General features: G+C 42.0%; 2 protein-coding genes and 1 pseudogene across 5 annotated transcripts; 2 read left to right on the top strand and 1 right to left on the bottom strand.

Moving 5' to 3' along the window:
• The window catches only part of LOC147152440 (uncharacterized), a 19768-nt pseudogene extending 3057 nt beyond the window's left edge, over positions 1-16711 (top strand).
• A 9346-nt stretch (positions 16712-26057) lies between these two features.
• On the top strand, positions 26058-120423 carry stat6 (signal transducer and activator of transcription 6, interleukin-4 induced). Of its 4 annotated transcripts, none has more exons than XM_086046225.1 (22): positions 26058-26165; positions 76657-76802; positions 76972-77116; positions 78600-78680; positions 79797-79977; positions 90097-90191; positions 91014-91162; positions 92972-93088; positions 94157-94324; positions 96465-96552; positions 96637-96759; positions 96882-96974; positions 98090-98293; positions 101905-101999; positions 102083-102216; positions 102341-102400; positions 108079-108234; positions 108334-108394; positions 109086-109166; positions 115503-115583; positions 117599-117709; positions 119058-120423. In XM_086046225.1, exons 2-22 carry the CDS (start codon positions 76669-76671, stop codon positions 119107-119109), a joined length of 2409 nt encoding a protein of 802 aa, XP_085902351.1. In that variant the 5' UTR covers positions 26058-26165; positions 76657-76668; the 3' UTR covers positions 119110-120423. The 4 variants fall into 4 exon arrangements, with proteins under 4 accessions (XP_085902351.1, XP_085902369.1, XP_085902346.1 ...); XM_086046220.1 differs by lacking the exon at positions 26058-26165 and adding an exon at positions 50053-50382; XM_086046243.1 differs by lacking the exons at positions 26058-26165; positions 115503-115583 and adding an exon at positions 50052-50382.
• An 11572-nt stretch (positions 120424-131995) lies between these two features.
• mipa (major intrinsic protein of lens fiber a) lies at positions 131996-136533 on the bottom strand. Its single transcript, XM_086046257.1, has 4 exons — positions 135889-136533; positions 134799-134963; positions 134643-134723; positions 131996-133600 (listed from the first exon to the last, which is right to left on the bottom strand). Exons 1-4 carry the CDS (start codon positions 136246-136248, stop codon positions 133415-133417), a joined length of 792 nt encoding a protein of 263 aa, XP_085902383.1. The 5' UTR covers positions 136249-136533; the 3' UTR covers positions 131996-133414.
• Positions 136534-141389: the final 4856 nt, after the last annotated feature.

Genomic DNA, 141389 nt, shown 5'->3' on the forward strand with positions numbered 1-141389 from the left:
AATTTGTTTCATTGAACAGTCAACTCATCCAAGATCCAAATCTGACTAGCTCTGTAATTGGTGTTCTTCTTCGTTTTTGTTTGGAGTAGCTTTCACGGCTGACATTGAGAGTATGTTTCACAGAGTCAAGGTCAATACATCAGATGTGGACTACCTAATGTTTCTTTGGTGGCCACAAGGGGATGTCAGCCAAGAGCTGAAGGAATACAGGATGACTGTACATCTCTTTGGTGCCACATCTTCTTCAAGCTGTGCAAGTTATGCCCTGAAACAAATAGCCAAAGACAATCAAGGTAAATTTTCAACTTAGACCTTAGACACCATGGAGGACAATTTCTATGTTGATTACCTTTTAAAGTTGGTTCCAACAGAGAGACATGCCATTGCTTTAGCCAATGATGTCAAAGAAGCCTGCGCCAAAGGAGGATTCAACCTAAGACAGTGGATGAGCAACCGCAAAGCTGTGCTTGCCTCCATCCCAAGAAAAGACCGTGACAAAGTGGCAAAGCACCTGGAGCTGGACACTGAAACCTTACCTCTGGAAAGAGCCTTAGGGTTTCAATGGAATGCAGACACTGACATATTCAAGTTCAGCATTTTGCTGAAGGAGCAACGATATACAAGAAGAGGCATACTGCCCACTCCTGCTACTGTGTATGATCCCCAAGATTCATAGCCCCTTTTTTGTTCACTGCCAAACATATCTTGCAGGAGTGTTGTAAGAATAATTATGGTTGGGACGACGAGTTACCATCGCACATAGTGCAGTCTTGGAAAGAGTGGCTGCTGGGACTCGAGCAGATTGCAGGATTGAATATAGACCGATTTATAAAGCCCAAAACCTTTGGAGCAATTGCCTCAGCCCAAATGCACCACTTCTGTGATGCCTCAGAAAAAGGGAACATGAGCCTACTTACGACTAACTAATGATGAGAATGAGGTCCACATCGCCTTCATAATGGGGAAAGCTCATGTGGCCCCAATAAAACGGATGACCATCCCTAGAATGGAACTAACTGCCTCAGCACTGGCAGTGAAAATAGAGAACATTCCAACCACAGATATTAAGATACCACTTGAAAGTTCTGTCTTCTGGACAGAAAGCATCTCTGTTCTAAAATACATAAGAGATGACAGCCAAAGATACAAAACGTGTAGCAAATCGAGTAAGCAGAATCAGAGAAGCAACACAGGTTATGCAGTGGAGACATGTTGGAACAAAGCTCAACCCTGCAGACCATGCTTTGAGAGGGTTAGCTTTTTAAAGACACCTGGAGAAGAATTGGCCTAAACTACAGGTTGACTCAACCCCACTTACTGCAGATGATCCTGAAGTGAAAAGAACCAAAGTTATTGTAAAAACATTGCTTATCAATGACTGTGATGCCACAAATACCCCCCTGCATTACTACTCTGATTGGAATGACCTGCAAAGAGCAGCAGCTTAGTTTCTCAAACTGAAAACTCTTCTAATTCAAATTAAGAACAAGAGAAAAGAACTAAAATTGTCTGTGAACTCTCCAAGATTGGACAAAAAATGGTCAAATTTAAAGAAAGCTTGACGGTTGGAACCTTGACAGCAGACGACCTGAAGGAGGGTGATACTTAATGCAATGTTTAACTGACTAAGAAAATACTAAACGTTTAATAAATCGTAGACGGTTAAACAGTTAAACGACTAGTCGCGCACATCCCTAGTTTACACATGGAGTGATACATAGGAATGCTAACTGCGCACATTTAACAAAAACACTCACCAGGATCGAAATCCTCAAAAAAACTCTCCACTTTCCTCGGCTAACAAATGGCACAGGATTCGGCTCCTCTACCTCCCAGCTCACACGAATAAAAGAGGTTTAAGGACCTACTTCGGTTTATTCTGAGCTGTCGTCTCTCCGACTAGCATGAAAAAAAGTCTAGAAAGTTCCCTACTCTCAAACGAGAAGCGACATCATCAGTGCAGCGGTGCGTTCCAGGTACATAGGAAACGGCAGTATCGCTCATAAAAAAACCATCAAATTAACAGAAAATAAGAACAAATCAATAGTCTTAACAAACCCTGGGTTACCTGCCCATTTAACATTTTTAATGTGTGTTTTGTTGCTAACATTGTAGTGATAACAAATTACATTTCTTAATTTTTGTGTAAAGCAGTAAACCTCAGAAGGCACACGTACCTGAACTTTACTTGAACTTCAGACTAGCTACCATTATTTTCAAATCAACTAAATTAGGTGTCAATATAAAATATACAAATAAATAAATAAATAATACAAATATACATCAAATTAGATATGAATTAAAATTACATTTTACTTTGTCAAATTAACCATACCTTTGGTGACCAGGATTATTCATGAAAACAACCAAATAAAAAATACTTAAACAATAACTCAAGATAATGGATCTTTTGATTTTTCCTTGTGTGGTACTTCAAAGTTAGGACACCCCTATAAACAGAGATGAACCGATGAACTCATCTGAAATGTATTTCTATTCTTTTTTCAAAATTGTATTAACTTAACTATGAAATTCTCAAAGGGTTCTTTTTAACCAGTATTAATTTCAAATGTATTAAATTGAATTTATAAGTTACTCATTTTTACTTTCACTTCAAAGCTTTATTTCTGAAAACCTCATGAAAATAAATTCACACATCAGTGTAAATTAGTATACACAACACCAGAGGTTACAAAGGCTGGTCCTCGAGAGCCCCTATCCAGCCTTTTTTAGATGTCTCCCTCGTCCAACACTGATTCAAATGATCGGGATCATTATCAGGCTTCTCAGAGCTTGCAGATGCCTACCTGTAATTTATTTGCCACCACAGAGGAGAGGATCTGCATCACGCAGCTTGTTGCTGCTGCTGTTGCGAAGCAAACTTGACAGCAACGTGGGTGTTATGTGTGTGTAAATAAGCTTACACAAGCACGTACCACCTTCGCCGCCACCTTTCTGATCCAGTTCGTAACACAATTAAGTGAAATCTCCACAGTCCAAGCTCTTCAATTCATTTGTACTGAGGTAACTGTTTGACTCCAATAAATTCAGAACTCATCGAATTTGTAAGAATAATTTTTAAATTGTTATCACACATTTTCTGATTATGCTAAGTGAACATATGTTTGAGTTATTTTGTTTACTATATATATTTGTATTGTAAACTAAATATAAGAATGATGTGATATTTGCTTGCAATGAACAAATTGCTTCTGCTTGCATGTCTATATTTATTAGAGCCATCCAAGGAGGAAGTGAGAAAAGAAGAAGCAAGAAGGAAAAGCAAGAAGGAAGACCCGAAGTTGTTAATATGAGTGAATGTTTTTGCAGTGTAATGTACACCGTAATCTCTTTCCCACACACAAACACATAGAAAACCAAGTTCACGTATGTCCAACAGCTCGCATGAAAACAGTAATTTCTCACCCACATACACTCATATAGATAACAAGGCCAAGTGTTTCCAACGGCTTGCATAAATTCCCCGCCCCTTAGGTTGGAAACACCCATGTATTCAAGGAGTCCTGAAAGTTAATAAAAAGAGAGGGAACGGAGAAATAAGTTTAGAACGCAGAAGGAATATAGAAAGAAGCGTTCTTCTCACGAGGACAGCGGGAAGCAGAAATTGTGGTATCGCTCCATTCTCCTCATGAGCTAGGGCTTTGGATGATGTATTGGGGCGGCATGGTGGCCGACTGGTTAGCACTTCCGCCTCACAGTTCAGAGGTTGTGGGTTAGATCCCGGCTCCGGCCTCCCTGTGTGGAGTTTGCATGTTCTCCCTGTGTCTGCGTGGGTTTTCTCCAGGAACTCCGGTTTCCTCCCACATTCCAAAAACATGCATGGTAAGTTGATTGGACACTCTAAATTGCCCCTAGGTGTGATTGTGAGTGTGGTTGTTTGTTTGTCTCTGTGTGCCCTGCGACAGCTGGGATAGGCTCCAGCACGCACTTGTGAGGACAAGCGGTATCGATAATGGATGGATGGATGGATGATGTATTGGTCGGTCGTGTGCGGATGAGAGTTCATACTGCAGACACATTGTATATGGATCCGATTTATATCCACATAAGAAAGAGGCCCAGCTAAAAAATCTGAATTGTGCTTTTCACACTGCATGGAAGGAAAGGGGGAGTTGGTGGAATCGGAATTGAGTTACTGTGTGAACATAACCAAAATATCATAGGAGTCGCTTCGGGACAACCCTTTGAATGTCCTTGAGTGGTTGAGTGGCCCAGCTCGGTCCCAGACTTGATTTCGATTGAACATCTCTAGACTGATGTGAAAATGGTTGAGTATACTCTCAATTCAAACTGATGGAGCTTGAGAGGAGAGAAAGAAAGATTGGTGAAACTGTCTAAAGATAGGTGTGCCAAGCTTGTCAGTTCATATTCAAAATGGCTTGAGGTTATAATTGATAACAAAGTTGCATCAACTATGAATTCAGCAAAAGCTGTAAATTCTTGTGTCCATCCATCCATCTATACCGTTTATCCTCACAAGGGTCGCGAGAAGTGCTGGAGCCTATCCCAGCAGTCTTTGGGCAGTAGGCGGGGGACACCCTGAATTGGTTGCCAGCCAATCGCAGGGCATAAATTTGTATGTATCTTTTTAAAAAATATTTTTAGTATTATTATTTTTAATACAAGTACAATTACAAATATTTCTCCAAAATCAGTTTTCATGTTGATCAGGGGTGTTGTGTGAAGAAAAAAATATATATATATATAATAATAAATAAAAAGAAAAAGAAAATAATAATAATAATAATAATAATAATAATAATAAACAAAAATAACATAAAATGTGGGAATAACTGAAGCAGTGTAAATACTGTCCAGACGCATTGTATCTTTTTTTTTCCACATCAACAGCAATGTTCGAGGGTAAAATCGAGGCTAATTCAGTATTTGCTTATTTACAAATATATTTACCTCTTCTGTACAAATGCAGCAATTTAATTATGTGTTAGAGCAGGGGTGGGCAATTCTGGTTCTCGAAGGCCGGTATCCTTCATGTTTTATAGGCCCAATCCCAATACCCACACTTGCACCCTACGGTCTTCGCTGAAATGCACGAAGGGTTCTCGGGCGCAAGTGCACAAAAATTGCAGAATTGGGACACTTCGGGTGACGTCATCGATGTATGCCCCTGCGTCAGTGAACATGGCGGCACAAATTGTTGTTTTGTCAATTTTGCTGTTTAAAATTATATTAAAATGTCAGTAAAGTAGTCGTAAAGTAGTCGTAAAGTAAAACTCTGTCTCTCTCTTTCTGTCGATGGGAGCTATCACTTCATTATTTGGACTATTTGCAGCTCCTGCACGATTTGCAGCACATACGCAGAGGGTTGCTAAGTACGGAAGCTAAATTAGGACAAAATACGTAGGTAAACCCTGAGTATAAAACATTGATTAAAATTGCACATATACATATGATAAACTTTGTAATAATTGAATACTTACATTTGAAGAGACTTTTTTTCAGCACAGTTACAGAAATTCCAACGAATGTCGTCAGTTTCCCACTATTTTGGTCAAATCCACAATGAATCGTAGGTAATATGCTTCGGCTTAGGGGGCATGGATGAAGACTTCGCCGAAGTGCGGAGCAAGGGCGCAAAGGGGGCGGGGCAACAGTGCACTTCGCAGAATTGGGACGCCCTACGTACTCGTACCCTTCGCTTGAACGTGCAAGTGAAGGGCACAAGGGTGCAAGTGCGGGGATTAGGCCATAGTCACCCTGCTGCCATTCACCTGATTCAAATGATCGGATCGTTATCCTGCTTCTGCAGACCTTGCTGATTATATGATCATTTGAATCAGGTATGTTGCAGTAGGGAGACATAGAAAACATGCAGGATACCAGCCCTCGAGGAATTGCCCACCCCTGTGTTGGAGTCATTATGCCAGGCAAACATTTATTTTAAAAAATACTTTTAACAGGTGAGTTTGACCCTCAAAATAAAAAAGGAGGGACAAAAAAATAATCACACGCTTTTCACCATGAGCCGACACAGATGCGCCCTCCGTTTATAATATAACTTTATTTTATCTCAACAGATATGTGGAAGTAAATAAACGTTTGTCCCCCACCTGGCCGTAGGCACTGGCTTCTGCGCTTGTCTGGGCCTTGAGCTTGACATGGTTGACATCAGTGGAGAGCTGTGACACAGGGTGAGTTAGGACTGCCAGCTGTGAGCAATCAAGTCCATTTTCTAGTCAGGGACACAGGGATCCCCAGGGCCAAAGCTCTCCACCACCCCCAGCTTGCAGCCTCCTCACCCCCTGGTCCCACTGAGAGCCAGCAGAGCTGTATTAGTGCCACATGTTGTCCTCTTATTTAACCTCTGAGTGAGGAAGGCAAAGCTGTCATTTTTCAATATTTTTTCAACCGAGAGAGCAACACACACCTGCACTGACCAGTGAAAACATGCATTTCTATACAACATAATAAGCATGACCAAACCTTGGCAATGAGGCTGTTGCATCATGAGACTTGGACCACTGCAGATGACATTCAGAGGGTGAGATCGATAGCCCTGGTTTACATGGAACCATGTATTCCGATTAGAAAGGATCCAAATGACCAAATAGAATGAAAATGCTCCATATAAACACCTCAATCAGAAGAAAAAGGTGAAATTGTAATGGAATTTCATTCGGATTCACAGGAGTGGTACATTCCTTTTGCCAATCCGATTGAGCGCCATGTAAACAGTTCAATCGGAATAGCCAGGCTTCGTCCGGTCTACGCATGCTCAGTCTTGACGTCAATGTGAAGTGACGTCGTTGTATACACACTTTAAAATCGCAGCGTTTAACGAGAGCTGGTCTGCGATGCGAGAACTTGTTTTAAAGTACTGGTAGCCTGTTTTTATCAAGATGCTGCTTTAATAAAAGCAGAGGTGAGCATTTTACTCAGATTTGCGGGTCCGTCAATCGCCAACCTTCTGCAGCCTGGGTACCCTTCCACAATCCATATATCTGTCTATTTGTCAAGCCGGACCAAATAGTACTCGCCTCTCGGTCAGTCAGTCTATTATTTTAACACAAAGCGCTTCTGTCTACCGTCTTACCCTCCACCGCCACGACCCCCGCCCCCCCTCCCTCTCCTCTGCCCCGTTAAGTACAGTAAGTATAGTAAATGAAATGTGAAACTGAAACTATATATATACATATATATATATATATATATATATATAAACTCTTTATATCACGGTCACGTCCGACCTTGGACGTGTAGATGGTAACGATTGCACTTCTGCACTTTTTCCTCCGAGTCTACCTCACTTGCGCATTGCATTTTTACTTTTTTGTTGACTGTTTTTATCTTATTTTTAATTTTTTAATTTTCGTGAATCAGTGAATCGCTTGATCCCACGGACTAGCATACAGCTAGCTTACGCCGAAACAGGCTAGCTTGGTGCTAGTGTATTAAAATGCCTTCAGACAACAGCAACGAACACAATAGCCTGCTGGAGAAGGCAAATAAAACAATCACTGACCTTAGAAGGGATATTCGTCGTCTGTCAGAGGAGCTCCAGGAGAAGGAATCGGTCATCTCTTGCTTCGCGACCCGTTTCCCGGAACTCTCCGTCATGGTTATGAGGAGGCACGCTCGTGAGATCCTCTCGGAGACAATGACGGCTGAGGCGGCTGGCCTCTCGGACACGGCGAGGTGGGATCCGATTGCCTGCCCGGGGCCATCCTGCTCGACACCGCTGCAGAGTGACACCTGGGCCGACGCTGGGGCTGTGCTCCCAGGGGCTCCCTCGGATTCCCCGCCGCCCACGGCGACGACCTCGGCCGGGAACCCCATGATGGGCGGGTCCGCCGATGGCCCGGCCGTCCACTCACGCGTCGGGCTGCTCCGGGACGCGGTGTCCCGGTACACGAGTGGCCGACATCACCGGCATCATCGGCGACATAGTTAACATCCTGCCGGGTGACTCTCTGCCATCATCCATAACCCGGCTCATCATTCACGTGGGGAGGAACGAGACAATACGCCGACAGTCTGAGCAGACGAAGAGAGACTTTCACGCCCTCTTTGCCTTGCTTAGAACCTGCGGTCTGTCGGTCTGGGTGAGTGGCGTTTTGCCGGCATTGTCTCGCGGGCTCGAGCGCTTCAGCCGCCTTTTAAGCTTGAACACGTGGCTCCTACGCACTTGTGGCCACCTTGACGTTGCTTTTATTGACAATTTTAACCTATTCTGGAATAGACTTAAAAATCTAGTGGGCATCTGTGGTACTGTTTTTGACTGGTTTTATTCCTATCTCACAGACCGATATTTCTTTGTAAGTATGGATACTTGTTCCTCCAAAACCCATGAAATTAAATGTGGGGTTCCTCAAGGTTCGATTTTAGGCCCCCAACTTTTTAATCTTTATATGCTTCCCCTCGGGGATGTCATCAGGGGACACGGCATCAGCTTTCACAGCTATGCTGATGACACGCAGCTGTATATTGCCGTGGCTCCTGATGACACAGGACCCATTGATACCCTTTTAAATTGCATTTTAGATATCAAGTCATGGATGGCAGATAATTTCCTACAGCTCAATCAGGACAAAACTGAGGTTTTAGTTATCGGTCCTGAAGGTCAGAGAGAGAAGCTTTTACCAAAACTGCAAGTTTTTAATCCCTCACATTATGTGAAGAACCTTGGCGTCATTTTTTACTCTGAGCTCAGTTTTATTCCTCATATTAAAAATGCAACCAAGTTTGTTTTTTATCACCTTAGGAATATCGCCAGAGTCCGCCCGTTTCTCTCTCAGGCTAACACAGAAGTGCTGATGCATGCTTTTATTTCCTGTCGTTTAGATTACTGTAATGCCCTGCTCTCTAGCCTCCCGAAAAAGAGCATGTCACCGTTGCAACTACTGCAGAATTCAGCTGCTCGGGTACTGATGGGCATTGGCTCCCCATGTGTTTCAGGATCGATTTTAAGGTACTTTTATTAGTTTATAAACGTGTTAATGGTCTTGGGCCATCTTATTTATCTGATTTGCTTTTATCATACTAACCCTCGCGGATCCTCAGGTCCTCTGGCGCCGGCCTTTTAATTATTCCAAGGGTGAGGACCAAAATGCATGGCGAGGCTGCATTCAGCCATTTTGGTCCTCACCTTTGGAATAGCCTGCCAGAGGACGTCAGGTCTGCAGAGACTGTTGATATATCTAAGAGGAAGCTCAAGACACACCTTTTTAGTTTGGCTCTTAACAACTTTTAAATAATTTATCTTTTCTTTTGATTGAAGATTATTTTTATCTTATTTTACTGATTTTAGTTCTTAGACTATACTACTGTTCTGTCTTTTAGTTTTGTTGCTCTCTGCTGTTGTCAGCTTTTAGCTCCAGTGTTTCCTCATGGGGGGGCTCCTGCGTTGAAGGAGGGGTGACTGCCCTTCCCACGGGGGCTGTCATCGCAGGGACTCCTTGGGTCCGGGTGGCCAGCGGCCTCTACACTTTGTGTGGGGTCCGCCTGTCTAATCCGGGCTGGGGGTCTCTGTGGTTGAGGGCTGTCACTCCCCTCAGCGCGGATGAGCTCCCCTTGGGTACCCTTTCCTCATATGGTTTCTCTGTGCCTTGTCATGTCTTTTTAACACATTTGATCAGGTTGTGCACTTTGTGTGGGTGTGTGTGAGTGAGTGCTGATGTACTAGTGGATATCTGTCTTGGGTTTGTTGGGAGGGAGGGCGTGAATGGATCTTTTTATGTTTTGCTTTGGATGTTTTACAGCACTTTGAGTTGCATTTTTATGTATGAAAAGTGCTATATAAATAAAATGTCATTGATTGATTGATTGATATATACATATATACACACCGTTCAAACGTTTGGGTCACTAAGAAGTTTCCTTATTTTTGAAACGCCATTTGTAGGATCATCATCAGTTTCTTGGCAATTTCTCGCATGGCATAGCCTTAATTTCTAAGAACAAGAATCAACTGTAGAGTTTCACATGGAAATTCTTTTTTTCTGGCCATTTTGAGCTTTTAATAGACCCCACAAATGTGATGCTGCAGATAGTCAACCTGCTCAAAGGAAGGTCAGTTTTATAGCTTCTCTAGTGGTAATGATGATTGCACAAATGTTTTCTAATATCCTTGAGCCTTCTGACGCAATGGACAAACACCATGTACCTTTAGAACACTGGCGTCATAGTTGCTGGAAATGGGCCTCTATACACCTATGTAGGTATTGCATCAAAAAACAGACATTTGCAGCTAGAATTGTCATTTACCACGTTAATAATGTATAGAGTGTTTTCTTCTTTTCCTTTCGGCTTTTCCCTTCAGCGGTCGCCACAGCGAATCAATTGCCTCCATCTAACCCTGTCGCCTGCATCCTCTTCTCTCACATCAACTACCTTCATGTCCTCCCTCATTACATCTATAAACCTCCTCCTTGGTCTTCCCCTAGGCCTCCTGCCTGGCAATTCAAAACTCAGCATCCTTCTACCAATATATTCACTATAGCCCCTTCTCCACCAACAAGCCTAGGAACTTTTTGTTCCTGGTAATATAAGTTCCTGGTAACAAAGGTTCCTGTGGCCCAGGTTGTTTGCGTCTCCACAGCATCAAATAGTTCTTGGTAAAATATGCAAATGAGACTGATGACACATCAGTGGGAGGTGTTGTGTTACTTCCCTGCTCAATACTGACACCCTACATCAACATCATTGCAGGTAGAGAATAATTAAGTGACCTTTAAAGCTAGCATATTAATAATAATAATAAATGTAATATTGGTTAACTTTAAAATACACAATCAATATTAAAGTGTGTCAACAGGAAAATCAGAGTGAAAGTATTGTCGCTTAATGCTTATGTAAACTTACCTTTTTATTTACTCTTTATCTCGATAAAGCAGTAGAAAACTATTCTGATTTGCAATGTCATCCAGGCTGCAAACAGTCTTTGAGGCAGTGATTTACAGACATATTTATGTACCGGTATATATTTTTTTAATGAAAAAGATTTTCCATAATACACATAAAAGCTGACCCTATTTGTAGCCTGTCATTGAAATTAATATGTACGTAAGATATAGCTTGTGCATACATCATGTTGTTTTTATATGAGTATGTGTATTTGTTTTTATTTTGCCATGTTTTAATCTGCTGTCTGTAGCCTGGTCAGCATTGCAAATACCGTACCTGGATACGTAAAAGTTAAATAAATGAAATAAATACATGGTTTCATTAACAGCTCTTATGGAGTTTTTAATTACAGCAGCGTGAAGTACGTTTTGGAAAAAAAAATTATATATTGAGACTTTTTATTTGTGCACATGAAAAGACAAAAAACACACAGCCAGAAGCCGGGCTGAATTTTCTAGTCTTGCGCCCGGACCAACTCGGCATCGCTCGCAACTTGGAAAAATGTCTGGCTTGCCACACGTCATATTCTGCCACAGTGAACTCCTGGCTTGCGATTTCCATTTCTGCGATTGAATCCAAGGTCCCACCCCCAACGCGGTTTCCTACTGACATGATAGAAACGCAAATTTAATAACGTGCAGAAAAATGTCATAGTTAAGTATTCGTGGATATAAGTCAGTGATTTATGCAGACGTTTGCATTTTATGTTCAACAGTTGGTTTTCTTTAGATATATTTATTCAGGTGCAGTTTTTTATTAAATGTGCAATATTTTCTTTTTTTCATGAGTAATGTACTTGAGTTCATAAAGGTGGAAGCTATGTTGAAGAGGCAAAGCCTTACCTTTGGCAGCAGCCTGTTATTGCTGTAAGTAACTAAAAAGTGCTACTGATAATTGCTGCAACAGGTGGCAAACTAAATAAAACCACAAAGTATTTCTGTGAGTACAACAGGTATTTTACCTTCATGCCTCAGAAACAGCAGCATAGCACATCCAGGATCCAGGAAGAGTTGATTGGTCTCCTTTTTCGCTTACATGTTGACATACAAAAGCAAAATGAGTAACAGTAAACAATTTAAGTGCCCTACAAATTATTGTAAAATGAAATTTACCAGGACTGGCGATGCTTGAGTCGCAGGAGACACTGCACTTCTGTGTAGCGGATGATGACTGCTCATGATTTCTTCACTTGAAACTGTTTCAAAATGTCCATCCAGAACAGCTGTAAATCAAAATACATGCCCAAAAAAGGCCAGAGTTCACTATTAGATTATATGGGCCTGTAATTTAAGACAATAAATACAATACATACAATACAATAAATCCACTATCCTGATTTATGAATCAGTGGTGAGACTTTAAACATCTAACCATTTTCGGTGCACATGCACTCACACAATTTGTGTTTCTACTAACAATGAAAATAATCATAATAATCCAGAGCCACAGCAGAATCCATCGCTCCGGTGTCCAAGAACGCTTGTCCAACCCATGGCGTTTAGTTGATCGTACAATTTGCTCACTCGACTGTCATTTCCACTCGGGCTGTTGTGATCCGTGAGCATTTTATTCGTCTGGTTTTAACTTTTCACCTTACGCCAACTTGTTTTGCCATGTGAACAGTTTAAACTCGCCTTGCTCGGCAGTAATAAGATGGTACATACTGGTCGCTTCTTGTCGCTGATTCAAAGTTGGGTTGGATGTCTTTGTCCCCCGAAAAAAATGCTCACAAGAGCCTGCACATATTCGTCCGTCTAGATATTCATTCACTTTTCCTTACATTTGAAATATTGGACGAGCAAGCACATCGATTAGCAGTTACTGGAGCTAAAGGCTAAAGGCATCGTGAACACCCCCCCCCCCCCATGTCCGACCGACCAATCTGCGTTTGTCAGCTCAGCCCGCCCCCGCATAGAGTTCCGTCTTGGCCATCATGGCCCTGGTCACTTGCGGGTCCGAAATGCCCCCACTAATGTCCCAGGCCATTTCGTTACCCTGGTAAATTTTTCAGGTGGAAACAAAAGGTGGAACCACTTTACCAGGGTAAAGTGAAAGGTTCCTCCAAAGGTTCCTGCCATGGAAAAGGGGCTTATCTCTCCTCTGGACATGTACAAACCATCTCAGTCTGCCCTCTCTGACCTTATCTCCAAAACCTCTAACATGTGCTTTCCCTCTGATGTACTCATTCCTGATCCTATCCTCCCCGGTCACTCCCAGAGAGAACCTCAGCATCTTCATCTCTGCCACCTCCAGCTCTGCCTCCTGTTTTTTCCTCAGTGACACTGTCTCAAGACCAAACAAAATCGCTAGTCTCACCACAGTTTTGTACACCTTTCCTTTCATTTTAGCTGAAACTCTTCTATCACACGTCACACCTGACACTTTTCTCCACCCGTTCCAACCTACCTGTACATGCTTCTGTACACCTCTTTTCCACACTCTCCATTGCTCTGGACCCTAAGTAATTAAAATCCTCCACCTTCTTGATCTCTTCTCCCTTTAACCTCACACTTCCACTTGGGTCCCTCTCATTCACACACATGTATTCTGTCTTACTGCAGCTAACCTTCATTCCTCTCCATTCCAGGACAAACCTCCACCTCTCTAGCTTCTCCTCTACCTGTTCCCTGCTCTCACTGCAGATCACAATGTCATCTGCAAACATCGTAGTCCATGGAGATTCCTGTCTGACCTCGTCTGTCAGCCTGTCCATCACCATAGCAAACAAGAAGGGGCTCAGAGCTGATCCCTGATGCAGTCCCACCTCCACCTTGAACTCCTCTGTCACACCTACAGCACACCTCACCACTGTGTTACAGTCCTCATACATGTCCTGCACCGCTCTCACATACTTCTCTGCCACTCCAGACTTCCTCATATAATACCACAGTTCCTCTCTGGGCACCCTGTCATAAGCTTTCTCCAGATCTACAAAAACACAGTACATCTCCGTTTGACCATCTCTGTACTTCTCAATCAACATCCTCAAAGCAAATACTGCATCTGTAGTACTTTTTTTGGCATGAAACCATACTGCTGCTCACAAATGCTCACTTCTGCCCTTAGTCTAGCTTCCACTACTCTTTCCCATAACTCCATTGTATGGCTCATCAGCTTTATTCCTCTGTAGTTGCAACAACTCTGTACGTCTCCCTTGTTCTTAAAAATGGGAACACAGATTTTAAGCGCCTTCGTTTCTCTCTCTTTTTTTTTGTTTAACTATTTTACGTGACCATTTAGTTTAATGATGTGCCGTCTTAGGACGTCATGCTTACTTTTTAACACCTCATTGAACATTAATAATGACAAACTCCAACCCTAAGTCAGTCGGGGCTAGGCTTGCCAACTTCCGGAAAAATAAATATGGGACACCTCATCGGCAGGAACGGCCGACCTGACTGCCTTCAACTAGGGATGGGCAGATCGATACCAAAATATCCATATTCCTATCCAGAGTTCTCAATTTTAAGTATGGATCCTCAAGCTAAAGTATTGATATCTGCAATTAATTCATATGTACTGTACAATATATTTATTCATCCATAATTTAGAAGGTTGTATTGTCATCCAATCAGCATTTTTGCTATGTGTTGCCAAGGGCAGAGAGCTTTCTGCATTGGCAGAAACAGACTGCTGGCTCTGGTCATTATTCATCAATGTCAATCAATCAATCAATTACCTGTCTGTTTAACGGACATGTCAATCATTTGTACTGTTTATTCCACCCCAAAATTATTATGTTTGTTCACACAATGCTGACATTCATTGCACATTCCCATATTAACCTTGATCAGAGGGTTAAAAAAATATAATTCTTTACATACCATATCTAGCTCTGGCGTTACCTGGTGGACAACAAATTTGTCTAGGGTTCCCCTAGTTTTGTTGTGCCTTCCGTATGTCTCCACCACTGAAAGCATGTTTGTTTGAGGTCAGTCAATCCACCATGGACTGTGGAAAAAGTGGCAAACAGTGCAGTGCACTTGATAGATTTTTTGTCTCACTTTTTCGACCCGTAGGTTTTCTGCTTTTGAGTCCTCTGTATTTTTGCAATCATTTCTGCGGAGGAGTAGTGCTTCTGCCGGCGACCATGCTGGTCGCAGGTGTGTCACTGTGTCATTCACGCTGCTTTGTTTGTCTTCCGCTATCGAGTTTGGCAAGCGACATTAACTCGACCAATAAGATAAGCGGATTTGGTATCGTCATACTCGTATACTAGTGCCCAATACGTCTATTTGTTTTACTCATTTGCTAGCTTGTGCATTTAACATTTGCGTTACGTGACGGAGATGCTAGCTTGTGCATTTAATATTAGTGTTACGCAACGGAGACAACTTGGCTTTCGGGGTGGGGGGGGGGGCAAGGGCGTTGCTGCGGCCCGATCCAAAGCAGCTCGCGGTGGTTGGGAAACCCTGCTATAAGTTACAAACATGATCCAACGATGCAGAACAGCTACCATGTCTTAGCCGGTCAGTGCGACCCCTTAGGCTTCCTTATCCCATACAGCACTTGAGCCAAGATGCTGGTCCTACGCCTCTGGGAGAAACACAGTGACTGGGATGATTCTCTCCTTCCCCAAGACCAGTGACTGGGATGATTCTCTCCTTCCCCAAGACCTCTTTCAAGCGTGGAACAGCTGGGAGGAAGAGCTAAGGTTCCTCATGTCTGCCTCAAGTCACCTGACCAAGAGCCTACTACCTACCTGCTGAGGTAGACACGTTAAGCGTCACCCATGAAGTTCATGTGTTCTCGGATGCTTCCCAGCAAGCATACGGGTCAGTGACGTACATGAGAACAAGTGACAAGCAAGCTCAAGTCCACCTGTCTTTCCTTCTTGCTCGCTCAAGAGTTGCACCCAAGGCTGGCAAGCCTGTCTCATCCAGCAGCAGGCTGCTCGCCTTGTCTCCTGAGATGGATGAAGAGGAGCTCATTCGTGTTGGAGGTAGGCTTCGTCATACAGAGGATATTGCCTCGACAGCAGTGTATCCCATCGTGCTGGATCCTAGTCACCCCTCCACTAAACTCCTCATTCAAGACAGTCATCTGCATTATCCTGGGCCAGAGAGTGTTCGCGGGGATACGGCGCTCTTCCTGGATTCTGTGTGGCTGAGAAGCAGTACGTCGTTACCAGCATGCCTGCACAGAATGCCGTCGCTGGAAGGATAGACCTGCTGTCTCTGATGGCAGACCTTCCACCTGCTCCTCTGGGCCTCTTCAAGCCAGCCTTCTTCTGAACTGGGATGGACTGTTTTGGGTCATCCTGGTCAAGTGGGAAGGCACACAGAGAAGAGGTGGGGGATCATTTAAGTGTCTCACCACCAGAGGTGTACACTTAGACCTTCTGAACACGATCAACGGCGACTCATTCCTGATTGGTCTCGGGCAGTTTATCGCCCGCCGAGGGACACCTGCTGAGCTGTATTCGGACCAGGGAACCAACTTCCAAGGAGCGGAAAGGGAGCTGCGAGAGGCGTTCACTGCCCTGTCCCCAGATCAGCTACAGCAACAGCTAGACAAACATAAAATCAGCTTCCACTTCAACCCCCCTGCAGCGTTGCAAAGGGAAATACGTTCCATGAAGACAGCCTTGTACACCACTGTGGGAGCCCAGCCTGTCCCAGAGAAAGTACTAAGGACCGTGCTGCTTAAAGTGGAAGAACTCCTCAATTCGAAGCCGCTAGGATACGTCTCATCCAGCCTCAATGACCTTGATCCTGTGACACCCAATGTCCTGTTGATGGGGCGGCCGGATGGATCGTTACCCCAGGTTGTCCAGAGCCCAACCATCTCAACCGTCGTCACTGCCGACACTCCCAAGTCCTGGTGAACCACTTCTGGTCCAGCTTCGTGCGGAACCCGCCAGAAGTGGCACTCCACCAGAGCCAACATCATGGAGGGCGCTGTTGTGATGTTGGTGGGCCCCCAGCTTCCATGAGCGATGTGGCCAATGGGCCACGTCACCCAAGTTCATCGCAACGCTGATGGACACGTCCGCTCTGCAGATCTGCAGATTGGCAGTCGCAGATACACCAGACCAGGTTGGTCATTCTGCCAGCTCTCCCAGCTGGTGAGGAGGACATCGCTACTATGAAGACCAGCCCACCGTGAGACATTCGAGACTGTCACCTTTCTTAGTAGAGAATGTACTTGTTAAATGTTAAAATATCATTATATTTGGTGTTTTGTAGTAGAGTTGCGTCACTCTAGCTAACTCTCGCGGGAAGGGCGATACGTATGCGAGGCCATCTACAACTTGTTGCGCAGTTGTTGTTATATAGCATGCGTTCGGTCCTGCTGTTTGTGTACATTCTTGCACACGAGTGAGTGCAATAACTAGTGACTTCATGTCGTGTATTGTGTGTTTATGCATTAAGGCGCTGTATGTATTGCTGTTTATGTGATCCGTTAAGCTTCGTCGCTGTGCTGTGCCCTGGCACATTCCTTTGAAGTTTTCCCCCCGAGTTGGATGAGTGCCTCAGGCACGTCGCATGGATGTTAGTGTGCTGGGGTCTCACTTATCAAAGAGTGTGTAGGATTCAAACTAAAAGTGTACGTACGCACAAAATCCGAAAATGGCATATACGAAAAAAAATCCGACCTATTAAAAAACGAGCGTATATACACGCACCTGTAGGACTTTTTCCCTTGATAAGTCACTGAACTTGGGAGCCCGAATGTACCGCCCTCTATGTGGCCAAAAATCCATATATGGTCAGTGCAAAAGCAGTACATGAAAATGAATGAGCCATGCTGGCCACTGCTTCGTAAAAGATGAATCATGCCCTAATGCTTTTCAGTGGGGTGGAAACAAGGAAGGGAATATTGTTTGGTGGCAGAAGTTGGCATTGTACAAAAAATATCAACAAACATGACCAGCAGGAAAAAAGGAAAAACAAAGTGCTCGGACTTAAAAGGAGATGATTATACAATTGCGATGGTGCGACCCATCTAGACTTAATTGCTGCTCCTCTATGGATCATAGGCGCAGGTGTGCGCTCAGACAGAGGGACACAACAGGGAATGCAAATGTTGCTGCACTGAAAAAAGTAGCCTATTTATTTATTTTTTTTTAATGAACTTTTTATTGGGTATTTCTTTTTTAAACACGGAATTAAAAAAAACAAAAAAACAAATACAAAAAAAATAATGACCATAATGGTCGCTTCCAGGGCCGGAATGTCCCTGGGCCAACTCGTTACCATGGTAAATTTTTCGGATGGAAACAAAAGGAGGAACCACTTTACCAGGGTAAAGTGAAAGGTTCCTCCAAAGGTTCCTGCAGTGGAAAAGGGGCTAATCAGCGCAATTTGTTTCCCAGCCGGTGACTCGCGCGAGAGTGCGACTTCGAACCCCAAGCGCAACCCAGCAAGTGTAGCCGCGCTGCGGGACTGCGCAGCAACACCATCAGCTACTGAAAAAAAATTTTTATTTGATTTATTTCATTCGGACATGTACATCGGTTGCACGTGGCAAACTTGTGTAAAACGAACACATTGTAACGTCTTCTAAAGACACGGCATCAGAGGTAGCTGCACCTTCCGCTCACTCCTCCCTCACTCGCACACATCTCCCATCCAAAGAGTCACGCGATACATACCTCTCGAACAACACAACTCAGCAAAACACAAATGTCATCACAACACAGATAACCCAATTCGTTACACTATATTCAAATATTTTTAAGAGTAGACAATTCCGTCAGTTGTCGGTCAGTTATTTCTATTCATGTGCAACCGTCCGAATTAAGTAAATCCAAAGCCACCTACACCAGTTGATTTTTTTTTTGTGACGTATTGTCGCAACTTGATTCATCGATGCCAACGATGAAATAGAAGCACTGTTCAGTCTTTCATTGACAATATACAATGAGTGCAAAAGTGATAATAAAAGAATAGAGGGGTTTGTATCCTTTGTTCGCCTGTACAGCCACTCAAAGCTATCGAACACGGGATATTTTTGTCATTCCGAATAAAGATCTCTAGTCTCCTGTTTACATGTAACGTGATCTACAGGGCCCGTGCATCATCCGCCATGTTAGGAGCTACAGTGAATGAGCGTACATTAAAGGCTGTGCATTTGTCGATTCAAATACATGTTAAAATGCAAGAAATGCGCAGGGCTTTACAAGGATGAATTAGACAGTGAAGCCAGAGACCGATATCTTACAAAACAGACATTATATTCACGAAGTCGTGGCTAACAGCGCTAACACCGAATGAGGTCGTAGAATTGGACGGCTTCCAAATCATACGCGCGGACAGGACGCTGGAGAATGGAAAGAGGAAAGGAGGAGGGCTGGCTGTGTTTGTGAACGATAGATAGTGTAATCCTGGGCACATCACGATTAAGGAGCAGCTTTGCAGCAGGGATATTGAGCTGCTAGACCGTCTACGTCCCCCCCGCTGCCAGCGGCGACACAGCCTGTGATGTCTTGACTGCAGCAGTGAGCAGGCTACAAACACAGCACCCAAATGCCCTGATACTCATCTCTGGTGACTTCAATCATGCCTCCCCTTCCTCCTCTCTGCCTTCATTCAAACAGTATGTCACCTGCCACACCAGAGACAATAAAACACTGGACCTTTTCTACGCCAACACCAAGGAGGCATACACATCACTGCCCCTCCCCCCGCTGGGCAAAGCTGATCACAACCTGGTGGCTCTCCAGTCTGTGTACAAACCTCTGGTCCGCAGGCAGCCAGCTGTGACCCGCACGGTTCAGAGATGGTCTGGAGAGGCCGAGGAGGCCTTAAAGGACTGCTGCAGCAGAACTGTGTGGGAAGTATTCAGCGATGCTCACGGGGAAGACATTAGTAGTCTAACGGACACTGTTACAGACTATATAAATTTCTGCATGGAGAACACCATACCCACCAGGACAGTAAGGTGTTTCTCCAACAACAAACCCTGGATCACACCAGACATAAAAGCTTTCCTGAAGGAGAAGAGGAGGGTTTTTGCGTCAGGAAACATAGAGGAGCGGAAGACTGTGCAGCGCCAGCTGAGGAGGAGGATCAGAGAGGGGAAAAGGTCCTACAGCAAGAGGATGGAGGAGCAGCTGCTGCCGAATAATGCCAGGGGAGTCTGGAGGGGCCTGAAGACCATCTCAGGCCACGGACAACCCAAAACCCGGACTGGGGGGGGACCTGCAGTGGGCAAATGAGCTGAATCTCTTTTTCAATAGGTTCGATCAGATGCCTGCCTCCACTCAGTCTCTCCTGCTGCAGCCTCCACCTGCTCCACCTACTCCTCCTGCTGGGCGTGTCTCCCCCTCCCCCCTTCTCTCCACAGTCTCCAGCTCCCAGCTACACCAGATAGCCACCACTCCCTCCTGCCCAGCCTTGGCCTTCACAACATCTCAGGTGAAGAACCAGCTGAAGAAGATGAAGGCGAGGAAGGCAGTGGGTACAGATGGCATTAGCCCCCAGCTCCTCAAATCCTGCGCAGACCAGCTGTGTGGAATTGTCCAGCACATGTTCAACCTGAGCCTGAAGCTGGGCAGAGTCCCCCAGCTATGGAAAACATCCTGACTGGTCCCGGTGCCAAAGACCCCCCACCCGAAGGAGCTCAACAGCTTCAGACCAGTGGCGCTGACGTCTCACCTGATGAAGACCCTGGAGAGACTGGTCCTTGTCCACCTGCGCCCCCTGGTGAGCTCCTCAATGGACCCACTCCAGTTCGCATACCAGCCTGGCATCAGTGTGGATGATGCCATCATCTACCTCCTCCACACTTCACTCTCCCACCTGGAGAAGGCGGGGAGCACTGTGAGGATCATGTTCTTTGATTTCTCCAGTGCTTTTAACACCATCCAGCCCACCCTATTGGGAGACAAGCTGGAGCGGGTGGGGGTGGCCCACCACCTCACCACATGGATCCAGGACTACCTCACAAACCGGCCACAGTATGTGCGGACACAGGACTGTTTGTCTGACGTGCTCCTCTGTAGCACGGGGGCCCCACAGGGAACTGTCTTGGCTCCCTTCCTGTTCACCCTCTACACCTCGGACTTCAACTACAGCACCCCTACCTGTCACCTGCAGAAGTTCTCTGACGACTCTGCGATTGTCGGCCTCATCACAGGCGGAGATGATCGGGAGTACAGAGAACTTACTCAGGGTTTTGTGGACTGGTGCCAGCAGAACCGCCTCCTGATCAATGCGGAGAAATCCAAAGAAATGGTGGTGGATTTCGGTAGGCGCCATCACTCTTCACCTGCACCAGTGAATATCCGGGGAACAGATGTTGAGAGAGTCTCTAGTACCTGTACCTGGGTGTTCATCTGAACAATAAACTGGACTGGGGTGACAACACAGACGCCCTCTATAGGAAGGGTCAGAGCAGACTCTTCCTACTCAGGAGACGGAGGTCTTTTGGGGTTCAGGAAACTCTCCTCAGGAACTTTATGACTCTGTGGTTGCATCGGTCATCTTCCAGGGAGTGGTCACCTGGGCAGGCGGCGTCTCGGCCCGGGACAAGAAGCGGCTGGACAAACTGGTCGGGAGGGCCGGCTATGTCCTGGGCTGCTCCCTGGACTCTGTGGACTCGGTGGGGGACAGGAGGATGTTGGCCAAGCTGTCATCAATGCTGGACAACCCGGACCACCCCCTCCAGGGCACCCTAACAGCAATCCACAGCTCCTTCAGTGACAGACTGTTACACCCTCGCTGTGCAAAGGAGAGATTCCGCCGCTCCTTCTTGCCTGCTGCTGTCAAGACTCTTTAACAAGAACATTGTGTAGTCTCTACAAACTGGCGGACATTAGTGCAATTGTGCAGTCCTGCACCTGAGCTCATATCGTGCAATACCCAATATTCCCCACTACTGTAATACCGTGCAATACTCAACATTCCCCACTACTGTTAGTCTAGTTTTATTTTCATCCAATGCTGTCCCTTCCATTTCACTACAGCACTGCAGCACTGTCATTTACTTAGAGTATTTTTCCTCTGTACTATGTACAGGCTAAAATGAGTGTTCCTCATACTTTTTATGTAGATGTATGTTGGTGTGTATATACATGTGTATATACACTTCACTGCGTATATTTACATAGGTTTTATCCTGAATGTTTGCCGTTAATGTTATACATTAATGGCTACATTATGCCGCTGCCCCTGTGTGACCTATATCTTTGCTGCTGTAACACTGAAAATTTCCCCACTGTGGGATCAATAAAGGCCTTCTTATCTTATCTTATCTTATAAATGGTTTGGATCCCTACAAAATGCCCAAAACTGAGTGGAGCTAAGAACCGGACCTACTTCCTCCTTTGTGTGCATCGGATATTTTCGCATACCTTGTGTGTAGTGTGAGTGCCTACATTTAAACATTCTAAATCTTTAGCCTCTCATGTACAATTTACAAACGCATAGGTGCAATCTGCAGATGATGAAGGCGGCAAACAATAACAACACTGTCATTTGGACTAAGGTACGTGCTTACACAAACACAATACAAACGAATGTATGTACTTATTCCCTTTTTAACAGTGTATGTGATTGTTGATCATTCCTTCTTTCCTTTTACCTCACTCACCGAGTGCATGGACGTGTGTGACTAAAAGAGAGAAAGCAAGAGGATTCTAAACTTTATTTTTAACTTACCTCTTTGAAAATGTACAGAGCATACTCTCGCCCAAGACGGAAGGTTGTTTATGGTGAAATGTTTTCATATTACAGCCGATAACCAAGCCATCCGACTTCGTTTTGACATGTCCGATACGAGTGTTCCCTAGGTCCTCCGCCAAGCAGGAAACCTATAAAAACTCTGTTCGTTGTTAAATTTACTTCATTTGCGATCGTGGTTGGCATTGCTGCACCCCCTAACACAGCAACAGTTCACCATGTTTATATATTTCAGCCGTCTAAATCAAGCTAGAAACACAGCTAGTTCGTCTAAGCCAGTAGCGACGTAAGCGATGACACGCCATGCACGGGCCCTATTCCGATCTGCCGTTCACCACTACGTTAATGAGATTTGCCATGTTATAGCCACGTAAATTGATGTAAATCAAGATTGAGTTCATTTGTTCAGCACAGTAGTTGTGATTGTTTTAAGCAGAGCTGGGCAGTCCGTCCCCGGGCCGGACCGGTCGGACCCTCCGGCCCGGCTAGATGCCCATCTTAGGGGCATAGGGGTGGGGGTGACACATTTTAAAAAATGACTGGACTAAGCATGGCCGGAAGTTGATTTTAGTCCGGCCCACTAATCGGCCCTCATGCGTGTGACGTGCTCGCGAGGCGGCCAAAAATCATCTGAGCCTACTCAGTGAAAGGCTTCTTTTTAGGCTTCTTTCTACTCCCGCGTCTGCGCGAGCGACAACTGCTGTTATAGGGATTGTGGTATTGCCCCCCTGCCCCCTCTTGTAATGGTATGCCCCAGTTGCAGGTGGGAGGTGCGGGCTACGTGATTTGACGATAAGGAAATACAAAAACGCTTGAGCGCACGTTGCTGTCTCACATGTTGCGATGACATACAGTTTCCCACACGGAGATGGATGCACCACGCAGCTCTTTGCTGCTGCTGCAAAGTTAACATTACTAAACAAGCTACTCACCCACGTTCCCCTTTAGCCGCCACCTTCAAGATCGTTTTCGCAGTAAAATTAAATGCATCGTCTAGTCATCTCGGTCCCTTTATGGTTGTCGAAAGCACGATAGCCATTGTTGTTGCTGTCTTTTTGAAGCGACGCCCCCCGACTTTCAAAACAATTTGTGTCCACGAGTATATTCAGACGCTAGCACATCAAGGTGGAGTTCATGCACTTTTTCTGGAGTTCCTTACTTCCGGAAATACGCCATAGAAAACCTGCATTGCATAGTGGTTTGCTGGTACGATTTTTTTTGAAGGCCGGGAAGGAGGGGAAGTGTGCAAAATAAATAAGTAACTTGACTGTGACTTCTGGCCGTCTGTTGGACCCAAATAATTATACAATACGACAAATCCAACCCCGGGGCTCGTAATGCAAGTAAGCATGCAGTTGGGTAAGTACTACTGGCGCATTTGAAGCGTGTCCACAGCGAGTTCAAATAGTAAATTAGCCAGCTAATGATCTTTAAAAAGCCTCTGCCGTTAGTGTCTCTTCCGCAGCGACGTCAATCACGGACGCTTTTTTTGGGGGAGGGGTCCGACAATGTTTGTGAATATGGCCGGAGGGTCGCGGCCGGAAGGGTACCCAGGTCAAGGGTGGAGGGTCGCGGCCGGACCGACAAAAAATGGTAAGTGCCCAGCTCTGGTTTTAAGTACGTATGTTATTAAAGCCACATCTTGATAAAAAAGAAGTTACAAGTGGTTTTATTAAGTTAATTTTGTCTTCTTTATGATCTATATTTTTGACTGATTCATTTATAACAGACAATAGTGTTTAGGTCGTTTAATTACCTGACACGTTTCGGCATGTTACTTCCACCTTCATCAGAGTGTCACTTGTGTGACGCGCCTTAATCAGCTGATGTTCCATGGGGCGTGACTTGACACATGGGGGCGTGACCTACCTGTCAAGTCACGCCTCCCGCTGTCCATTCACCCCTCCACGATGCTGCTCCAGGTGGTAGAGAGCATGAAAGCTCCCTCATCCCTGTTGATGGTCCAGGGAGCTTTCATACCGAGTAGCAATATTCTCCCACGCCCCTCTCTCATTGCCATGGTGACTCAGCGAATCGGGCCTCCTTTCATGCTGTCTTTTCATAGTTGTGGTGCATGCGCTTAACTCCACGTGAAGTACTCCAAGTTGAGTAAACTGATTCAAATCAGCTGTTCTGGAACTGGAAACTCAAGAGTTTCCTATCTCGGGGTAGATTAACTCAGACATCAGGATTAGACTCAGTTTGATGAACCTGCTTTTTGAAACAGTGTGAAACGGACCCCTGGACACGACAAAGGGTTGGAGGTATCTGATTGGGCAACACAAGGGATTGGGTAAACAAGCACAGGTCAACACAATAACCTTAGACGGACAAATGAAAAAACATGAAATTAAGGCCATGTCCACAGGTTAACAGTAGTTTGTTCCCTAAAATACTCCTGTAAACACGGAAGCACTTCAAGAAATGCGTACGTCCACAAGACGCTGTAATATTTCTGCCAAGTCTGAAGCAGCGCCTTAGCACAACCACAGGTAGTAAACCAGAAAACAGAAGAAGCCGGAGCACAAAAGACGACAACTTTAGTGAAGAGAAGGTGCAATAATGTCCAGCATTTCAACACAATCATGAAAGCTTTTTTTTTTCTTTTTTTTTGGGTGATCACACAATCATCCTAGGCCTAATGCCTTTTAAGATATGTTCACACCAATCAAGGATGAGCGTTCCGCTTCGCTTTATTTGCTGGCGTTTGACCGCGGGAAATTTGAAACATGAATGCCGCAGTCACTCATTTGCGCACAGCGGAGAGGGGAGGGGCTTCGCTTGGTAGTAGACGACAACAGCATTTTTCGACATCGCAATCAAGTGTCCGACACTGTGCTAATGCAAACAATATTGCCGTCTTGGTAAAGTTCAACAGCTGTTTAAAATAAAAAAAATTAAAAAAACATGTATACCAAGCTCCAGTCTCACGGTTCTCCAAGCCTGGTCTCTTTTTTTTGTCCCGGTAGTGGTAGCTGGCCGTGTTATGGATGTCCACGAACGGCAACAATAATCCATCCATCCATTATCTGTACCGCTTCTCCTCACAAGGGTCGCGGGGCGTGCTGGAGCCTATCCCAGCTGTCTTTGGGCAGTAGGCGGGGGACACCCTGAACTGGTTGCCAGCCAATCGCAGGGCACACAGAGACAAACATCCGCACTCACAATCACACCTAGGGGCAATTTAGAGTATCCAATCAACTTACCATGCATGTTTTTGGAATGTGGGAGGAAACCGGAGTGCCCGGAGAAAACCCACGCAGGCACGGGGAGAACATGCAAACTCCACACAGGGAGGCCGGAGCCGGGATCGAACCCACGACCTCTGAACTGTGAGGCGGACGTGCTAACCAGTCGACCACCGTGCCGCCTGCAACAATAATCTGTTCCTCCATTTTGCACTCTCCACACAATATATGCCGAGTGCACAGGACGCTTTGTGGCTGTGTGTGACGTAGTATGCCCGATGCTGATTGGCTGCAGCGAGGCGAAGAGGGGGGAAAAAGTTCATTGGTTTTATACGCGACAAATGGGCAAATAGACGGATTTTCGGTGCATCGATCTGCGTCCCACCGCTCCAAACGCGAACCATTCGTGCGATCTACATTGGCTTCAATTGAATCGCGCCCCCAGGAAACGACCTCAACGGATTTGGTATGAATGCAGCAAAGGCTCTGTCCACAAAACGCGTTTCACTGTATCCAGCCAAGTTATTTACGCTTTGTGCATTCCGCCCACAGAGAGGTGGCGTTTAAGTGTTTATTTTGTTTTTCATCTCCCCATTCTTCTTTTACCGCGAGTGAACCAAAACGATTACAATAAAATAAATGGCGGATAACTAGAGGGTCAAATAAACCCGAAACCTCTAAGCTTGCGTCCAACTTCATGAATCACCTTGCGTCTAAATGATGCCTGGGAGCTTATCAAACATCAAAAAAACGCAGCTCATTCAAAACGCTACAGCTCGGGTTTCCTACCAGAACAAAGACACACATACACATACACACATACACACATATATATATATATATATATATATATATATATATATATATATATATATATATATATATATATATATATATATATAAATTATATATGTATAAATTGATCGTAATCATATTTCTGACTACCATTATTGTTGAAAGATAGGAGTGAGGGAAGATTTCAAATGCATCTTGCTTTGACTATTTTCGTCCACTAGATGTCCCTCATGTTACTTTTACCAAAGCACCAATGTTCCAAATTTCCTCACAATTTGAAGGAAGGCCTCAACACTTCATGCTTTATCGACCAACCTCTACGGGTAATTGTGTGATCACCCATCATAAATAACTAGATAAAGTAAAAAGTCCCTTTCATGATTGTGTTGAAATACTGTCTATTATTGCGTCTACTCCCTTCACTGAGTCTTACGCTTTCAATCGCTACCCGTGGCTGTGCCCCACTTTAAGCATATATCACCGCCTAATAACAGCGTCTTCTTGTGGACGCACGCATTTCTTTAAGCATTTCCTGTTTTACGGGATATTTTGAAATTATTATTATCATGTTTCAATCTCGCATTAGTTCCCAATCCTTCCTTTAAAATACATTGAAAAATGGTTTAACAAACTTTTTTTCTGGCTCCTGATTTCAAAACTAGTGATCCATCAATTAGTTGTGTATAAGGCAATCATACATTTACACCGGTCGTAACGGCGAAATCAGAAATATGATGTGGCCCACAGCAAAAATGAGTTTGACAGCTCTGGTTATAGCGGTGGTCGGAGGGCTGAGGGCGGAAGCAGGCAGACAGGCAATGTCGAGCATGTCACCATGTGTTTCTCAGCTCAGTCCAGCTGTGGTCGGTTCATTCTGTCAAATAATGGCATGGCTGAGGACCCAAGTGCAAGGAAGCAGGGAGGCAAGGTAGAAGGGTAAGATGAATTCAAATACCTGTAAATACAAAATGTATTTATTCCTGAAAAAAAAAGGCAAAGAAGGTGGGTGAAATAAGAAATACTAAATTCCAATAAAGAAGATTCAAAGTAACAAAATCCCAAACCAGCAATGAACTCACATCAACAAGAAAGCACAACATGACTTAACACAAAGACAAAAAGACAATTAACTGAATGAAAACAGGGAACTAAATATAGACAAATTGACGAGACAACAAGAAACACCTGGACAAGACACAAAGGGTTGGAGGGAGCTGATTGACTAACACAAGGAACAGGGATGACAAGCACAGATGGACCCAATGACCGAACGAGACAGACATAGACAAAGGAACACAGAGAAAACGTGAAATTAAATTCTCAGTCAAAACCAAAGTCAACAAAGACTGATCATGGCACATTTCCATTCCATTTGGTAATTGGGATTCTTTTTAATCTGAATACATGGCTCTATGACTGTGTTTACCTGCAGCCAATAAACCTTTCAAAACACGAATATTGGCAGTATTCGGGTTTTTAAAAGCCATGTTAACGCGCGCAATAACCCGAATATGCTCTTATTCAAGTTTTTAAAATTCTGAATATCATGCCTGGGTTACTCCCTTTCAAACCCAAATATGCGTGCATATATAAGGCTGTTGGAATGCCGAATGCACGGGACACTCTGCACACGCTCAACCGCAAGGAATCAGTCTTTGTAGATGTTTGCGCGCAAGTTTGACGCGTTAACCCATTGGAAATACACGTTTAACGATAAACAAAATATGGCGAAAGCTAGAGTAAGTACAAGGCCACACTTTTAAAGAGAGGATGAGAGCGTCTGCTTCATTCGCGCGGTGAGTGACATATAATGTTTTATTGACGAAGCAAGTAACAAGCGGAGATTACGTAAATTGTGTCATGCCGTCCGTGCGTTGCCGTTTCAATCGGCTTATTTAAAATGTTGGGGGTAACCCTCTCCGCTCAAGCCATGTAAACGGGTTATTCCGAATGACTCCGAAATCTGAATTTTTACCTTAACCCGAATATTGACTGTATGTAAACGTAGTCTATGTAAACCCGACTAAAGTGGCTGCTTACCACAGTATGGAGGCAGAATCTTGTCTGTCCCCCCTCGTGCTTTATCTGCACTTTTATGTGATAAGCAAAACTCATGTCACGTAATCTTCCAAACCGTTTATCCTGTACAGGGTCACGGGGAGGTGCTGGAGCATATCCCAGCGGGCAATGGGCGAAAGGCAGACTACACCCCGAACTGGTCGCCAGCCAGTCGCAGGGCACAGACACCGTCATTGACCGGGAACCGATCCCACGCTGCCCGCACACAACTCAGGCATGTGTACCACTACACTATCAGCGACCCACGATAAGCAAAACTAAATGTTAAATACATTAGCACAAATATTAAATACATTAGCCTGAGCCTATGTAAATTCAGGATGTATATTACGAGGTTCTGTAAACATTAAATTGGAGATGTAAAGAGAGACAAAGGAGACACTTCCCAATAACCACCTGTTTTAATACAGTAATTTTACAAATAGATGGTGCTGTTTTTTTATTTTTTTATATTTCAATTTTTAAAGGAATGAGCTATCTGAGGAGAGGCTGGTTGCTTGCTGCCACTTTCCGTCTCACCTACAGTGTATGTATTTTTACAATAAATTCAGCAATTTGAATGATGAGCATTATTGGGCTATCAATATAAAGGACAACCTAGAGAGCTAAAATGGAAATTAATTTTGTGTAATCTCTTTAACCTATCTTACTTAACTATGAAGTTTTGTTTTACTCTGCTACACCTGGCTGCACATCCCTGCTCAGTGCTACATTTCCAACAATCATGACACTGAAACACTGGGCAAAAGCGCAGTGGTGACTTGAAATAAGAGTGACCTTAGAGATACAAGCATTAATCTGATTTTGATGTTTGACTTGGGCAAAACGTTGAGATAGGAGAAACTCAACTCACTTAACAACAAGCAGCAGTTTGGCAGAGAGTAAACGATTCTTCATAGAGGGTTTCGAGCTGTTTCTTGTAACTCCCGGTTAACTAAATTAATTGTCAAACAAAAAAAAAAAGAGAATTTTGCATTGGGTATTGCACCAAACCACATAAATGTGTCTAGTTAATGCTAACAAACAGTGCCAAACGCCATAGACAGGCTAACAAAAATAAAGTTACAACCCTGTCAGGTTCATCAGGCAGACATTCAATAATTGTTCACACAAAATAAGATGATGACACTCACTTTGAATTTTAGGATTGCAAGGAGAACGGAGAAGAACTGTACAATACAATTCTTACAGTCTCTCCGTTCCTTTCTTTTTATTAATTCACGTCCCTAGATACATGGGCGTTCCGACTCTAAAAGATGGGGTGAGAAAAAGGGCAGTCGGAACGTCTTGTACATGTTCGTCTATGTGTATGCATGTAGGTGCAAAATTACTTTTTACAGTACAAAAGTACTACAAAAGTACATATGTGGTAAGAAATGTTGACATCTTTAATAGAAAAATCGATGTAGCAAGATATTTCAGCAATCACCGTCATATTGGCAATCGTTAGCGTGGCATTCACCTGACCTCCTTGCGGTTAGTTTACGAAAGCATCTGAGCAGCAAATGAATGATTACCAAATGATTATTGTATTAATAATTATTCCCACAAACCCTTTAAAGCGGAAGTCAACTCAAACATATTTTTTTCAAGAATTTGTTCTATGCAAGCCCACTAGTTGAAACAAGGCATTCTGATAAATATTACGTTTGTGGAATAAGAGTTAATTCACCCGTTTTTAGCCATCTCTGGGGGCGGCCATTTTGTCACTTCCGTCGATTGAAAATGACATCACAACTGCTCAGGGCTCAGGTAATGACCAATCACGGCAGAAGCTGAGCCATGACTGAAAATGACATCACAACTGCTCAGGGTTGACTGATATTACTGTGGCTTACTAGCTTAGGTGTGACGTTTCAATGCACTGTATATTCGTATGTTTGTATTAGGACCGGAGCAATGTATTGTTAGTATACTAGCTACATATGAACATTCAAGATATTAATACCACAGTCCTTCTAACATCTCCCGTTTTATAGATGAAAATATATACATTACTGAAATCCTTAATGCAAAGGGAGAACAGAGTAAAGACCAACCATGAGTTCAAATCAACATTGATCCGGCATTCCAAACTTTTTTTTGTTAGATGTGTGTCAACAACAATAACTAATCAGTCCAAGGCACTCTTCATGCAGTAATCAAAGTAAACAAAATGCAAGAGGTCAGACCCACCTATGGATCCAGTCTATTTGGCGCTCTAACCAACTTGCCACTGGCCATCCAGTGTCCGGTCAATATTGGTAGTGGTGGTCAATCAATCAATCAATCAATCAATCAATCACATTTTATTTATATAGCACTTTTCATACATAAAAATGCAACTCAAAGTGTTTTAAAACATTCAAAGCAAAACATTTACAAAAAAAAAATTATAATAAAAAATAAATAGATAATTAGAAAAAGAAAAAAAAATCCATTAGTACATCAGCAATCATTCACACACACCCACACAAAGTGCACAACCTGATAAAATGTGTTAAAAAGACATGACAAGGCACAGAGAAACCATATGAGGAAAGGGTACCCAAGGGGAGCTCTCCGCGCCGAGGGAAATGACAGCCCACGGCCACAGGGGCGCCACCACCATAGAGGCCCGGATTAGACAGGCGGACCCCACACAAAGTGTAGAGGCCGCCGGCCACCCAGACCCAAGGAGTCCCTGCGATGACAGCCCCCGCGGGAAGGACAGCCACCCCTCCCTCAAAGCGGAGGCCCCCCCCATGAGGAAACACTGGAGCTAAAAGCTGACAACGGCAGAGAGCAACAAAACTAAAAGACAGAACAGTAGTATAGTCTAAGAACTAGAATCAGTAAGATCAGATATAAAAAAAATAAAAATAATCTTCAATCAAAAGAAAAGATAAATTACTTAAAATTTGTTGACAGACAAACTAAAAAGGTGTGTCTTGAGCTTCCTCTTAAAAATATCAACAGTCTCTGCAGACCTGACGTCCTCTGGCAGGCTATTCCAAAGGTGAGGACCAAAATGGCTGAATGTAGCCTCGCCATGCATTTTGGTCCTCACCCTTGGAATAAATAAAAGGCCGGCGCCAGAGGACCTCAGGATCCGCGAGGGCTGGTATGATAAAAGCAAATCAGATAAATAAGATGGCCCAAGACCATTAACACATTTATAAACTAATAAAAGTATCTTAAAATCGATCCTGAAACACACAGGGAGCCAATGCAGCAATTTCAAAACTTGCGTAATGTGCTCCCGCCCTCTGGTTCTCGTCAGCACCCGAGCGGCTGAATTCTGCAGTAGTTGCAGTGGTGAAATGCTCTTTTTCGGGAGGCCAGAGAGCAGGGCATTACAGTAATCTAAACGACAGGAAATAAAAGTATGCATCAGCACTTCCGTGTTAGCCTGAGAGAGAAACGGGCGGACTTTGGCAATATTCTTAAGGTGATAAAAACCAATCTTGGTTACATTTTTAATATGAGGAATATAACTGAGCTCAGAGTCAAAAATGACGCCAAGGTTCTTCACACAATGTGAGGGATTAAAAATGTGTAGTTTTGGTAAAAGCTTCTCTCTCTGACCTTCGGGACCGATAACTAAAACCTCAGTTTTGTCCTGATTGAGCTGTAGGAAATTATCTGCCATCCATGACTTGATATCTAAAATGCAATTTAAAAGGGTATCAATGGGTCCTGTGTCATCAGGAGACACGGCAATATACAGCTGCGTGTCATCAGCATAGCTGTGAAAGCTGATGCCGTGTGCCCTGATGACATCCCCAAGGGGAAGCATATAAAGATTAAAAAGTAGGGGGCCTAAAATTGAACCTTGGGGAACCCCACATTTAATCTCATGGGTTTTGGAGGAACAAGTATCCATACTTACAAAGAAATATCGGTCTGTGAGACAAAACAGTACCGGAGATGCCCACTAGATTTTTAAGTATATTTAATAAAATTTGGTGATCTACTGTATCAAAAGCAGCGCTTAGATCCAGTAGCACCAAGACTGTGAGTTTTCGCACGTCTGCAGTGCACCTAATATTATTTAAAATCCTTAAAAGAGCAGTCTCTGTACTGTGGTTCATCCTAAAACCAGATTGATATTTCTCCAAAATATTATTTGTATTTAAAAAATGATTCAACAGGATGAAAACCAGTTTTTCTAAAATCTTACTTAAAAACGGTAAGTTGGATACAGGTCTGTAATTATTAAAAACGCTCGGGTCAGAATTGCTCTTCTTCAGAAGGGGCTTCACCACCGCCGTTTTAAAGGCAGCGGGGAAGACGCCCGTCTGAAGAGAGCAATTGACTATATTTAAAATTTGTTCCTCAAAAAATCCATAAAATGTCTTAAAAAGAAATGTGGGAATTGGATCCAAAAGGCAGGTTGTTGGGTTTACCTGGGAGAAAACTCGACCAAGTGTCCTTGCATCAACCAGGGCAAAATTTTCCAGTGTTTCCTCATGTAAATATGATTGTCCAGGTTTCTTAAAACTAGTGTTTTGACGGGCTAAAAGACTGGATCTTATGTCATCGATTTTACTTCTGAAGTGGTCTGCAAAGTCCTCACAGAGAGCGTCTGTTGGTCTTGCCAGTTTGACTGTTTTATTGTAAGATTTCAGTTGTTCGCATAAAATTTCATAGTGTACTGTAAGTTTACTTTTTCTCCACCTCCTCTCTGCACTCCTGCATTTTCTCTTTGATGTTTTGATAGCATTGTTTCTCCACGGGGGTACAGTCTTTGTTTTTGTTGTTTTAATTAAAAGTGGAGCCACTGAATCTAATGATGATTTAAGATGTAGGTTAAAATTGTCAACAATAAGATCACAGGGTGCAGGTAAAATGTCAGCAGGAGTGCTTTTTAAGATCTCGATAAAATTTGCAGCCACCTCAGAAGATAGGTAGCGTTTCTTCACTGTTCTCACCGGGACTGCTAGATGGTTAAAACTGGCGATGTTAAAATAGACACAGTAGTGGTCTGACACTGCCAAGTCAACAACAGAGGACACACCAGCAGACAAGTCATAGGTTATAACCAAATCCAGGGTGTGTCCTCTGTTGTGAGTTGGCTGCAAGACGTGCTGTTTAAAATCCAAGCAGTTTAAAAGGTTTAAAAAATCTTTGGATAGTGGGTCCGAGATGTTGTCCATGTGTATATTAAAATCGCCAGTTATTAAAATCCTGTTATAACTGGAATATAAAATGGATAAGAATTCTGAAAATTCTGGAATAAAAGAAGTGGAATGATGGGGAGGTCTATAAACGGTAATGCAGAGAATAGGGGAACTGCTAAAAACAAAGGCATGGTGTTCAAACGATAAATAGCCGCTAAAAATGATCTCCTTTGATAAAAGAGTATTAATAAAAATTGATGCAGTCCCGCCTCCTCTTTTGCCATGCCTTGTAGAAAATAAAAAGTTAAAATTCGGTGGGCAAGCCTCGGTGAGAGCAACTGGAGCATCTGTACCAAGCCATGTCTCAGACAAAAGTATACCATGTAAATTATTGTCTATAATAAGGTAGTTTATGATCAAAGTTTTGTTTAAAAGGGAGCGCACGTTCAGCACGGCCAGATTAATTATTGTGCTGGACGTGCGCTCATGGTGGTATGGATGAGCAGTATTAACATATACCAGATTACCACTGTTAAAACCACCATGTTTGTGTGTGCGAGGGAAGCGTCTGCCGGTGATGGTTTCAATGGGAAAGTTGTCCGATAGTGGTAATGATACTGAGGGCCTGCAGGGGGAGCTAGTGAGGGTGGTGGTACTGTGAGCAGCATGTATTGGCCTGTAGGTGATGGTAGTGACATTGTCATTGCAGCATTTATGAGTAGAAGAAGAAATATGATTGGTAAACAAGAGTCAGCTGGGAGTGGAATTGGTTACGACATGGTGGATGTTAGCGGCTAAAATCTTGCTACCCAGAGAGTTCGGATGAACACCATCCGGCTGGTAAAAAGACGGGCGATTTCAGAATAGGTTAAAATTGTCAATAAAAGCAAAGTCAAGGTGGCCACAAGTGCGTAGGAGCCATGTGTTCAAGCTTAAAAGGCGGCTGAAGCGCTCGACTCCGCGAGACAATGCCGGCAAAACGCCACTCACCCAGACCGATAGACCGAGGGTTCTTAACAAGGCAAAGAGGGTGTGAAAGTCTCTCTTCGTCTGCTCATACTGTCGGCGTATTGTCTCGTTTGTCCCTACGTGAACGATGAGCCGGGTTATGGATGATGGCAGAGAGTCAAGAACCCCCGGCAGGATGTTAACTATGTCCATGACTTTTGCTCCGGGAAAACAGCGGGTGTATCTCAAGCTACGACATCACCCGAGAAGATGCTATGCTACCCACAACCAAAGGTAATTTAATTGGAATGTGAGAGGAAGTAAAGATAAAGATGGCCTTTATTAAAACATTTAATACATTTAATAATTAATTAAAATTAAAAAAAATGGCTGGACTAAGCATGGCCGGCAGTGGATTTTAGTCCGACCCACTAATCGGCCCTCATGCGTGTGACGTGGTCGCGAGGCGGCCAAATTTAATCTCAGCCTATTCGGTGAAAGGCTTCTTTTTAGGCTTCTTTCAAAACAAATTGTGTCTGGGAGGAAAATCAAGCTGCGCGCAGCACTCAAGTATGACACTGGCACATCATGCACTCGCCCACTTCCGGAAATACACCGTAGCAAAACTGCTGTGTAGTGGTTTGCTGGCATGCTTTTATTTTGAAGGCTGGTAAGTGTGAAGGAGGGGTCGTGTGGAAATTAAGTAACTTGAATGCTTGCAGACTTTTCGTCTGTTGGACCCAAATAATTATACAATACAACCAAACCAACCCCAGGGCTCGCAATGGGAGTAAGTACAGTACATGCAGCTGGATTGTTGTGTCTTTCACAACTTAATAACTTGGAGAAGTCTCAGAGCGTAGCTTCTTTTTATTGCTTGAACGGCATTCATTCAAAGACGAGTTGAATCACTGATAACACTTGAAATTATACCACTCCGCGCATGTCGCGGTGCACTGAGGAAATCACAGGGCGAATAACTATGCCTGGAAAAGTAGGTCCATACACTACATGGGTAGGTACGTGAGTAAGTGGCGCGTTTGAAGCGTGTCCGCAGCGTGTCTGAATAGCAAGTTAGCCAGCTAATTGTCTTTAAATAAACCTCTTCCGTTAGCATCTCTACCGCGGGGGCATCGTGCACGTTTTTTTTTTTTTTGGAGGTCGGAACGGGGCGGGGGTTCGACAATGTTTATGAATTTGGCCGGAAGGGTACCCAGGTCAAGGGTGGAGGGTCGCGGCCGGACGGGCAAAAAAGGGTGAAGTGCCCAGCTCTGTATTTGTATATACATATTTGCATAGACTACCCACTGTTCTTGTTAAACAATCTGACAGCAGCAGGCAGGTAGGAGCGGCGGAATCTCTCCTTTGCACAGCCAGGGTGTCAGTCTATCACTGAAGGAGCTGTGAAGTGCTGTTAGAGTGCCCCGGAGGGGGTGAACTGGGTTGTCCAGCATTGATGACAGCTTAGCCATCATCCTCCTGTCCCCCACTGAGTCCACCGAGTCCAGGGAACAGCACAGGACAGAGCTGGCCTTCCTCACCAGTTTGTCCAGCCTCTTTTTGTCCCGGGTCGAGATGCCGCCGTCCCAGGAGACCACTCCATAGAATATGACTGATGCAACCACCAAGTCATAAAAGTTCCCGAGGAGTGTCCCCTGAACCCCAAAGGACCTCAGCCTCCTGAGTAGGAAGAATCTGCTCTGACCCTTCCTATAGAGAGCGTCTGTGTTGTTGCTCCAACCCAGTTTATTGTTCAGATGAACACCCGGGCACTTGTAAATTGAGACTCTCTCAACATCTGTTCCCTGGATGTTCACTGGTGCAAGTGGAGACTGTCGGCGCCTGCAGAAATCCAACACCAGCTCTTTGGACTTCCCAGCATTGATCTGGAGGCAGTTCTGCTGGCACCTGTCCACAAAACCCTGAGTAAATTCTCTGTACTCGCAATCGTCTCCGTCTGTAATGAGGCCGACAATCACAGAGTCGTCAGAGAACCAGGACCAGGCAGGATGTTTTCCACAGCTGAGGGACTCTTCCCAGCTTTAGGCTCGGGTTGAACATCTGCTGGACGATTCCACACAGCTGGTCTGCGCAGGATTTGAGGAGCTGGGAGCTGATGCCATCTGGACCCACTGCCTTCCTCGCCTTCATCTTCCTCAGCTGGTTCTTCACCTGAGATGTTGTGAGGGACAAGGCAGGGCAGGAGGGAGTGGTGGCTGTCTGATGCGGCTGGGAGGAAGACAGTGGGGGGATGGGGAGGGTGTCGTTCATCTGGTCGTACCTATTGACAAAAAGGTTCAGCTCATTTTCCCACTGCAGGTCCCCCCAAGTCTTGGTCTTAGTTTGTCCGTAGCCTGAGATGGTCTTCAGGCCAATCCAGACTCCCCTGGCATTATTCTGCTGCAGCTGTTCCTCCATCTTCTTCCTGTATGACCTTTTCCCCTCTCTGATCCTCCTTCCCAGCTTGTTCGCTGACACAAAAGCCTTCTTCTTCTCCTTCAGGAGAGCTTGTGTCTGGTGTGATCCAGGATTTATTGTTGGAGAAACCCCCTAGTGTCCTGGTGTTCTCCATGCAGAAATTTATTTAGTCTGTGACAGTGTCCGTGACGGTGCTAAAATAGTCCTTAAAGGCCTCCTCTGCCTCTCCAGACCATCTCTGAATGATGCGGGTCACAGCTGGCTGCCTACGGACCAGAGGTTTGTACACAGGCTGCAGAGCCACCAGGTTGTGATCAGCTTTGCCCAAAGGGGTGAGGGACAGTGATGTGTATGCCTCCTTGGTGTTGGCATAGAAAAGATCCAGTGTTTTATTGTCTCTGGTGTGGCAAAATGATCGACGATGTGGAGTATGTTGATGTTGACACTGTCAACAATATGGGCTCGACTCAGAACGAGTCAGCGGCTGGCTCACACCCAGCCATGGCCTTACCTGCGGGAAATGTTTACATTTGTCGACTCGAAGGACAATTCTTGGCGAATAATTGTGTCCTGTGTAAACCTTAAGTCCACAAGCTTTCCGCATACAACAATTCCCTGTTCATCATCTTCCCAGGGTCAGCTCAAAGGCCCTCTGCCGAGAGAATGTGCATGTGAAAGTTGACCTCTCTGACCCTAAATTGCAGCTTCTTTAACCTCAGCCTCAGTTTGACCTCTGTGCACCTCTGCTTTAGCACAAGCAGTTTTGTGTTATGGTCTTGTATGGCTTGCTCATCTGTCTTTTCAGACTGCACTATCAGTATATCATCCACTATCGGTTCTACCCCCCTAAGGCCTGCCAATAGCATGATATTAGAGGCGCTACCTCAGTAGAAATGTTTAAAACATGACTAAAGATTTATGTAACAGGGCCAGCAAAAAACTTGGAAGTACTTATTGTACTACATTATAACAACACAAAATCTGTGAATTCATACCTGACATAGGGCTGTTCGATTATCCCGAAAATATTAATCATGATTTTTTGGGTAATAATTGAAATCACGATTATTCAAACAATCATTTCTTTTTTGGTTAGAACAAGAAAGTGTTTAAACGTAAAAAATATAGACAAATACATTTCTTTGAAACTCTGTAATTGTGTAAGTTCCTTTTGTACCAAACAAAATTTTAAAAAATTGTTATTGTAAAATTTTAAAAAAAGTTGCCAATGTATGATTTCCCTCTGTAAACAAACACAGTGCATTGTATATAAATGCATATTGATAATCTTTTTTTACGATTATGCCAATTTTGTAATCGTGGAGTGCAATAATCGTAATTGTAATTGAATTTCGATTCATTGCACAGCCCTAACCTGACGTGTTCTTTTATTATTATTTATTCTTTTATTATCCTTCATAACCAAATGGTGGATCAAACATCTTTACGTGTTCCCCCACTTTAGTAATTAATGTGGCACTGTCTCTTTCAAGTTGTGTTCACGCCTTTGACTCGCCCCTTTTTCTGTTGATGTCCATGGGGCGGTAAGTACCTTTACAGCTTGAGAAACTTTTGTTGTTTTCATTTACAAGTTTAAGTGTTTTGATGCATTGCTGTGCCATATGATTTGTGTAAGGGCACGTTGTATCGGCACATTTGACGGGAGGATTTTGATTTGTGCTGTAGCCAACAGGAACGTTGTGTTTGTGTGCGCAATGTATGTGTTGCCCTTTTTCTGTTGAAGTCCATGGGCAGGGGCATGTTGTATCGCCACATTTGTTGGGAGGATTTTGATTTGTGCTGTTGTCGTGAGGTTTGTGATTGAGACGATTAAACGCACTAACAGTAAATCCTGCTGTGTGTTGTCACTAATCTGAAACACAACGTCGCCGAACACAACTGGTTACACTTATCTGTATACTTCTGCATTTAGTTAAACTATTTGTTGGCCTGTTTCTATTCTCTTTTCTGCCCCCTCATTGCTGTACTCATTTTTGTTGACGATTCTTTAGTTAATTAGGTGTTGATGACCGAATTGTAAGTCGCTGTTTGGATTCCACAGCAACTGACCGGTACAAGATGAGGTTGACCACACCCTGGCGCTGCTATGAAGATTTCTGCATTGACAATTGGACAGGGACCCACTTCACCGAACTTGTCTTCCTGCAGCGCTTCTTTTGATTGACTTTCACATTATTTCAACTAACTTTGTATAGCATTTTAATGTGTTAAATGTTTTCCACTCGGCATCCATTGCAGCCTGATCACCGTGGAAGGGGGATTCAACCATTTGCGGTCCCTTCTCAAGGTTTCTCATTTTTCCCCAGATGTTTTTTTGGGGCGGAGTTTTTCCTTGTCCTCCTGGGGGTTGAGATCAGGGGATGTCGTTAATATTTGTCAACAGTGGGCATGTGAAGCCCTTTGAAACTTTTTTGTGATTAAGGGCTATACAAATAAATAAGACTTGACTTGACAAGCTGCTTTCTCTGTTATATTTCTGGGGACATGGACAGCCCAAATGGCAGTTTTAGCCAGCACTTGCTTCCACAGGTTATTCAGAATGTGGTGGTGTAACACCTCTCCTTGTCTAGCTTGCCTTGTAAGAAAGCATCTCGTGCATCTACAAGGGTGAAAATGTTTGCCCTGTGCAGCTGGTGTAGCACATCTTCTAGTGTTGCCATGATGTAGTGAGAGCCCTTTAAGGCCTGATTCAGTGACTTGGGGTCTATGCAGATTCTGAGCTTCTCTGGCTGCTTGACGATCACCATGTTGCTAATCCACGCCATAGGCTCTGACACTGACGTTAAATAGCCAACTTTCTCATATTTATCTAACTAAGCCTTGACTACCTCCCTGAGGGCCACTGGGACATTGCGTGGAGAAGCCTGCACTGGGGCTACATCTGTGTTTAACTCAAAATGAACATCTCATGGGTGTGACTCAACTGGATTATTGAAGATGTCAGGATAACTCTGCACAAATTGCTGTCTGGTTAATGGCTCTGAGCGGCCATACCCAACCATAAGAAGCTCCTTGGAGATGGTGAAACACATTAAACCTAAGCGCTCACTGTTCTCGCCTGACATCTGACGTCTCTGCCCGCTCCTTTGTAGCTTGTGTGTTTCCCCCCTCACCACACACTCTGTCTAGAATATGCCTATTGAGTGCATTGATTGGCCTGAATACAACACTAGTCTGGTCTGGCTTGGCTGTAACTTGGCCTCAGGAACAAGTCTCCTCATATTTTTTCTACCCATGACATCACTTGTTGCCCCTGAATATAGCTGGTACCTCTGAGACACTATATTCATTTTAATGTTGGCAAACCACTTTTTTCCCAACCCTGAACTGCCCCGAACTGCTCTCTGTAGTGTATGTGTGCACTTCCTCCTCTAATTCTGCGGCACACCAGTACCAGAGGGGGGCAATACCACAATCTCTATAACAGACGTTCATAAGGTTCTCAATCTGTATCATATTTTTTGAAAGGTTTGTATCAAAAGATTTACATCATCATAAAGCTTGCTGAAACCAGAACATGTCACCCATTGGGCATTTTTGGGATGCTCTGGATTGGCGTGTACGACAGCATGTACCACTTCCTGCCAATATCCAGCAACCTCGCACAGCCATTGAAGAGGAGTGGACCAACATTCCACAGGCCACAATCGACAACCTGATCAACTCTATGTGAAGAAGATGTGTTGCACTGCAACCTTCCAGAGTGGCCTTTTATTGTAGGCAGTCTAAGGCACACCTGTGTACTAATCATTATTTTTAGTTTATTTTCATACAGAAACCACTGTTCGGTCTGTGATCGGTTTCCAGCAATACAGTGAGGCTTACTGCAGTGCTGGATAAGGGAGATATCAATGACCACTCAGACACAGATGCTTCTTGTTCAGCAGCTCAAGCAAGAATGTTTCATCTACTCAATATTCACACGAAGTACACAAAACACTTGGACACAAATGTTCCAACGATAATACAAAACATTTTTTTTTAAAAATGACTTGGTCTTTACTTACAGGAATAATTTCTAAAATAATAAACTAAAGCTTAAATGTACCATCTTGAAATATACCTACAATACATAACAGTATACGAACATATTTATATTTATAAACTCTCTTATAGCTATCATAACGAATTTACAAAAATATTCAAACAAAATACTAATAACTTTGATTACACACATCAGCAGTCGCAATGTACAAACATGCACGTATCATGTGAACCTCTTACCAACGGCTCGTGTCCACCTGTAATGGCCGCGTTAAGCTGGCGAATCTAATGGACCCTATCGACAAAAATACAACTTCCAAAGCATTCAAAACACAAACAGAGTTCAAAATGAACTTTCTACTCACGCGTCTATCAATGCTTATGCACTAAAACGCTTATTTTCATACCTGGATAAGGAGATATCAATGATCACTCGGACACAGATGCTTCTTCAGCAGCTCAAGCAAGAATGAAGCATAGCGCCAAGGGCGCCCTCTTCCGTCTTTAGCAGACATAACTAGTCGATCACAGATGACATCTTGAATAGGTACTGTACGGTATATCAAAATGTTCTCAAATAATAATAACCATGTTAAACATTTGAAACTCATTTTTCACCTCTTTTTAAGTACAAACGTTTTAACTAGGGATGCTCCGATCGATCGGGCACTGATAATGATCAGCCGATTTTCGTGAAAAATGATGTGATCGGTATATTCGATCAAAGCCTTTTATTGCCGATCAAAGAATTCCAGCTCATGCGGTGTGCAGTGTGTAGTTTGCGTCTTGTAATGCCATTGTAACAACAATGCCATGAAAAGTTACCTCGCGGGGGGAGCATGGCCACATATTTCAACACAACCAACTTTATCCGACATTTGAAGAACAAGCAATTGGAAGACTATGGTGAGTTTACGATGCTCACTCTAATGAAAAGCAGCAACAATGAAACGGCAGCTAACGCAGCCCATGCTGACCAACTCAAACCGATATCAGCGTGACAGGCCAAAGGCAACGCAAATAACCAGGAAGATAATGAAATTTATCGGACTTGATGACCAACCATTCTCAGTGGTGGAAGACACCGGATTCCGCCGTCTGCTTGCCCACTTCGAGCCTCGCTAGCTTAGTGCTACCCGTAGGTAAATACTTCACAGACCTAGTTCCACCAGAGAGTGTATTATCGCACCGAAAATTTCCTAGAAGGCCTATTATTATTATTGTCAGGTTTTCGTGGAGGAGGACCCAAATGCTTCATTAGAACATTTCAAGGCTTCAAATCTCCACTTCAGTTCTCTCCATTCTAACACCAAGAATAAACTTCTCAAACACACATCAGTACAAATCATGTCATGTCATGTCATCTTCCAAACCGCTTATCCTATATAGGGTCGCGGGGAGTTGCTGGAGCCTATCCCAGCCGTCAATGGGCGAAGGCAGACTACACCCCGAACTGGTCGCCAGCCAGTCGCAGGGCACCTTCTCTACCCAATCATGGAAAAATGAAAATTTTCTTCTCACTAGAACATATCTGTTGTCCAGATAGGAACAGAATATGGAGTAAAGTTAAGATTATATATCAATTTCCCATACAAAAGGACCTGCTGATGAAACTTGTACAATTTAACGAGCAGCTTAGAAATACAAAAACCACACCTTGAAAAATCTTTTCCACCACATTTCTCAATTATTTTCGCGGGTAAATAAAACCAAAAATGATCCATATTGCCTTTCAGCAATTGTTGCAACCACTTAAGTTTTATCATACCCTTCATTGCTTCATAATCAATTACATTTTGTCCACCTTCAAATGATTTCACTGCATCCCCTTTCCTTAAAGCTAAACTTTTATTTTTTAAGAATATGTTCTATGCAGGCCCACTAGTTAAAAACACAGCATTCTGATTAATATTGTGTTTGTGGAATATGAGTTAAGCAACAAAATCCACCCATTTTTAGCCATCTCTGGGGCATTTAGTCACTTCTGGCGACTGAAAATGACATCACAGACCCTCTGGGCTCAGATAAAGACCAATCACGGCGCTGCCCTGGTGATGGCTAAAGATGGGTGGATTTTGCTGCTTAACTCATGTCATCTTTCAAACCACTTATCCTATGCAGGGTCGCAGAGAGGTGCTGGAGCCTATCCTAGCCGTCAATGGGTGAAGGCAGACTACACCCTGAACTGGTCGCCAGCCAGTCGCAGGGCACACATAGACACTGTCACTGAGCGGGAATTGATCCCACGCTGCCCGCACACAACTCAGGCGTGTGTACCACTACACTACCAGTGACCCTGCTTAACTCAAATTTCATGTTAATCATATTGCCTTGTTTCAACTAGTGGGCCTGCATAGAACATATTCTTGAAAAAAATATGTTTGGGTTGAGTTCTTTAAATAGGGATGGTTATTTTTCCAAATAAGATTGACATTTGTTTGATTTATTGATTTGATTAAATGATCCGAAATTAGAGAAAGCTGGGTGTATAAATCTAGATGAAATATGGTTATCAGAACATGGGAGTGGCTTGGCTTAGTGGTAGAGTGGTTGTCTCCCAACCCAAAGGTTGTGGGTTTGATCCTCAGCCAATGTAACCATGTCAAAGTATCCTTGACCAAGAAGATACTGAAACACCAGTTACTCCTGATGCTGCATCATCAGTAGGTAAATGAGAAACAGTGTGAAGCGCTGTGATAGCCCATTTCCATCCAAATTCTTGCTTGTTTGTTTGCATAACATTTTAACCTTAAACATCAGATCAGTTGAGTCACAGATCAAATTTAACTTTTTTTTTTAATCTGTCCCTCAGACCTCCTTAATGCGGGTAATCCTGTGGACACAACACTTGCCTCCGCCTGCACATTTCCATCAGTTTTCATGTCGGGCACTGTGCCTGAACATGACACAGCATCCTTCACAGACAAATGATCGCAACCTGTCCCTTGGAAGGTCTCCTTAGTCTTTAGGAGGTTGCGATGGTTCCTTCTGAGCACTTAGTCTTGCTCTATCCTCACTTCATAGGTTCTCCACCTCGTCAGCAGATCATTCCTTGCATTCCTCAGATCGTTTGTACCCTGTCCTTGCCTGCCAGCCATATGGCCTGCAACTAATTGGATTCCATTCCTTGACCTGGAACTCCTCTTTTTGGACCACAGCTACCACCACCATCCTTGGTTCAATAAAACCAATCTTTCTCCATCTTTGCTATTGCATCCTCCACACAACCAGCATTCTAACAGTTTCTGGTATCCAATGTCTGGCAAATACTGACTTGACATGAGTGATGACATTGTTGGCAGTTGAATTTGTAAGTAGAGAATTCTCCAGGAAGTTCGAATGATGTCTATCACTAGCAAATAGTCCTTTCCATTACAAAGAAACAAACATGTTCCTACTTTCTTCCAAGGTGCAGTGGAAAAGACTGGAAATTATAATGGTTTCCGCCGCTTGCCTACTTTGGTACTTTTGGCATGTTTCACATTTTCGTATCATGTTTATCCGGAGTCACTGATAGTGTAGTGGTACACACGCCTGAGTTGTGTGTGGGCAGCGTGGGATCGATTCCCGCTCAGTGACGGTGTCTGTGTGTGCCCTGCAACTGGCTGGCGACCAGTTCGGGGTGTAGTCTCCCTTTGTCCGTTGACGGCTAGGATAGGCTCCAGCACCTCCCTGCGACCCTGTATAGGATAAGTGGTTTGGAAGATGACACATGTTTATCCGTCTAGTGGCAGGCCAGTAACAATGTCTCTAGCTACTCTCTACTCCAATGTGTCTGTCATGTAAACTTTGCTGGATGTCACGTCTTTGGCTGTGTGGAATTATAATTCTATTGTCTCTCAATAACAGCCTATGGCTCTGATCTGACATGATAGTACTTTGGACACGATCCTTTGGGCCAGCCATTTTTAATGTGTTCTTCACTGTTTGTCTTTTTTGTACTTAGCTGCCTCTGCGCTAAACTGTTGCGACTTAGCATCAGACCCTGGCAATGTCTCAACTATCATGTTGGTATGATGTGCTACTTTATCTTCGGTGGAGTTTGTGTTACTCATCTCCGGTGCTTGTGCATTTCTTAACACTAGATGTTTTCAAGGTGTAATATATATATATATATATATATATATATATATATATGAGTTCAAAAACATACCTTTGCAGTTTCATGAGGAGTAATAGATACTCGGTAACATCTCTTTAAAACGTTTCTTTATTTTTGACAATCTGTTTCGACAGTGACGGTAAGAAGGCCGTATACATAGCAGTGAAATCTTTCCAGTCCATAGGCCAGTCCAAGGCATTCTTTCTCAATTTTAGCATACTTGGTTTCTGTCATGTCATGGTTCTGGAAGCATATGACTTGGCTGAAAGCACATGTCGCTCCACGATGATGCACACGTTCAAGACAGCCCCGGTGTTTGATGAGGTCTTAGCTCACTCTCACGCCGAAGCTGTGCGGTGTCGGGACAATGCACGTGACTGGTTGTGAGGCAACCCCGCGACATGAAGATCGACGCAGGCTGGACGGACAGGAAGGAGCTAATGTTATTGTCTAACGCCTTTTGTTTTAACGCCTGAAGCTAGTTGTTGATATTAGCTGTGCCGTTATCCTACTGTTAGCCTAACCTCCTCCTACCGGGGAGGGATAAAGATCAATGCTTGCCTGATGGCTGCCTGCTGCTTGCTCCCAGCCGCCGTCTGCCTCCTGAGTTGACACGAGTTTAGCATAGCTAAATGTCTGAAATATAACCAGTCAGGGTTCGTGTGCGCATTCATGCTCTTGTGCGCTTCAGCTTGTGGAAGTGGAGAAGCAATTCCATCCATCCATCCATTATCTCCCGCTTATCCGAAGTCGGGTCGCGGAGGCAGCAGCTTCAGCAGGGAAGCCCAGATTTCCCTCTCCCCAGCAACATCTTCCAGCTCTTCCGGAAGGATCCTAAGGCGTTCCCAGGCAAGCCGGGAGACATAGTCTCTCCAGCGTGTTCTGGGTCGTCCTCGGGGTCTCCTGCCGGTGGGACATGCCCGGAACACCTCACCAGGGAGGCGTTCAGGAGGCATCCTAATCAGATGCCCAGCCACCTCAACTGGCTCCTCTCAACGCGGAGGAGCAGCGGCTCGACTCTGAGTCCCTCCTGGATGGCCGAACTTCTCACCCTATCTCTAAGGGAGAGCCCGGACACCCTGCGAAGGAAACCCATTTCGGCCGCTTGTATCCGAGATCTTGTTCTTTCGGTCATGACCCACAGCTCATGACCATAGGTGAGAGTAGGAACGTAGATCGACCGGTAAATTGAGAGCCTCGCCTTTCGGCTGAGCTCCTTCTTCACCACGAAAGACCGATACAGGGTCCGCATCACAGCAGACGCTGCACCGATCCGCCTGTCGATCTCCCGTTCCATCTTACCCTCACTCGTGAACATGACCCCAAGATACTTGAACTCCTCCACTTAGGGCAGAATCCCATCCCCGACCCGGAGAGGGCACGCCACCCTTTTCCGACTGAGGACCAAGGTCTCAGATTTGGAGCTGCTGATCTTCATTCCGACCGTTTCACACTCGGCTGCGAACCGCTCCAGCGAGAGTTGGAGATTGCGGCTTGAAGAAGCCAACAGTAAGACATCATCTGCAAAAAGCAGAGATGCAATACTGAGGCCACCAAACCTGACCCCCTCGACACCTCGGCTGCGCCTAGAAATTCTGTCCATAAAGGTTATGAACAGAATCGGTGACAAAGGGCAGCCTTGGCGGAGTCCAACCCCCACAGGAAACGAATCCGACTTATTGCCGGCAATGCGGACCAAGCTCTGACATCGGTGGTACAGGGACCGGACAGCCCTTATCAGGGGGCTCAGTACCCCGTACTCCCGAAGCACCCCCCATAGAACTCCCCGAGGGACACGGTCGAACGCCTTCTCCAAGTCCACAAAACACATGTAGACTGGTTGGGCGAACTCCCATGCACCCTCGAGGACCCTGCTAAGGGTGTAGAGCTGGTCCACTGTTCCATGGCTGGGACGAAAACCACATTGCTCCTCCTGAATCTGGGATTCGACCTTCCGACGGACCCTCCTCTCCAGCACCCCTGAATAGACCTTGGAGGCTGAGGAGTGTGATCCCTCTGTAATTGGAGCACACCCTCCGGTCCCCCTTCTTAAAAAGGGGGACCACCACCCCGGTCTGCCAATCCAGAGGCACTGTCCCCGATGTCCACGCGATGTTGTAGAGACGTGTCAACCATGACAGCCCCTCAACATCCAGAGCCTTTATGAACTCCAGGCGGATCTCATCCACCCCTGGGGCTTTGCCACCGAGGAGCTTTTTGACTACCTCGATTACTTCAACCCCAGAGATAGGAGAGTCTCCAGGCTCTGCTTCCTCAGTGGAAGGCGTGTCGGTGGAATTGAGGAGGTCTTCGAAGTACTCCCCCCATCGACCCACAACGTCCAGAGTTGAGGTCAGCAGCACCCCATCTCCACTATAAACAGTGTTAATGGTGCACTGCTTCCCCCTCCTGAGACGTCGGATGGTGGATCAGAATTTCCTCGAAGCCGTCCGGAAGTCATTTTCCATGGCCTCCCCGAACTCCTCCCACACCTGGGTTTTTGCCTCAGCAACCGCCAGAGCTGCACTCCGCTTGGCCAGCCGGTACCTGTCAGCTGCCTCCGGGGTCCCGCAGGCCAAAAAGGCCCGATAGGACTCCTTCTTCAGCTGGACAGCATCCCAGGGTTCGGGGATTGCTGCCACGACAGGCACCGACCACCTTGCGGCCACAGCTCCGATCGGCCGCCTCAACAATGGAGGCACGAAACATGGTCCACTTGGACTCGATGTCCCCCGCCTCCCCCGGGACGTGGGAAAAGTTCTGCCGGAGGTGGGAGTTGAAACTCCCTCTGACAGGGGATTCTGCCAGACGTTCCCAGCAAACCCTCACAATACGTTTGGGTCTGCCAGGTCGGACCGGCATCTTCCCCCACCATCGGAGCCAACTCACCACCAGATGGTGATCAGTTGACAGCTCCGCCCCTCTCTTCACCCGAGTGTCCAAAACATGCGGCCGCAAGTCCGATGATACGACTACAAAGTCGATCATCGAACTGCGGCCTAGGGTATCCTGGTGCCAAGTGCACATATGGACACCCTTATGTTTGAACATGGTGTTCGTTATGGACAATCCGTGATGGGCACAGAAGCCCAGTCACCGAACACCGCTCGGGTTCAGATCGGGGGGGCCGTTCCTCCCAATCACACCTCTCCAGGTCTCACTGTCATTGCCCACGTGAGCATTGAAGTCCCCCAGCAGAACGATGGAGTCCCCAGGTGGAGCGCTCTCCAGCACACCCTCCAAGGACTCCAAAAAGGGTGGGTACTCTGCACTGCCATTTGGTGCATAAGCACAAACAACAGTCAGGACCCGTCCCCCCACCCTCAGGCGGAGCTACCCTCTCGTCCACCGGGGTAAACCCCAATGTACAGGCGCCAAGCCGGGGGCAATAAGTATGCCCACACCTGCTCGGCGCCTCTCACCCTGGGCAACTCCAGAGTGGAAGAGTGTCCAATCCCTCTCGAGAGGACTGGGACCAGAACCCAAGCTGTGTGTGGAGGTGAGCCCGACTATATCTAGTCGGAACCTCTCAGCCTCACACACCAGCTCAGACTCCTTCCCTGCCAGAGAGGTGACATTCCATGTCCCAAGAGCTAGTTTTTGTTGCCGGGGATCGGATCGCCAATGTCCATGTCTTCTGCCACTGCCCAGCTCACACGGCACCCGACCCCTTTGGCCCCCTCCCACCAGTGGTGTCCTTTTCAGGCTGAGCCCGGCCGGGCCCCATGGGTGCAGGCCTGGCCACCAGGCGCTCGCCATCGACAGGTTGAAGTGGACTAGAGTAGTAATGTGCATTTGCATTTTGGTGGCGATCAGTCGCCGTTTTAGACAACAGAACTGACAAAGCGAGCAACATAACCACGTTTGCCTCCCTCCTGAGACCGAAAAAATAACAAGCCGAGCTCCAAAAGGGGGCGGGCCAATCTGTCATAAATCTAATCACAAAAAAAGCCCTAAAATCACTACTGAGTTTTTGGGGAGTGGCGGGGGTGGGTCTTTATACCGGCGTCATTTTAACATGCAAATCTATTATTTAAGTGCCAATGTTAAGTGTCCCTTTAATGACTTATAAATAAATACAAGCATCTTCAAATGAACCCTAACATGCATGGGGACCCAGTGAAGGGAGGCCAGAATTGGTGTTCTGTGCTCCATCTTCCGAGCTCCAGTTAGGAGGCGAGCAGCAGCATTTTGGTGTGGACCAACTGAAGATGTTTGAGGGAGGACTGGCTAACTCCAAAATAAAGTGCATTACAGTAATCTAGCAGAGATGTAACAAAGGCATGGATGGCTGTTTCTAAGTTCTGATGGGAAAGGAGGGGATTTACCTTAGCCAGCTGTCTAAGATGAAAGAAGCTGGACCTTACATCTATCTATCTGTCTGTCTGTCTGTCTGTCTATCTATCTACAGTATCTCTGCAGCATGGTGCACAAGTAGTATCTCCCCATCACGTTTATTGTGCTTTCAATTTTAATTTTGGGTGCTCGGGCTTTCTCCAGCATTCCAAAAACCATGCACATTAAACAGCAATAAGACGGAAAAGACCAGAGAAATATATACAAATAAATATTGTATTGACTTTTTATTTTGTATTTTTTAATTCTTAGGGGTTTTTTTTCAACATAGTTGGTATTAGAGTAATCCAAAAGTATTTAAACGTACTATTCACCTTACATTACTTTAATATTATGACACTTGGATTACGTCACTAACTACATTTTTTAACATCCAGCCATTATCTGGATAACTAGTAATTGTATGTATCCACTTACCCATCAACCCCTCACCCAATCACCAATCATTGTATTTGCATCTAATATGGCGGTGAGGTTGACGTGTATGTCATTGCGCAATGTTGAAAGCTTTTACTGGAAATGTGCGCGCCTTTTCAGTGCTCCGCCCTTTTTCTACTCCCTTGAACTTGACTCAGTCCACCCACGGTGGCGGGCGGCACATAGAATCCACCCAGACTGACTGCCTACTCGAACCTCTCCTCTCCTCCTCTCTGGAAGTGTGACGTCACGTGGTTTCTTAGTCCAACGGCACTTGACGTCACGTAGGGCCACGAGCTCGCGCCGCGTCTGTCACGGAGCGAGTTGCTTCAACAGGGAAGTGGAAACAAAGTTCGCTCGTCCTAAATCTCATATTAAAGTGGATAAAGTTGAAACATGTTGGGAAGCTTTACCCGCAGCAGCGTGTGAGGAGACGAAAGAAACCGGAAGCGGAAAATTGTGAAACTGTCAAGAAAATAACGGTAAGCGAAAATGTCGCTCGACTGTAGGTGCATGACCAGCTCAAGTGTGCTCAAGTCTTGGTCAATATGGCGACATGCTTATTTATTATTAGTGTTTACTTTTTAACTTTGATCTCATACTCGTCATGTGTACTTTCGGTTTCTGTTGCACGCGCGTACCACTAGCATCTTGTCTTTTGGTCATGACATTGTTTCCCATTCACTACATAAGTCTTGACGGGAAATTAAGACTATTTTTCCAAATGAGTCCCTCCCATTCCTATACATGGGCATCGCCGTCTTCATGTGGCTATCCGCACTTGGTTTGTCGATTAAACATAAAATCAATCCAACATAGGTCTACGTATGCCCATTAGTCGAATGCGTTTAGAGAAAATGCCAAGCGTTTTAACCAAATGGGTGCAGAACTAAATATAGTATAAAGGTCAAACAAACCCTGGACTTAACATAGCTAAGTTGCGAGACTACAGTATAATGAGCATCTAAAACTGGAATTACACTGTAGGTATATTGCTCAGTTCCATTCAGTGCCCAGCGGATTTCTTTGACGGTGTATTTCCATTAACATTTTAAATGACACATCTCACTTGAGTGCATTTTCATTCACTGCACGTGTATAAACAACCTGCATGCACTGACCAAATTACACGTAGGAAGCTATAGAAGCGTCAGCACTGGGCAGTGACAAAATGAATGGGCCAATATTACATCATACATAATAAATACAAATATTAAAGGGATCAGAGAGCCGACACAGTCTATTTTTCAATAACAAGATCAATTCATATATTTTTTTTATCAGGAGAATGATATTAGCTTTAGAGAAATCAGTACAAAACTAACTTGTTCAGGAATACAATTAATACAATTGTACAATTAATGAGCAATTTGGCCACCCCCCCTCCGCCCCTCCATGCCTTGTGTGACTACACAATAGGGAGCAATTACATTTTGTCATTCAAAGTCATTGTAAATAACGTTGCTAATATTGTCAAAATAAAGGGGATTAATCAACCCCAACACATGTGGACATCTCTACTTAGGCCCACTTCAACCTCTGAAAACATCACAAAACTATTAGCCTTTCCATGGTTGGCCAAAAAGAGCAACAAATGAGCAGCCTACATGCAGTCGACTTGTCACATACGTGGTTTCATGTCATAAGTCACCAAGATACTAAAACACATTAGTCGCTCGAAGTCTGGCGCTCTTAAATCTTTCCAAGTTTGACATTTCGACAAGACAACCTCCGGGGCCTGTATTTATCTGAAAATGACGCACACGGACCGGCCCACTCGCACGGCGACGCCGCTGTATCTCTGGCTAAACAGAATTAAAGCGTTCACTGCAACGAGACCTCATCTGTAGCAAACACGGCACTCCTCTCTGGCTGACCGGTAGCGGCGTGGAGCTAACTCCTACTCGAGCGGGCAGATCGTCCGAGACACGAACCCTCATGTATGGACGGTAAGAAATAGATCTCCTTCTACTAACGTTGACTGTTAGCAATCAAAAGCTAATTCTGCCTCGACTAGCTGCGGGAGCTAGCGGGAGCCACAGCCATGGCTGCTTGGCTGCTATGGGACAATAACAAAGCGTTTGCATCGCTAAATGTCTGAAAACTAAGATAAATTGTCACAAAAATTCATATGCACATTAGGGCTGCCAAGATTAGTCGACTAATAACGACGATGTCAACGATCTAAATCGTCGACAATTAATTTAAGTAGTCGACGAGTCGTTTATTTATATATTAGTATTTGGCGCATTGCTTTTCTCTTGAAACAGCCTCATCTCGTGCTTTTTGCCGCTGGCGCACATGCGCAGTTGCGGTCATCCGGGTCAGTACACAGAAGCATTGTGGGTAGTGAGGCAGGGTGTCATGGCTAACTGGTGTTAGCAACAGACTGCTAAAGTTACGGCACATTTCACCCACAAATACTTACGATCAGGGGCATTACCAGAGGGGGGGCAGGGTGGACAGTGCCCACCCACGGACACACTCTGCCTCTGCCCACCCAAAGAAAACTGGATATAGTTCTGATGAATGGGAAATAAAAAATCTAAATCAAATCAACTTTTATTTGTTAAACCCAAATCACAACAACAGTTATCTCAGTTAAGGAGAAAACAAAACACGTTTCAAGGTGTAGTAGCCCTACGCGGGATTTCGACATACTTGAGCATTGTAGCACTTTTTTGCCCCCCCAGGTAAGACTAATGCCCACCCACACCTGGCATCCTGGTTACGATGCAAACCTCCCTTTCATGGCTGCACGGTGGGGATTCTCAATAATCGAGAAAGGAAGCACGTTGTGGCTGATGCATTTTTTTAAATTTCTGACACGTTCAGTTGTGTCTGAAAGCTAGCTGTTGTTAGCACACACACACCGGTTACGGTATGTGTTTGATGTCTAGGACACGATGTCCTTTTTGCTATGCTAACATATTGTAGCTTCTAATGGTTGATGTCAAGGACACGATGTCCTTTTTGCTATGCTAACATATTGTAGCTTCTAATGGATTAAGGAGGCATTAGTCAGCAAACTCACGTTTTTAACAACCAAAACTGTGTGCGTATGTCGTGTATGACATCGAAGCAGAAAGATCTCTCGCGAACGATGTGATGCGTTCACGAACTGGGAGATTCCAGTACACAAAGTAACAAAACATGACATATTTGCCACAAGCCCTCATTGGCATCACGTAACAATAAAACACAATCAAGTTTCTTGCAATATACTATGTTATAGTACAAACAAAAAATAATTAAAAAAACATGTTCCTCCTAATAGTTAAAGATTTTTTCCCCTGTTGCATTGATTGTGCAGACCAATTTACTACTATTAAATTACCCATATTAGTGAAGAAAAACAAAACGTTTGGGATAAAGGGTAAATGAGGTTAAGTGTTGATTTTAGTTTTCTTTAGCACAGTGCTTTTTCCTAATTGCCTAATAAAAATGATTTCACTACCTTCTATATTTTAAAAAAAATGCTTGGTGCCAAAAAAGAGTGAAATTCGTTTACAAGTATTTCTTTTTGTATTTATAGATAATTTTATAGGATTAGTGCAACTCTGCATAGTGTATAGTTTTGGTTTCATTTTAAAATACACTAAACGATTGCAGCCAAAACCTTTAACACTAGAAAACCCAGAAGGCGGTCACTTATCACTTCTACCTACAGTGCCCTAAGAGCGGTCAGTTTTACACCAAGCTTTTAGCTAATATCCCACATCAAGGTGTGAACAGGCGCTTTTGTTGTGGAATCAAGGCAATTACTGACACACGGAGGAGGTGGGGGATTACGCCAGCTCATTTGGAGTAAAGTTTAGTTGCGCAGTCACTTTGTCTTTGAATGAGTCACTACATGAATTGCCACTGAGAAACTTAAATGAAATCAACACGTTTTTCTGTTCTTGTTTATATTTATTGATTAGCTAAAATAGTGTTTAACTGTCTGACAGATACAGTATATACAAAGAAATTGAATTTGAAATCAATGCAATCACAATTTTGTTTCTTTTTAGGAATACACCAAGAACAAAATTACAAATTGCAATAATAGCTTTGCATACCTGACGAAACTCAACATTTTCTAAGATGCAAGCACATGCCGTTCAATGACATATGCCCTTTAGGCTACTCAATCACGGCTACCGCTGACTAAAAAAGTTCAATCAAATATTGTAGTTTACTATTTTGCGCCAGATAAAAAAAAATAATAATAAAAAAAATAATAAAAACAATAACAACTAGACGTGTGGACATGGCTAAAGTAATTTTTGGCTTTTCGTTTTTGCTTTTTTCATTTTTTGGGGGTCGGTTTCAGCTTTTAATTCCTTCACTTTATTTTTGTTATTTTTTGCCATGTTTTGCTATGTGGTTGTGAGCATCAAAGTCAAAAGACAGGTAGATGACAATTTGAGATGTGGTCTTTAGACTTCTCAATCATGGCTACCACTGACAAAAATGCTCAACGCATTGTTGTAGTTAACTATTTTTGCACTAGATGATGTAAAACAAGATGTGTGGACATGGCTGAAGTCATGTTTAGCTTTTCCTTTCTTCAACTTATTTTTAGTATTTTTGCCAAGCTATGTGTTTGTGAACAACAAAGTCGAAAGACAGGTAAGATAACTTTATTTAGGCTAGTCAATGTTGGCTTTCCCCAACACCCAGTGGAGGTCTGTTGGCTTCTATTCAGCCCGGGGAGTGGTGATGCTTTTTATCTGGGTCACAATGCACTTGGTGTTTAGGAGGTCACAGTGTCTGTGTATTCATTATTGTCTATGTGGTACTGAAAGATCTAAATCTATATGGCAAAACATTCCAACTGTAATTGTATTATTATTATTATTATTATTGTTATTGTGGTTATTATTGCTGCCTGCTTTTATTGTCGTTATTATTGCTGCATACCATTTTCCGGTTCCGGCACCGCGCGAGTGGCAGCCCGCTACAGTAGCTCCGGCTCATCGGTGAGCCTTTTCGTGTGTTTTTGTTCCTTAATATTACTCTACCTCATACCTTTTTCTTATAGTTGATAGTCGTAACTTGCGTAGCAATGGACACCCAAACTGCGGTATTCTTGCTGCTGCTGGTGGCTATTTTTTGCGCGATCGTGTCCGGCGACTTGGCCGGGAAAGGAGGAGACGATACCATCCCGTCCTCCCGTCTGTTATCATGGGGAATGTTAGATCGCTCCCCAACAAGATGGACGAGCTGGCGGCGCTTACCCAGCATGAGAGGGACTTCCGGGAGGCTAGCCTGATGCTATTCACGGAGTCGTGGCTAACAGCGCTAACACCGAACGCGGTCGTTGAATTGGACGGCTTCCAAATCATACGCGCGGACAGGACGCTGGAGAGTGGAAAGAGGAAAGGAGGAGGGCTGGCTGTGTTTGTGAACGATAGATGGTGTAATCCTGGGCACATCACGATTAAGGAGCAGCTTTGCAGCAGGGATATTGAGCTGCTAGCTGTTGGCATTAGGCCATTCTACATCCCGCGAGAGTTTAGTCATGTGATCGCCCCACCAGCTGCCAGCGGCGACACAGCCTGTGGTGTCTTGACTGCAGCAGTGAGCAGGCTACAAACACAGCACCCAAATGCCCTGATTCTCATCTCTGGGGACTTCAATCATGCCTCCCCTTCCTCCTCTCTGCCTTCATTCACACAGTATGTCACCTGCCACACCAGAGACAATAAAACACTGGACCTTTTCTATGCCAACACCAAGGAGGCATACACATCACTGCCCCCGCTGGGCAAAGCTGATCACAACCTGGTGGCTCTCCAGTCTGTGTATAAACCTCCGGTCCGCAGGCAGCCAGCTGTGATCCGCACGGTTCAGAGATGGTCTGGAGAGGCCGTGGAGGCCTTAAGGACTGCTTCAGCAGAACTGTGTGGGAAGTATTCAGCGATGCTCACGGGGAAGACATTAGTAGTCTAACGGACACTGTTACAGACTATATAAATTTCTGCATGGAGAACACCATACCTACCAGGACAGTCAGGTGTTCCTCCAACAACAAACCCTGGATCACACCAGACATAAAAGCTCTCCTGAAGGAGAAGAGGAGGGCTTTTGCGTCAGGCAACATAGAGGAGCGGAAGACTGTGCAGCGCCAGCTGAGGAGGAGGATCAGAGAGGGGAAAAGGTCCTACAGGAAGAGGATGGAGGAGCAGCTGCTGCAGAATAACGCCAGGGGAGTCTGGAGGGGCCTGAAGACCATCTCAGGCCACGGACAACCCAAGACCCGGACTGGGGGGGACCTGCAGTGGGCAAATGAGCTGAACCTCTTTTTCAATAGGTTCGATCAGATGCCTGCCCCCACTCAGTCTCTCCTGCTGCTGCCTCCACCTATTCCTCCTGCTGGGCGTGTCACCCCCTCCCCCCTTTTTTCCACAGTCTCCAGCTCCCAGCTACACCAGATAGCCACCACTCCCTCCTGCCCAGCCTTGGCCTTCACAACATCTCAGGTGAGGAACCAGCTGAAGAAGATGAAGGCGAGGAAGGCAGCTGGTCCAGATGACATCAGCCCCCAGCTCCTCAAATCCTGCGCAGACCAGCTCTGTGGAATTGTCCAGCACGCAGCCTGAAGCTGGGCAGGGTCCCCCAGCTATGGAAAACATCCTGCCTGGTCCCGGTGCCAAAGACCCCCCACCCGAAGGAGCTCAACAGCTTCAGACCAGTGGCGCTGACGTCTCACCTGATAAAGACCCTGGAGAGACTGGTCCTTGTCCACTTGCGCGCCCTGGTGAGCTCCTCAATGGACCCAATCCAGTTCGCATATCAGCCTGGCATCAGTGTAGAGGATGCCATCATCTACCTCCTCCACACTTCACTCTCCCACCTGGAGAAGGCGGGGAGCACTGTGAGGATCATGTTCTTTGATTTCTCCAGTACTTTCAACACCATCCAGCCCACCCTACTGGGAGACAAACTGGAGCGGGCGGGGGTGGCCCACCACCTCACCACATGGATCCAGGACTACCTCACAAACCGGCCACAGTGTGTGAGAACACAGGACTGTGTGTCTGACGTGCTCCTCTGTAGCACGGGGGCCCCACAGGGAACTGTCTTGGCTCCCTTCCTGTTCACCCTCTACACCTCGGACTTCAACTACAACACCCCTACCTGTCACCTGCAGAAGTTCTCTGACGACCCTGCGATTGTCGGCCTCATCACAGGCGGAGATGATTGGGAGTACAGAGAACTTACTCAGGCTTTTGTGGACTGGTGCCAGTAGAACCGCCTCCTGATCAATGCGGGGAAATCCAAAGAAATGGTGGTGGAATCCGGTAGGCGCCAGCACTCTTCACCTGCACCAGTGAATATCCGGGGAACAGATGTTGAGAGAGTCTCAACTTACAAGTGCCTGGGTGTTCATCTGAACAATAAACTGGACTGGTGCGACAACACAGACGCCCTCTATAGGAAGGGTCAGAGCAGACTCTTTCTACTCAGGAGACTGAGGTCTTTTGGGGTTCAGGGGACACTCCTCAGGAACTTTTATGACTCGGTGGTTGCATCAGTCATCTTCCAGGGAGTGGTCACCTGGGCAGGCGGCGTCTCGGCCCGGGACAAGAAGCGGCTGGACAAACTGGTCAGGGCTGCTCCCTGGACTCTGTGGACTCGGTGGGGGACAGGAGGATGTTGGCCAAGCTGTCATCAATGCTGGACAACCCGGACCACCCCCTCCAGGGCACCCAAACAGCACTCCACAGCTCCTTCAGTGACAGACTGTTACACCCTCGCTGTGCAAAGGAGAGATTCCGCCGTTCCTTCTTGCCTGCTGCTGTCAGACTCTTTAACAAGAATATTGTGTAGTCTCTACAAACTGGCGGACATTAGTGCAATTGTGCAGTCCTGCACCTGAGCTCATATCGTGCAAAATACCCAATATTCCCCACTACTGTAATACCGTGCAATACTCAACATTCCCCACTACTGTTAGTCTAGTTTTATTTTCATCCAATGCTGTCCCTTACATTTCACTTCAGCACTGCTGCACTGTCACTTACTTAGAGTATTTTTCCTCTGTACTATGTACAGGCCATAATGAGTGTTCCTCATACTTTTTATGTAGATGTATGTTGGTGTGTATATACACATGTTACTGCGTATATTTACATAGGTTTGATCCTGAATGTTTGCCGTCAATGTTATACATTAATGGCTACATTATGCCACCGTCCCTGTGTGACCTATATCTTTGCTGCTGTAACAATGAAAATTTCCTCACTGTGGGATCAATAAAGGCATTCTTATCTTCTTACTTGAACATTTCACAATCTGTTGAATCAAACCAGTGTTGAGACACAGTGGAGGTCCTCTCAGGCCAAATTGTCTGCTTCAAAACTGGTTTGGCAACATTCTCACTCTGTCTGCATGCTGGCATTAGCATAACAATGATGTGGTCTGACATTGTAATGTCGGGTGTGGGGCTGGGGTGCAGTTGAGTTGGAAAATGTACATGTTGAAGTTTTGGTAGGACAGTCTTGAGATCAGTATGATTAAAGTCCACAGTGAGGATGATGAAGCAATCAGGGTCTGAGTAACTTAGATGAAATGGACACATGCTTTTTTTTGTTGTTGTTGTTGTTGATATTGATGAACTAGAAGAGTGTGTGACTGACCAGTGGTTGAAAACACCTAATGAATCAGATAAGACATATTGTTTCTTTCATTTTTACACAAAATGACACACTTGGAGCTCTTGATGGAAAAAAAAACAGAATAAGACCTGCAACATACTGTACCTGAGTGCTTTTGGCAACTGTTGAATGTGCCAACTGAGATATGGTCTTTAGGCCACTCAATCATGGCTACTGCTGACAAAATGAAGTGCTGTAGTTTTCTATTGTTGTCATGTCATCTTCCACACCGCTTCTCCTGTACAGGGTCGCGGGGAGGTGCTGGAGCCTATCCCAGCAGACAATGGGCGAAAGGCAGACTACACCCTGAACTGGTCACCAACCAGTAGCAGGGCACACAAAGACACTGTCACTGAGTGGGAACCAATCCCACACTGCCCGCACACAACTCAGGCGTGTGTACCACTACACCATCAGTGACTTACTATTATTGTGCCAAATTTAAAAAAGAAAAGATACAAGAGGTGTCGACATGGCTGAAGTCATTTTTAGCTTTTTGTTTCTTCAATTTATTTATTTTTGCCAGGCTGTGTTTGTGAACAACAAAGTCTAATGACTGCTATAGATAATGTAATTTAGGCTAGTGAATGCTGGCCCCAAACAAATGGTCAATGAAGAGTAGTCTGCCTTTCATACCTGAGGGCTACCATCTCCCGCTTTGCAATGCTAGATATCAACCCACAACCCCCCACGCCCCACACTCCCCACCACCAATCCTCCCACTCCCTCACCCTGCCATACCCCCTGCTGCTTTGGCAGGTGATGGCCAATTTACATATGAAAGGTCGCTAATTGTAGCCAGCAGAGTTGTTATATAAAAACCTAGGTGATATTTGACCGCTTTCTGGGCATTCAAGGAGTTGTAAAAAATCCTGGGTTTTCTAGTATTAAGGCCACAATATTGACTTCAATTTAAGATGTACCATCATTTATGAACATCTCAGAACTGCTGGTACAAGCTGCAAAGGTTAATCAAAGTTGAATGTTGTATCATCTCATTGATTTGTACATACATGACGAATCAAGCTGTAAATTATGGTTATATAAGAGCAGCTGCTTGCTGGTGCGACATGCTGCAATTTATATACGATCCGATTAGTCGACTAATCGCGACTACTGTTGGTGATTAGACTACTGTTGGTGATTAGTCGACTACCAAAATAATCGTTTGTGGCAGCCCTAATGTACATTATTGGTAATGTCCACTCTAACTGCTAATTAAAAAAAAAAAAAAAAAAGATTATAGATGGAAAAAAACAATCAGCACAATATGTTTGTTTTTGTGGAGGTGATAGTGTTTTTTCCTCATAGGAGCTCACATTGTTAATATGTTAAAAACTAAATATTGTGCCGCCCGCTTTTATATTTTCGCAGTTTGAAATGGCCAAGAGTAGGAATGTGCAAATGAATTTTAGTGGCAATTAATCACTTTCAGACACTAGATGACAATAAAGCGTGACAAACCAAAACAAGGAACAACACGATCAAGCCTCCCTGCGATGACGTTGACAGCCTGAGATGGAGAATAAAAACAACCACGCCTCAAAAGTGGCCGGACCAATTTGCGGTTTTATTAATCACAAAAAGCTCATAAAACACTACAGATTGTTTTAGGGGGGTGAATTTTAGTGCTGACATAATTTTTTTATACAGACCTATTTTAAAAGTGTTGATGTTCAGCCCAATCAAGTGTTACTTTAACTGAAAAGGCTTAGTTTTGAATTTAGACTCTGAAACAGCCAATAATGCTTGGTTGGAAGATCTCAACTGTCTTTTAAGTCTCTACGGATTTAAAAGCTCACTTCTATATTCTGGTCATGGACTACTTTGAAGGAGATAATTAAAAAAATTAAATCAATTAACTCAAACTGGAGTAATCTGAGCTCTTTTACTTGTTCTAGTGAGCAGATGAATTTTAATCTACTTGTAGTTTATTCAAATATATTGAATATATATAAGTAAATAATTTGCAATTGTCTATTCTTGACTAAATATTTCTTTCAGTATCTTCGTATGACAAAACAGTCCTTTTAGCAATATTACAACGTTGAAAGTAGCATGACTGCATAAGCTTATTAATGTGGAGGTCAAATTTGAGTTCAGTATCAAATACCACACAAAGATTTCAGGAAGAGGGCCTGATATTAGGAGCAAGAGGTCCAAGAGATTATTCTATTTTATCAGACACCACCTTTGGGCCAAGCATAATGACCTCAGTTAACTGCAAAAGATGATTAGTCAACCAATTTCAAACTAGACAATAAAGTTCTACATGTCCATGCACTGGCCCACAACACAGCATCCTCGGTCCGTGTCTCTTTTGGTCATTGGATGTTACGTTTAAAAAAAGCGATATTAAAAATAGAAAAAACGAATGGTTATTTGATTTTCGGAAAATATATTTTTCATATAAAATTGAATGCGGTTAACGACAACCAAAGTTATTATTGATAAAGTTACATTTAAATACATTGGTTTTGGAAGATTTTGGCAAACCATCACTTACCATTCTCTCAAGACATAGTAAAAGTTCTTCAAACGCTTCTGCTGAGTAAGCTTTTTTTCCCCTACAATTAAACATTTTGCTCAACAGATGCATATTAGAATATCAGACCCTAATTAGGCATTATAAAGAATTATGCAAATATTTAATTTAATTGATTACATTTTAAAAAAAAAATTTTTTTTTTAAAAGCCTGTTTGAAGACACATTTCTATTCTTTGGCTTTTGACCCGACGTGAGACAAGAGGTGGGCGATATATATCGTTGATATATATCGATATCATCGTCAATCTTGCTTTCACGATGTGTAATTTTACACTAACGAGTATTAATACTGCCTCTAAAGCATAACGACTCGAGTCAGTCGACGGCCGCAAAGTATGAGGAAATGCTGCAAATCAGTTTGCAGTGACGGAAGAGGAGGAGGAAGTGATAATCATTCGCCAAATCAGCAGGCAGGACCTGGTCACGTGATTCTGTCCGCACTGCAGCGGAGCTGTGTCAAACATAGAGTGTCGAGCACGTGCGTGGAGTTGGCCCCCCATCCCAATAGCGAAGCGCAAGTCCACGTCGTCCGTAGTCTGTAAATGGTTTGGGGTTGACAAGACTGACGTCGGTGGGAATAACATTGATAGATGTGCCAAAACGGTCACCGTGAAGAGCAGCGGTGGGGCCAGGCAGACGAGCATGAGAGCGTTTGTTCCAGGTGCTGTGATGCTCACCGCACAGCAAAGATTCCTCAACTAATTTGTGAAATTACTACTCGCTATATGCTGCCACTTTCTTTTGTTGAGGGCAAAGGGTTCGAAAAATTAATGCTGTATCGAGCCTGATTACACGGTGCTAAGTCGCAGAACAATCACTCCCCAACTCGAGAGTGACCATGACCAAATAAAAGAGGAGATGCTCAGAGCGTTTGAGCGGGTCAACTACTGTATGTGGCCATTACTACAGACGGATGGACGTCCATAGCTACCGAATCTTACATGACTATAATGTGTATAACGTATGTGGACGAAGGACATCTCCGCAGCTGTCTGCGCCATGCGCCTTGGACGAAAGACACACAGCGCAAAACTTGGCTGCTCACCTACGGAGTGTGATGGGTACGTGGGCACTAGAAAATAAAGTCATTGCCCGTGTGTATGAAAATGCTGCTAACATGGTGTTGGTGAATGAGACCCTGCTGGACTGGGAGTCAGTACCATTACTCATTACATTATTCATAATAAATGCCATGCATTACATTGGCAAATCTTTTTCTCTTTCAATTGTTCATCTTTATTCAGTCAGTTGTTGTTACATCAATAGAATTTAAATTAACAAACTGTCCTGAATATTTGGGCTAAAATAGCCCCTAAATACACAAAGCATTTGCATTGTAAACTTTGTATTCAATATGTATTAAATTTTCTTGCTTATAGACTAGTCGACTTGTCTCAAATAAAATTTGAGACTAGTCGGCGGGCAAATTAGTCGAAATTCACAGCCCTAGTAAACAGTACTGTAACATATCTAAAAATGGATGCGGAGTATTATTAAAAATGTATTATTTTACTTCTGGCAGTTCTCCTTTAGCATCCTACTGGCTTCTTCCTGGTTCCCACTCTTATGTCCGGAGTTGTCCGTTCAAGAATTCCAAAATGCAACGTCATTGCAGTGCAAATGATTGCTTTTTACAGTCTATGTAAGGTAGCTGTCAGGTTCACACCAAGTGAGACATTAGTAAACAACGCACACAATGAGGAGAGAAGACACTCAACACTATTGTCTTTTACTTGCGCAAGGAGAGCGAAGGGGACTGCACAATTACAATTCCTCATTGCCTCTGAATGAGCTCCTCCGCCTCCTCCCTCTTTATTGTATTAGGGTGGTTCCTAATTGTATACATAGAAATTGCTACTCTAAAGGGTGGGGGAACATGTAGCCTCACATTCCAAGACTGAGTGAGTGAGTGAGTGAGTGAGTGAGTGAGTGAGTGAGTGAGTGAGTTGTTATTGTTATATTCTGTCCCAAGGACTCAGCGTCTTACCACGGGATGCTCTTCGATAAGAGCATCGTTCCTAATTTGCAGCTGTTCCCTTCTCACATTCCACTTTCTTCACTTGAATTTAAGCAACACAATTTGTGGTCCCAGCAGTTAAGGCGCGGTTGTGATAAAAGTTAAAATGCAAACTAGTATTATTTTCCTGATAAAAAAAAACAAACATAAATTGAGCTTGTTATTGAAAAATGGACCTTCCAAGCTGGATGATCCCTTTATGTGACATAGGAAGGGGCCTGGCCAAGTACAGTACATACACAAATGGATTTTATTAAGCAGATGCCTATTTATTTTTCATGTGACCTAAAGTGTAGTGGCTTATTACTTGCATGGAATTGAGTATTGAAGCTTGCTGACAAACTGTTTCCTCACCATTTTGCGTCCGTCAGATGTTTTAGAAGGGTGAACAGATCTTAATTTTGTTTTATTATACAATGCTTAAGTTGGTTGGAATAAACAGGGATTTAATAGTTGGAACCACATCTCACTTATGCAGGGAGATGGGAGTCATTTCCTGTGCATTATACTGTAGCTCATTGATGGGCTTCCACCCATATACTTAGCAGTTAAAACTCCTGTAGAGCACCTCTTCATTGCTCTTCATGCTTGTTAGAAACACAGTGAAATAGGGCTGCACAATATATAGAAAAAATCTCGATATCGCGATAATGGCCTATGTAATATACATATTGCAAAGACACGCAATAATTTTCTTATGGAATTCTATGCTTTTATCTGAATTCGACCCGTCTGATGCAAACCTAAATGCGCATCGAGACCCAATAGTTGGACATTATCTAGGCGGGAATTACAATTAATTTGCTAAGACCACAATGAGATTGCTTATTTTGTAGCATGAAAAAATATACTTTTGTCATTAGATAATAAAAATGTAATTTTGTTAAATATTGTTACATGTTAAATATTGCAATATCATCAATATCGCTACAGTCAAAATATTGCATGTTTTTCCAATATCGTGCAGCCATACAGTGAAATGAAGTACTTTCACTGTACACCATGATGACAGTTAACATATTATAGCATTTTGTTTACTCCACTTCATATTTATCTTCATTTAGAGCGTGGTTATAACTGGATATTAGGGGTGTAACGGTACGCTTAATCACATTTCGGTTCGTTTTTTTGGAAACTTCGGTTCGGTATATTTTCGGTACAAAAAAAGATTTTAAAAAAAAATGTTTATTTTGAAAGGATGACAAGTAAACGGTACATTTTTTTAGAAAAAATAAATAAAAGTGAATAAATTACAACAGAATAAAAAATACACTTACAATAAAGATCTCTTAGTTTTGTAAATTATGAAGACACTGATCTCTCTAAACACTCAGCAGCAACAGCCTATGACACATCTAAGTATTCAAGTTAAAGCCAAGTTGTCATTACAGTACATATATACACTTTTTGTGATGGAAAAAAATACATACAGTAACAGTTACAACTATTGCTAACTATATTAAAACTATTTTTATAATGAAAAAAATACAGTAACTTTAAAAAGTTTGCTTGCTATACAATTTGCTTTCGAGTGCTAAACTGTCAAAGTTAGATGAAGTAGATTAGTTTATTACCGTCGATACATGGGGGTCCGTGTGTCGGACGTTGAAATTGAAATTGCATACACTTTTTAGGCATTGAAATCTTTGAATGTTCAACATCATATTGTAACGAATTTGGTTATATGTGCTGTGGTCGGATTTGTGTGTTGCTGAGTTGTAATGTTTCCGAGGTTCATGAATTCATCGTACGGCTAGCGAGATGAGCAGCGGAGAACAAAGAAGAGCGCGAGCAGTTGTACTTGGATTAATAAAAACGTGATAATTGAACTATGTCTGAAAGACACTACAATTTGATCAATCTCGCTATTTAAGTTTGACGTTTTTGGATAAAAAGACTGCTTGCTTCCTTGTCTAAGTAACATTCACAGTCGGATGATGCTGTGCATGTTAGACGTGCTACCTGCAACATAGCCGCCGAGCTCATGTAGCAATGTCGGAACACAACTTTGGGACTTATCCACATACCTTTCCCCATCAGCGATTTTAACAGGAAAGACAGAATGTTCCCAAACAGGAGACCCCAGTTTACGGGGGGGACCTACGAGCTCTGGCTCTTTTCTGGCTCTCTCTTTTGTGCCGCCACCCTCCTCTCCCGTATGCAACAATCAGTAGCGTATTAATACACCCACGTATACCGTTACACCCCTACTGGATATACAGTGGCACCTCAAAGTTGGACCACAAATTGTTTCATGATAATGGTCAAGTTCCATTTGGCCGAGCATTATTTGTGCAGAGAAAATGCTTGAAAGGGACAAGGTGTAGAATGTTTTGATTTTTCAATCAAAATTCATTTGAAAAACCCACTATTCATTTCAACAATATGCAAAAATATGCTCTATCACATCAATGCAATTATTTTTATATAATCGTAGGTGAAGTAATCTCTAATTATATTACATAGGGCGTGCCTCCCCAACAGAGGCTGCCATGTTTCACTGTCATCTTTGTGCTACGGATACTCAAAGGAAACAAACTTAATTCCTAAGCATCATAACTACTGCATGTGTAAAGAATGCAATACACTTACTTCATGATTTGAGGGAATACTAGAAGTCGTTAGTGATGACATTTTGCTTGCACCTCTGCTGAAGAAACTCTTGATAGTCTTGTGACGTGTGGTCTCTCTGAGGCACTGCAAAATGCATGCACTTCCATCTTAGGTCGTTGCATTCTATTAATTGACCACTAGATGGCACTGAATTCTACACATTGTCCTTTTAAAGTGTATTGGACATGAAAAAAAAGTTACCCTTTTTAAGATGGAGTACAAGTACAAATAAGATTCCAATGATTTCTTTGGTAAAAACGCAATGAAAACGACTTGAAAAATAAATCTCAATATTTTTGAGAGCTGGATCCGCCCACTGGCCGCGCCGGCTAGTTTGCCCCAGTGCGAGCGTGATGTCACTGGCCCAACGAGCTCGTCTTCAGACTCTGAAGATGGCAATGACAAACTGTCGTAGAGTACTGGTCGCTCCGTTTTTATTGTTTAATAGGGCTGTTCGATTTTGCCTAATAAGAAAATCCTGATTATTTTCTTTCAAACCCGATTTTACGATTACGTTTTATTTGTAAAATAAAAAAATAATGAAAAAAGAAGTATTTTGAATGTCTTATTTAAACTTAATTTTTCTTTCTTTGAACTCAAAATGCCAGTCAATTTAACTTAATACACACAGAACAATCCATTGGGATTAACAGCATTTTACTTACACAATAGATTTCAGATATGTTCTGGACAGGTAGACAATCAAGTCTGTAAACCAAACAGTCTGTTAGCAAGTCATTTTGCCAACCAGCTAGTGACTAGCCTTTCACCTTTCTCCCTGGTCTTACTTAAAAAAAAAATCAATGATTAGTGCAAAACTGTCACTCAATAATACAATGCAATGTCAAGCTGAAGTACGGATGCATAGTCCGACTGGACCAGAGGTCCGTTGCAGAGGAGGAAAAAAAAGGGACGACTTTCAGACGTTGAGTTACTTGCTCACGGGTTGTATTGTACATACGGGGCACACACTACACTACAGCTCTATATTTGCCCGATTTATTAACTAAACTCTCACTTGCCTGAGCAAATAGCAGAATCGCCGGTAGCCATGGATGTTGTTGTTGTTGTTGTTGTTGTTGTTGTTGTTTCGGACTGCGTGCTCGTAGGAGGAAATGGAAATGCAGAGGAAACTACGGTGGCTTAGATAAAAAAATCGAACGTGCCGATACGAACGGCTTTAAATTCGTTTTATCCAGAAAATTCTGTTACCGTTCAAAATCGCTTAATCAAGCAGCCCTATTGTTTAATTAAAGGAGTCTCACAGCACACAAAAGCCAAAGACATAGCCGTGTTTAATGCAGAAAACTCACGCAAAACATGCCTCGTAATTTGATCAATCTTGTTGACATGATTACAGTCTGATTGTTATACTGCCAGCTAGCTATAAAATGAAAGATAGTGACAGGAGTGAGGTTTACAGTCTTCTAACATATTTTATTGATCAGGTCATTGTCCTCATGATTTTGTGGTAGAAATTATTATTATTTTTATTTTATTCACAAGTACAGTATACTATGCTTGTGGGCAGGAGTATTTTTTATTAAGTACTGTGTTGTATATAAATGTATATGACTTGGTTGTATGCATAAATGATAATAGAAATCTAGAAATTGTATGAAATGTCTCTATTTGTTTTATATGCTTATATACAATTATAGTTTGTCAATATTTCATTCTAGAGCGGTGACTGTCCCATCAAGGAGTCTGTTAGCAGTGCAGTAGGTTATTGATTGAGCCATTTCCAATGCATACTTGTGATCATATAACAGATGTCTAACCAACTATTTTCATTTTCTTTTGTAGCTTCTACATCACCTATGTCAAAGTCAAGGTTTTCTACGGCCCCTGGGATGATATTGCTTTATTATTAGATCCGGCCCGCAGCAAGCCGGTGTGGGTAGCAGATGTGATCGGGTCGTTCGCGCCTGCCGAAGACGTCACGTCACGTTGTAGCGACTTCAAATAACACGCCGTCAGATGTAGTTTAATTATCATGTTTTTATTAGTCCAACCGGCTACTGTGGGCCACAACGGACGCCAATACAGTACGACAACCGTTCAGTCAAAAAAGAGCAACGGCTCTCCTGTTCATCCTCCGCTACTCTCACTCACATGCCCTCCCATCCATCGAGCCGCGCAATGCATTCATTAACCTAGGAAACAACACAACTTGGCAAGACACAAATTCGACCACAACACAGATAACCCAATTCGTTACACTATTTCTGTAATATATTTCTTTACATCAATGTTTGCCACCCTATGGCTGTTCTACATGCTGACTGAAGACTTCATGTCACTTTTCGTGGCTTTCAGAATCGGATTGTGGTGAAACTTTATTTGGAGTAAAACACACTTTATTAGAAATACTCCATGTTAGAAATCTCACGTTGTTTTATTATTAGTAATTGTTGGCATTTGATAAATTTATTGAGTTTCGACGTAGTGCTGAGATGTCCCAGCAGGCATTGAACGCTATTCGAGCGCTAAGTGTTGATAGTGAGTGACTTTGTTTTTCTCTTTCCTCCTTCGACACAGCTCGTAGTTTGTTCGTGCCAGTAAACTCAGTAGTTGCAATTTGCCCGTGTTTCACCACGTTTTTTCATGTGTGTAAATGGTAAAAGGTGAGTTTATTCATTTAAGTTCGTGTCAGGTAACTGCTGTACATAATAGCCTGGATATGTTCTCGTGAGTGATGTCACGATGAACACTAGTTAGTTATTTTGGCTCATATGCTAACTATTCTAGTGATGAAACGTGTGAATGTGTATTGTATGTATTGTTTGGTTGATTAATTTCTTAATACATTGAATTGTAATGTTTAGGCATATTGTTAACAAATGGATATGCATTGGATGATGTTGCTAGGTTATTCTTTGTCTGTGTTGTTGCAGACCACAATAAATAGGCGTGTCAAGTGGAATACGGGCCTGTGTTTTCTGACAGGATCACCCACATTCATACCTTGCCACTCTAAAATAGGGTCAACTGGAGACATCATACCAATCATATGATCCTCTGCGTTTTACTTCACATTAGTACAGTTCATACAATCTTGCAGCCCGAGTCAACCAGAAAATTATTTCCAGTTTGGCAGGAGGAACGCAAAGGGAAGTGACGCACGAGCTGCTTTGCAAAGGTAGCAGTAATGTACTTTATTTTATTTTTCATTTAGTAACTCGGAACATTAAAACACAACAGCCAGGGGGGTGACAAACATAGAGGCAAATTAATAGATTACAGAAATATAAAGCGTGACATCTTCGGCAGGCGTGAAGGACCCGATCCAATCCGGACATTTAAAAAAAATTCAATGAACATTCTATCAGTCCGGCCCTCAGCTTGTCGCAAAATTTGTATCTGGCCCTCCGTCCATTTGACTTTGACGCCCCTGTTCTACATTGTCTGAACAAGTCAGCCCAGCTCCAGCATTATCATCAACATACCTATTCAGAATATCCCATGCCAATTTTTCTCTTGAAATCATTGTAATAGCTCTACTATAAATATACAGGGGGGTGCAAAAGTAGGTATACAGTTATAAAAAATATAAAACCTATACACTACTTACTGTGTCTATTAAGAAAACAGAAAAAAATACATTCATCATGTTACTAATTTCACGGATGTGATATCACTGTATACCTACTTTTGCACCACCTTGTATGGTATATATCAAACAGTGTAAATTCTTCTTGTATGGTGTCAGAAATAAGGAGGATATTTCCACTGATTGATCACAAATGCTACATAGAAAATTGCTGTACATAAATTAGTGCTGTCAAATTTACCGTGTTAACGGGTGGTAATTAAATTTTGTAATTGATCGTGTCAAAATATTTGACGCATTTAACGCAAGCGCAGAATGACCGACGATACATAATCCCACTCAGAAGTGCACAGTGAGCAGCAGAGCGGACGCGTTTCGCCCGCGTGAGTATAAAGAAGCATTTCCAAAGAAGAGGGCAGCTTTAAATCTCAGAAATGTGAATAAATTGGTCTGCCTCAGAATGAATAGAGAAGTCTGTCTTGTTTTGTGTGAATAAAGCCAGTTTAAAGGTGGAACACACGACGTACTGATACCACCTACACTAGCACAGCATAACAGCCAATCACGTTCGTGTGCACTTCAGGGACCACTCGGAAAACATAAACTCTAAGAATAAGATAAGATAAGATAAGATAAGAATGCCTTTATTGATCCCACAGTGGGGAAATTTTCATTGTTACAGTAGCAAAGATATAGGTCACACAGGGGCGGCGGCATAATGTGGCCATTAATGTATAACATTGACGGCAAACATTTATAATCAAACCTATGTAGATATACGCAGTAACATGTGTATATACACATGTGTATACACACCAACCTACATCTACATAAAAAATATGAGGAACACTCATTTCGGCCTGTACATAGTACAGAGGAAAAAATACTCTAAGTGACAGTGCTGCAGTGCTGTAGTGAAATGTAAGGAACAGCATTGGATAAAAATAAAACTAGACTAACAGTAGTGGGGAATGTTGAGTATTGCACGGTATTACAGTAGTGGGGAATATTGGGTGTTGCACGATATGAGCTCAGGTGCAGGACTGCACAATTGCACTAATGACCGCCAGTTCGTAGAATATTACAAGTTTGCACTGTCGTCACTGTTCTGAGGCCCTTTTGAAGTTTTGTTTTTGGAGTGAATAAAAATATTGTCTACTACAGAAAGAATGTTAATAATTATAATTTAAAATGTTTAATTTTCATCTCATGAGGATTTGTTGTTGTAATGAAAACATATATTACATATGAACAGTATGTTGAATGTATATATCCGTCTTGTGACTATTATCTTTACATTCTAACAACAATTTACAGAAAAATATGGCATATTTTGGAGATATCAAATTGCGATTAATTAGGATCAATTATTTTTTGAAATGTGATTAACTAGATTAAAATTTTTAATCGTTTCACAGCCCTAACATAAATACAATTTCACAATTTCTTTATTGTCTTTTCATAGCATTCCATTAGTATTGCAACGGATCACATAAGTCACGGTTTGGATCAGGCACGAATTTTGAGTTACGGATCAGATCGGTTTTAATCGAACTTTGTCGTCATTTATTTTATAAAACACTTTTGCCCATAATAAAAAAAATCATAATGTCTAATAAGGAAATTTAGGATTAAAGAACGCAACTTCACGCAATATAAGGCAGGATAACGTTATTTTGTGTTACAGTGTATAAAATAAAAAGGTATCCTGTAAGACATTTTGAGCTGAATGTTTTCTTAAATTATTTAATCGGCGAAAGTGTTTTATAAAATAAATTAAGACAAAGATTTATTTCGCTAGCTTAAAGTGGAAATCAATCCAAACATATTTTTTTCAAGAATATGTTCCCAACAAGCCAACCAATGGGGCAGGCGATAATTTTTACACATATGGATGGAGGGACGAGGCCAGAAGGGTACCCAGGTCGTGGACGGAGAACGGACCGGCAAAAAAGGGTCAAGTGCCGAGCTCTGTTCATTTTTTATGTTGGTATTAGGCTATTCTTATTTTACTTTCTTAATGGTTATATTTAAAGTTTTCAAAGATTCAAGGAATTTTCCTTTCCTCAGTATTCAAGGATACAAAGATCCAATGATTTTCTTAGTAATACCAACACACATTTCCACATAGTGTTGCACCAAGAATTGGTATCAGTATCGTACCGTTATTTTACCATTAAATACAATACACAATACCATAATTCCCAAATTACTACTCTTTGAAAATAAATAAGAAAAAAAACAGTGAAAGCTCTCCAACTCAGGCGGGGCCACCGCGCATTGTGTTTGCCGTTGGACAAAGGCAGAAGATGGTCTGTGATGTACGCCAGCCGCTTAAAGCCGCCTCAGATGAATAATTTTTCCAAGTCTGTATACTGTCGTTTTGAAAAGGATATTGTGTGCACATTTGAGGCAGCTTCCTCGATTGCCCTATTCACTGACACACACGCGCTATACGTACCCACTCTGTGCAATTTTACAACGCAGTGCTCACTTTTTCATTTAATCCACAGGAATTGTAAAAGCTGTTTATTACTGTTGTAAAACATCACTATTCTCCCAACTATTGATCCTTCACTTAAAACACAGAAATGTATTTATTGTGTGTGTAAAATATCAGATCCCTTGTGCCATGTAACAGGCAGATGCTTATACTTGAAAATTTGTTTCATTGTTTGTAAAATACTCAACATTTGTGGTTTATATTTATATTTGCATTTATAAAATGGAGAGGATCATAAGAGTAAACACTGATTTGACTGCTGAATTTTTCAATAAATGGGATGTCTGTAACACGGAAACCCCATTAACGTAAAAAGAAAAAAAAAGAAAAGAATGGACATACGTGTTTTTCAAAGCACAGCAATGATATGTTAGAATTCCTAATCAAATCACTAAACTTTGTTCCTTCATTCTACACGTTTTCCCAGTATTTGTGGTTGGGGCGTCAAACATTAAATACAGAGCTGGGCATTTTAGTAAAAATTTGTGGTCTGTTTATCACCTTCCGTTGTCTGTTTATCCGTCATTTTGTCTAGCCGGACCACAAAGTAATAGCCTATAGGCCGGTCCGACAATCATTTTAACCCATTAAGGCCTAAAGCGCCTGGCTCAACAGCTCCCCAAAACCTAAGGTTGTCTTTGGAATTACCCTTGAAAAACTGGAGTTTTCCCAGAAATCCCACACCTACAAAATAATTAATATCTCAGCCCCTGTAGGAGACAAAAACATAATTCCAACAGAATTTGAGATCTTAGACATGTGGTTTTCACACAGCCCCGAGTTTATTCATCGTTACTGTTTCAATCGAAGAGGTAAAAATAAAGTGTCAGTGCAAGAGAAGCATTACTTTTAATTTAAAAAAACATCAAGTGGTAATTACCATCCTCTTTTCTGTTACAAAGACGTCGATATTGTCATTATCTACAAACATATATCTTAACCATATATCACGTTCGACTAGTTCTACTGGTTCAAAGTCCACAATCGCCTCGTCTAGTGTGCCGCGAGATATTGTCAGGTGTGCCGTGGAAAATTATCTAATTTGTGTGCCTGTGCGGTCTAGCGCCTGGCAGCATGATCATGGCTTGACTACATTGTAGTACTGTTCCATACCAGCGGATAGCAGCAGCAGGTAGCTAATTGTCTTTGTTTAGAGACAAGCGAATTAGTGACGCATGTTTATCCAAACAGGCCCATGTTTCACACTATCAATATGAAACATTATAAAATACTTTTTTCTTTGTGTTTATTTAATTCCTATTCAAGACGTTATAATATAACATCATTCTTCAATGTTAAGAAAATGCTTATATAAACAATATAACACTTATATTGTCAAAATACGCTTTTATTCCACAGTTTCAGCTGGTGGTGTGGCGCGGGATTTTTTCAATGAAATAAATGTGCTTTGACTCAAAAAAGTTGGTCTATAACACTGGTCTATATCACTGCCGTTATTCATTTCAGAGCTCCCGCGATCGACGGCGTCTGCCATTACTGCTCGAAAACTGCTAATACTATGTTCATTGAAGAGTCTACATAAATTATGTAGGTGTGCATGTGAATGCTTGTTTGTTTATATGTGCCAATTGGCTGGTGTCGTCCAAGGTGTACCCCCGCCTCTTGTCCAAATGAATGAGGACAAACACAAAACAAAATGGATGGATGGAAGTCAACCAAACAACAGTTTGACTTTAATGTTTATTTAAGTCTGCCCAGGGTCTGACATTAACTCTTAGTGGTGGTAGATCTGTATATTCATCATATAATATGTGGAGAGATTATTATATACTAAGTGCCTTCACACTTTACAATTGCATTCATGGCTATGACCAGACTTGGAGATTAAGGCCCTGATACATCAAAACAACGTTCACCAACAGTGACAGACGCTTAACCCCTGTGGCGTCCGGCCGGCTGTCGGCACGTCACGCTGGCAAAACACACCGCAACGACAGACAGCGACGCTGACCATTAAAGTATCTTCTGCGCATGCATAAGATGTAATACCCTTCCATACCATCGGCGGCGGTAGTCACCATTTCTCATGGTTATAAAACTCCAGACGGAAAGCTTTTGGCCGGGGGCGGATTATAAAAACAATGCATTCGGCTCTATTCTTCGCTCACGATGTACTCCCACGCGAAGTAAACCATCACATTCTTAACACGGTATTGTGAAATACATACACTGTCAACCCTCGCTCTTGTACTGCCGATTCAACAAACGTAAATGCCCCCAAGACGCGTACAGACGGGTTACGACACTACGACGGTGGCCATTACACTAATCAGACGGCGCTTAAAGACGCAACGACGCTTAACGACCTCCGACGTCGGTTTGGTGTATCAGGGCCTTTACTTAATACATGTACCGGTGTTACGTATTCATAATACCAACAAAATTTAACTGTATTCTATTACATTTACAGAAAAAAAAGATTACAGGTACATTTTAAGAATGTGGATTATTTCGCAGGATTATAATTTTCTCACAGAGAGAGAGAAGCCATCGGCCCGGTTGTTTATTTGGGCTTTGAGCGCAACAAGTGGAAACTGTCACAATTCGTCTGGCTCAGATAGGCCGCGTGATTCCACGCTGGGAGCAAACAGGAGGCGGGGGAACTTACTGTGATGTGTCCTCCAAACAGAGATATAGCTGGTAGCAACTGCAGCAGTAACGCAAGTCATGTGTTATCGTACCGTCACAAACCACCCACACCTTTACTACTTTGTATTTGAACACTGCATTAACAATAAAATCGACGAAACTTATCCTTGGGATAAGTGTTTTAGTTTAGTGGTTGACATCACGCAACGTCATCGTTTCATAATTAATTAATGTTGTACGTGTGCGCGCACACATGCGTGTATGAGTGGTGGAACGGTTTTTGAAAACAGATTGGTCCACCCATTTCGGTTCAATCCCAGTTATTCCGACGGTTTTTGAAAACAGATCGGTCCAACCATTTCGGTTCAATCCCAGTTATTCCGACGGTTCACTCTTTTTTTCTCTCTATCATTTTTAAAAAAAAATTCAGTCAACGCATACCAAACTGAAAGCCGTGAGCACAAAACAGAGAATTGAACCGAACCATGGATTTTGTGAACCATTCCAACCCTAGTGGGAATGGGTGAGATGTGGGTGGTAAGTAGGGGCTACCGCTACAGGCAGCAAATGTTGCCTTCATAAGTTTTATTTGTCTCGTTCGTCCTCTTTTTCCCATTTAATGCTTTATAATAACACCAGAGCTGGGCACTTTTTTGCCCTTTTTTGCCCGTCCGGCCGTGACCCTCCACCCTTGACCTGGGTACCCTTCCGGCTGCAACCCCCCAGCCATAAACATTGTCGGCCCCCGCCCCGTTCCGACCTCCGCTCACCCCACCCCCCGCAAAAAAAACGTGCACTATGCCCCCGCGGGAGAGATGGAAGAGGTTTATTTAAAGACAATTAGCTGGCTAACTTACTATTCAAACCCGCTGTGAACACGCTTCAAACGCGCCACTTACTCATGTACTTATCCATGAAGTGTATGGACATACTTTTCCAGGCGTAGTTATTCGCCCTGTGATTTCCTCAGTGCACCGCGATGTGCGCGAAGTGATATAATTTCAAGTGTTATCAGTGATTCAACTAGTCTGTGAATGAATGGCGTTCACGCAATAAAAAGAAGCTGGGCTCCGAGACTACTCCAAGTTATTAAGTTGTGAAAGACACAACAACCCAGCTGCGTGTACTTACTTCCATTGCGAACCTTGGGGTTGGTTTTGTCGTATTGTATAATTATTTGGGTCAACTTAGTTACTTATTTTCCACACTCCCCTCCACCACACTTCCCTGCCTTCAAAATAAAAGCATGCCAGCAAACCACTACACAGCAGGTTTGCTACGGCGTATTTCCGGAAGTAGGGAAGTGCATGATGTGCCAGTGTCATACTTGAGTGCTGCGCGCAGCTTGATTTTTTTTTTTTTCCCCGGACACAATTTGTTTTGATGTCCGCTGATAGTGTAGTGGTACACACGCCTGAGTTGTGTGCGGGCAGCGTGGGATCGATTCCCGCTCAGTGACAGTGTCTATGTGTGCCCTGCGATTGGCTGGCGACCAGTTCGGGGTGTAGTCTGCCTTCGCCCATTGACGGCTGGGATAGGCTCCAGCAACTCCCCGCGACCCTGTATAGGATAAGCGGTTTGGAAGATGACATGACATGATGACAATTTGTTTTGAAAGAAGCCTAAAAAGAAGCCTTTCACCGAGTAAGCTAAGATGAAATTTGGCCGCCTCCCGACCATGTCATACGCATGAGGGCCGATTAGTGGGCCGGACTAAAATCCACTTCCGGCCATGCTTAGTCAAGCCATTTTTTAAAATTTGTCAGCCCCCACCGGAGGCCCAGGGACGGACTGCCCAGCTCTGAATAACACCAACAACTTTATGGCACAAGCAAATTACCTCGTAATTCATATGGTTCGTGGTGGAACAGATTTGTCAGTGAATTGCTCTTCATGGCGCCAAAACGCCAAAACAAAGTTTATCACTTCCTCCTGCTTTTCAGCCATCAATGGACTCGTCGTCTTTTCTTTTCGAGTATAAATAGTCGATAGTGTAAAATTTCACATCGTTAAAGTTACGTTGATGATAATATTGAAGACTATATATTGCCCACCCCTAGCTGATACATTTTTTTCTTGCATCATCACAACACCCTGTTTCTGTTTCTGTTTCTGTTTTGGTGATAAGTCTTTGAGTCTGAAAAATTGCACTTTTGGGCCATTTTCAGCAGCCGTAACTAAAAAACTGGTAATGTTGAACTTTGCTGCCAATCAATGACAGCTTTTCTTTTGGATAGTTCTCCTGATTTTGTCCATGTATAATGCAGCCCAGCTTGACCATGGCCCAGTGGAGTCGCATCAGCCAGCTAATACAGTACCTGCCTGACCAGACTATCAACGACTTGTACCCCTCAGCCACATTTGCTATTGAAGTGCGATACTTTTTGTCTGAATGGATTGAGAAGCAAAGATGGTAAGGCACACACACACACAGACGCACACACACCCCCACCCCCACGCACGCACACGCGCGCACACACACACACACACACACACACTCACATAAAGTACTTATTTTAAACTATGGAAAGATTTCTTACTTAAGATTCATGTGGGTTTGAGTTGTCTGTGTGTTTTCTCAGGGAGGAGTTTGCTCTGGAGAAAGTGGAGCTGGAAGCAAATGCCCGCGCTCTATTGGACGAGATCATCATACTGCTGCAGTCATTTTCTCAGCATAATGCTAATGTGGTTGATAAAATGAAGCTGATGCAGATCAGCAGGAATATGGTAAGGACACCAGCAAAATCTTCCAAAACCTAGCTGATGTTGAGGCGTTTTTTTCATTGAGTCAAGTATAGGACATTTAACTTGAATGTACTGTTCGGTGAAATTTCCAATACTGTGGACTAGGCATGGGCCGATTACTAGTTTGATGGTTTACCATGGTTTTAAAAAGTCAAGGTTTCGATTCCCGCTTATACTGTCTGTCACTGGTTGCTGGGACACCGCGGTAGCAGAAGTCGCCCTTTGCGCGGTTGGTGATCTGGCCCAGCCAGCTCATTTGTCCAACACCTAGCCATAAAACTGATGCGATGCAGCTCATGACCCAAAGTCAGAATCGGCTAAGTACGTCTAATGCCAACATTGAGCCAACAAGTCCAACCCACAAATGCACATATCCAATAATATTTAGCTTATAGCATACACAGCTTAAGCATATACATACATACATACTGTACTTATACATATACACATACAGCATATGGTTACATAGACTGCTTAGGTTAGACAGACTTTCCTTGCTTGCCCTTATAATGCAGTGTTGTGTTTGTCATATATTTTCTTTCTAAAGCAAGACATTAGGTTAGCAATCAATTGGTGTTCAGTATCATGCTTTCAGTAACAGCTGCATTGTTATATTGTCTTGAACTTCTCCAAAACAAAGCTCTTGTGAAAAATAATACTAAATAATAATAATACAAAGAACATAAAAATAAATATCCTGGTTAAAAGCAGCCCTTTGAGTAATTCATAGTAAAGTTCCCAAACAGTACAAAGTTAATGAAATGAAAGAACAGAGAAGTTCATGTGATTTGTCCAAAAATAACTCCTTTTTTTTCTCAAGAATAGGAATCGAGAATCGTTAGGAACCGCAATCAAATCACAGAATCTGAATCGTCCAAATTCAAACTATGACCAACCCTACTTCTAGGGTAATTTTTCATCACGGAGGAGAGGATCCACACCACACAGCTTGTTGCTGCTACTGCGCAGACGGCAGAGCAAGTTATCTTAGCGCCTACTATACTCAAGCAACCGCTAAAGAATAGAATTCTGGGAGTATGAGTGACAGGGTGGCGCAGACGTGACCAGAGCTGGGCACTTGACCCTTTTTTGCCAGTCCAGCCTAAAATTTGTCAGCCCCCACCCCCCGGCCCAAAAATGGGCGTTCGGCCGGGCCGGAGGGTCCGGACTGCCCAGCTCTGGACGTGACACTTTTTAAAATTTTAATTAGTTCGGAGCTGTGACCTGCCCACTGTAGCGTGACATTGAATGTTGAGCTTGGGGGAAAAAAGCCCTTTAAGAAAATGGAGCCAAAATGAAAAATCGTTCAGCCCAAGTCTACTGTATTCAAAACAAACCAAGAACCCATAAACCACTCAGACAATAAAAAAAACCACCTACTTTCCAAAATATCACAGTGTTGTCAAACCATACTTTTGAGATGAATGAACTGTAAGTAATAACTGCAATGCATAATGTCTTCCAGCGCATGTTTCAGCATCAGCCTTTGCAGTTTGCTGTGATGGTGAGGGACATGCTACGCAAAGAGAGGGTCCTGCTTGGGGCTGTAAGGACATTTCTTACTCATCTTCTATAACTTTATTTCTTATGCCCAAAGTCTGCGTTATTCATGTTCTACATTTCAGCATATGTGTTTGAGTATAACGTTGCCTGAAGTGAGGTCTATTGAGGTGCATTGACAGCTTGCGTGGTATGATGACGTAATATATGATGGTTAGAACAACAAACTAATTTTGGGGCCTTTTTCCATGTGTCAAGGTATCACTCTATTATGAAAGGAATTCAAGTTTGAAATTAGCGGATCTAAAATTCTAATTTCTACTCTTTATTATAATCGGGATGATCATGTCCATATTAGATGTAACATACTGACCTTGTTTACATGCAGTCAATAACCCTTTCAAAAACCGAATATTGGTAATATTTGAGTTTTCAAAGGCCATGAAAACGCACAAAAAACAGAATAGGGCCGCTGGGTAAGACAAATATTTGGTCATATCAAAGCGATCGGAATACCTCCATTGAAAGGGAGATTGCTCTGTCCGCAAGGAATATTGGTCTTTTGAGTACGGGAAGTCCTTGTATGAGAGGTGATGCCGCTTACTCTTCACAACAAGAGTGAAGCCACCGATGGGCCTTATGTCGCCACTCGCTGAGCGAGCCTAACTTGAATACATTGATTTAGCTGCAGCATGTTCACTTTATTTCCTGTTTCTGTGGCAAAAATTACACAGTGTTATATAGACACACATGTATGTGTATGTATACTCTGTGTGTCTGGCGCGCAACTCAACGGAAATACAGAAGCAGAGGTAAACAAACATGGCGAAACTCAGACGCAGCGCAGAACCACACATTTGGAATGAGGAAGAAACCGACTGCTTTATTCCTGTAGTTAATGACATGAATATAATGTGGTTTATTGACGGTAGACAGTAAGCAGCAGAAATGTATTGGCGTCATGATGTTAACCGTACGTTGCGGTTTAGCTCGGAATATTTAAATTGATCATAATTACCATGTATAAGTGAGAGAACCCCAACCCGAATGTGTCAGAAACCAGAATTTTGACCTTAATCGGAATATTGACTGCATGTAAAACGTAGTCACTGAGCCGAGTGGTGTGACAGTATGTGATTCAGGTGGTGTGTCGTGTGTGCAGATGCCACAGGTAAACCAACCTCCACAGCATCAACCGCATATCACCAAGGAATCTGCATTTCCCAGCACAGATGTGGACCACCTGGTTCTCAAAGTGCTGGAGGTCCAGGACTTGCGACAGAACATACACCAGGTGCAGGAAGAGCTCAATTGGGAAAGGCAGAATTATGAGTCTTTGCAAGGTAATACAAAAAAGTACAGTTGTGTATATTTTAGGTGCTCTCACGAACTACTCTTTTTAGAATCAATTAACCTCTCAATTAGTGAGACAGTGAAAAGCATAACGCTTAAAGTGACACTTGGATGAGCTTAACATTGGCACGTATATAAAAGGTTTGCATGTAAAATAACATCAGTACTAAAATGCTCCCCCCAAAAGACTCCATAGTGATTTAAGGAATTTTTTGGTGATTAAATTTACGACAAATTGGCCCACCCCCTTTTGGAGCTTGGCTTGTTATTTTTTCGGTCTCAGCAGTCTACGTCACAGGAGGGAGGCAAGCGTGGTAATATTGCTCGCTTTGTCAGTTCTATTTAAAACGGCGACCGATCGCCACCAAAATGCAAATGCACATTGCTACTCTTGTCCACTTCAACCTGTGAAAGTATAAAGGTGTTCTGCACAATAGTTTGGATCTATTGACATCAAACGTGAGCTCATCATGATCACCTCCACAAAATCAAAAATACCGTGGCGATCGCTTCTCCACTTACACAAGCTGAAGCGGACAAGAGCATGAATACACACACACGAACCCCGACTGGTTATATTTCGAACATTTAGCTACGCTAAACTCGTGTCAACTCTCGGGAGGCAGATGGCGGCTGGGAGCGGGCAAGCAATTAGGCAAGCATAGATCTTTATCCCTCCCCGGCTAACAGTAGGATAACGGCACGGCTAATAGCAACAACTAGCTTCAGGCCGTTAAAATAAAAGGCGTTAGCACAACAACATTAGCTCCTTACTGTCCGTCCAGCCTGTGTCGATCTTCATGTCGCGGGGTTGCCTCCCAAGCAGTCACGTGCGTTGTAGGCTTGTCAAAAATATCGATACTTCGGTACTTACTCGATACTTAACATTTTGAACGGATACAATACTAGCTGGCTGTGGTATCGATATTACCGATACCAAACCACTGACTTCGATACCAACAGCGCTTTGCCAACGTCTGCTCCTAATGGTCTGCTGCTCCTGCACACACTGCCGAAGCCTGCCACGTGCAGACTGCTCGTCAACTCCCTAGTTAGCCACGCGCATGAGCAACAAACAAAGTACGACTGATTAAAAAAAAAAAAGTGTGCGCCTCGGGCTCCTGCAGCCGAAGCTGTGTCGCAATAGCACGGAAGCTCGCCCCCACTCGAGCTGCCGTGGTCCTTTCGGTCAGCCCCTCCGCTCACTTCGTACCGGATGGCAAGCGCGGGCCGCGGCGTCGGCTTCTCTGAGCGTGCGCCCGGCCCTTCCCAAGGATCTCCCCAGCAGCCGCCGCAGTGGCAGCGGTCGCCCATCGCGGGGTTGCTGATCCTGCTCGGGTTGGCCAACGCCAAGCCATAGAATGCCGCGTTGCGGCTCATGACCCAAAGTCAGAATCGGCTAAGTACGTCTAATGGCAACATTGAACCAACAAGTTCAAAACTCAAATGCACATATCCAGCTAATAGTTAGTTTATAGTATACGCAGCTGCAGCATATACAGAAACACTGTACATACATATGCGTCATATGTTTACATAGACTGCTTGGATTTATATATACTTCCTTGCTTGCCCATAAAATGCAGCGTTGTGTTTGTCATATATATTTCCTTTCTATAACAAGACAAGGTTAGCCAAGTGTTCAGTAGCATGTTTTCAGTAACAGCTGCATTATTGTATTGTCTTGAACTTCTCAAAAATAAAGCTCTTGTGAAAAATAATACTAGATAATAATGCAAAAAAAATATTGAAATAAATACTGGTTAAAAACAGCCCTTTGAGTAATCCATGGTAAAGTTCACAAATAGTAAAAAGTTCATGAAATTGAAGAACAGAGAAGTTCATGTGATTTGTCCAAAAATAAATCCTCCTTTTTTTTTTTTTTTTTTTTTGGTTAAGAATCGGAATTGTGAATCGTTAGGAACCAGAATCGAATCAAAACATCAGAACCGGAATCGTCCAAATTCAAACGATGCCCAACCCTCCCTGCTACTGTTCTGGATAGCCAATAACTGAAAGTATTTTAAGTTATTTTATTGTATTTTTTATTACTATTATTATTATCTGTGACTTGTTGGTTTGCCTTATTAGATAAACATGTGGGTCTTGATACTCAGACAACTTACAGATTTTGTTGTCAATTTATGTTACTGTAAGTGGTGGGTGTTATTCTTTTTCACTACCTCAAACAACTTGAAAATTATGTCATTGGTGTTGCGCAGTATGGTTATTTCTTTCCACTAGTTCAGACAATTTACAGATTAATAATTGGTTTTTTTTGTTGTGTTTTGTTCTTTGCACTACTTCTTCCTTTGTTTTGCACTACCCCAGGCTCAGACAACTTAAAATGTGTCATTGGTTCCAGGCATTGACTGTACAGAGGGTTGTCGAAGTTAAATACTGAAGTTGTACTATTTTTTTGCACTACCTCTTAAAAAACTATTGTATTGATGATAATTTAAATTTTTGGCGATAAAGTTTTACAGTAAAAAAAAAAAAAAAAAAAAAAAAGCCTGTGCTTTAATTTGTTCCGCGTGGTATTGAAATGGTATCGTGTATCGATACTGAACTGGGTATCGGTATCGAAGTTGAAATTCTAGTATCGTGACAAGCCTAGTGCGTTGTAGCCATCAGCTTGCGGTGTAGTGAGCTAAGACCTCATAGAACACCGGGGCTGTCTTGAACGTGCGCATCATCACGGAGCGGCATGTGCTTTCAGCCGAGTGTGGCCGCATTGGAACGCACCATTTCGGCTGTTACGTTCCAAATTGGACGGCGTGTTGTAGGTCGAAAATCTGGGGCCATTCCTCATCCAAATGAATGTTCACATCTACTCTTTCCCATTTCAGTCTCTGTAAATATCCTAACTGGTGTTAAATTCCTCGCTCGTCCTAACCTTTGATCAGCAAAGAAGCAGTGTTTTTTTTTTTAAGCAAAGAAGCAGTATGCGCTCGTCCCAGCATAACTCGATGTAGCTCTGCTCACTTCCACATTTCCTCATTCCCATATAAATCAGCCACGAAGAGGTTAGTCTAGGGCTGTTCAATTTTGCTTAACAAGAAAACCCCGATTATTTTCTCTCAAATCCGATTTTACAATTACGATTTCTTTGTAAAATAAAAAATAATGAAAAATGAAGTATTTTGAATGTCTTTTATTTAATCTTAATTTTTCTTTCTTTGAACTCAAAATGCCAGTCAATTTAACTTAATACACACAGAACAATCCATTGGGATTAACAGCATTTTACTTACACAATAGATTTCAGATCTGTTCCTAATTAAACCAATAATGAAAGAAGAAAGTGCATATACCATCTGAAAATAAATCATCAACATGAGAGAAGGTAGTCAATTCTGTAAACCAAACAGTCAGTCAGCAAGTCATTTTGCCAACCAGCCAGTGACTAGCCTTTCACCTTTCTCCCTGGTCTTATTTAAACATAAATCAATGATTAGTTTAAAACTGTCACTCAATAATACAATGCACTGTCAAGACAAGTACAGATGCATAGGCATGACCAGAGGTCCGTTGAGTTACTTGCTCATGGGTTGTATTGTACATGCGGGGCAAACACTACACTACAGATCTATATTTGCCCGATTTATTAACTAAACGCTCACTTGCCTGAGCAAATAGCAGAATCGCCGGTAGCGCCGGTGTTGTTGTAGTTTTTCTGGACTGCGCGCTCGTGGGAGGACGCAAAAATGCAGAGCAAACTACGGTGGCTTAGATACATCAAAAATAAAAAAAATCGAATGCGCTGATTTGAACGTTTTTAACATCGTTTTAACCAGAAAATTTGCTTTCGGTTCAAAATAGCTAAATCGAGCACCCCTATGTTGAAGTGGACATTAGTAGGGATGTCCACATAAATTTTGGTGCCAATTGATCACCGTTTTTGGACGTTATAAGCAATGAAAGCACAATGATTTCCAATGGAGAGTGTGTAATCGGTCCCTCCAGTGATTCCGTTCGAACAAGGATAGAACGGTAGGGGGCGCGGCCATTTTCCTCATTAACAAGAGGCGTTATTCATGGAGTCACTTATTTCCTTATTTCTTCAAATGTATTGATAAAATAGAAAATGACAACTCTTCATTTTCCCGATCATAAAATATATAAAATGAACTTGTAGGTGAAAACATGGCCATCCCGGCCCAACCATCCCTTTAAGCTTATCAATGTTGCTTAGTGATGTGTAAGAGGGACGTGCTTTGATGCAGTGTGGTGTTTAGAGTAGGGATGCTCCAATCGATCGGGCAATGATCATGATCGGCCTGTTTTCGTGAAAAATGACGTGATCGGAATATTCGATCAAAGCCTTTTATTGCCGATCAAAACATCAGATCACCCACAGCTCATTATTCGCAGCCTACAGCCTTGTTGTGACCCTCTCCCTCTGCTGGCTACGGAGGCGAGGCTGCTACATTCACACCAACTGCGGTGGGAGCATTTCTGGCGCCGCGTTTCAATTGGAGTCAATGTAGTTCCCACGGGCGGGCGCGGTTGCTGCGGCGCGGCATGAATGATGCTTTTGGAGCGGTGGGACATCGTTGCTTATTAAACAAATCAACTTTTTTTCATTCCGCCTCATGGCAGCCAACCAGCATCGGGCATACTACGTGACTACGTCTCACACACAGCCAAACAGAGCCAGAGCTCGAAGGTCCCCCATACACTGCGGTGTGTCACACACAGCCAAACAGAGTCACTGTAAAAACTGTTAAAGAAAAAAGCAGCCGAGTGAACAGGACGCTGTTTGGCTGTGTGTGACGTAGATGCCCGAAGCTGATTGGCTGCCGAGACGAAATGGCAAAAAAGTTGATTTGTTTAATACGCGACGACGTCACACCGCTCCAAAAGCACCCGCCCGCGCGAGCTACATTGACTCCAATTGAAACGTGCCGTCAGGAACGCTCCCGCAGCAGTTGGAGTGAATGTAGCATTGTCTGCTGTGTGGAGTTTGTGTCTTGTAATACTGTATATGCCATGAAAAGGCACCTCGCGGAGGGGAGCATGGCCAAAAGTTTCAACACAACCAACTTAATCCAACATTTGAAGAACAAGCAATAGGGAGACTATGGTGAATTTACGAGGCTCGCTGTGTTGAATAAAGTCAAGGCGAGCAGACGGCGTATGGCTCGCATGCTGCAGCTTGTTATGCATGATGCGTTACTGTCACAGCGCAGTATAGTCATCATAAATAAATGGAAAAATATACAGATATTCCATGTGATCGGAATCGGTATCGATGATCTGAATCGGTATCGATATTGGCCGATCTCACTCATGCATGATTGGTATCGGTGTCATAAAACCTGATCGGAACATCCCTAATTTAGAGCACACTGGTGTGCCGCGAGATATTGTCAGGTGTGCCGTGGGAAATTATTTAATTTGTGTGCCTGTGCGGTCTAGCGCCTGGCAGCGTAATTATGTCTTTACTACATTGTAGTACTCTTCCATACCAGCAGGTAGCAGCAGCAGCAGCAGCAGGCAATTGACTTTGTTTAGAGACTAGCGAATTAGTGACGCATGTTTATCCAAACAGGCCCATGTTTCATATATATGTATGTATATATATGTATACATATATATATATATATATATATATATATATATATATATATATATATATATATATATATATATATATATATATATATATATATATATATATATATATACTCGGAAACTCGTATACATATATATACACATATATACATCCATATATATACATATATATACATACATATATACATCCAATTATATATATATGTATATATATGTACGTGTATATATATGTATATATATATATATGTGTATATATATGTATGTATATATATATATATGTGTATATATATGTATGTATATATATGTATGTATATATATGTATATATGTATGTATATATATGTATATATGTATGTATATATGTGTATATATGTATATATATATATATATATGTATATATGTATGTATATATATGTATATATGTATGTATATATATGTATATATATATGTATATATATATATACATATATAAATGTATGTATATATGTATATATATACATATATATGTATGTATATATATGTATATATATGTATGTATATATATGTAGGTATATATATGTATGTATATATGTGTATATATATACGTATGTATATATGTATATATATATACGTATGTATATGTATGTATACGTATATGTATGTATATATATATATATATATATATATATATATATATATATATATATATATATATATATATATATATATATATATTTGTACGACTTTGTGACGCCCGAAGTCAAAATTCCGATTTCTAATCCATTCTGAATAACCCGTTTACATGATTGAGCGGACAGACTTGCTCCGGCATTTGAATAACCCACTGTGTACGGCAACACACGGCGTCATACTCAAATGGACGTCATTTCCGCTTGTTACTTTCAACTGTCAATAAAAGTATTCATGTCACTCACCACATGAATGAAGGAGCCGGTTTCCTCCAAAAGTGTGGTTTTGTGCTGTGTCTCTGAGCTTGTTTACCTCTGCTTGTGTACTTGCGATGGGTTTTTTGCCAAACAACGCACTTTCGCATACAAGCACTTCCTGTACTTCAAAGACCAGCATTCCTTGCGGTTGAATGTGTCTCTTTGTGCACCGGCAGTATCTTTGCCTTTTTCGCCCTCCTCTCCGGGCGCCGGGGCGCCCATCCACTTCTCAGCAGTAATGCTAAGTACAGCATGTCATGGTTTTTATTTTAATGTATTTTCGTTTTTTTATACAAAGTATTTTGATGTACATTTCGACTTTAACACCGAAATCCAACATACGCGGAAACTCGTGTTACATCGCCTGTGTAGGAACGGAATTCGTTCGTAAAATGAGGACTTGCTGTACAGTGTATATGTTTGTGGTGTGGTTGCCACAATAGCAGAGCTGGGCAGTCCGGACCGATCGGACATTCCGGCCCGGCCGGATACCCATTTTTGGGGCGGGGGTGGGGGCTGACAAATTTTAAAAAAGGGCTCGAATAAGGCCGGAAGTGGATTTTAGTCCGGCCCGCTAATCGGCCCTTATGCGTGTGACGTGGTCGCAGGGCGGCCAAATTTCATCTCAGTTTACTCGATGAAAGGCTTCTTTTTAATCCCGCGTCGGCGCAAGGGACAACTGCCGCATTGATTCACATGACCGACTCATTGTGCTTTTGGCGACAGGTCTGCAACACATGCCACGCACACATCAGGAATCGTTGCTTTAGAGTGGCTTAGATCCTATTTAGCTGGCAGGAATTTTTCTGTTAGCCTAGGTTCCTCTGAGTCCCGCTCTTCCCCTCTATCGTATGGTGTTCCACAGGGTTCTATTTTGGGGCCATTGCTGTTGTCATTGTATTTGCTGCCTCTGGATTCCATCCTAAGAAAACAGGGTATTTCCTTCCACTGCTACGCAGACGACTGTCAAATCTATATCCCGCTAAGCAAAAAAGAGGCTTTCCCCTTAAGACCACTTTTGTCCTGCCTAGAGGACATCAAAGACTGGATGTCACTGAATTTCCGAAATTTCAACGAAAAGATAACAGATGTTATGGTGTTCGGTCCCAGTGGTTTATCTCCATCCCACTCTGTTGACCTGGGCCCCCTGGCTTCATATTAAAGCCAAGATTCTCAAACTTGGGTTTTATAGTGGACAGTGATCTTAAATTGGACCAGCAAATCAGCGCTGTTGTAAAGTCGAGCTTCTTTCACCTTAGACAGCTGGCTAAGGTAAAGCCCCTCCTTCCCATCAGCACTTAGAAACCGAAAATATCCGTGCCTTCGTTACATCTCGGCTAGATTACTGCAATGCACTTTATTTTGGAGTCAAACGTCAAACGTCTCCAGTTGGTCCAAAATGCTGCTGTCCGCCTACTAACTGGAGCTTGGAAGATCGAGCACATAACACCAATTCTTGCCTCCCTTCACTGGCTCCCAGTGCATTTTAGGGTTCAATTTAAGATTCTCTTATTTGTCTTTAAATCATTAAATGGCCTCGCTCTGGCTTACCTCTCCGAGCTCCTCCACTCCTACACACCTTCCCGCAGCCTCAGGTCTGCAGACCAGGCGCTGCTCAAGGTGCCGAGGACCAAGCGGAGCCTCAGAGGGGATCGAGCCTTTTCTGTTGCTGGTCCTTCCCTCTGGAAGTACCTCCTATTGGTTGTTAGGCAAGCCCCCTCTCTCCATTTTTAAAACCCGGTTAAAGACACATTTCTTGTCTCTGGCTTTTGATCAGACCTGAAATTTTCGTCTCTTTTCCGGTGTCAATTGTATATTGTGTTTTATGTTAATTTATTGGCTTTATTCATTTATATTTTTATTTATATTTAATATTATTTCTATATATATTTATTAATATGTGTATCACAGCCTTGTATTGTTTTTTTTATTTATTGTATTGTTTGTAAAGTGCTTTGTTACAGCTCTAGCTGTCCATAACAGCTATATAAATAAAATTGTATTGTATTGTATTTTATGTTGCGATGAAGTAATTTACCACACGGAGGAGAGGATGCAGCATGCAGCTCATTGCTGCTGCAAAGCAAACTAGATTGGCAGCGACGTGGGTGTTATGTCACGTATGTGTGTGTAAAGAAGCTACTCACCCACATTCCCCCTCAGCCGCCACCTTCCAGATCATTTCTGCAATACAATTAAATGCATCGTCTAGTCGTCTCGGTCCCTTTATGGTTGTAGCAGGCACGATATCCATTGTTGTCGCTGTCTTTTTGAAATGACTCCCCCCGACTTGGAACGTAACTGTTTCAAAACAACTTGTGTCCCGAGTATAGTCAAGCTGCGCGCTGCACTCAAGGATGACGCGGGCACATCACTGTGGAGTTCATGCACTTCTTCTGGCATCTTCCTTACTTTAACAAGCAACACAGCAGGACTTTTTCATTTAAATTAACGAACCTCACTCTAATTCACCTCTCTCTCTGTCTTCGCTCCGGAAATCCGACGTAGCAAACCTGCTGTGTAGGGGTTTGCTGATATGCCAGTGCATTTGTATTGTGTATTTTGAAGTCCGGGAAGTGTGAAGGAGAGGAAGTGTGGAAAATAAATAACTTGTTGACTGCGACTTCTTGCCGTCTGTTGGACCCAAATAATTAAACAATACGACAAAACCAACCCTAGGGTTCGCAATGGAAGTAAGCACACGCAGCTGAGTAAGCGCTAGTGGTGCATTTGAAGCGTGTTTGAAGGATGTCCACAGCGGGTTTGAATTAGCCAGCTAATGATCTTTAAATAAACCTCTGAAGTTAGCATCTCTCCCGCGGCGGCGTCATGATGCTTTTTTTGGGGGGGGACGAGGCGGGGGATGATAATTTTAATGAATAAGGCCGGGGGGTCGAGGCCGAAAGGTGCCCAGGTCAAGGGTAGAGGGTCGCGGCCGGACACCAGTATGCTGCGGCACGGAGTTTTAAAAACACTGCTCTATTGAATCCATTATTTTTGAATGATTGTGTTATTGTCCCCTGCCTACTGCTCAAAGACAGCTGGGATAGGCTCCAGCACGCCCCGCGACCCTTGTGAGGAGAAGCGGTACCGATAATGGATGGATGGATGGATGTGTTATTGTCTGTTATTGTTAATGTGTTTAATAAAAACATTGTTGAAACACAGTGTCAGTATTGACAATTCCACCCTTTTAGTCTTTTTAAAAAATATCATACCAACTTTGTGGCAAATATAAAATGGAACAAAGAAGTATGTGGTCGGATTATTTTATAGTGACTAAAAAATAGTACAGGTATTACATGTACATGATATGTGTCTGTGATGAATGTCTGAGGGTATGGATACTTGGACTCCTTATTGTTCCTCAACACAAAAAAAATGCATCTCTGAAACTTTCATAGATGTTTGTTTTAGAGAGCATGTAAGAGATTGCATTTCATGAAAAGTTTTGTGATTTGGCATGGAATGGTATTAGTTTCTTCAGGAGTTTGACAGCAACTTTTCTTCATGGGTATTGTGCATAATTGGGTACATGATCTGTTAATGCACCGTTGTTTTGCTATTAAGTAGGGCATGAGGGATTCAACATGTTGTATTATTTGCAGGTGGCACAGGGTCCTTGGATCCTACGATGTCAGAAGTCAGCAGACTGCAAAAACACATCCAGCAGCTGGAGTACAATGTCAGCACAATGGCAACGGTGGGCAGCAATTTTTTTTTTTTTGCTTTATGAACCCCCAGGGAGGGAGGGGCTCAGGGAAGTCCACGCACCTGTGTACATGTCGTTAAAGTTTGAGATTAAACATTCATCTACATTGTATTCATATGGCATTCATTATACATTACGACCCAAATTATCCAGATTGCATTATCAGAGTACAATGGTGCCTCGAGATCCGTTCCAGTCCCCCAACCCCTCCCCCTCACCATGCTTCTTTGAAAAAATTATAAATTCTAGTCAATCTATCAATTAATCAAAACCTCTTTTTCAGGGGTGATGGCAAATAAGGGAGAGCACAATTCACATCATAACAATACACTTCTGCAACAATCCAATATGGATTGTGTTCCCTCACTTGTCGTGGGTGATCCGTTCAAAGCCCACCCGTTTTTAGGCATTTCTGGGGGCGGCCATGTAGTCACTTCCGTCGACTGAAAATGACATAGCAACTTCTCAGGGCTCAGGTAACGACCAATCACGGTTGCCCTGTTTTCTGAAGCTGAGCCGTGATTGGTTGTTACCTGAGCCCTGCGCAGTTGTGATGTCATCTTCAGTCGACAGAAAAAAATTACAAAATGGCCGCCCCCTGAGATGGCTAGAAACGGGTAAAATCCCCTGCTTAACTCATATTCCACAAATGCAATATTAATCAGAATGCCGTGTTTCACCTAATGGACCTGCATACAACATTTTCTTGAAAAAAATATGTTTGGGTTGACTTCCGCTTTCAAGGCTTAAGTCAAGATGTGTACATAAATATGCAAACCACCTGTGTCATTGTAACATATTGGATTGTTGCAGAAGCGGTTTCAGTTGCTCAGTGAGTGTGTGGACTGCCTGGACCAGTGTCAGGCCCAACTCCTCAACAGGCTGAAGGCCTGGAGGTGGGAGCAGTACAAGGCAACCATTGGACATCCTTTTGATGACAACCTCAATGTCCTGCAGATGTGGTAAGATAAAAGCTTTATTACTGCTGACTATGGCAGTTTTGAAGCAGGCTTATACTACTGCTGCAACCCGAAGCATCTAGCCGTATTGGCTTGATAACTAGGCATCAAGTTAAATGGGCTTTCATGGGCTTTCGCTTGTATAGCACTTTTCCACTTACAAGGCACTCAAAGCGCTTCAACACTGACTACTCATTCACCTACTGATCACGCAGCATCAGGAGCAACTGTGGGGTTCAGTTTCTTGCTCAAGGACACTTTGATATGGTCACAAGGACCGGGAATCAAACCCACAACCCTCTATCTCCACTTGCACACTGCTTTCCTGCAATTTGGTTTCAAAGTCATTATGCTCTTAGTGCACTTCCAAGGTGTTTTAGGTTGGCATTAAATGGTCTTAGTTTTAATAGGAGCAACAGCATCCAGGTCATTTGAGATTTTCTTGAGGTTTTCTTGGTGAATCTATCCAGAAGTTCATCAACAGTCTCTGCATTCACAGTGGGTGACACAGCCATGATTTTCGTAACCATATTGCTTGTGTTCTCATTTATACATCTTTTGTTGACACTGGCTGTCTGGACGTCTGGGATTATTTGTAGTTGAAAGAACACATAAGAATGATCTGAAATAGTCAGAGCTGAGCATTTTCCTAAAAATTCGCGGTCCGTTTATCACCTTTCGCCTACAGCCGGGGTACCCTTCTGCCGTCCATCTTTACGCCATTTTGTCCGGCCGGACCAAATAGCAGTCGCCTAAAAGCCAGTCCGCCAATCATTTTAAACGTGCTTCCGTTAGCGTTTCCGACTACCAACTTCAACAAACTACCACTCGCACATCCCCCCTGAAGTTTTTATGTTTGTTTGTGTTATTTGGGGTACTGCCACGTGCACATAAAACGACAGTGGAAAAACATAAATGTGATGTCATGGCTATCTACAGTCAAGTGTGGCTCGGAGATTTTTATTGTGTTTAGCCACATTGACTAAGAGGTTTCATGACACAGTACCATCCCTATGTATGTGTGTATACAGTATGATAAATGAAGATGATACTTCTTCTAGAATTGAGGCTCTACTTTGTATGCTGTTATATCAAGCTGAGAAAATCTGGCTGAATTTAAAAAGTTGTTTTCCTTTATACATACATCATTTGTTGTCTTTCTTCTTCTACCTCTATTGTGTGAGCATCGTCATGGCTACCCGAAGCTTGGCATTTATTATTTTTTCTTTATTTTAAGTTCCTTGACTTGTTGGTGAGTGAAATCTAAGTTAGTTTTGAGTTGTGTGATGTTCTGACTCCTGATGCAATAAGTCGAGCAGTGCTACAGTGCTACTTGCCCCGACACTTCACACTTATGGGGGTAGTCACTCATCATCCTGTTATAACACTACAAAATCCTGGAAATTGTTGGGATTAAAGGGGAAGTCAACACAAACAATTTTTTTTTCAAGAATATGTTATATGCAAGCCCACTAGTTGAAACAGGGCATTCTGATAAATATTGCGTTTGTGGAATAAGTGTTAATCCACTCGTTTTTAGTCATCTCTGGGGGCGGCCATTTTGTCTTCTGTCGACTGAAAATGACATCACAACTGCTCACAACGACCAATCACAGCTCAGATTCAGAAAACAGGTCAGTCGCCAGAGATGGCTAAAAACGAGTGCATTTTGCTGCTTAATTTATATTCCACAAAGGCAAAATTAATCAGAATGCCGTGTTTCAACAAGTGGGCCTGCTGGGGAGATATTCTTGAAAAAAATATCTTTGGGTTGACTTTCGCTTTAATGTTTCTTATATCCTCATGTGTCAGGTGTGAGCAGCTTCTTGGCGTGAATGGGAAGCTGAGGCAGGAATTAATGCTGGTCGTGGAACCATTCCCAGAGTTACAGGAAAGGCTAAGACAACTTCTGCAGCTTCTCGTTCAAAGGTAGGTTCATTTACGTCATTTAGATACAGTGGTACCTCTACTTACGAAATTAATTGGTTCTGGAAGAAATTTCTTAAGTAGAAAATTTTGTAAGTAGAGCCGCGTTTTCCATGTAAATGCTCTAATCCGTTCCAAGCCCCCCAATATTGAGACATAAATGTTTTATAAAGCATAAAAATGCATGAAAACGTGTAACAAATACATGTTACAATTAGATTATTGCACAATAAATGAGAGTTGTGTATAATGTAAAAAAACTAAGAATAGAGTAAGGAATAAAAATGATGGTCGTTTACCTTTTAATTGTCCTCATCGCATTTTGCCCTCTTTGGTTCATGATCTCTCTCAGAAGCGTTTTTTGCCTGGCGTTTTGTAAAGAACTGATTTAATAATGTGGCGACTGTCGATACATTACGGTCATATTCTTTGGCGAGATCAACCAAATGCATCCCCCTTTCATACTTTTCTATTATCTCTTGCTTGGTTTGTATGGACAAAAAAAAGGATTTTCTCTTTTTTTCCTTTTCCTCGTTTCTAATTCACGTAAAACTATCGGAACACCTCATGGCCCGAGGGGCGAATGACGAGGACGCTGCATAGACATATCTATCACATATCTATCTATCTACGTGTCTACCTGCACACATAGACACATACGGTAGAGGTCCCTCTTAGCTAATGGGATGCCAGGAAGATGCTAGGCTAGCCAATGGCAGAGCAGCTACGAGTATGTTGCGTTCAGGAAACTCCGGATCTGCGAGGAGCAGCCCATACTGCGGTATCAGCCCATACGTTTACCTTTCGTATCCTGAAATTTCTTTCGTAACTAGGGGCAATATTTTCCTCTTGAGGCGTTTCGTAACTTGAAAATTTCGTATGAAGAGACATTCGTAAGTAGAGGTACCACTGTACATGAAAGGGTCAAAATACTAGATGCAGCTCGCTGAGTATGATACACTATGGCTCTACACAGCTGTGATAACAGTAATAGACATATTATGAAATGAACACCTCCATGTCAAACTAAAATGTTTTTACTTTGACCTTGTGTTTATTTATTCCCTCAAGCTCTCTTGTGGTGGACAAGCAGCCGCCTCAAGTTATTAAGACACAATCTAAGTTCTCCACAACTGTGCGGTATCTGCTGGGTGAGAAAGTAGCACCCGGAAAGCCTGTGGTGCTAAAGGCACAAATCATTAATGAACTTCAAGCCAGAAACCTGAACATCATACCCAGGTGTGTAACTCATAATGTATTCACATACACTAACCCAGTCTTCTCAAATACTGGGGCTTGACCCCCTGGGGGGGCGCGGTGCGATGCTGAGGGGGGCGTGTGTGACCCTGGGAAACATGCTTTTTTCCCCGCCGTACTACAATAACATGTAATTGCACATCCACTCCAGCAGGTGGCAGTGGCGCTTAACTGCCCATTGTGCGCAGCGAGTATTAACTCCACGGTGTAGATTTGTTTTGCAATGCGATGTGAAGTGCAGTAAACAAACCCTTAGACAACATGAAAACATTTTTAACAGGGATGAAAAAGAAAGGCAGAGAGAAACGAAGATAGTGAGTCAAAAGAAAGTCACCCGAAAGCAAAGACGCGCAAATATGAGGAACCATTATGTAGCGCTTGGCTTCACTGTGACTACAGTGGGAGACAACGAAAGACTGGTGTGTTTGCTGTGTCTAAAAATGCTGGCAGCAGACAGCATGAAGCCAAATAAATTAAGGTGCTATTGCTGCACTGAAGACCAAGTACAGGTCCCAGCTAAACATTGAGCAGGAGATGAGAGTTGCAGTATCTTGCTTCAAAGCTCGCTTTGAGAAGCTGTGCGCTGCAAAACGTGCTCATTGTAGCCATTAATTTTGGCTTCCTCATTTTGATAAAAAAAAAAGTTTAAAAAAATCATCACAAATTGTTGTATTCATTTTTGTTTTGTACGTTAAAGTGTTTTATATATTGTGCTCCTGAGTTAATGTTGCTGAAGTCAATTTGAATTTATTATTTATTGATTTTGTTTAATTCTATTTTCAGCAGCAAATGGTGCAATAAGTCTGTCAAAAGTGTTTACAGCTTAAAAAAGCATACTATTATTTTTTTAATTTCAGGCAAATTGATGCACTTAAAATCTTTTCTTTTACAGACTAGTAAACACTGTTAATAAGGTTATTCTTGTAAGTTGAAATATATCTTTCTTTTTGTTTTCTTTATGTTAACAAGGATACGATGTTATGCAGAGGTGTACCTATAACTATTTGATAGATAAATGCTATTATTTATAGTTGCGGCGGAGCGTGGGTGGTGGGGTGGGAGGCGCGAATTGTTTTCTTCTTGCTTGGGGGGGCGTAACAGAAAATAATTGAGAAGCACTGCACGGCTCAGATTCAGAAAACAGGTCAGCCGTGATTGGTCGTTGTGAGCAGTGATATCATTTTCAGTCGACAGAAGACAAAATGGCCGCCCCCAGAGATGACTAAAAATGAGTGCAATTTGCTTCTGAAAGGGAAGTCAACCCAAACATATTTTTTTCAAGAATATGTTCCCAGCAGGCCCATTAGTTGAAACACGGCATTCTGATTAATTTTGCGTTTGTGGAATATAAATTAAGCAGCAAAATGTTTTTAGCCATCTCTGGGGGCGGCCATTTTGTCTTCTGTCGACTGAAAATGACATCACAACTGCTCACAACGACCAATCACGGCTCACCTGTTTTCTGAATCTGAGCTGTGATTGGTCGTTGTGAGCAGTTGTGATGTCATTTTCAGTCGACAGAAGACAAAATGGCCGCCCCCAGAGATGGCTAAAAACGAGTGGATTAACACTTATTCCACAAACGCAAAATTTATCAGAATGCCGTGTTTCAACTCGTGGGCCTGCTGGGAACATATTCTTGAAAAATATATGTTTGGGTTGACTTCTGCTTTAACTTATATCCCACAAACGCAAAATTAATAGGAATGCTGTGTTTCACCTGTGGGCCTGCTGGGAACATATTCTTGAAAAAAAAGATGTTTGGGTTGACTTCCGTTTTAAGGTTGTCGACACTTGTTTGAGGGTGATCTTGAATGAAGTTGTGTCGGCAGATATGGATGCTCTTTATTTAACATGATGGGACAAAACACGAGTTCATTGGTTGTTTGACTCCTCACTTTTAAGAGGACAGTTACTTCCTGTATCTAGCGTTTTCGTCCTTTGTATAGAGTTTCAGATTTTCTATTTTTTTTGGACTTCTCAACCACTGTTCTGATTCTGATTTTAAATGGTGAGATGTGACAAATATAAGAACAAAATAACATTGATATCATAGACGTTAGTTAATACATTCTGGGGATTTTGAGGCCAGGAAACTCATGATATGTGTTTTTATCTGCAGTGACGATGCTCAAGCAGTGATCAATAACACAGCCATCCTAGAACATAACACAGCTAGCAAGAGCACATGTGCCACCTTCAGGAATATGGTATGTACTACGCTACACTTAGCCTAAACCATTGAAATGAGTTCACACTGGTAACAACTTAAAATTTGAACTTGTATGCAACAGTCCATCAAAAAGATCAAGAGAGCAGACAGAAAGGGGTCTGAGTCTGTGACCGAGGAAAAGTTTGCTCTCCTCTTTTCAACAGAGATCACCATCACAGGCTGTGACACTCCCTATAAAATCCAGGTTTGTTTTTTAAATGTGCTTCATCATTTTACTGATTCAACTGCACTGGCTACTTCGCTGAAATGTATACTACAGTAAACCTCAATCTAACTATGCAACGATGAATGTATGTGTCATTCCAGATGATATCTTTACCACTCGTCGTCATTGTCCATGGCAGCCAAGACAACAATGCACTGGCTACCATCATTTGGGATTGTGCTTTTTCCGAGCCAGTAAGGGAAAACCTATGCTTTTTCACCGTACAGTGGTAGTTAAACGTTCCACCCCACAATGCATTATTTGCTAATGCCCAAACTTCCACTTGAGCGAAACATTTCCCTCAACTCTATTCATTCCAAAATCCAAATCTTTTTTCCCTAAACATGCAGTCTTTCAGTTAAGATTACCAGTAAATGTCATGTGACAATACTAGAACTTCTGGCAAAAAATATGGAATCAGAGGATCTCAGAGTCTCACAGGATGTTATTCCATTCTTTTAAATTTGTAGAAAAAAACAGGTCACAGACATGACACAAAACCAAAGCCGTTTCAAATGGCAACTTTCTGGCTTTAAGAAACACTGAAATGTGGTAGTAGTAACAGTTATATTTCTAGACCAAGCAGAGGGGAACGCAATTATAGAATCACTCAATTCTGATGAAGAAATTATGGAATCACACTGTACATTTCCATTCCCCAAATTCACGCTTGCATCAGATTAGATCTGATCATTAGTCTGCAGTTAAACAGGGGTGATCACAATTTGGAGAGCACTGACATGACTCATGGCTCATGTGCGAGAGATGTCAACTGAAACAAAGGAGATTATTAATATTATGATAATATTATAATAATATATAATATCAGCAAACTTCTAAAAATAAGTAAATCATCATGCAAGATGTTTGTTGTTCAGTCAGCTTTGTCTAGATTCTGGACCAAGACCAAACAACATGGGAAGACTGATAAAAGCACACACGTATACTGGTAGACCAAGAGAGACGTCAAAGCATCAACACAGAAAATGAATGCAGTATGTCTTGAATACAGAAAATTCACAGCAAAACAAATGAGTAACAAATGGGAGGAAACTGGAGTCAGTGTCTGTGATCCAACTGTAAGAAAGTGCCTCAAGGAAATGGGATTTGCATGTACGATGACTGTTCCAACTCCAGAAATGTTGGAAATGTTGTGGAAAAGTTACCTTTGTTTATTGCTCATCAACACCAAAATGGAAATAGTTTCCATTCACACTGATGCCTCTGTTGATGTCCTTTGTTTATTGCTCATCAACACCAAAATGGAAATAGTTTCCATTCACACTGATGCCTCTGTTGATGTCGTCAGGACAGAGTGCCATTTGTAGTGCCTGAGCGTGTGCCCTGGAAGCTCATGTGCAGCACTCTCAACAGTAAATTCACCTCAGAGGTCCAGACGCTTCACAACCTCGACCACTACAATCAACACTTCCTGGCCCAGAAGATATTTGACAAACCAGATTTCACAGATGACTTCAGTAACATGATGGTTTCCTGGGCACAGTTCAATAAGGTAAAATGAAAATATATCATCTTAAAGCGGAAGTCAACCCTAACATGTTTTTTTTCAAGCATATGTTCCCAGCAGGCCCACAAGTTGAAACACAGCATTCTTATTATTTTTGCGTTTGTGGAATAAGTGTTAATATCCACTCGTTTTTAGCCATCTCTGGGGGTGGCCATTTTGTCTTCTGTCGACTGAAAATGACATCACAACTGCTCACAACGACCAACCACGGCTGACCTGTTTTCTGAATTTGAGCCGTGATTGGTCATTGTGAGCAGTTGTGATGTCATTTTCAGTCGACAGAAGACAAAATGGCCGCCCCCGGGGATGGCTAAAAACGAGTGCATTTTGCTGCTTAATTTATATTCCACAAACGCAAAATTAATCTGAATGCCATGTTTCAAGTAATGGGCCTGCTGGAAACATATGCTTGAAAAAAATATGTTCGGGTTGACTCTTCCGCTTTAAAGCCTCCAGTGGCTGTAATATATCCCACCAGGTCGTTGTGGAGCAATTGTCACTGTACGCTAAGTTCAAAACCCAGTCGCAAGGAAAGAGTTGAAAGATGTTTTTTCAGGTGATATGACGTGACTCCTTTTTGTGACTGACTCCAAGTCAGTCCTTCAATCATTCACAAGCTCCAAAATTACATTGCTGAACAGTAGAGGTGGGCATTCCGTCGCACAGTTTTGCTGACGATTGACGAATGACAGGACACTTTTTAAAAATGACGAACTAAGCTCTGACGCAGCGGATTTTCGTCCATCAGAGTAGTCGTCACTAACCGCGACTGACTGACTGACCAACTGACGATTGCTATTTGGTTCGACTTGAAAAATGACGGACGGACTGACGAATGATGGGCGGGTACCCAGGCCGCTGACGGATAATGAATGATGGACGAGCAAAATCTTGTAAAATGCCCACCTCTACTGAATAAACAATATGTTGCAATAATTTTGGCTCCTGGCATTTCAAAAATGTTTACACAAGCAGAAAAGTTCTCCTTGCTGCCTCTCATTTTGACTACGCTATGCAGGCACTGCTGTGCGTACCAGTTTGCACCTGCCTTTAGATATGGTATTCGACATTTGTGATTCCTTATGTTTGATGAATCAAGCACGTGCAATGTGATTTGTCTATTTGAATACAGTGATCCCTCATTCATCGCGATAGGTGAAAAACCGCAAAGTAGCGTCGGACTTATTATTATTATTATTATGATTATTATTTTATATGACATTTATTGCACAGTTTTATTTGGGGGGATTTGCGCCTCTGTTACGCTGTTGCAAACCCCCGGCATGGTTCCCAGACTTCTAAATACTTGTTAAACAATCAATTTAACTTTAAAAATGCGAAATGAATAATAAATACCAAGCTGCAGGCTGTGATAAGAATTTAGCTTCGACCTCGGCAGCTGAAGGGCACGATGGAACGTTCTCTAAAAACTAGGGATGTGCGCGACTAGTCGTTTAACCGTCTATGATTTATTAAACGTTTAGTATTTTACTAGTGGGTTAAACGCTGCATTAAGAATCACGCATCTTGTTCCTCACGCCTCTGCCGCTGTCAACAAGCTGAGCACCAAGAAGGAGAATTGCTCCCCCCACCCCCACCCTGCCCGCACGCACACATAGTAGGGGCGGGGACACTAAGTTTGAGGAAGAAAAGTAAATTCTGAAGATGTCGAAGCTACCACGAAAAACAACGGCACCGTTTGGCAGTATTTTGATGCAGCAGATGACAACAAGGTCGTCTGTAGGCTTTGTAAGCATAAACGCTTACAACCACTCTCTCGGAGCGACGAGAAACCGCATCCAAAGTAAATCTCGATGTGAATCTGCAGGTCGATGGCGGTGGGGCCAGTCAGACGAGCATGAGAGCGTTTGTTCCAGCCAGGCGCTGCGATGCTCACCGCACAGCAAAGATTACCGTACTAATTTGTAAAATAACGTGATATGCTGCCACTGTTGAGGGCAGACGGTTCGAAAAATTAATGCTGTATATCGAGTCTGAGTACATGGTGCCAAGTCGCAAAACAATAACCCCCCAACTCGAGAGTAGCCATAACCAAATGAAAGAGGAGATACTACGAGTGTTTGAGAGGGTCAGCTATGTGGCCAATGCCTTAACTACAGACGGATGGACGTCCATAGCCACCGAATATTACATGACTATGATGTGTATAACGTATGTGGGCGAAGGACATCTCCGCAGCTGTGTGCTTCTTGTGCCTTGGAGGAAAGACACACAGCTGAAAACTTGGGTGGTCTCCTGCGGAGTGTGATGGGTACGTGGGCACTAGAAAATAAAGCCGTCGCCTGTGGCGAATGAGACCCTGCTGGACTGGGAGTCGGCACCATTACTCATTACATTATTCATAATGAATGCCATGCATTGCATTGGCAAATGTATCAGACATGTATTTCTCTTTCAATTGTTCACTTTTATTCAGTCAGTTGTTGTTACATCAATAGAATTTGAATTAACAAACTGTCCTTAATGTTTGGGCTAAAATAGCCCCTACTGTAAATTCACAAAACATTTGCATTTTAAACTTTGAATTCAATATGCATTAAATTTCAAGTTTTCTTGCTCATAGACTAGTCGACTAGTCGCAAATAAAATTTAAGACTAGTTGGCGGGCAAATTAGTCGAAATTCCCATCCCTACTAAAAATTACGTTAAAGTTTTCATTTTTATCATAAAATTGACTTACCTTAACTAGAATGCCATAGTGTAATTTATCCAATCCTGCACTTTAAAACGATTGTCGTTGTCGTGAAAAGTGAAAGTGAAAACGGCCACTTCTTCTTCTTCGTTCGCTTTGTTGCCTCCTACTTCATTTAAAAATGAAGAAGCATGGCCACCGGAGGGGGATCATGCATTAACTTTATCTTTGCACAATAACATCAATAAAGTCCTTTGGATAAACTGCAACGCGGGATTGTAGTTAAGGTAAGCTGTTTTAAGACAACCTAAAACAAAACTAACAAACACTTTCACAATTTATTTGGCGATGTCTAAGTCGTGCCGGCCGGGAGCGCGCTGCGTTCACGACATATAAACATAAGCTGTTGTACTGTATTATCCGATTTTTACAAAACTTTATTAGAGCAAATACATCATTACAAATACAGAGGAGAAAGTATCCGGCTTGACTGATTAAATCAATGGCACAATTGAATAGTGGACGAGACTAAGCAAGAGGCTGCGCTGATGTGCACCCAGTCATCTCAAATATAGTACCCAGTGGAAAAAGTAAATCCAGTTGTACCCTCGTTGGTCGAGCTCGCGCTTGGAACCAGTCACCGCCTTTTATGAGTGCCTGCGTGTATGTACAAAGCCTCAGCGTCAATTTATATCCTTGAAACAATGCGTCTTTCTGCAATATAGCTGCCGATATGGCTGTGTTGATTCATTTTTAATTTGTTATGAATGCTTCTGAAAAATCCGCAATGCACCTCAAGCACGAAAGTTGAAGCATAGTAGCAAGGGATGACTGTATACCTGTCCCCGGATGCGTGCCTGGTTAGTAGATCAGCGGTCATATCTGTTTGCGTTAACAGTCAACTACAGACGCTTTAAATTGTGTGAGTATGTCAATCTTACAGGAAGTGCTCCCAGGTCGACTCTTTACGTTCTGGCAGTGGTTTGAGGGAGTGATGGACCTGACGAAAAAACACCTCAGAGCATACTGGAGTGATGGGTGTGAAGACTCTTCTTCTTTTTGCAGTAGATATCAGGACCATGCCATTAGTAATAACTAACAAACTCTGCTTTCTCCCCAAGGCTCATATTTGGTTTCATTGGAAAGCAACATCTACACCTGATTCTCAAAGAGAGGCCCAACGGAACCTTTTTGCTGCGCTTTAGCGACTCTGAGATCGGAGGCATCACCATCGCTTATGTGGCTGCATCAGAGAGTGAGTCCAGGCTATGATGCTGTTTCAAAAACTTAACCTTTGCAAAGACTATAATGTTGGCTTTTGAGTGATGCAGTCAGAGAAGCATTCCTTTAACAACATTACAAATTTGCTCTAATAATAGCTCTGGGTCAGTCCAGAAAGGCCAGGGTTTTCAGCACACCCTCCAAGGACTCCAGAAAGGGTGGGTACTCTGAGCTGCTGTTTGGTGCATAGTAGGAATGGGAATTTCGACTAATTTGTCTCAAATTTTATTTACGACTAGTCGATTAGTCTATAAGCAAGAAAACTTTAATACATATTGAATTCAAAGTTGAAAATGCAAATGTTTTGTGTATTTATAGTAGGGGCTATTTTAGCCCAAACATTCAGGACAGTTTAATTTAAATTCTATATTTATATTTATTTTAGTAAATGTTTTTGTGTTCTTTTTCACAATAGCTTTATTTTTGAGAAGTTCAAGACAATACAATAATGCAGCTGTTATTGAAAGCATGCTACTGAACACCAATTGATTGGCTAACCTTGTCTTGCTTTAGAAAGAAAATATATATGACAAACAACGCTGCGTTTTAAGGGCAAGCAAGGAAAGTCTATCTAATCTAAGCAATTTGTGTAATCATATGGTACCTGATGTATCTGTATGTACAGTAGCTGCTGCTTCGCATGATATAAGCTAAATATTAGCTAGATATGTGCATTTGTGTGTTGAACTTGTTGCCTCAATATTGCACTTACACGTATTTAGTCGATTCTGACTTTGGGTCATAAGCCGCATCGAGGCCGCGTCGGCCGAATGAGCCGGCCGCGTCGGCCGAATGAGCCGGCCGCGTCGGCCGAATGAGCCGGCCGCGTCGGCCGAATGAGCCGGCCGCGTCGGCCGAATGAGCCGGCCGCGTCGGCCGAATGAGCCGGCCGCGTCGGCCGAATGAGCCGGCCGCGTCGGCCGAATGAGCCGGCCGCGTCGGCCGAATGAGCCGGCCGCATCGGCCCGGATTACCGACCCCGCGAAGGGCGACTGCTGCCACCGCGGTGTCCCAGCGGCCGCTGCAGCTTTGGAGATCTGTGGGAAGGGCCCGCCGCACCCAGAGTCGCCACCGCCGCTGCCCACGCTTGCCGTCCGGGACGAGGAGCTGAGCGGGGGGGCGAGCTAACGTGCTACTGTTGCTACGCAGCTTGCGGCAGGAGCCCGAGGCTGCACGCCGCACATGCGCCTGGCTGGAACAAACGCTCTCATTCACATCGAGATTTACTTTGGATGTGGTTTCTCATCGCTGCGGTAGAGTGGTTGTAAGCGTGTTTATGCTTACAAAGCCTACAGACGACCTTGTTGTCATCTGCTGCATCAAAATACTGCCAAACGGTGACGTTGTTTTTCATGGGGGCTTCAACATCTCTTTTCTTCCCCAAACTTAGTGTCCCGGCCCCTACTATGTGGGCGGGGGAGAGAGGAGCAACTCTCTCTCTCTTGGTGCTTGGCTTGTTTACAGAGGCAGAGAGACGTGAGGAACAAGATGCGTGATAATGCAGCGTTTAACCAACTTGTAAAATATTAAACGTTTAATAAATCGTAGACGGTTAAACGACTAGTCGCGCACATCCCTAGTGCATAGGCACAAAGAACAGTCGCATCCCCCTGCCCGAAGGCGCAGGAAGCCTGCCCGCTCGTCCACTGCAGTGTACCTCAACGTACATATGCCAAGCCTGGGGGCAATAAGTATGCCCGCACCTGCTCTGCGCCGTGGGTAACACCAGAGTGGAAGAGATTCCAACCCCTCTCGAGAGGACTGGTACCAGAGCCCAAGATGTGCATGGAGGCAAGCCCAACTATATCTAGTCGGAACTTCTCTGCCTCGCACAAAAGCTCGGGCTCCTTCCCTGCCAGAGAGGTGACATTCCATGTCCCTAGAGCAAGTTTCTGTAGTCGGGGATCGGACCGCCTTTTGCTGCCGCCCAGCTCACAGAGCACCCGACACCTTTGACCTTTCCCACAGCCTATGGGAAGAAGGACCCATGTTGTCCTTTTGGGCTGAGTCCACCAGGAGCTCACCAATGAGCCCCACCTCCAGCCCAGGCTCCAGAGTGGCGCCCCCGGTGACCCACGCCCTGGCAAAGGAGAACGTAATCCAATGTTTGTATTTATCACAGGGGTCTTTTCAGCCATGCCTGCTCTGGTCCCTCACCTAGGACCCGTTTGCCATGGTTGACCATGCTGGAGGCGTAAAGCCCCAGACAACTTTGCTCCTAGGATCATTTGGGACAGACAAACCCCTTCACCACGGTTAGGTAGAGTGACCAGATCCAAACTCAGCAGATGTGGGACAGGGAGTATGCTTGTGGGGGACAATGTGGGACGCAGCTGACGCTCACGACGGACACCAAAAATGCATATGACACAGCTTGTCAATTGTGCACTAACATATAATATAATAAACTGAAACAAAATAACAATTATAGATCTAAAATAAAAACACAGAATTACAGCTGAAATTATCTGCAGTTACAAAAATACAACACAAACTAGTGTAGTGCTAGTAAAAAGGTAAATCTCTGAGACATTAATATCAATAGGACAGGGGCGGAGCCATAAGGTGGCTAATGGATGGGCCTGAATATTTCTCTCACTGAGCACAATCCTCCTATATTTTATATTCAAATAAAATGACAAACTGAATAATATGAAGTTCAGATCCTCCTTAGACAACCACAATTATGCTATTCTAAATATTCAATACAATAAAAAAAACACAAATTCAAAAATAATTTCATAATAATTTACAAAAAATTTAAAAGTATATATTTTTTTCAAGAATCTCACTGGGTGGGCAGTCTTCACCCACGGACAATGAGTTCCCAGACCTTGTAACTAGTGTTGTTCCGATACAGATACTGGTATCGGCAAGTATCCCGATACAGCATTAAAATGCTGGTATCGGCATCGGCGAGTACGAACAAATAGAATCTGGTTATTGATACCGGTATCATTGAATGCAGCGCGCATATTTGAGAGCCGCTTATCCAAATGCACATGCATGTTAATATCTAGCCCATGTCGCAATCTCACCAGCACGAAGAGCTATGGAAATTGGCTGTTTATTCAACACACGTATTCTGTGTGTGTATATGTTACAACATAGGGCTGTGCAATTAATCAAAATTCAATTACATTTTCGATTATTACACTCCACGATTACAAAATTGGCATAATCGTAACAAAACGATTATTAATACTAATTTTGAGTTGTTTTGAGGCCACTCCGGCAAGTCACACTGCACACGCTCCTACTCAACGTTTTAATAGAGTAACAGACCTAAAAATGGCACACGAACCGCCACAGGAACGACTTGTAAACAAGCAAGGCAAGTCGAAATCGCTTATTTACTTACGTTTTGGGTTTGCCATGGAAGACGGTGAGCAAAGACGTATAAAGTGCAAGTTGTCTCTGCACTCACCGGCAACGCGACAAATCTATTCAACCATCGTTTGGTTTACGATGATGTTATGATACACCAAAGTAAGAAAACACCGAGTCAGATTTGTTGAAACACTGTACGCAGCAACCCCCACCCATCAACATCAGAGACACAAAAAGATAACAGAATCTATTGCCCGGACAAGCCTTCCAAATGTTTAGGGCACAGCCTCCACTTCGCAATCGGCACGAGGGATTTATTTTAAATAACATATCTTATGCAAATATGCACTACTTTTACTAGCACAAAAATAGAAACCACGCTGAACATTACTACTGTGACTTAAGTAAAATTTCTTGTGTAGTCTATAATATGAAGTCAAATTTTTTGTGTTCATTTTTGTTTCAAATTGCTTCAAATGCAATTTGCAAACATATTAAATTGGTCATTATGTTGTAATACAGTTTATATATGGCCTACTGTAATTTAGAAGTATTGTATAGATTACTAGTAGGTAACGGTCAACGTTTAAATTAGTTTGACCCAATCAGCGTATTAAATTCATAATTTATCATCAGCAAATTACTTAAATATTACTTTAAAAACAAAACAAAAAAGGCTCCAGACAAATGTCTAAATGTATGGATGAATAGCATATCTGTTATTCTGTCAAAATTGGCATTTTACTCCAAGCAGTTCACTACTTTGGCAATTTATTTATTAATCTGTGTCTGTATCTGGGAGTGCTCCACCTGCTCCTCCCTGATTGACATCACCGGTGCTCATCTTTTTTTCCTGACCCACGACCTCATGAATGAACATGAAGATTTAAAGGGAAAGTCAACCCCGAAATATTCTTTACAAGAATATGTTCTATGCAGGCCCACAAGTAGAAACATGCCATTCTGATTAATATTGCATTTGTGGAATATGAGTTTGGCAGTAAAATCTACTCGTTTTTGTCCATCCCAGGGGGTGGCCATTTTTCCACTTGCTGTCAACTGAAAATGACATCACAGTTGCTCAGGGCTCAATAAAGACTGATCATGGCTCATAGGGCTGCACGATATTGGAAAAACATACGATATGTGATATGGTTCTTGAACATAGCGATATCGATATCATTGCGATATTTATGTTCCTAGAGAATTTTTTTATCTAATGAAAGAAATATATTTTTTCACACAGCAAAATAAGCGAGCTCGATGTATTCTTAGGTACTTCATTGTAATTACCCAAGTAATGTTCAACTATTGGATAGCAATGCACATTTAAATCGGAAGTCAACCCAAACATATTTTTTTCAAGAATATGTTCTATGCAGGCCCACTAGTTGATACACAACATTCTGATTAATATTGTGTTTGAGGAATATGAGTTAAGCAGCAAAATCCACCCATCATCTCAGGGGGTGGCTATTTTGCCATTTGCTGTCGACTGAAAATGACATCACAGTTGCTCAGAGCTCAGATAATGACCCAATCATGGCTCAGCTTCAGAAAACAGGGGAGTCTTGATTGGTCGTTATTAATGATTTGCAGAGGTGGGCATTCCGTCACACTGACGTACCGGTCCATCAGTCCGTCATTGACAGCCGTCCGTTTTGCTGACGATTGCCGAATTTCGGGATACCTTTTAAAATAGACGGACTGACGAATGACGGAAGTGTGTTTTCATCCGTCAATGTAATCGTCACTAAACGTGTCCGTCAGTGTGAGTCCGTCACTGGCCAACGCCCGTTTTTCTGATGTTTTTTTGGGGGGACTGACTAATGGACCAACGGACATCTGACAGACTAATTGACAGACTGAAATGACAGACTGATTAACGGACTGACGATTACAATTCAGTTCGTCATGAAAAATGACGGATTGACGAATGACGGACAGGTACCCTTGCCGCTGACAGATGACTCATAACGGACCAGCAACATTTAGTAAACTGTATGCCTCCGATGATTTGCCTTAATTGGTGGTAGCTTTATAAACCGGTGGTCGGGAGCTCGCAATTGTAAGTCTATTTTGTTTGGGTGACTTCTGGAGTTGCATGCCCTCAAGAAAGCGATTCACATCAGACATCGCAAGATATTGCCAAATTGAAACCGTTTTGTAAAGAGGAATGGTCCAAAATTCGAACTGAACATTTGTGCAGGTCCGATCTGCAATAACAGGAAATATTTGGTTGAGGTTATTGCTGCCGAAAGAGGTCCAACCAGTTATTAAATCCCAAAGTTTTCATGCTTTTCCATCCTGTATTGTGCCACTTCCTGTTCATAAAATCATGGAAACATATACAGTAATTGTGTTTTCATTAGAAAATTGTGTTTGTCTATTGTTATGATTTGGATGAAGGACAGATCACATTTTATTTCCGGTTTCGGTCATTCACGTTTTTTAATTGCAACTCGATGTTATCAGTATTGAAATCATTTGATTGTGCTTTCCCTAGTGGGTGAACACAAACAAATCATCAAGAACATCCAGCCCTTCACCAAGAGAGGTCTGGACATCCGAAGTCTTGGCGACCGCATCAGGGACATCAATGACATCACATTCCTCTACCCTGACTTCCCAAAACATGCCGTTTTCAAAAAGTACTATTCAGGTAATGGCCTCATCTCATCTTATCGTTATTTTTAAATTATGCGCACACTGACAAGTTGCTATCAAGTGCATTTATTTTAATTTGATTTTGTTTGTTTAGTGCCCCCAACGTCCACCATTGATGGCTACATCCCGGTTTCACTGCATACTAAAGTGGGCATGTAAGAAACTTCTTAGCCTAAATCATTAATGTCAAACATACGGCCCGCGGGCCGGAACCGGCCCCCAAGGACGTCCAATCAGGCCCGCAGGGTCATTTAAATGTGAAAAAATGCATAAAAGACAGAGAATTAATATTTTAACATGATGCAATTCGTGCATTATCCGCTAGGGGTACACTGTTTTGATCAGAGTAGAAAACATTGTTTAAAAATTCCTTTCTTTATAAATCTCGTTTAATCTTAAAGTGCATTACCATATTATTCAATACTAATTACTTGTTAAAGTTTTGTGCCTTCGTACAATCAGTGGGATCAGTTGCAATGCAAATATGTGAATGATAAAAGTAAATTGCACATTTGTCTAAGTAAATCTAAGGTGTTTCATGAAATGTTTTGTAAAAGGAATGTTCATTATTCATTATTTCATTCATTATTTCAACATTTTCCTAATGTTCTTGTGCTTCTTTACACCAAAACAGAGGAAATACATGATATGTTGGTTATTTATTGCAGAGTATGGTGTAAATAATTTTAATGGTCCGGCCCACTTCACATCTACAGAGGCCGTATGTAGCCCACAATGTAAAATGAGTTTGACACCCCTGGCCTAAATGTTCCAGCCACTAGTAGTTAATGTGATTTTGAGATATTATCTGGTTGTTTGAATATGTTTTGCATTCTTTTTTTGCAGGGAGACTGGTTCAGTTGCAGCTAATGCTGCCAGTGTGGCACATCAGACTGAGAGCCTCCACAATGCTGCCACTTATCAAGTGTAGGTCATGTTTATTGCATACAGTATGTATTACATCTGTGGTTAGCAAAAATTGGAATTCTGGTATTCAAACCAAGATAGACTACTCACAGAAAGTTAGGGATATTCGGCTTTTTCACACGATAACGTTACAGGTGAACTTAAGTTGACCTTCTTTAAACTTTTTGGACCGCACATGCCCAACTGCAATATTTCAATACAAATTGTTGAATGGCAAAATTCACAATAGTTGTTTGATCCATGAATCGACTACAAGTATTTCTACTTTTTATGCCTTTCTGTGACTCTTCCAGTCTCTTTGTATATCTGTTGCAACATGCTGATGACAATTTGTGACACTCTAATGCAGGCATGGGCAAACTACGGTCTTTTTAATCCAGCCTGCCAAACTTGTACAACTTTTAAAAAAAAAAGAAGAAATTACCGTATTTTCCGGACTATAAGTCACCCCGGAGTACAAGTTGCACCAGCCATAAAATGCATAATAAGGAGGGAGAAAAAAACATATATAAGTCGCCCTGGAGTATATGTCGCATTTTGGGAGGAAATTGTGCGCTTAGTACACATCATTTCCACCGAGGTACGATGCTACATGTAGCATACAAGAAAGTTACGGTAAGATAACTTTAAACTCACCAAAATGATTGTAGATCGCTTAAATAAGTCTTTTATTCATCCCGACCATGTAGAATGTTTCCAAGTCTCCAAAAGTATTTATGTATTTGGTCATAATTATGTCTTCCTCTCCTCTCTGCTGAGTGTGCTCCTCCTTACGTGTGTGGCTGCATGATGCAATTCCTCAGCCAGAGGCAGGCAACTGCCCGTTTGTGGTTCATTCTTATTCAACCATTCTCTGTAAGTAACTTAGACAATTGTGTGTACCGGTAATGACCATGCAACATTTATATAGGTGCTGAATTGTGGCTGATTGTACTGTGTTGTTGACTGAACATACTAGTCGCTATCGCTAATGCTAATCGTTAGCATGTCTGCCTGTTTGTGGTTTATTCTTGTTCAACCATCGTCTGAAACAAACTTAGATAATTGTGTGTAATGACGTTTATATACGAGCTGAATTGTGGATGATTGTAGGTTGTTGACTCAACATACTAATCGCTATCGCTAATGCTAATCGTGATCGTTAATCGTTAGCATAGGCTCATCTTGTTCATTGTTGTGTTGTGCAGTTACACAATATAAACAGGCAACTTCGCTGCACACATGGAGTCGGTGGAGTTTGTTTGTTTAGTTGTTTGGATAAGCTGGCTTCCTCGACTAGCAAGGCATGTTAGTTTAACAAAACATTAGGCTTTAACCGTTTAAATTATTCATGCATTTTAATAGCTTTTAGGATGTATCCTATGTTTCTTTATGTTGGTTACAATAACATGTGAAATGATATAAAAGTAATTGTCACGGCTTGTTAGTGGTGACTTGTATTTATGATGTTTTGTCTCCCTCTGCAGGCGCTTTAGCGCTAAAGCGCCTGCAGAGGGAGGCAAAACATAAGTCAGAAGTCAGCACTAACAATCCATGACAGTAATGTGTTAATAATTTCACACATAAGTCGCTCCAGAGTATAAGTCGCTCCCCCAGCCAAACTATGAAAAAAAAGTGTGATTTATAGTCCGGAAAATACGGTAGTATCGTTCAATGATTTAATCTTGTCCCTTCGGTGCCTGCGTTTCCCCAGTAGATGGCACACTGACCTTGGTGGACCTATGGGTCTTGTCTTGCGATGATGTCATTCACTCATGCAAGCCATCACACATTCTAAATACATTTGCGGATCTGCGTGTCGCCACACCAAATGAATCCACTTTATGAAGTGGATTGTCGCGATAGTTGAGCCTCGCACTTCTTGGCATGTTTTGAGCGTAAAAGGGAAGACTTTTTGGCCGGAGCTGGCTCCAACGGCGCGGACACTGAGAGGTGCTTCTTCCCCCGCCGAATTTGAGCCATGCTGGAAGAAGTTGCCATAGTTACTATATATATACGTTGAGTTTTACAGCAATTCTTAGCCCTGACCGCTTTCAGAGTTTTAAATGGCTCAAAGTAGCGATGCCTTGTGGCCAAAATGTAGCGACCGTTACGTGCCGGGTACATTCAAATAATGAATTCGATCCCAATTATTCTCTTTGTTCTCGTTCACGTCTTCCACTAATTTCCCCTTCATTTAAAAAAAAATATATATATTTCTTTCTAGCCGGGTTCGAACTCCACATTCGGCAGGCCTTGCGTTCTTGAAAAACAATTGCACAAGGAACGAAGATAACACCAATCCAATTATTTATCTTTGTTCCTTACTCTTTAACTTGGTTCCTTGTGTTGTTCATTGCAAAGAACTTTGCTTCACACTAGTTTGTAAGATTTTTTTATTGTTTGCATTATTTATATTTTATTATTTGTAATATGTTACATTGATTTTTACTCCATCCTCTGGCTCATCTGGTTGGAATGATTGATGTTGTTTTGTTATAAGTCACATTTTAATAATTGAATTGATTTTTTTTGTATTTGTTATTGTTCAATAAATGAACATTTATTACCACAAATAACAGAAAAAAATTACGGAAGTGTTGAGATAATTGAAGAGCTTTTGAGCATGGAGTCGCTGAAGGGGACAACGCGAGGAGAGGACTTGTACGAACAGGTGTGTAAACGCCGCAACTTGCGTAGTCATTGACACAAACGTTCTACCTGCATGAGAGCTCTTTTGCACGTTTGAAAGGCACAGTCCTCAGTCCACACTGGTAGTCAATCGGTGTGTTCGTTTATTTGCGTGTGCCATCTGGCCCAAACACTCGATGCAAATGTTCCTGTCCTGGCCCTTCTGTCAAATTTTACATCCCAATGTGGCCCGCAAGTCCAAACGTTTGCCCACCCCTGTTCTAATTTCAGTGGCCACTTCCCTCTGGGAACATCCTGTTTGAAGCCTCGCAACGGCGAGGTACTGTTGATTAGTTTCTATGTGTTGTTAGGGGTGCACGATATACAGTAGATGGCATGTTCAATATAAGATATGAATTTACCCGAAGGTAGAGATTTGGACCCTTCCGTCCAATTGCGGTAATGCGTGTCAATTACGTCTTTGTATCCCCTTCCGTGAGCATTGCTCAGTGGGACACAAATGCCCAAATTGTGCACACTGTGTGCAGTGCTTGTTGCACAACATTTTGCAAAGCCTCCGCTACTTACAAGCTGCGGCTTAATAGCTGGCTAAATGTGATGCGAAGGCAAAGGTTGGCTTTACATTCCGTGTCTAATCATCAACTCCACGGCAGTGAAAAAGCTACACTTCTGTAAGTACTGTTATCACAAAGACAAAGGGAGGACATGGAGAAAGCTGGGAACCCATGGTAATAGCTAAGCAGACGCAATACACCAAAATAAGTGCTTGTGTGATACAGTGCCCTTGGCAACATGCCTGGCTGGACCTGCATTACACCGGAGAGTAACTAAGCAAAATACTGTATCAAGCAACTTAAAGTGTATGTGACACGAAAAAAAGTTAGACTAAAAACTTTTTTAAGAAGTACAGGTACAAAAAACGTAATGATGAAAAGGACTCGAAAAAGATGTAGAAAACTATTTTCGTGAGCTGGGTCCGCCCCGGCTAGTGCGTGCGTGATGTCACTGGCCCAACAGGCTCGTCTTCATACTCTGAAGAAGGCGATGACAAGCTGTCGGTAAGTAGTGGTTGCACTGTTTTTATTGTTTAATTAAAGGAGTCTCATAGCACACAAAAGCCAAGGACATAGTTGCATTTAATGCACAAAACTCGTAATTTGATCAATCTTTCCGACATGATTACCAGAGCTGGGCACTTGACGCTTTTTTGCCAGTCCGGCCACGACCCTCCACCCTTGAACTGGGTACCCTTTCGACCTCGACCCCCCACCCTTATTCATAAAAATGATCGCCAACAGCACAATGCGTCGGTCATGTGAGTCAATGCGGCAGTTGTCGCTCGCGCCAACGCGGTAGTATAAAGAAGCCTAAAAGCCTTTCAGCCCCCGACCCAAAAATGGGCATCCGGCCGGGCCGGAGGGTCCGACCGGTCCGGCCCCCGGGGTGGACTGCCCAGCTCTGATGAATACCGATTGTGTCATGCTGCCAGCTAGCTTATATTGAAAGATAGTGACACGAGTGAGGAGTGAGGTTTGCCGTCTATGAACATATTTTGAGTGTCATTGTCCTCATGATTTTGTGGTAAAAATGTTTGGTTTTTTTTATTCATAGCACAGTATACTATGCGTAATTTTTAAGAAGTAGTGTGTTGTATATACATGCATATTACTTGGTAGTATGCACAAATAATAATAGAAATCTAGAAATGATATGAAATGTAACCGTTTTATAAGCATCAAATTATAGTTTGTCAATATTTCATTGTCATGTCCCAATAAGGAGTTTTATTCAGTGAGCTATTTCCAGTGCATACTTGTGCATATAACACTTGTCTAGCCAACTATTTTCATTTTCTTTTGTAGCTTCTACATTGTCTGAACAAGTCAGCCCAGCTCCAGCAATATCAACATACCTGTTCAGCATACCCCATGACATTTTCTTTCTCTTGAAATTATTGTAATAGATGAAAGATCAAAAGTAGGTATGCAGTTATAGAATTTTTTTTTAAAAAGGTAAAACCTATATAATACTGTGTTTATAGAAAAAATACATTCATCATGAGATTAATTTCACCTAATTGATAGTACTGTATACCTACACCCGTATTTATACAAACAAGGCGTAAATTCCTCTTGTATGGTGTCAGAAATAAGGACATTTCTACTGATTAATTACAAAGGCTAGAAAGTCAGTTGTACTGTTTTCATTTCAAATATCAGCAGTATGTTTGCACTGGGGAGTGCAATTGTAACCTGAGATTTGCTAAATAAATGTTATTCTAATTCATATGTTTTATTGCTATTTATGGTAGCAATTTAGCTTCTCTAATGAGTACACAGTATTCTTAACCTGTTCAGAAATTATTCAATTATTAACTTCTTATTCATTTAAAATATTTTTACCCTTCATTTTATATCGTGATGTATACCGTTACCATGCAGGGATACAATTGATACCATGATATGAATTTTGGGCCTTATCGCCCAGCCATAGGTTTCTCTTGATGTTATGATGTCAAAATGTGAACAACATGACAAAGAGGACTGTTTGAAATACCCATTCTACCGCTAATTGAATCAAGAAATGCATTGGGTCTATTTATGGATAAAACACCAGAGGTGGGCATTCCGTCAATACTGCCAGAAAGTCCGCCAATCCGTCACTGACGGACGCCATTTTGCTGACGAATGGCAGTAAATTTTGAAAAAACTGATGGACTAAGGACTGACGGAAGTGGGTTTTCATCTGTCACCGGAATCAGGCCACCACCGGCGGACCTCTCAGTCCATCCCTGATGGAAGAAGGTCTCCTTGTCCTCTGACATAAAAAAAAAAAAGAATATTGTTAGTCAGTCTGGTGACCTACCTGTGTTTGTGTTGGCTGCTAACTCAGGTGCCTTTCTCCAAGCTTGCTCCTTTTTTAGGTTGCCTAACTGGCTCCTGATTCCAGCTGTGGCCATTAGATAAAGTCAGTCCAGTAATACTGTGTTTCCTTACTGCAGTTTTGTCACAAGATACATCAAAATTGTTCAGCTGCCTAACTGTTCAATTCTTAAATAAACACGTTAAACAAAACAGCCAGTCGGGAGTTGTAAACGAGCGAACGAACGTTTTGTTTCACATGTTTATTGAAGAATTGACTGAACAATTTCAATGTAGCTTGCGACGAATCTGTAGACAGGGTATACAAAATTACTGGACTGACATTGCCCTAACATCCACGGCTGGATTTGGAAGCCAGTTGAACCGTAACACTGACATCGTCCCATATTGTTTTTATTTCACCAGTCACCACACTGTGTGTCTTTTTTTAAATTTTTTTTTTACTTTATTCAGCTGTGCGTTTTCATTTCAATTAAGTAGACGAACCATTTAGAAAATTCGGCTTTAAAAAATTAAGGACTGAACATGACGGATGGGTGGCCCGGCCTGGCGAGTGATGACGTACTGGCATAACTTTCACTGACATGCCTACCTCTGTGAAACACCTTTTGTGAATTTTTCCATTGAGCTCCTTGTTGAAGACTAGCAAGTTCTGTAAAACATACTGAAACATTGAACAGATGGATATGTGCATTCAAAGGTTTAGGGGCGAATTCATCTTGAGGGTCATCCTGAAATTTCACCCTAACACTGAATACCCCCAACTTCAGAGTAATGGAGTACAGTAACTAATGGGTGACATCATGCCATGTGTGTTGTACAGGGATGCTGGCTCAGATGCACCGTGTGTCCCTAGTTTGACGCATCACGCTGAAAGCTCCCACAATTCTGTTGGGTACCCCCTGTAAGTCCTGTTCACTCACTGTTGCTTTGTTTCCATCAAATGACAGCCATTCAAAAACCAATCCCAGCAGGGGTTATAATAGTTCTGGATTTTTCATTTTAGTTAGTTTTTATTTCGTTTTGACTTTTTTTTTTTTTTCACTTATTTTCCGGACTATAAGCCTTTCATATAATGACCTTTATATAAGCCGCACCCACTCTATTAAAAAAAAACACCCAAAAAAACACACACACATAAGCCGCACTTTATAAAATAATAAAGTTTAGAATCCTCTTTTGCTTTCTCTCTTTTTGTCATATATGTACATACACTCAGTGAGTGAGTTAAAAGGAAAGAATACACTGTTACAAAGGAAATAAGTACATTCGTTTGTGTCGCTTAAGTGTACGGTTCACAAGCAAACACATAAGCACGTGCCTTAGTCCGAATGACGGTGTTTTTATTGTTCGCCGCCTTCATCATCTGCAGGTCCTGTACCTACCCGTTTGTAAATTGCACATGAGAGGCTAAAGATTTATAATGTTTAAATTGCTCCGAAGTGTAGGCACTCACACTACACACAAGGCACTCGAAAATATCCGGCGCACACAAAGGAGGAAGTAGGTCTTGTTCGTAGCTCCACTCAGTTTTGGGAATTCTGTAGGGATCCAAACCATTTATAATGTCTATTTTTGCAAGATATCGGTCTCTGGCTTCACTGTCTAATTCATCCTTGTAAAGCCCCACCAATTTCTTGCATTTTAACATGTTTTTGAATCGACAAATACACAGCCTATAACGTGCCGCTGCCATTGTAGTTTGTCACGTAATTCATAACCTAGTGCATAGCGCTCTCGCCTGTTGAACTCCTCCACCTGCAGTCACATTCATTCATGGCAATTGTATGGTATTGTAATTCCAGTTAGACCGCCCCTTACAGGTGGAAGAAAAAATCCACAGAATAGTCGCACCGGTCTATAAGCCGCATGGCAAGACCTAGGAAAAAAGTAGCGGCTTATCGTCCGGAAAATATGGTACTCAATTTTATTTCAAGTGGTTGCACAAATAAAATCATCTGAATCCAGATACCTTATAGTAGGCTATACTGTATATCCACTTAAAAAAGGTATCTGGATCCAGCTTATTTTATTTTGTGCAACCACCTGATGAAATATAATTGAGTAAATTCAACCACCATTTTTAAGATTGTCGGCCCGATTAATTTTGCACCCTATTATCGGGACAAATTTGCTCTTAACACACCCGAGAATAAAATACTGATTCAAGGCAGACATAAGATAGTCTGCCATTTGTCGTCGTTGGTTGGTAAAGAGCAAAATCAGGACAAATAACTGTCTAATTATTTAATTTTTTTTATTCTTAGTGGGTGAATCTTTGCTTGTCACATGCATTATGAGGGAGAGAAACCGCAACACTTTTAGGCACCTGACAGTCCACAGACTGGATGTTATAAACACATCTACGTTTTGTGAGAAAAATCTTTATTCTGTGAATCAATTTTAATCAATTAATTTTAAACAAAGCTACAAATCTCAACAGCTGTGAGAAAATTATTTTGTTTTTGTTTAAAAATGTTTTGTGGCTGAACTTCTGTGCAAAGCAAATGTTTTATTTTATGTTATCATCGGGAACATGTATTTTTTTTCATTTGCCAACATCTAATATTCTTCTCATCTATTGATTCCAATACCTTTAGTGGTGGTTTAGATAAGAATAAGATAAGAATGCCTTTATTGATCCCACAGTGGGGAAATTTTCAAAAGTTTAGGTTTTCACTATCAATATATTTTATGCAGGTTTAGTTACAATGGAGATAGTTAGAATTTTGGTATTATGATTTAATGACAAAGTATGTGATGACGGTTTTTCAATTCCAAAATGGTTTGAACTTTAAGGCGGATTTTTTTACCAACATTTTGGTGAAACCTTAAACCTTACAGCTTCTGGGGTGTTGGAACTTGAAGGTTGGTTCATGTACCTGTAAGTTTCAACGACATTTTCCTTCTGCTTTTCAGGGCTCAGTTCCAGCAGTTCACACCTCAAGAGGCCATCACACGAGAACAAATGGAAACCTCAGATTCGTCCACAGTCGAATTTAGTCCAGACCCTGCTGCCTTCAATGACGTGTAGGTTTGATCCCCACTATCTTTCGCTGCTGCTGATGGTGTGACACACATGGTAACATCACGTCTAGAGATAGACCGATATGCTTTTTTCAGGGCCGATACCGATACCGATTATTAGTGATCAAGGAGGCCGATAAGCGATATTTGAAGCCGATATTCATTCGTAGAAAAAAGGGTTAAAATGGTGTCGAAATTTTGAAAAATAAAAACTTCAGCACTTAATTTAAATGCCTTTAAGCACATCTATATTAAAAAACTTTATTTATTTAAAGCTTTTTTAGATCTTAGAAAATAGACAACTTTGTTTTAAAAGTCTAACAAAAAGTTCCCGGAGCTCCCAGGCTCGGATGCATGTCTTATAGTTCAATGAAAACAAAAATCTCCTTAAGGTTTACTACAGTAAATAGTTTTCTAAAAATCCACTATAACTGAAATGTTTATCTTTCACACATCTTTGTTTTAGACTTCAAAAACAGAAAACTGCAGATTTTCCTTTTCCTCAACGCAGCTACTAGCCAGAAAAATAATCTCATCAACACGGCTGTGTCTTCTCTCCATTGCTTTTTGTGGGTGTTCTGTTATTCTCGTGTGTCGCATATGCAGCTGCCGTCTCCACCATACTGACTTTCTGTGGAAGCAGAAAACGTGACGACAAGTGTGGTTGTTTTAAAGTGTTCTATAAATAAAGTTGAGTAGAGTTTAGCTTTTCATGACATGTTGGTTACACAGACACGCACCCACTCACTTCTTACTTTTACATTCTCTCTGCTTTGTAACAATGACGGAGCGGTTAGCTTCAAGGCAAGACATCTTACTGTGGCAAGCAGAACTGCCCCTTGTGTTTATAAGACATAGAAGAGCTCATAGTAACGTTACAAGTGCTTGTCAGTTATAGTAGACTAACATTTATGAACATTACCTGAATTGTTTAATACCATGAATTTGTGACTCGCCTTCTGTTGTGCGTGCCGCGTTCTGCCGTGTTGTAGCGAGAGAGACGCAGGCAGCTTTACGCTGATTGTCTTTTACCCACTGCACAAGGAACCAATTGGATGGTGCCGTGGGCGGGCCAATCTGCTTTGGAGGGGGAGCCAGTTGCGCAGCACACAGACAGACAGACAGACAGACAGACAGAGAGACAGAGAGACAGAGAGACAGAGAGACAGAGAGAGAGAGAGAGAGAGAGAGAGAGAGAGAGAGAGAGAGAGAGAAAACACACACCACACCGCAGCAAGTTGCAATAAACCAGCTTTTAATTTATCGGCCTTAAAATTAAAAAAGTTCAAGGCCGATAATCGGACCCTATAATCGGTCTATCTCTAATCACATCTGTCTATCTGTCCACCAGGGCCGCAGGAGACATGGACCTTGTCTTGAACAGTTTGCTGAGCTTTTCCTGAAGACCAAGCCCAATTCGACATTCAAAATGGGACAGGAACAAAACAAGTACTGACACGGCATCCTTTTTCAGAACATATCCATGCTGGTTTGTTGATTTTGACAACGTTGCGCATCCACTTTAGCAACACATTTATTACTGTACACAACTTATATCATGGTAATGAAATGTGTTTTAATATATTTAAGGCAAAAACAAGAGTAGCTTCAGAATTGACGTTTGGATGTATTAGAAATTAGAGTCTATGATCTGCGGTGATTAAATGTCTTTTTAAACATTTGAATGATAATGCTTTTGTGAATGTATTTGCTGCAAAATAAGTCAACTCTGACTCACACACAATGCCAAATGTTAGCATGAGTTACCTTTTGCTCAGCCACAGCTTGGAATGCAGACTGACCAATCACATTATTTTTCATTTTTGGGATATAGTTTTAGTACGTGGTGTAGCCGTGTGAAACCCTAAAAAATCAACAATCACACAGTTTATTTTCTGTTCCAAAATAAGCAGTGTAAAAGTGTCATTTGTAAAGTAATTGTTTTCTGTTGGTAGCTCCTTTACAAAAATGCAAATGTTATACTTAGGTTCCATCAAGTTGACAAGGCCACCTATGTGCTCCTGGTTGTAATTTTTGCTGTTTTTTGCTTTTGAATGATTGTAATAGAGAGCTAGTTACCGGTAATCTGCTTTACAGAAACGTTGTGCATTAGCGTCTATCTTTGACATCATGTTTTGCATCATTCCCTTGTGCCACTTGAATATGATTCATGCAACCTTCAAACAATGAAACCATTATGCCTGCGGCTATTGAAAATATACTTGAAACAAACATGATGGCATTTCTTTTGGACAGTGGACAACATGGCACTATGTTGACAGAGACAACTATTTAGCAGCAAAACGTACGATAAACATCGGTCTATTGAGCACACCACTATATAAAAGCTTCACCCACTAAATAAATGTAAATATCTGAACTTTGGTTTCTAAGCCGCACACAAGTAGACCTAAACCAGCTGAACTCCAGTACATCTAGTTGTATACACGGACCAAATAATATATGTCTGTGGGTATTTTGTGATGTTCTGTTTGTATGTGTTACTGCCATGTTTAACAACATCTGTCGGATGAGTTAAAATTACACCAATAGCGATGCTAATTACAGCTAGCCCGTCTTGGCACCTCCCATTTTATGTTAGCATTAAGATAGCGGACTTACCGTTCATGTTAGGATAATGATGATAGCACTGATGAAGTGTTGAAAGTGGTACTTTGAATGAACATTTATGGCAAATAAACAGCTATAAGCAAGAACATTGTGTCTCTTATTTGGAGAACTGCTAGCGATCTGCTGAACTAAAGTGCATGTTCAGGGAGGGCAAAATGAAAACAAATACAACAAAACCTGCCAACCTCAATGAAATGAAAAAACAAGTGGAAAACAGCATTAAGTTACAGAAGTGAAAATAACTGCAACAAAATACGAACAAGAAAAATACTTTTAGGCATGATGAGGCTATTTGAGCAGAATACTGATCCAAATGATTTAGTGTGCAGATTTGATTTGAAAATAAAAAAAACATGAACAGTTAACACCTCATCGTATATGGAGTAAGATCACTGTCAAAAAGGCATATCCGTGATTTAAAGATTCATATCTATAATAGTAAAAGGCATATCCGTGATTAAAGATTCTTATCCGTAATAGTAATAATTTGTGAGTAGAAATCAAAATTGTGAGGGTTAGACTTCTTTCCTTGAGAGTATGAATCAAAATTGTGAGGGTTTGAATTCTTTTCTTGTGAGTACGAATAAAAACTGTGAGTGCCATTGTTTTGTGAATACAACTCTCGCTTCTATGACTACGACTCTTCACTACGCACGAATTGCCAATTTTCGACGAATCACTTTTTTTGAGGACGAATCTGCACACAGGCAGGTCCGAAGGGGAGCTAATCGATCCGCGATTCCTCTCGCGGGGAGAGGAATCGCGGATCGATTAGCTCCCCTTCGGACCTGCCTGTGTGCAGATTCGTCCTCAAAAAAAGTGATTCGTCGAAAATTGGCAATTCGTGCGTAGTGAAGAGTCGTAGTCATAGAAGCATGCGTAGAGAAGAAAACAAAGATGGCGAACGCGAGCGGATCGGACGGTGCTTCCAGCGGCTCAGGAGACGCGTCTTCACAGCAGGTAAAGTCAGCAACGTGTATATCCAATTTATTGATATGTATTTCATAACGTCGTTCTGTCTCAAATAATAGTTTTGGACTCAGGCTTACAGCGATAGATTGCAATCTAATGTTGCGTTTCACTGTTAACTTGACTAATGTAGCTCTGTTTTCAACGTTTCTATGTACCCACAATTTATCACGTCGACAAAAATGTATTGTATACTGTTAATAGCTCTTGCTAATTTGGTAGTGTAATATCTTTGGATATTAATAAATATATGCACACACGTCAGCTTCATCGGAGTTGGCTTCAATGCAGGTGACTTAACATTAAAACAGGGCTGACTGGGAGTTCACTCTACGTCTCCTCGGTAACTCTGGCATAGCCAAACCACCAGCAGCCTTTATTGGTACCTAGTTATAGTTATACCTATAACATCTAGTATGCATAGTAAGAGCAAATTATGAATCCCCCCCAATGGCGCAAACTTGTGATTGTGTATTCCTAGAAAAATATATGAAATGTCACTGTGTGTTTTATATGCATCAAATTATAGTTTGTCAGTACACTGAAAAAAAACGTTGAATTTACTCAATTTTATTTTGACAAGTGGTTGCATGATATAAAACCATCTGAATCCTATTAACAATGATCTCTTTTTCTTTTGTAGTTTCTTCATTCTGAGCAAATCAGCCCAGCTGCAGCACTTTGTAAACCACCCCCGAAGTCCACTGCAGTATCATCAGCATACCTACCTGTTCAGCATACCCCATTACGTTTTTTCCTGAAATAATTTTAATAGACCCATTGTAAATGTTGTGGATGTAACAACTTACTCCAGCCCAGATTCAAGTGTCAAATAGGGCTGTCACAAACGATTATTTTGCTAGTCGACTATTCACCAACAGGAGTTGTGATTAGTTGACTAATCGGATCATATGTAAATTGCGGCATAATCGCACCAGCAAGCTGCTGCTCTTTTCTATGACTATCAGTAGCTTACAGCTAGAATTATTTAAGGTATTGTACAAAACAATAAAGACAAGATGATAGTACATGTCATGTCATGTCATCTTCCAAACCGCTTATCCCATATAGGGTCGCGGGGAGTTGCTGGAGCCTATCCCAGCCGTCAATGGGCGAAGGCAGACTACACCCCGAACTGGTCGCCAGCCAGTCGCAGGGCACAATGATAGTACATTCAACTTGTAATAAACTGTGCAGGTTGTACCAGCATCCCTGACTTGGTTTTAGTGGAGTACCAGTAATTGAAATTGAATTGTGGCCGTAAATATTTTATTGCTGAATATTTAGTGCCTTTTAAAATGGAACTACAAGATGACAACTAGATGAATCGTTACATCACTAGAAAATGTCAACAAAATGACTTCCATTATTATTCCAAATCATTTGTGGTATACCATATTGATATATTTACACAATGTCCTTGTCACCGTAGTAGCGCAATTTCAACCCAGTTTGAGAACACATTAATTAGCATTAGGAAATATTAGTATAGTCCTATTTTGTTCAATCGAATAATAAAATCCCACCTAAAGGATACTGTGCTTGGATGTGTGACTTGTATAAAACACACTAAGTAGCATTTCCTTCTGAATTACGGTTTATACAAGTCACATCGACATCGATATGCAGCAAAGCGATGTTCCACAATCTATACCATCCTTCCCCCCTGAAGAGACGTGGCAAGGCCCACGACTCTTAATTGCTACCCACGTAAACAGGCCTTATGGAAGGATGGGGTCACCTTCTTTACTACATATGATTCAACAATTCCTATTACCCCGTTATTTTCCCAAAAGGTTCACTCACTATTTTGCATGTCTGTCAGTATTGCGTCGTCGAGTGGCGTGTTATCATCTGGTATTTGGTCTACTGAAAGTACGCCATAAATGCCAACAGATGTTCCTTCCGTGTGTGTGTGTGTGTGTTTTGTCTTATTACTGTTTGAGAAAAATGTAACCTTCTCTTGCTACCCCATTTGCGTACATGTTGTCTAAGCGTTATTCCATCATGAAAAGTACTTGCCATGTCTTTCACGTGTACACATTGTCTAAGCGTTATCTTATTATGAAAAGTACTTCCCGTTATATTAATGCATTATCGCTGTCTATTTTTTGCTGTCCCATTAATTATTCCCACCAATACAGCACTTCGAGGGTGGTAAGCACCAAGATTCTCAGATCAATGTGAACCATCACTCCTATTTTGTCCACAATTTGGTCAACAAAACGGGTATCACCATCATTGTACGTTTATTAGAAATGCCATATCTGGGGATGATATCCCTGCAAAGTGCTTTTGCCACCGTCAACACGTCTGAATGTTTGGTATAGGGAATAGTTCTAGCCATTTTGAAAAAACATCTATGATGACCAAACAAAAGTTTTACCCTTACGTCGGTATAATTAAAAAAATAATAATAATAATAAATAAACATATGAATAAGATGAAATGGATAATGTGGTAAAGTGTTACTTGGTCTCAAGTTACCTAGTATACTGTGTCTTGCACATGACAAGCATGCCCTACAGAAAGTATTGGAATCAGAATCAAAGTCATAAGCCGTATAATGTTGACTCATTAGGATCATTCAACTCAGCAGCCCATTCGTATGGATATTTAGGTAAAATAAGTAATCTGTTTGGCCATACATAGATGTCACCTGTTAATGTCGCACCAGTGTTTTATGTTATCTTATTTATTTATTATTTTTTTAGTCAAAGTTCTTGTTCTGCTTCAGGACTTTTTTGTTGCATGCCATTTAATATGCCCTTGTGTAAATTCGTATGTCTTTCACTGCTAACACATGCGTTTATCCTGTATCTGTAGCTGTCTTAACTGCAAATGCGTTCCCATGGGACACACTGTCTGTGCCTGATGTGTGTGTTGCACACTTGCAGATGGCCAGAGTGTGTGTGCCGGCTGTATTGCATCTAAAAGCTTTGATAAGAGTTCTGCACGCATAACTGGCTTGCCTGTTGATGATACCATGCCTCTAATTCTTCCAATGCCATGCAAAGGTTATTGCCATTGTGGCAAACGCGAGAACTGGAGTTATTTCTGCCAACTCCTGCACTGTAAAAATCAAGGAGTTCTTTATTATAAAAAAATATATATGGAAACTCGTTGCCTTAGAAATGATAAGTAAACGTAACTTGAACTCTTTACGTGTAAACAAGCTATCAATAGTGAGTGCACAGTACTACCACGGCGGCACGGTGGACGACTGGTTAGCACGTCCGCCTCACAGTTCAGAGGTCGTGGGTTCGATCCCGGCTCCGGCCTCCCTGTGTGGAGTTTGCATGTTCTCCCCGTGCCTGCGTGGGTTTTCTCCGGGCACTCCGGTTTCCTCCCACATTCCAAAAACATGCATGGTAAGTTGATTGGATACTCTAAATTGGCCCTAGGTGTGATTGTGAGTGCGGATGTTTGTCTCTGTGCCCTGCGATTGGCTGGCAACCAGTTCAGGGTGTCCCCCGCCTACTGCCCAAAGACAGCTGGGATAGGCTCCAGCACGCCCCGCGACCCTTGTGAGGAGAAGCGGTACAGATAATGGATGGATGGATGGACAGTACTACCACCAGCTTAATTATTTTGAGTTTATAGTGCTAAATGGCTACAAGGGCTAACACTTGTATAGCACGCATCTACCTTTGGTAATCAAAGTGCTTCACACAGTGTACTTCATTTACTTCCTGATAATGAATGGATGGATGGATTTTATATTTAAAAACTGGTATGCCAACAAGGATATATCAGCTATTGCATGCAATACATGTTCTTGTACCAGGAAAACAATACAAAATGTGAAGTTCCGATGGGATGAATAGCATTTCACCTTAAAAAAAATCCAGAAGTTCGAAATATTTAATTTGTTTAAGACATGTAAACTCAAGACAACTGAGTAAATTAATTTATTCGTCAGGAATTACTAACAACTTAATTAAAATGACTGTTTAGAACAAATTATCAAATAGTGAGTTAGTCCAACACAATACTTCTGAGTAATATGAATGTTTGTGTTTACAGTGTGGCAATCATGTCTTCCTCCATCCTCAGGAAGTAGTAACAATGTGGCTGGGTTTAACATCGTGCGTCTCTTTGGTTAGACGTTGTCTCAATACATACAAGGTAAATGTCTCGCTAGTGATAAAAAGATCATGGTCCTTTGTTAAAACAATGCAGAGACTGCACGTGGCACTCTCAAAATCAGGGAATGAAAAAAAACTGTGGTTGCACTTAAAAAAAACAACAACTGGAAACTGAGGCACCCATCCATTGCTGCACTTGTTTGTACAGCAATGGATGTTGCAATAACTGCTCTTCCACAGTGCGGCAATGCACCATCCAATTCGAAAGAACAAATATGCCATTAGTTTCATTTTGTCTCTATAAGATAAGATAAGATAAGAAACTATTACATTTTTTCACCAATGATTCCTGCATAATTTGGAAACCAGATTCAGCAACAATTTGTTAGACCTAAAAAATGACATCATCCACCCGGATGATGTTTTGGAGCCTGGAGAATTGCATTTTGTTTTTGTTTTTTTCTATTCCCCACTACAATTATACTTCCAGCACTAAGATTGCGTCCCAAATATTTGACTTGTTGTTTCTACATTCGTAGTTTATTTTTACTTACTTTGTGCTCTTCTTCAGCCAAATGTTATAATAATGAACAAGAATTGTTCCGCCTTTTCGTAGGGTCAGACAAGAGAGGAGCAGAGGGCCCAGGTGCCCCTCCCTGATGTCTGCGCCGCCGCTCAAGTCACATTATCTTCATTTCTTACTTTTTGCCCATTAAACACTTCTGCTATATGATTGATTCCTGTAACACGGCTACTTTATCTGTAATTAACTTAACCATTAAAAACGTGTTCAGCTATCGATGCGTGTAAATATTGGATCTTATCAGGATCCTGTTTTTCAACAAACTTCCAATCCTTACATTGCATTTTATGATTTAAATTTACTACCTATTTTCCCCAATTGTATAGGAATTTGGTCCAGCTTGCTAACACCTAGGGTGTTCTAAAAACTGGATTTTTATTGTAAGACAGCAATTCAAATTTCCTGTTGTGGTCATTCTCACTACAACCTTTTCAGGTAGAGAATTCTTGCTTCTGCATCCACACCAGTCTGCTGTTCATTATCCTACTACATTATATCGAATAAAATACCTTGTGGTATTTTAATTCACAATCATTCTGTTCACTTACACACTTCACACAGGGTTTCACAACTGATTTGCACAAACATACACACGCCCAGAATTCAAGTGTACATAGCCCTTCGCCATTCTTTATTATTATTATTATTATTGTTATTTTCTTTCTTAAGCTGGCCAGCAAAGTCATATTTTGTTATCCAAAGGTTTAAGTGTTGTATTTTGGAAGGACAATGTCCAATCTTTGCATGCGAGGTTTTGTTTAGGATCACTTTTATCACCGATTTTACTGTTAGTTTTCCCCCATTCTTTTGATGGAGAGTCAGTTTTATGACACTTAGGGTGTCCTACACTGACTTTTACCTTAAAACAGGGTGACAATCAACACAGTGTGTGGCAATCCTCAAGCTTCTACCACAAGTGGCGGAGGATTCTTGCCTATTGCGTCCATACAAAGTTGTCACTTACAATCCTGTTTACATTCATTCACACAGTTTACACAGTCACACTTTTAGCAGCGTTTTTCACGGAGTTTAAGTACGTACAGGACACCGTCGCCCTTACAGTTTTATAGACTTATTCTGTCTTCTACCTTGACATTGACTAGTATTCTCAAGTCTTACACAGTTTTATAGACTTACTCTGTCTCACAGTTATATAGACTAACTCTGTTTTACAGTTTTATAGACTCACTCTGTCTTACCACTTGACCAGGGACTAGTATTGTCAAGGTTTTTTTACCAGCGCGCAATTCACTCATCCACGAGTGTCGTGAGTTTCCTACTCACCCAGAGATGTCTTCATTCCTCCGACTTCCCGTCAGCCTTTAGTTCCCAGAAGTGGAGCCAAAGACCAGTCCCACAAAGGGTCTTAGAGCCGTGGCCACGGACTTTACCTGGAGGTTGACTCGACAGCTGGAAACCTTCCGGCATATAGGGATCCGGCTCGAAGGACCAATTAATCAATCAATCAATCAAATTTATTTATATAGCACTTTTCATACAAAAAGAATGCAACTCAAAGTGCTGTCCAGTAAAAATGTCCAAAACACAACATAAACAACATAAAAAGGAAGACCCGCTCCCGCCCTTCCTCCCAACAAACCCAAAGATATACATCCAGCCAGTACATCAGCACTCGCACCGACACACACACACACCCCACATATACACACAAAGCACACAACCGTATAAGCTTTGTTAAAAAAGACATGACAAGGCAACGAGGAACCATATGGGAAAGGGTACCCAAGGGGGGCTCGTTCACGCTGAGGGGAATGACAGGTCACGGGCCACAGGGAGTGCCACCATCTCAGAGACCTCCAGCCCGGATCAGCCGGGTGGACCCCACACAAGGTGTAGGGGCCCCCGGCCACCCGGACCCAAGGAGCCCCTGCAATGACGGCCCCTGCGGGAAGGGCAGCCACCCCCCCAACGCGGAGGGCCCCCCATGAGGAAACACTGGCGCTAAAAGCTAACAACAACAGTAATATACTTGAAGAACTAAAATCAGTAAACTAAGAAAAAGATAAATTACTTAAAATTAGGTAAAAGCCAAACCAAAAAGGTCAGGTTCACACCAAGTGAGACATTAGTAAACAATGCACACAATGAGGAGAGAAGACACTCGACAACAATATTGTCTTTTTACTTGCAAGGAGAGCACAGGGAAGTGTACGATTACAGTTCCTAAAACCCTCTGCCCGACTCCCGCGCCTCCTGAGTCCCTGATTACAAAGGTGTTCCAGCTCTAAGGGAAAGGGGAGCGAAAGCAGCTGGAACACTATGAACTTGTTTTGTCTAAGTGTGTGTGTGTGTGTGTGTGTGTGTGTGAGGGGGTGTTTGTGTGTGGGTGTGTGTGTGTGTGTGTGTGTGTGTGTGTGTGTGTGTGTGTGTGTGTGTGTGTGTGTGACCCATTAGCATACAAATGTGGAAGCAAAGCACATCAAGCAAGTTGGGCGTAGATTTGGAAAAAGCTAAAGCTAAACCCACAAGCTAATAAAGCTAACAGGCCTTGTCCACAAGAATCCAACACATGAATAATAAAATACATTATTATTCTTACAAGTACTCATGATTTTGTCAAGTATTTTAATATCTATGTTGTCATTTTCTCGTGGCTCTGTTTCAATCCCCACGTTGTCATTGACATCGTCCCCCAAGTCAGGCGGTTCATCTGAGGGCATGTGTTCATCGTCGATCTAGATTGTCATCAGTGTTTGCCTCCATCTCCAACTCTGCTGTTTTTTCAGCCCACTCCGTCTGGATCTCAGCCATCACCAGTGACTTGCAGTTACACTTCAAGTCAGCATGCAGGGTCAGAGTTGTGCCCATCACCATAGAGATCATCCTGGACATGACATTTCTGAAAATATAATTACATAAAAATATTTATCAGGCAAAGTATACTGTTTGAGATGATGGTAACTTCGATATGTAATCAAAATAAATTATTCAACTAAATGATAAATGTGGCTCTGAATTAAAAATGTATATTGTTAGCTGCATATCGGCGCTGCCATGTTAAAAACACTTACCTCCATTTTTTTTCAATTTTATTATTTTTACGTGAATGGTGTTTCCGCTTTACAGATATCGCATTAACATGAAAATTAAAAACATTTAAAAAATTGGACAAGTGTTTTTCACAGGACAGAGATGATGATGATATGCTGTATGTTGAAAAGAAAATGAATTAGTGTTACCCTCGTCTTTTTGATTGAATCAATACTGCTAACTGTTCTTCAGGCATGACATGAGCCATCTTGTTGCTACTACTATAACTAATATTTTCAATTAAAATGTGCACAACCTTGTTGGCTTGTGCATGAAACCTTCAAAATAAATATCCTGACAGTCAATAATATTTTAGCAGCACAGCATTGTAAACTGGGATTTTTGGAGTGTAACTCAAAATCCGTTAAATACTTGGTTAACGTGTACTGATATATAATGATTTGCTCTTTTTGTTCATATACAACCAATAATTTGTTAGAATATAAAATACAATACAATTTTATAAAATATTTATAAAACCTCACTACCCTTTCGTGTCACTACATTTCTATTAAAGATAGCTCAAAGACAATCGGACACAGTGACATGTCTACAAAGTAGAAACAAATTATGAGACATTTTGTTTTTTTCTTTGACGCTAACACACTATAAAGTCCTTGTTTTTGGGAGTTCTGTGAGACTACTTAAATTAATAAAATGGAGCGCCCAATTTAGCAAAAGCTATTAACAGTATCCATACAATACATTTTTGTTGACGTGATAAATTGTGGGTACATCGACACGTTGAAAACACAGCTACATTAGCCAAGTACTAATGCTAACAGTGAAACTCATCATTAGATTGCAATCTATCGCCGTAAGCCAGAGTCCAAAGCTATTATTTGAGACAGAATGATGTTATGAAATACATATTAATAAATTGGATATACATGTTGCTGACTTTACCTGCTGTGAAGACGCGTCTCCTGAGCCGCTGGAAGCGCCATCCGATCCGCTCACGTTCTCCATCTTTGTTTTCTTCATGCGCGGGGAGAGGAACCGCGGATCGATTAGCTCCCCTTCGGACCTGCCTGTGTTCTGTGTGACGTCATCCTAATTTGCATTTTGTGCAGATTCGTCCTCAAAAAAGTGATTTGTCGTAAATTGGCAATTCGTGCGTAGTGAAGATCGTAGTCGTAGAAACAAGAGTTGTATTCACAAAACAATGGCACTCACAGTTTTTATTCGTACTCACAAGAAAAGAAGTCAAACCCTCACAATTTTGATTCGCACTCTCAAGAAAAGAAGTCCAACCCTCACAATTTTGATTTGTACTCACAAATTATTACTATTACGGATACGAATCTTTAAATCACGGATATGCCTTTTTGACAGCGATCTTACTCCATAATCATAGAGCACACTGATGAATTCATGAGCATTAAACACAATTTACTAATTTGAAGAGAAGCGAAAAATAGACAGGTGCACACTTGTTTAAAGCGGAAGTCAACCCAAACAACAGTTTAGCAGCAAAATGCACTCGTTTTTAGCCATCTCTGGGGGTGGCCATTTTGTCTTCTGGCAACTGAAAATGACATCACAACGACCAATCACGGCTGACCTGTTCTCTGAATCTGAGCCGGTAGCACGTCCGCCTCACAGTTCAGAGGTCGTGGGTTCGATCCCGGCCCCGGCTTCCCTGTGTGGAGTTTGCATGTTCTCCCCGTGCCTGCGTGGGTTTTTTCCGGGTACTTCGGTTTCCTCCCACATTCCAAAAACATGCATGGTAAGTTGATTGGACTCTCTGAATTGCCCCTAGTTGTGATTGTGAGTGCGGATGTTTGTCTTTGTGTGCCCTGCGATTGGCTGGCAACCAATTCAGGGTGTCCCCCGCCTACTGCCCGAAGACAGCTGGGATAGGCTCCAGCACGCCCCGCGACCCTTGTGAGGATAAGCGGTATAGATAATGGATGGATGGAACTCATTGCGCGTTAGTTTTATCTTTCAAGAAGGCATCCAACATGTAAATAATTATAATCAAGACTCACACAAATCGATTGAATTTTCTCGCCAGTTTTCTTTACCATCTCTGAAGTTCAGGAATCATACAATAAGCAGATCTGGGCAGCTTTTCCATCCTCACGAATGCTCACACCCGAGAAGGGCCAGGGCAGAAAAGGGGCGTGGTCTAACATGCAGCCCTCACATTTATACTGTCTTCAAAATCTAAACATAATGTGGGTTGGTCTCCTCCCTGGCTGGCCCTGCCTATGGGGCTGATCTTCACCAGCTGGTCCCGTGCTCAGATCAGGGCACGCTGACTTTGAACTGATTATGCGACGTGTAATTCCCAATTTGGTTTTGGGTAACCTGTTAGCTAATATAAAGCCATTCTTAAAGATTCAGATCCTTCAGTACTTTAAGTGTCGAACTTTTGTGCTCATTTCAACAGTAGACAAACTTGGGATGGGTGAGTACCGATACCAGTTATCAGATCGGTGCAATGCCAGCCTTATTTTACAGTATCGGCATTCATGGAAACTGCAGATACCGGTCACCGATACTCGAGGCAAACAAAATCTGACACTAAGTCCTCTTAAGCAGTATTTGGCGCTACACGATGGCAGTTTGACACATCAGCGAATCATAATCGGATTCGGAAAGAAAGGTCTTTGTTCACAATATCTTGTCTGTGTTAATTGAAATTTTATATATCAAAAGTATTAGAGGTATTGGTACTCGATGTCAGTCAGTACTCGAAAGTGAATACCCTGACTGTCATCAGTCTGAAAAAAAGTGGTATTGAACATCCCTACAATAAACAGAGAAGAAGAAAAGATTGCAGATCAGAGTTTTAGGACATTTTGGCAGAGATTTCAAAATAAATCAGTGCCATTGAATTGGGCAGACGTGACTGCACAGTAATATAGGCTGTCCATTGAATGAGAGCATATTGCTGTGTCAACCAACTGCTGCTCGACATTGTTTCCATCAGCCAAAGAGACCACAATTACATCACAGGTGTATATGATGATTACTGTATTAGCTTCAAGAATCCTCAAATGTTGTCATTAAAAAAAAAAGACAACTTTACATGGTACATCACAAAAAAGTCAGAACAATTCTGAACGCGTCACTAAAATCTATTCAATCAGTCTCTTGTCAGGGAAACCACACAGGAAACGGCAGAAGCTGCTGACATGTCTGATCAATGAGGCAATGTTAATAATGTGAACATTGGAGCATAACATTGCTTACATGTCTGATCAATGAGGCAATGTTAATAATGTGAACATTGGAGCATAACATTGACCACGCAGCTTCCAAGTCAGCGCACCTCATGCACTCTGTTTTTTTTTTTTTTTTGTTGTTTTTGTTTTTGGAGTCCTGACCTCCATGCTGATGTCACGCAACAGTAGCCTGTGTATGTGATCTAGCCACTCAGCTTTGACAAACACATGGAAAAAGTGGAAGGGGAGCAAATTTACATGGAATGGAGCCCCTTTTTTAAATAGAATTTTTACATACCTGCAATCAAGTGATGAATTCACAATGATAATCTCTTGCTTTACTGAAGTTAAAATTGTCCGTGGAACTCAAGATTTCCTATGCTGACTTTTCATTGTACCTGTCCACTAATCTGTCTTTTAATGTAATAACCAAAACATAATAATTTGGCTATAAAGAGAAACAATTGGAGAACCATGCTTTTCATTGGACAGCCACAATATGAGTGTTTGTGTGTTGTATGTGTTCCAACATTCCAAAATTATGAGGCCTTAAATATTGCTCAAGGAAAATTTCTTGTGATTTTTGGCATTTCATCTGTCCAATAAAAAAGCATGTATTTCAACTTTTTTTAATTTGAAAAAAACACCCAAAAAAAGACAAATTTGTTGACACATGCTTTGTATTGGATATGTAGTATGAAAAGCCATCTACAGATAAAGTTGATTGACTGATTGATTGATATCAAATCAGTGACTATTTGTGAAATAGTCTTGCATCAATGTTTTGCATCAAGCACCCTTATTGAAAATACGTTTGGATGATTTATAATTAGTGTACATTGCAGAAATGAAGAAAAAAAAGAAAAATGGTAAAACATGCCTACATAGACAGACACAAAACATTCTGACACACACTTAAAAAAAATGGGATTCATTCTAGTGAAGTACAAGACAAACGTGAAATTAAGCGGAACAAATCAAATGGCAAAATCATGGCAGCTGAAAAAAGAAAAGCATGCTGAAGTCTCTACTGCAGCTTCACTCCTAGCAAAAAAAAAAAAAAAAGAAAAAACAAATGAAAGGAAAGAAGGTGACTTGGTCGAAAGCCTTCATCTTTGTCCTGTAGTCCAAAAGGAGGGAGGAGACCCAGTTCTGCTGTCAGAACCAGAATTAAAACGGAAAGAGGTGGTTGACGATCAGCCCGTCGTTCTTCTTATAGGGCCTGCGTTTTGAGCTCCACGGGCTCTCCTCTGGTCTCCTGCGGGCCCTCGGCCTCCGGGGGCCGAGTTCCCTTCAGTGTGGCGAGCCTCTCGGAGAGGCTGCGCATTCGCGGGAAGAGCATGAAGTCATACAGCAGAGCGCCGATCGTGCCGCCGATCAAAGGCCCCACCCAGTACACCTGCCGGGAACGTCAAAAAGAGTTTGTGTTTATGCTCTGGAGCATGTCGGTCATTTGGACCTTCCCTGAAATCATTGCCACAAAATTGCATACAGCTGCTCAGGTGGTAAAAGAAATTGGGGGAGCTCCGGGCCAAGTGCAGGATGCTTCAAATTTGCTCGCAATCGGACTAAATCTTGGTTGGACTTTGAAAGACCCTTGGAAATGAACCCAGAATGCCCGCAGGTCATCCTGCGCCTTTTTTTTTTTTTAACAGGATGGCTTCTTGACACTTTTTGTGGGTCTGCTCATGACAGACACGACTAGCAAATTCTATCTTGCAAAGGGAGACTGCTGATTTTTTAAAACCAAAATACAAAGGAGCTCTTCAAGACGGGCAAGTTAGTCTTTGAAAGCCCAGTGGAAATAAGCCTAAAATGGCCGCTTCAAACCAAAAATGTCTTTTCATGCATGTTGGATCAAAACAGGTCAGAAAATGGGCACTTGATCACAGTCTGTTCTCCATTAATGCCTTGTTTTCTTGAAATCGGGGCAATATTTGTTTCTCTTCATGGCGGACTAACGAAATCAGGAAGTACTGTGTTCTCATTTGATTGAAATCATATTTTTAAAATGATACTTCAAAATGGGTGAAAACCGTTTTGTGTGCAACTAAGTAAACTTTCTGGTATGAATCACATATTACGGAATTTTTGTGTTCAGTGTTTCCATTGGGCATTTAATTAACTGTTTTAATTCAACCAAGAGTTTGACATTTTGGTCATGATGGCGAGCATCAGTTGAATGTGAGAGGGTGGTAATCTGATAATTAACATTTTGTTTACTTCTGAACAATTTGTCTAAAATGTTGACTACATTCCTGCAAGGATATCATGTCAGGAATCCCCCACTAACTAGTTGTTGCTGGCTAGTATGGGGCCCAGAGATGAGAGCAATGGCTGATATTGGTTGATATCAAAGACAACCTGAAAGTCCAAGCCCATCAATATCATTAATTTGGAAAATATAATGTAATGCTGTGAAGTGTGTAATGTGATCTTACCCAATGATTGACAAAATTCCTGACCAGGACAGCTGGAGCAAAAGACCTTGCCGGGTTCATCCCTGCTCCAGTATAGTAAATCTAATTGGGAAAACAAAGACTTGATGTTCTTGAACTCTGACACAGGATTAAATGCGAGGGTCCTCAAAGTCTCACCCCGAGAAGATGTCCCGTCAGCACGGAGAAACCGATAGCCAGTGCAGCGGATCCCAAGCGTCCGTTGCGACGCTCATCTGTCACGGCAAATATGCAGACCACCAGCTGCAGGGTGAGGAAGACCTCAATGGTGGTGGCCATGCCCAGACTGATGCCTGGCTGCAGCTGCCAGGGAAATGAGGGGAGAAATCACCTTCACCACATCTGTTTGTCACCCTCAAGTTTCAAAATAGTACAGCTAATTACTACAGTACAGACACAATATTGGAATTTATTTTTATTCATGACGTTTTTTTGTTTACTCCTTTACTGCCATTGACGACTATAGACGTCAAAGAGCCCTTTCAACCCATTGTGGCCAGGAGAGCATAACTGCATTTCTACCTTTTACAGCCGGGAGAGCGTATGTGTCATTTTCTTTTTTTTTTTTAATCCAATTCTCTGTCTCTTAGCCAATGAAATGCATCCAAATGTACACATGACAGTGTCGTGAGCCCTAGGAGAAGGTCCTGAATTTTTTCGAGCAGTAATGGCGGACTCAGACTATCGCGGGGGCTCTGAAATAAGTGACGGTAGTGATATAGAGGCCACGCTTGTGGACTTTGAACCAGTGGAACCAGTCGAACATGATATATGGTTAAGATATATGTTTGTAGACAATGACGATATCGACGGCTTTGTCACAAATTAGAGAATTTAAAAATTTTTTTAAATAGTCCTTTTCTTGCACTGACTTTATTTTTACATTTTTGATTGAAACTAAAATAATAATAAACTCAGGCCTGTGTAAAAGCCACATATGTAAGCTGTCAAACACTTTTGGAATGTTTCTTCTGATACAGGGGCTGAGATATCAATTATTTTGTAGGTGTTGAATTTCCGGGTAAACATCAGGTTTTAAAGGGTGACTCTACAGTCACCCTTTGGCTTTAGGGAGATGTTGAGCCGGGCACTTTTGGGCTTAATGGGTTAACTGGGCTGGCAGTGAATGATTTAACAAACAAATTTCCTATTTAAGAAAAAAAAAATGGGAGATACATTCTTTTCGTTGGACAGCTCCAACTGCTTTAACAGTTCCAGGTGGTCTTACCGTGTTCAGGACCAAGTTGCCCCTCATGTTAATGGGCGTGACCCCGTAGAGCACAGCGGCGCCAGCCAGGGCTCCCAGACATTGGGCGACTATGTAGAAGACGGCGCGGAACAGTGACATCTGGGAGCCAATCAGGAAGGCGAAGGTCACCGCCGGGTTGATGTGTCCGCCGCTGATGTGGCCAATGGACTGGATGAATGTGGCGGCCGCCAGCCCAAAGCAGAAGGCCACGTGCAGGACGTTGTGGGGTCCCGTCGTCCAGCGCAGGGCGGCCCCCAAGCCAAAGAAGACGAAGAACATGGTGCCGTAGAACTCGGCGAACACCGCTCGCCAGAAGGACACAGACCGAAATTCCCACATGGTGACCCGAAAGTGGACTAAACACAAATTATCAGTCAACAAAACAGACGCACCCCCTCCCTGCACACTAAAACCTCGTTCAAATCTGCCTTTCAACAAGGAAGTCTGACTCAAGCCAAACTTGGGATTTTTTGGGAATGTCGCTCATCGAGAGCTACAGAGTGGAGCGGCGCACCAGTCTGCTTGCAGCAACAGGCCAACGCCAGCGTCGTTAGCAATACACGAAGACACCTACAATGGAAGCACGCGCTGCACACATTCAGCCCCTTTACCAGGCCGGGGGGAACTCGGAGGCCTTTTTATAAGAGCCTCACTGAGCCCAGGGGAGTGGTCAGTACACAATGGTGTCATTGCAAACAGCATCCTTAACCCTTGCCCCACCTGCAACAGCACACACTGCTCTTTGGCTGATGAGAGCAAATGCTCCGTCTAGAAATGAGCCGAAAAGAGGCTGCATTGGGGTCATTTGAAAAGAAATATATGGCTCAGTATAATGTGATGTATTTACAATAGTGTGCAAATGTCCAACATTTCATCGTTACACTTTTTTCCCCACAAAAGACTGCTTTTAAAAATGTTTTTAAATGTCCGATATGGATTTTTTTGAGGCAGATTTCGATATTGGGTAGACTAAAATTCTGATTAATTAAAAATAGAAATATTGAATTAAATAACTTTTTGGATGTCTTAACGCTTACGGGAATAAAGTTATGAATTGAATGCAGAGCATTTGACTGTTTTACAATAATTTCTCCTTTAGTATTTGTTTAACTTTACAACAGAGAGGGAAATCGGCCAAAATAGGCATTTTGAGGGGAAGGCATGTTTGAATGTCATTATCGTTGTAACGTGTTGGGAAAAAAAAACAGTGCCCCCCACACATAATTTTGCACAAACAAATATCTGCATAGATAGGCAGACAGAGAGAAAGAAGGGAAAAAAAGACAAATATATATATTGATATATTGTAGATATTTGTTCAGAAAAACACAAAACTGATGTTAAACAGAGATGTATGAGTAGGAGGAGGAGTCAACCTGTGGAATAACTGAATTGAAAATTGTGTAGATCTTACACTTAAGATCTTTAAATACATGAACAAAAACATGTTTATAAAAAGTTATAAAAGTATATGTATGTATATATGTGTGTGTGTGTTTATATATATATATATGTATACATATATGTATACGTATATATACATATATGTATACATATATATATACGTATATATATACATATATATATACGTATATATATATATATACATATATATACGTATATATATATACATATACATATATATATAAATATACATACGTATATATATATATATATACGTATATATATATATATACATATATACATACATACATATACGTATATACATATATATATATATATATACGTACATATATACATATAGACGTACATATATACATATATACGTATATATATACAGTATATATGTATATATATACATATACAGTATGTACAGTATATACATATACAGTATATACAGTATATACAGTATATATATACATATATACTGTATATATATACGTATATATGTATATATATACACACACATACATAAACCTATAATCTATTCAGAAAACATATATGTATATATACATATATATATGTATATATACATATATATGTATATATACATATATATATATATATGCATATATATATATACCGTATATACATATATGTATACATATACTGTGCATATATACATATATATATATATATATACATATATATGTATATATATATATGCATATACATATATATGCATATATATATATATATATATATATATATATATATACACACATATATATACATATAAATATAAAGTACGCTAAATCACATTTCGGTTCGGTTCGGTTATTGGGAAACTTTGGTTCGGTATATTTTCGGCACAAAAAAAAATATTATTTTTTTTCAATATGTTTATTTTGAAAAGATGATAAGTAAATGGTACATTTTTTAGAAAAAATAAATAAAAGCGAACCATTCAGGTGATATTCTAAGAAATTACACCAGAATAAAAAATATACTAACAATAAAGATCTCTTAGTTTAGTAAATTATTAAGACACTGAAATCTTTAAACACTCAGCAGCAAAAGCCTCGGACACATCTAAGTATTCAAGTTAAAGACAAGTTGTCATTACAGTATATGTATACACTTTTTGTGGTAAAAAAAATACATACAATAACAGTTACACTTATTGCTAGCTATATTAAAACTCTTTTTATAATGAAAAAAAATTTAAAAGTCTATGAAATTGCATACACTTTTTAGGCATTGAAATCTTTGAATGTTCAACAGCATATTGTAACGAATTGGGTTACCTGTGTTGTGGTCGGATTTGTGTGTTGCTGAGTGTTTCCGAGGTTCATGAATGCATCGTACGGCAAGCGAGTAGAGCAGCGTAGAAAGAAGGGCATGAGCAGTTGTACTTGGATTAATAAAAACGTGATAATTAAACTACGTCTGACGGCGTCTTCCTGGAAGACGCTACAATATGATAAATCTCACAATTTAAGTTTGACATTTTGGGCTAAAAAGCCTGCTTGCTTCCTCGTCTAAGAAACATTCACAGTCGGATGATGCTGTGCATGTCAGACGTGCTAGCCGCAACATAGCCGCCAATTTCATGTAGCAATGTCGGAACACAACTTTCGGACTTATCCACGCAACAGGAAAGCCAGAATGTTCCCAAACAGGAGACCGCAGTGTACGCGGGCACCTTCGAGCTCTGGGTCTTTTCTGGCTCTCTCTTTTGTGCCGCCACTCTCATCTCCCGCATGCAACAGTCAGCGTCCGTGCGCAAGCTCGCGCTAATAAGTGGACCGAACCGAACATGCCATACCGAAACGTATTAATACACCCGAGTGTACCGTTACACCCCTAATATACACATACATATATACACACACATATATATATATATATATATATATATATATATACATATATACACATATATATATATATACACATATATATATATATACATATATACCATATTTTCCTATAAGTCGCACCGTTATATAAGCCGCACCCACTATTTTTTAGAACATTTTGGAAAAAATAAGCCGCACCTATGTTGAAAACTTTTATATTTACTACATTTACAGAACGATTATGAACTGTAAATGTACACATATGTACCTGAGCAGATTCTTTCCTAACAGTGCCTTTTAACACTGCAGCAATGTTGCTGATTAAAACGCAACAGAACCAAGAGAAAATAAACAGTACTTATCTTTATTTCACTGCCGACTGCCGCTCCAGTTTGTCAGCTAATGTCCACCAGACTCCACCATCTATTGTTCTACTACATTCTACATATGCACCTGTCTTGTTTTATGTTTATAAAGTCAGCCAATCTAACACACGACGTGCTAAATCAACAATAGCATTTCACATCGAAACAACAGAACAGACGTAACATCAGCCAATCGCATTCATGTGCACCTAATGGACCTCTAGGAAAACATAAAATCAAAGCATTGCAGCACCTAATGCAATAACCTAGTCTATGGCGTCCTCGCCTGTTGAACTCCTCCACCTGCAGTCACATGCAGTTAATGGAAAATGTATTGTATTGATTTGTACTGTCATTCCAGTTAGAGCGCCCCGAGCAGTGGAAGAAAAATCCACAGAATAGCCGGACTATAAACCGCAAGGCTCAAAATCTCGGAAAAAAGTTGCGGTTTATCGTCCGGAAAATACGGTACATATACACACACATACACGTATATATAATTCATATACACACTCAGAGCTCCTGAGCAAGGTAAGGAAGCATAATATTATTTACTTCAAACATGAACTGAGCAGTTTCAAAGTCCACCAGATCGTAGAATTTAAGGATATGTGGTTTTATGAATAGATTATTGGTGGGTGCACAAAAATTTGCAACGTTTATTATCCTGATTGCTCTCTTCTGTAGAATAAGAACAGCATTTGTTATTCATTTGTAAGTGTATCCCCAGACCTCCACACAATAACTCATATACGGGACTAAGAAATAAATGAACAACAGCTTTAAGGAATTCTGGTTAAAAGTGTCTTTTTGACATGATTTACATGCAGCTTGTAGCATAATTCATGGTCAATAATAACACCCAAGATATTATTTGAATGTACTGTTTTCGAACTAAGTATTGATCATGATTCATATTTGATTATTGGTCTGGTGGTATCCAAATAATACAAATGTAGTTTTATTTATATTTAAGGATAACTTATTGATGTCAAACCATCGTTTCAAAGTATTTAATTCCACTTGTACTGTGTTCAAGTGTATATATCATTCTCAGAACAAAGCAGAGTGGTGTCATAAGAAAAAAGTACATATTTGAGTAACTTTGATACCATACAGATATAATGTATATACAAAATAAATAGTATTGGCCCAAGAATTGATCCCTGGGGAACTCTAGGTATTACTTTCATTAGTTCTGATTTGACATCCTTTAACTGCACATACTGTATTGTTTTCTATTTGCTCGTCTGTTAGCCATGATAAAGCTGGTCCTCTAATTCCATATCTTTCCGATTTCCTATTCAGTATAGTATGATCAATCATATCAAAGGCTTTTTAAGGCCAGTGAAGACCTCAACTATATATTGTAATCTATATTATCTACTGCATTTGCTCAATGACATCAATCACTTCCATTGCAGTTGACCTATTAAATTTAAATCCATATTGTTGTCCACTCAATAGATTATGGCTCTCAATGAAGTGATTTAGTCTTGTGGCAAAAAGTTCTTCAATTATTTTTGAGAACTGTGGCAGAAGTGAAATTGGTCTATAATTAACAAAAATATATGCAAATATATGGAAATGGCTTACCTATGTACGCAATAGTATCTTTCACCAGTGACATGTCAATATCCCAGCAATTAGTAGATTTTTTTAACCTCATCTATCAATTCGTTCTCAGTGACTTTGTTCAGAAAAATGGTGTTTGGGTTTCTGGTAATATTATTCACCTCTACCCCATCTCTTTGTAAAGGATCTACAATTTCCTTACCCAAATATTCATTCAATATGTTACCAGTTTCTCTTGATTTATTGTTTTTATAAATGGTTAGGGTACACTGATTTT

Source organism: Filicampus tigris, chromosome 1 (assembly GCF_054856515.1).
Source record: "Filicampus tigris isolate MCC_2025a chromosome 1, RoL_Ftig_1.0, whole genome shotgun sequence".
Lineage (NCBI taxonomy): Eukaryota > Metazoa > Chordata > Actinopteri > Syngnathiformes > Syngnathidae > Filicampus > Filicampus tigris.

Coding starts and splice junctions, on each gene's coding strand:
- stat6 (XM_086046225.1), top strand. CDS start 76,669: ATGGCCCAGTGGAGTCGCATCAGCCAGCTAATACAGTACCTGCCTGAC. Junction 78,681..79,796: donor AGAGGGTCCTGCTTGGGGCT/GTAAGGACATTT, acceptor TCGTGTGTGCAG/ATGCCACAGGTAAACCAACC. Junction 109,167..115,502: donor AATGCTGCCACTTATCAAGT/GTAGGTCATGTT, acceptor TGTGTTGTACAG/GGATGCTGGCTCAGATGCAC.
- mipa (XM_086046257.1), bottom strand. CDS start 136,248: ATGTGGGAATTTCGGTCTGTGTCCTTCTGGCGAGCGGTGTTCGCCGAG. Junction 134,964..135,888: donor GCAACTTGGTCCTGAACACG/GTAAGACCACCT, acceptor TTTCCCTGGCAG/CTGCAGCCAGGCATCAGTCT. Junction 133,601..134,642: donor GGAATTTTGTCAATCATTGG/GTAAGATCACAT, acceptor CGTTCCCGGCAG/GTGTACTGGGTGGGGCCTTT.